This window comes from Lichenostomus cassidix, chromosome 3, assembly GCF_008360975.1.
Source record: "Lichenostomus cassidix isolate B80296 chromosome 3, HeHo_3.0, whole genome shotgun sequence".
Taxonomy (NCBI): Eukaryota; Metazoa; Chordata; class Aves; order Passeriformes; family Meliphagidae; genus Lichenostomus; species Lichenostomus cassidix.
In genome coordinates, this window is record NC_139483.1 from 14,213,285 (window position 1) to 14,357,463 (window position 144,179).

Here is a 144,179-nt window from a genome sequence, read left to right on the forward strand (position 1 = left end):
AATTGATGAAAGCAAAATGAAGTACAAAATGTCTCCATGAAGTAAAAATGTCCCCATTCGTCTAACTGATCAGGCTGGGAATGAAAATCCTTGAGAACAAACCTTTTACTAAACACACTGAAAATTTTTTAAAGATAAGTTGTAACTATAAGTGCATTATGAGAAAGCTGATTCCTACCCATTTTGCAGAAACAAATAAATAGGATAATAACCCAGCTGCAGAAATGCTGGCCAGAAGTGAAGTGCTAAAGCTTTGCAGTTACCTTTTCTGTTCACAGATAAGCAGGCATATTGTCATGGGGAGCATCACTGCAAAGTCTTCTAATGTTACATTTACAGTGTGCAGGCAGGTTTTCATCTCTTAGAGAGACCTGCTATCTTGCTGTTCAGTGTTTGGGTTATGCAAGGACTTTGTACCTTGGCAGGCTCAGAAGAAGTGGAGGCAATGTGAACAGCCTGGAAACTGGCTGTCTGCCTTGCTGCTTGTTAAAGGAATTCTGGTGTTAAGAGTTGTCACTTGGGAACCAGACAGAGATGTTGGGAAAGGACTCCTACATGAAGGAACTGCCTTACATGTTGGCTGTACATCCTCATTTTGGGATGGGATGTATGTGTGAATAAAGTGATTCAAATTTAGAATACCCTCAGACTTGTTCTATGCCCAAAGGATGGCATAAGCATCTGCTGGTGATGCACAAGACACCCAGATGTTAGAAGGAAAGTCAACAAAACTTCAATTTACTGTCATCTGCCCTTCTTTGTCGGAGAGACTTTTAAAGGGTAGAGCACAGGAAAAACCCTGCATGTGCTCAGTGCTTCCTCAGAGGAGGGTAATAAACCCTCTAGGCCTTGTTGAACCAAGTTAGTAAAGCATAAAATTATTTAGTAATCACCATTCTAGAGGTGCCAACCTTTGCTGAATGGTAACCAATGTTATTTCAAGACATTTCTAAATATTTATATCAACAAAGTCACGACTGCAATATCAGCTACTTGAGTGCCTCTCTCCTCAGTGGTACATGCAGCATTTCAGCTGGCACATTTGAGGAGCTGTGTTCAGTATCTTAGGTGAGGAAGCACTTAAAAGGCATTAACTAGTAAATTAACATGCCTGTTTTCAAATGGATGTGTGAGAGGAAGAAAAAGGCAAACTCTCGAGTTAGCACTTAAAAACATAAGTGAAATCATACAGAATTTTTTAAAGAAACTAACTTGGACAGCTGCTGCTGTGATTATCTTATGGGATTCATTAAAGCCCTGTTTGACATTCAAATAAGTTCTTGTTTCTGGCGGTAAGAAAGAAGGAGAGTATGTACTTTAAAGAAATTACAGGATTTAGAAGTGAAGATGAAAGATTCAGAACTACCTTGTAGTTACTTTCTGCTCCCTCTGCCCTCTTCTAAACTGGAAATATTATGACAAGAGGTACAGTGACCTCTGATGTACCACACAGGAAGAAATGAGAAAGTTAATAGCGGAAGCACCAAATTAGACACCTGAAAGAACAGGACTAAAAGATGAATAAGAATATTATATCACTTGTCAGCATGGCATTAGAGAGTCCAACTTCATCTTTTTTTTCAGGTTTCATTAAACTACTGGATATGGCTGTTTCTTTCCCAGACCTGTGCAGCCAATTGAAAAGGCTGGATACATTCACTCCAGTAGGATACATTCATTCCAGCAGTTACATGCCAACAACATGCAAGGCCTAAAGACTATTCCATGATGTTCCTATGGATTTGCACTGTACTTCTCTTCCCCATCCTAACTGGACAGAACTGCTCCATGTAGCTCATTCTGTGAGTGGGACTGAACCTCCTCAGGCTTATTCCTCTTGGATTCCATTTGTTCCTGAATATCTACCAGCCAAATACCAGAGCATTTCTTTCCTATGTGGTCTGTAGGAGGTAATGATTAAATACTATAATGATGAAGATACTCTAAAAATATACAAGATCTGAGTAGATTAGACTAAAATATACATGGACAAGGATATGTTGGGAGATGATCCTGTTAGTTGAAATTTTCACCTTAGCGTGGTGAGGATTGAGATTTTTTGCTTTCCTGGTGCATTTTAAATCTTGTGTTTTTCCCTAGGCAAAAAGATGTACTGAGAACAACATAAGTGGGTGAAAAATATAAGAACTGGCAGATTGAAGTGTCATGGATGATGTTCTGCTTTATATCAGCTTATTAGGTGAATATTGTATTTGATTTTGTGCCAGTTGTAAGCCTGGGAAAGATAGATTTTATAAATTAAAAAAAAAACCAGAAAAACCCCATCATATTGCAATATATCTTCACCTATTATATGCATGCAAACTCTTCTTAGAAATGGGTTCTCATATTCTGGGTGGCTTCTAAGAAGTTGATTTCTACCTTTAAAAGAAATTTTAGTTATATAGGTGTTTTGAAGTGATACACATTATGACTGAGATGTTCAGATATTGTAGTAACTGGACTGACTGGCTCAATACACAGCTATCAGAAACCAGTAGGATTTTCCTCTTTCTTTTCAATTCACACAGGTTTGCATTGCTTGGCATCTTGCTTTAAAATTTCGCTGAAAATAAAGCCCAGTCACAAACCACTCTTATCAGAGTGAATTCCAAATAGTTTGGAAGATGGATTTGTATCCAAGTACCTCCATTCCCACAAGCACTCCTTTCTAGAAATAAGAGACTGAGGTCTAAGTTAATTAAAAACATGAGACAAGATTCTAATTGGTCTGATTTTCTTTCAGAAGGCTTGATCTGCACTTCACAATTTCTGGCACATGCCCCTAAATAAGCAATATGTCACATCCCTGTTGCCATACTGCCTCTGTGGGACTGAATAAGCAAAGCCTTTCACTTACAAAGGGATGTTCAGCCTAGGCCACTGAATTCCAGTTCTACCTCTATGATCCCATTTGATTTACCAAAGGCTGCTCCCCTAGATATCTGCTCAATCTGTCTGAATTGACTCACTGGAAATATTCCTGGCATATGCTGTAGGAAAAAAATGAAAAGAAGAAGCAGAAGAGTGGAAGGAAAATAATGAGAGAAAATGCAAAATAACTGTTCTGTGTTAGTTAATCTCTCAGAGCTTTATTTCATCTTGCATTTTGTCACTGTATACCTCTCAAATTTTTAATTACTCCTTTTTTTCTGTTTTTGTTATTTTTACAGGGAATGTGCAGATTGAACTGGAGATTTTCTATTTTGGATGCCATTAAGTAAGCATTATCTGCTCATTCTGACAGCTGATCTCTGACAAGAAATCAGCTGTTATCATTCCTCTGTCTTTCTGCTGGGTTCAGATGGAAACATTTCACTAGAAATATTCTCACTGCAAATATAAGAATTTTTCTTTACACCTGACATTATCTTATGTATTCTCGCTCTCTGAAAAGAAAAGTCCCAGGGTTTTTTTTAACATCTTTCATACAGCCTACACTTCAATAAAGATGAAATGTTTACCTCTTCCACTTTTATGCCTGGAACACATCTATGCAACAGGAGAGTGCAGTTACAAAGGTGCTAGAGCAGGGATGTTAAATGTCCACAGACCTGTTATGTCATGAAGATTGATTTAGTTTGGTCAAGGCATCCGACACTTCCTTTCTCTGTGTGGATGTTCCTAAAAGAATGTCTTGAACTTTGGGAGCACCCTTATCTGCTATGTGATCTGAATTAATCATCTTCTATATCACAACCTCTTCTTGCCTTTCCACACTTTCTATTTCTTCTGCTGAAAGTTTCACAGGAAGAAAGCATCACGGTAAGCCTTGTTTCTTTCCTGCTACAAAACACCATAGCCGAAATCTTCAACTCGTTTTCTTTTAGATTCAAGAAACACATGGGCATCCATGTGTATTTATCCAAAGATAAAACCCCTTTCCCCATTAAGGCATATTTCTTAATCTTCTGCAATGACACAGGAAATTATACACTGCCCCTCACAGACTCTTGGCTTCTCTGCTTTCAGCTACAATTTGCAATTACAGGGGCTCCAGAGCAGCCACACTTCCATGCAGAGCCACCCTCCTCTCCATCTCTAGCCCTGTGCAACAAGCTCACCCCATCAGGTCCTCATTCACTGAAGGGTCACGTCCCTCCCAGGACACTTTGATACCTCAAGCTTCATCTTTGTCTGTCAGGGAAGACTTCAAAGAGCTGCTGGGGTCAGGGTTCAGGTCCTTCTCTGGAAAAACAAAAGAAGATTCTAACTGTAGCTTATGAGGAATGATGCAAAGCAACTGCTTGCATTTTGTCAAGGAGAATGAGCTAAGCCCAAGCTACCCAATAAACAAATCACTTAAAACAATTTGCAAGTCATATTGACTTCACATTCTTTCAGGAGGTATCCTGAAGGACTTTAGAGAGACTTTTACAGAGGAGTTGTACCTACCAGGAGACAAAGCTCTGACTAAAACACTAAAAGACTACCAATGAAATTTAAGCAGTTCCATACTGGAGGGAATTTTCTTCCTTTTCTTGAAATGCAGAAATGTCAAAGTTCTAAAGTGCAAGCAAAGACAAGAATAGTAGGATAGCCTAAATCACTCCTTCAGGAATTCCAGACACAATCTATCATGGAAGCAGGTACTAATACTAAACAGCAGAAAAGAAAAATGCTGCAGAAAAGGAAGGGAAATGCATAAAACTAAATGATGGCCATATACACTCGTCCATTGTTGAGTTATAATTTACACACAGTAATACCAGAAAGAATTATTAATCTATAACTAATCTCAAAAATGAGGAGAGCTGATCAAGTTCCCAGTTGACAACCAGATCACACAATTATCCCTTATGCCTGGATGAGATTGAGCAAAGGGAGTATAAAATATCCTGAAGGATGCCAAGATGTTTCAGAGGGTGTTTACCACTCAGAAAAATGGAAATCAGTATAAGAAAAAAAGTTGGTGATACAAGCTGGACCTGAGACAGCTGGGAAGAAAGGTTGGTATGGGTAAATGTCTCAAAAATCCTTTTGATGTCTTGTGCTTAGAAAAATAAGTAAAGACAACCTGAATTCCTTGGACAAAATCCCTTGCCTTAATGCCAATTTGCTTTAATGACAGAAAATCTTGTTTTGAAACTGATGAGGTTATACAGGGTAATGGCAGAAACTGGATCCCTGTCCAGGGAGATGCTTTCGGTTCTCCAGAGGATGACTGGTAATAACACAAAAGCAGTTCTTACTCTTTAAACTTCGACAGCAATAATGGAAAGCTGCTCCCCTTTCCACACTCTATTACACCTTGTTGTTTTTGCTATTAATAGTAACAATTGCTGTTGGTGCAGCAGCCTGGAGATGTTCATTGGGCTCAGCCCTGTGGTGCCGAGTGCTTCACACACACCTAATAAATGGAACGTGCAGCTTCCCCCTGCCCTGGAGCTCAACTCCAACAAGGCAAAGCAATGAAATGGTAGGAGGAGACCAGAGCATGGTGAGATAGGAAGGGAATCAGCCAAAGGTCACCTCTCAATGTCAGGAGGAAAAGCCAAGGCAGGCTGTGCTGGCTGCAGGCCTCTGGAGCCCCAGCTAATCTGTGCTGATTCCTTGGTGACACTTTCCCAGAGAGCTGACTCTGACCAGGCCAGCTCTTCCAAAACAGCACTTGCATAAATCCCCAAATTTCTTGCCCATTCCATGCATTTTGTGATGCAGATGTTTATTTGCCCCTAACAGGTAAAGGAGTTACCTAAACAACCTGATTGATTATTTTTTCACTCTGATACTTGGAAAACCATTACTGAGCAATCTGAGCCCATGGTGCAGCTAACCAGCACAGCTTTGCCTCTTTCTTTGATCCATGCATCCTCTGCTCTCTCCTGTTATTAGCTGATTATTGACACAGGCAAACAAGTGCTGGTCCCAGCTCCAGGGAGAGATACAAAAGCACATTTGATAAGAGGAGCTACAGCCTGAACATCAGCCTCTATCAGAAGGGAAGGGACAGCAAAGCACTTTCCAAGACTGATTAAAAGCTCTGCTCAGCTGCAGGAGGGTGGGAGATGGCAGCCAGGCTGACAGCTGGCACATCCTCACTGCAGAAGGATGGGGAGGTGGAAGTTTCGATCCAAGGCAGGAACACAAATCCTTCTTGATACTAAGAGTCATAAAATCTGTAACAGTGAATTAGGAGAGTACAAACAGATTTTGTGCTTTTTTTTAACCCCCTGAGAGAATTACAGCTATGTCTTGCCTATAAAATACACAGAAATAAACTTGAACACCCTGGAAAAGGTTAAAATAAATATATTTCAAGGAACTTAAGTGCTACAATATTGTTAATCCCCACCCCCTCAAAAAAAAAAACCCAAACCCCAGAAAATCATTAAATTTTAAGAGGAGTCAATTATATTTCTTTGGGGTTTTTTTTGGCATACTGCACTCACTTTTTCCAACTTCTCAACTGCAGATGCCAGAACTTACTTTTTTTTTTTTTTTCCTAGAAAGCAGTACTTGAACATTATTAAATTATAGTTGAAGTGGGAACCAACACAACGCTAAACAAGAACACCAACACAGACACAAATGCCAATGCTGGTGATGCAAAAAACCACTAAGCCATTTCATCTGACTAAACAGCGTAAGAAACAAAAGCCTTTAAATTGCTAACAAGTTAAATCACAAATCGTAGGGTTTGCTATTAAGTGTGATATACCACAAGAAACTTTAGCACAAACTCTTAGAGCTGGCATTAATTTGTGTTTGGCTTCCACTGCATAAAGCCCAAGTGCACCCCTGAGAGGGAAAATCCTTGTGCCTGTGGAAAATAACTGCGAACTTTGCCCTATGGCAAGTTTGTAAGAGGCTGACACAGGAAAAAAGAAGTGAGTGGAAAGGATCTGACTGGAAACACAATAGCAGACTTAAAAGGCTCTGATAAATGAAAAGTCATTCCGAGATTAGGGTCTCATTCAAAAAAATAACAAAGACATTTTCTGGTATGTGGCTGAAAATAGATTCCATATGAAAACGCTTAGTGGAGCTTATCAATACTTTTCATTCTCAGCAGTCTCTGAATAAATGCAGCATTTTAAAAAACTAAACCAGCATTTTTAAAACATTCTCAAACTTGGACACAGAAGCTACACGACTAATGGCTTCATTTTTCAAACTAATAATGCAGTTTTAAGGATTTTGATATTACAATTCCTTCACACTTTTTTTCCTTCCATCTGCCTGATCTTGTCCTCACTTCTGGTAAAAATACTACCAGCAAAAAAAAAGAAAACAACTTTCCTTGCCTGAAAACTGAACCGACTTAAGAGTCAGTTGGCTCAAATGTTCCAGAAGCTTTGTGGAAAATTCAGAGAAAGCACTGAGAAATTTATAATTTTCAGACCATCTCTAGCACCCAATGAATCTTTAAATCTCCATCAGCAGGGTGTATGTAAGACTATGAACTCTGTAAAGGACTGTTATGGACAGACTTTGTCTTCCTTTTCTATTAAAAAAAGAAACAAACAAACCAAACAAAAAACCAAAAAAACCCCAGCAAACCAAACGGATGGAATTTTAAAAAGACAAAGCAAATTAAAGTTTTCTCAGGTTGTCTGCAGCATGTAATGATACATTTAACAGTAAGAGCACAGCTGGGGGGGAGGGAGAAGCTATTGTTCTTCTGATACACTCGATCCCGAAGCCTTGCAGCGCAGAGTTAAAGCGCTGCAAGCACAGCCTCAGCGCTCCCACGTTTCTCACGGAGCACATGAAGCTGGGAGAAGAGCCGCTCAGCAATATCACCCAGGCGATCCCCGGCTGCGGGAACCTCAGCCAAGAAAGCAACAGCCAGACTCCCCAGAGCGCTGTCGCACTGAAAATCCCCTCCAGCCCAAGCGGGGCCAGCGGCGCTGCTGTCTAGCTCAGTGACTCCCATGCTTCCCTTCCAAAACAAACGCGGGCGAGCGGGCAAAGGAGCGAGCTGGCCAGCGCCACCTGGTGACCGGCGCGGGAAATGTTCCCGCGGAGCCAAGCGAGCGCCCAAAGCAACAGCTGAGCGACACGGAGTGATTGTTGTCACCTGCCGGCTCTTTCTCCTTGGACATGTCTCATGTTCGCAAAGTAGCGTTCTAAACCGAGAGGCAATTTGGTTTAAATCCTGGTAAAACGCATCCTCTCTGTTTTGAACCGGGCGGCAATTCAGTCAGAATTTGCTCTGCTATTAAACATGCGGTGGAGGAAGCTGGGAATCCAAACCACCAAAAACTCAACTCTGCAACCATGACTCAAGCGAATAATCATGAGACATCTGTGGGACTGCTTCCAGGAGTGGGAAAAGCAGCATATGTCTCCAAAAGTGCTTAGAGCAGTGCAATTCTGCCAATTTTATCGTGCATCTCCTATCTGCTGGTTGGAGCTGCAGCTTTAGGAGTCAAGTGCTTCCATGTGAATCTGAATTCTAACCTAAAAAGAAAAACAAATTTTTAACTCTGTCAGATAAAAAAGCTTGGGGAAGTGTGAGACATGTGAACCCCCAAAACTAGGTATCACCATGAGTAATAAAGCAATATATTTTAAAATTTTTGTGAATGCCACGGAGAGAGCGTGGGCATGGGTGCCTGGAGATGACAATACTGAGCAAACTCCGAAATTCGCTCTTGGATGCAGCAGCTCACAAAACCAGCCTTTCAGGAGAGACCACTGCCCCCAAACTCTGCAGGCTTGCACTTCACCTTCTGCCCTTGCTGAACAACCCTTTGCAAGAGGCTGGCAATCAGTTTTGAACCACTTAGGGGAGGAAGGTGGAGAAGAGGGGATACTGACAATTCCTATTTATTTTCACGTCAACTGTGGCAACTGTGGGTAATTACAGTTGTATTGCTTTACATAAATGGTAACTACAATTTATCTCCTTCACCAGAGAAATCACCTAAATGCAGATACAGCCACAAGATCACCATGTACTGTATTACTCCTCTTTGTACTTCTATTAAAAATATAAACTAACAAACAAATCTAACTTATGGCTTGTTTCTTCCTATTTCCACAATGATCCCAAGGATTCCTGCAAGAGTAGAATGAAGCAACTTGAAGTAGCAAATGTTTCCTCTTAATTGTCAGAAATCTGGCACCTTGTAGAGTTGTCTTACACCATAGGAAGCTTATTTTACTGTGTTTCTGTTGTGGTTTTCACCCTTATGTGAGGTTTTTTTCTTTGCTTGCTCTTCAGGCCAGTTTGTATCTTCCAGCACGGAGTGAGAGTAGCATCTCAACTGCATCTTCAAGCAAGACTTTTGCAAACTGACGCTTACAGTGGCTCAGCTTAAAGGTTTGTTCTTGTGGATAAGCAGGCAGGTCTCCTTCCTGGCTGCTTCTGAAAGCATCTCTTCATTGCACTTTCCATCTGCACTGGCTTTTGTTTACCACTAAGGTCAAGTCTGTGTGGTTTTCCCACTCTGCCTGTTGCATTAGTGGCACTCTGAAAGTGAGACTTTCACTGGATGGGAAATGTTTGGTGAATTTTTAAATACCATTATTGATTTCACATTAATTTTCTTTATGAACCAGGGAAAGCTCTTATGCGAGGGTATAACAGCCAAGAAATATTTGACAAGTTGTTTAAAATCTACTGCCTGGAAGAAGCCTGATAGATCAATTAATTTATTTTCCTGATTTTTCAGTACATTCTTTAAACATATTTCCACTGACTATTATTATCCCTCCTGAAGTATACAGCACAAAAGTGATCATATATTACCTGCAGAAGAGATGACTACCTCCTGGATCTCTGCCACATGCAATATGGATATTTTGCCCAAAGCTGGTTTTTTGCTTTCTTTCAACAAAACATGATTAGAACATAAAGATTTTGCCTCTGCACCAGTCCACACCAGTTCTGTGGCTTCTCTTTTAGGGCATCAAACTGGTAAAAAGGACAGATTCTTTTATATATGCAAACTGCTCTACATATTACATCAGTTTACTTCACATCCCACGAGTGCTCTTTTGGATACAGATTATTGACTGTTCTTTGGTGAATAACTTTTTAGTCATTCTTTGGCCTCAGAAAATTACCTTTGAATGTTTAATGCAAAAGTATTCATTATGAACAATTAATGTACTGAAAATGTCAGCACCTCCAGAAGGCATTATATAAAAGATGAGTAAATTTATGGTCATGCATCATTCAAACTTCCTGCACTTTTCATTCTTTTAAAATTTATGTCTTACATTGTAGTACAATACCTTGTAGGAATTTGAGGACCTGAATGGAATAATGTCAAAAATGTCTTTCTGTGTATTTTTGAAAAGGAAAGCAATCAATTAAGAGTTTTCTTTTCTCTACCGCTATTTTTAGGTATGATATGTCACAGCTTCATAGCAATTCCAAGTATTTATATTGGAAGATCTCTTCACAAGTTTTTTAGTCAGAAGCCAAAAAAATTGGTTCAGAGGAAACTTCAGTCTACATAAAGACATTCATAGAAAGTGCGGAAAGTCCTTTGTATCAGCTGGAGGGTGAAAGGACTTCTTGAACCCATTTATAGTGGCAGTTGTTAAACTTTATAATGTAGAACAATCTGAATTTAAACCTCTTAAACTTTTCCCTTTGCCATGTGGAAGGATCTCAGATTGTTTCACTTAATTTAGTAAGCTTTAAGCCTTGAAAATGATGCGTGTTTCACATCACTGTCCAAATGCTCTAAAAAGAATTTTAAAGACACTGCCAGCTAATTAACCAAATCCAGGAGCAGCAGATTCTAATCTAATTTCCAGTAACACTTGAAGTAACAGTCTCAGTCAGTGCAGCTGGTTTGCAGTGATGGACTTGACATGATTAGCTGCAGTCATGGGGAGCACATACCTCTCTCATCGAGTCACAGCACCACACCTAGGAGGAGGTGAGGAGTTCAATGGTTTGTTCCTCCTTGGCAAGAACAAAGGGCTCCCCCCAAAAACCAGAAGAACCTTCAGTTCTGAGCACTGCAACTATCAACTTCCTTCTTTTACACAGTCATTCTTCCAGGTCATGGTACAAGTGCCACCTTTGTACCTTTTTGATGGGAGAGGCACAAGAAGCCTTGTCTTCATGGAAGAAAGGTTTGTTGGTTGGGCTTTGATCATCTTTTAGCTGACAGAGGTAATTGCTAAGTTTAATACTGAGTACTTAAGTACATTGGCTTTTAGAAAAAAAGTCATCAGTTGCAGAAAGATTAGGAATAAACATAATGCCAGCTGACTCTCCCTCATAGAGTACAATAAGGGAAATATTGTTGGAATAGGGTCTGTATTTCAATTCAATTATATTTGGCAGCTCAATTAGAATTGCTCACTATGATATAGATATTTCCTCTTTCAGTGTGCTATAGTAATGGATATTCCCTTTTTATCTCAGCTATGAGTGATGAACAGGATGTTTCTAATTAAAACCAACGCCAAACATTCCATTCCCCAATCTTCACCTTTTTATGATCCTTCACAGACTACTCTTCCACACCTCCAAAAATTGACTCACAGATTGGACTGCTACCTTCTTTTTCCACACCTCACAGGCTGAGTACAGAAATATTGCATACAAATAGTCCATCAGAGTGTGGTGCAACAGAACCAGTGACCTGTCAAGATGCTCACGTAGGCTGTGGAAACTCCATGACTGTGATATCTGGACCTCCCCTTTCCACCCAAATGTGTTCAGAGCTATGCAAAATTGCAGCACTGAGCAGCCACAGCCCAGGATTACAAAAGCAACAATAAAGGCTGAACATTTATAAAATTCTAGATCAACAGCTTCTCTACTGATGTTGAGCATGCACTTGTAGTGACTGTCAGCAACCTGCTTCCATAAAACAGCATACAGACATCACTTCCCTTTATCCAATTCCTAATAAGAAAATTCTCTAAAATATTACATTAGTCTTGTTCTTATTCAAGTTTTCCTTCTCAGTGAACTGAGACTTGAAAATACATGACGATCTTGATTTCCCATTTTGCTCTTCTGATTTGCTGTGAAGAAAACCATAAAAACTAAAGCAATGAGAAGATTTAAGACTCAGGAACTCCGTGACTCAGTAAATCTGAGTTTGTAGTACTGGACAGAGCCAAGTGGAGGAAAAGCAGATTTTATGTAACATATTTAAATCAGTTATTCTGTAAGCTGTCCTTACAGTGAATATGCATTTCCATATACTATATAAATTTTGTCAAGGCCTAGATCACATTCATGCTCATCACCAAGAGTTGGTGGAGAGGATTTTACAGTGCCATTGATCTCATTTACACACACATTCTTCTGAATGGATGATTTCTCCTCCATCTCTGCTTATCAGCACAAAGTAAGATAATGATAAGAAGCTGAGATGTTAGGGCTTCACCACAGAAACAGGATCATTGGGGAGTCTAAAAGATCACAACCAAGCCTCTGATGGAATAAAGATGGGATAGGAAAACCTTCTAGATCTAGAATAACCTAGGATGACAGCCGAGCAGACTCAAAAGGAGATACCTGCAGCAGGCTACCCTTAAAATCTATTCTATTCTGCCAGTTATTCCTAGCAAAACCTTCTGTTGTTGATTAGCTAACCCTGCTGAGGTCTAGGAATGTGTGCATGGAAAATGGAGGACAAACAGAAGCAAAAATGTCCCCACCAAGTGGATAACTGGAAAAACCATGCAGCACTGGAGAAAGTCACCCGTAGGTATTGGCCTGTAAGACATTCCTTGCCAACTTATCTGTCACGTGCCCTCAGCAGCAGAAGTCCAAAGCTCCTTGAAGGCAACAACCAACATCACCACCACGTGGCAACAGAGAGAAATGAACTGCTTAAAGTCTCTACTCTCACCGTGCTCCCAAGTTGGTCATCTCTGAAGTACATGCTGGCACCTGCCTGGATGGACAGCTCAACCACAGAGCAGAACATAGGGCTACAGCAGCAGCCCAGACAGGTCCTACAGCAGCACAGCTGTGCCTGAGAGCATTCCAATAAAACATATCTAATTAGAAATGACTTTCACCCAAAGGCCCAGGGAAATACTAAAGGCATGCTTCCAGGTTCACAGTGAGCCGATCTGTGTGCAAGCTTCCTTCACCACAGAAGGGCCATCCTTTCCCACCACTTTTCCAAATACCATTGCACATTTCTAAAAAATAGCTGTGCCTTCAGCTGGATTAGTTTGCAGTCAGATTACCTCCTTGGCTGCTGCAGAAATGCTGGCTGACAGGGGACAGGGTAAGGGCAGCAAAAACGTGACCGTGAAGAGCAGGATTGCTTCTTAATGGCAATGGCAGCTTGGACCCTAACTGCAAAACACTCTGCAGGGCATTCAAAAACGCTTTCTGATGAAATGTCTCTTGGTCACCAGGATAGCAAGACCTTTCCCCCATCCTTATCAGATAGGGCACAACAAAGAGGTCCACCTGAGACTGCAAGATGGAGAAAAAGGACCTGAATTCCTCTCTTCCACCTGCTCAGCCTAGAGAAGGAGCAAACTGGCAAGACATATGCACATACTGTGCTACGACTTTTTTTCCTAGGTGAGCTCAATCTTTCTGTAGAGAACTCTTATGTAGAAAAAGATACAGCTTTGGAGCAGGACATTTAAAATGGCATTGGGCTACCAGTCAGCAAAGTGAAAATCTGTAATATCTTTTTCACCATGACGAACTTGTTCCCACCAGTTAGCAAAATCAGTTGTTGTTAGGGTTAAAACTGTCAGCACAAATAAAACCCACACCCACCTGCTCTCCAGATTTGAAGTGAAGGCAACTGTATTCATGACTGAAGATGAGACCACTTTAACCTTCCTGCCTCCAGGACTGAAAGAAGCATCACTCCTCACTGCTGACCAACCCCTCTCTGTATGAAGATACCAAATGCCTTTAAGCACCCCACCTTTGGATGCTCTACGATGCTGCTGTTTGACACACTGAAAATGAAAGACTGGGATTCCTCATGCTCATTTCAGATTTAGCTGCTCATAACAAAGATGAAGCAAAGTGTCCCTAACTGCTCCTGCCACTCTAAGCCTGTGATGGACAAGCTTCAGGGAACATAAGTACTTCATAAAGAGGTCAGAATCCCATAGAGATATTTCTAGGGAAGAACCAACCCCTAAACCAGCAAAAATTTTCATAAAGAAGCCATTATTTTCATTTGGTAGGTCTAAATCTGGAGCCAGGCCCTCACACAACTCTAGCCTTCTGGTATTAAGTGATTGATTTTTCCAGCTGGGACTATTGGATATACTTCTTGTAAACATTTCTCATTTGGGACACGACTCAAATTCATTCTGTTGAAAGATCTCTTCAGACTGCATCCTCTCCAAGGCAATATAAACAATAGCCACACCAGCTATACTTGGGGGACAGAAAATCCCAGCTCTAAAGACAGAACTCATCATATGGACACACTGCTGATGCAATGTGCAAAACCAAAGCAGACTCCAAGGAATAAAAATTGAGTGAAGCCCTTACTTTATCTCTGTCCATGCATGTTTGGAAAGGAACAGCAAGAAGCAAACCTTGAATGAATGAGAACCACCAAGTCAAAACAGTATTTCAGTATTATATTGTATCTAGGCAGATCATTCAAGAGACTCGTGCTATTTCACAGGTCACCCATAAAACTGCTGATTTGATAAACATTGTTGATTGTGAAACACTTATACCAAATATATTTTAATTAACAATGAAGCTTTGCACCGGCTCAGACTGAAATACCTAAATTCAGTACAATCCAGAGGAGCAAGCTTGGGGATTTCAGTGGAGAGCAGTGGGTACTATTCAGAAAAATGGGCTGAAAATACAGACTGAGATGGCTCCATACACCTTCTCCCTCCCCTGAACACACTCCCAAAAACTCCAGAAGGCAACTGATGTGTAGATATTTATCTGGCTATGAAATTTCTACCAAGAGAACTAATAATGCTTTAAAACTCAGACATGATCCCTTCAGGACATTTTCTGAGAAGTTTCTTTTATTAAAAAAATTAATGAGAACTGAAGTACCACTCATGCTTCCAGAGAGCTTTTGTTAGGGCAGAATTCAGAATTAACATGTTAGATAAACATGTTGCAACAGTCATGTGAGCTTATAGGAAACAACACACATTCCCCACCCTGAGGTCTTTATTTTTAGTGCAGAAAGCAGGTTGGTATAGCAACAGCAAACATCCCAGCCACAGACATTCACCCAGAAGGCAACCCAGGAAGGTCAACTAACATCAAGCTGGATTTCAGGAGACATGGATTCCAGGTAAAAGGAGGAGAAATTTAAGAGTCTTTTTCTGCAAGAGTGGAAAGATTCTAGCTGCATGACATGGGATGTAAAACACAATTAAGAGGCACTGAGGGTCAGAGATATTGCAACAAAATGACATTGAAATTTCTGAGCTGCAGAGCAAGCATGTTCAACCAGTTCTAGGTATCATTAGCTTTTTTTGAAAAGCTCACATCTTCCAATCTTAGGAGAAACAACCCTCTAAGTTCAAAGACCTACAAGTCAGAAATCCACACTGGGTCAGTCCTAAATCTTCAATGCAGTATTTTTAGTCCAGGGACATGTTAACAGTGTATGAGATGGCTAGAAATAATAGGCAAAAATTCTTATGCTTCTGAAAGCAGTAACATGACACTGTGGAGAAAACCTTAGGTAAGGACTCCTGTACCCTGGGTTCTGTTCATAGCCCTTTTGAAAGCCTGGAAATGCTCTTGGACAAGTCATTTCAGCCCTTTCTGCTTTGCTTTCATCCATACAGAGAGGGAGAGACATGTGGTTCCTTTGCAAAGCCACTTGAATCGATTAAAAAGCACAATAAAAAAAAAAAAGATTCCTTGTATTTCTTGTTCAAATCCATGAGCTGTAGCAAAAGGCTCTGTGGTGGGCTTTGTGTAATAAACCATAACTGTGCTCTCAAAATATTTCTTGTTCTCTCCCAAATATCAGGAAGCAAAAGCTAGGGAGAATACTGTACATTGCTACTTAATTAAAAGCCAGCAATACAGTGGGGTTTTTTTCAATTTTCAAAATTATTCAGGATCTGAATAATTTTTAAATAGTGCTTTAGGCCATGATATACTAGTCTGTCCTTACTTATGTTTTGTGAACCCCTTAAAAGTAATCCACAGATGACAGATTCATTGAAATCTGTTCCTGTAGACTTGTTTTGATCAACTGTTAAAGCAATACCCACATCCTCAGGGTAAGTATGGATCATGACAACTTAAATGTATCTGTCTGACATTCAAAGAATTTCCAACAGGCTCTGAAGCAAAAGCCTTTAATGTACATGTCTGCAAGCAACCTGAAAGGGAATAAAATAGTGGTGATTCCTGCAGATCACCCTGGCCTCAAACAGCCTTGCTGACTTCACAGTTTACACTGTCCCATACTCATTTCCCAATCCTGCTTATTCTGTGACCCCACCACCTCTAATCTCTCAGCAATACTCTGAGATTCTAGAAAAGAAACACTGCACTGGGCTCACTATCTTGATCTTCAAGTTGTTTTAACTGTCTTCACTTTAGAGCAAGTCAGCTGACTCAAAGTTGCTCTTCTCTCTCTGCACATCACCCTCACAAATAGGAATGCCCTTCATGACAGCATGCACTAGTTCTCTCAAGTGAAGCTGCCTCATCTTTAACTATTCTTTATTAACACATAATTAACAAGTTATGTTATCACTAAGCACTCTGTGGCATCTCTTCCTCCACGCAGGAAGGAAGGTGATCTCTTCAAAGCAGCAGGCAACTCTTCAAGAAGAAACAGAGAACCAGTTATCATTAACATTTAAATACACACACATTTGAAGTTCAGTGCAGCTTAGAAGATAGTCTGAATATGATGAGCTACCACTTGACAACTCTGTCCAAATTGCTTATGCTATAAATGCTCCAAGCAAGCTCTTCACCCAGGTCTTACACCTTTCTGTTCATAATGTGAGGCTGTTCAAGGGTCACCAAAAGGTGATTTGTGGCCAACATAACCAGCCCAGCAAGCATTTCTATTGTCGACAATTATGCAAAAAGATCACTGTACAGTTTAGTTCCACTTCCCATTCCCTCTCTTCCCAATTTAAATAAAGAAAAAGCTGTCTTGACAAAGGCAAAATTATCTTGCCAGTATAAATCACACCCACATTCAGGAATGGCTTATTAGCATATCATACAGAATGGCTTAAAGCACCTCCACAGTGGTCAATACAATGAAGCCCAAATTATTAATTTGGGCTTTCAGTGCCATTTCCATCATAGAATGGTGTTTTCCTTCTCTGAGGCTTTACAGCAGCAATGGAGGCATAGGATGGCTAAGTATAACATTTTAAAGACTGACAAACAAACCTGAAATTATGATCAAGTCCCAGTTAGGATACATTTAACTGCTATGAGAAGAGATTCAGAGTTTTAGTCAATGTTTTGATGAGTTTTCAGGCTTTCTACTGTCTGGCCTTCTAAAGCACAGGCAGACCAGACCACTACAACTATTTTACTCCATGCTTTGTAAGCATTGAATACTTACAGCTACTACTTTTTAGCACCAGTGATTTATTTAGTAACTTGATTAAGTCTGTCTTATCCAGCACATGGTTCCTCACTGTTTCAACTCAGAGCATTTATCACAAACTCCTGCATAACCTTCTATAGATTGCCCTCAATGCATTTTGGCTATCACTAAGACTCCATCTCAGACCTAAAGGAGCTAGCTCCAGAAAGCGTTTTTTAGGCCAAGAGACCATTCAGTTTCAAACTAGTTCCAGACCTTAAAAGGAAGTTTAGAGTCTCTTTCAATTAAATAACGTTTTATTCTAATATCATAACCTTTAGATTGTTGAAGGCTCTATGTGAAAATTAGCTTGTCATCCACCCTTGAACAGGCTTCCAAAAATTTAGACAGAGTGCTAAAAATCTGGATTATACCTATATTGAGCAATTTAAGGTAATCTTGTGACAGCAAGAGTTCATATGCTTGGTGAAGAGAGTACAACTAGAACAACTAAACAGAAACAGATTCAAACTATCAAAAGTTTAAAGACTACAAGTTTTTAAGGATGGGAAAAATCATTAATCCTTAAGCATGACAGTAAATTCAGCACAATAGTTGGGTAGGGTTATTCTTCCCATTCAAGGGTTAAAGCAGAGTTTCACAACTCAACTATCAAAAATAAAAGTACTTTTATGATATTTACATGTAATTACATAGCTCTACAGAATGTTCTGTACAGCAGCCTGGTAATTGTCATGACAGAAACTGGCCCCAAACGGACTGGTGTTTATATTCTTTTCCCCAATGAAATTCTTCTCACAGGAGCTTAACTTTTCTATTAGGGGAAGAAATAATAAAGTTGGCAAGAATTGCTTTCCTTAGACATGGAAATACATCCCCCACTGTTTCTCCAGTCACTCCTCAAGGCAACAAAATGTAAAGTCTCAAAAGTGCTCCTTAACAACTGAGACTTCTCATACGTTTATTTTCGGTCTAATATGAACTTAAGACAAAATGTCACTGTCATTTCCGTTAGAATCACAAATATAGATATTTTTAAAGCTTTCCTTTTGTAAAAGCGGCACTTCCTATAGCTACATTATACCTTCATTTGTCAGCTTTAAACAAGCTGCGACCTAATCTGTTTTTAATTACCATCATTTATTTACATTTTACACCAGATAACACTCCTGCTTTTCAGGCATAGACAAGGGCCCTGGTTCCAGAAGCTGCCACAGCTCGGTTTAAGCAGGACTACACACAAACCCACCTTCACAGCATTAGCAGCAGATTCCTGAGCAACCCTACAAAGAGCAGACCTCTTCTTTACTGCTTGTGTTGTGCCATCCATTTTATTAAGGGATTTCTGAAAAGGAAAAAGACCACAGCTAACTTCATTTACTCTTTCTCCCTGCTAAGGCCACCAGCTTGAGCATCAACACAACAAATAATAATAGAGCAGGAGAAGCGAAGTGCTAGCCCACGATAAAGAATATATCGTTGTAGTACCAAAAGGTAACACAAACACGAGTGTGCACACCGGCCAAGGAACATAGACAATTCCAGAGGGAAGAAGTGGTTAACAACCAGCGAGGAAACCGAAACGAGCCGGCACCGCAGCACGGCTAATCCCAGCCCAGGCAGGGTTACCAAGGCGCACGGCACCACAACAAGGCACCTTCGCCACACGCCCGCCCTCTCTCCCTCATCGCACACGGCCTCGGGGAGCCTGCCGGGCCCCTCCGTTCCCCCGCTGCTGCCGGCGGCTTCCGGGCTGCCCCAGGCCCGGCTCCCTCTCGGGCTCGGCTCCTCCCGGGCGCCGCCGCCACAGCCGGGCCCGAGCGCCGCCATTGCCGCCCCGCACGCGCGGCCCGGCCTTTTATAGCCGCCGCGCCGCCCCACCCCGCGCCGCGCCGCCCGCCCGGCCCTCCCCGAGCGGCGCACCGATAGTACGGCCGCGCGGATTGGCCGCGCCGTCGCAGGCCGTTTGTGTGGGGCGCGGCGATTGGCGGAGCGCGGCCGCCCAACGGCCGCCCGCTCGCGAGCGCGTCCCTGGCGGTGTCAATGGCTCCTCCTGCCACGGAGCAGCGACGGGCCTGAGCCGGGCAGGATCGCGGGATCGCCGGGGGCCGGGACGGGGGGCGCGCCGCCATCGTCCCCCACAGCAGCGCTGGGAGAGCCGGCGGCTCCTCTGCCTTCGAGCGAGCCGGCAGCGGCGGCGGGACCCGCGCCCGGAGATTTCCCCCCCGCCCTTCCCTGCTGCCCGCGCCTGCGAGGCGGCCGCCCCGGGGCTCCCTCCGAGCGCCCCCGTCCCCGCCGAGGCACCGGTTGCCGGAGGATTCCCCCCCTCCCCTCCCGCCGCCCACACGAGCCGGCAAATGAACTCGGTCCGAGCCGCCAACAGGAGACCCAGGCGAGTGTCCAGGCCGCGCCCGGTGCAGCAGCAGCAGCAGGAGAGGAACAACGCCGCCGCCGCCGCCGGGGATCGGGGTAAGCCGGGCTCGGGGCCCGCCCTGCGCGGGGACCGGCAGGAAAAGCCCAGGCTGCTTCACCCTTGGCTCCCGCTCAGGCCGCGCTTTGTTTGGCTCGGGCTCTGCCCCGGCTCGGGGGGAGGCGGGGGCTCGGCCCCTTCCCCGGCCGGGGAGGGGGGAGCCGATCGCCCGCGGCCCCTCGGGACGGGACACCCCCCCGAGCCCCCGCCCCGTCCCCGGGGACCGCGAGCGGGCGAGCCGCTCTCGCCCCCCGGGAGCACCGGTGCCTCCCCGCGGGGAGCGGCGGGCCGGGCCCGAGGGGTGCGGGGGGAGAGCGCCCGGGGGGCTGCGGGGCGGGGGAAGGCGGCGGTGCCGGGCGACTCGCGGCGGCACCTTCCCCGAAATGGTGTCCGGGGGCGGCGGCCCCGGCTCTGGCCGAGGCTCCGCGGGGCCGGGCCCGCCGCGCCGCGCCTGCTGCGCAGTTCGGGCGCCGGCTCCGGCGGCGGCGGGGGGGCCGCGGCCCATCGGCCATTGATCCCCCCCGGCCACACCGCCCCCGCGGCCCCGCAGCGGAGCGGGGGCTCGGGCCGCCGGCGCCTCAGCCCTGCCCGGCCGGGGCCTAGCGCGAAAATGTTGACAATTCGGAGCTAATGGGGGAAAGCACCATTGTGTGAGGGCATGAGGAAGCGGCGAGGTGGGATTCGCCCCTCCTGGAGCCCGGAGCGGGGTGCGGGGGGGCTCGGGGGTGGCGGCCCCTCGGCCCTGTCGCTGTCGCCCCAGCGGTGGCTCTGGGGGTGCCACTGTGCGTGTGCTCCCAGTGTGCAGGGCTGGTGGTGGCTGGGCTTTTTTTTTTTTTTTTTTGAAGGCGAGATGGGGGTGGGATTGGAGGAGACATTTTGCATGTCTTATCTGGTGGATTGGATTTTAATTTTTTATGCATTACCTGTCACAACTCCGGCGTGATAAAGGAGACTGATCCGTGGTGCGGTCTTAGGTGTACAAATGCCTTTTTAAAATTAAAAAAAAAAAAAAAGGCTTCATTGTCACCTGAATGTCTTTTGTTTGAATATCTAGGATATCGCATTGAGAACAAGGTATTTTAACTACGGAGATGCGTCGTGATAAATATTTTAGTGCAGTTTATGCAATCAAAACATTTTAAGTAAATGAAGTAAAGAAAATTTAATCTGAGGAAGTATTTTTAATTCTCCATTCCTCCCCCTCCCCTCCCTCCCCTTCCTTCCCCCGCCCCCCCTCGCACACATTGGTCAGAGCAAAGAATGTTACCCAGACCAGATTGCTGTGTATATAACCAGAGGATGTGATGTCTTATGCCCAATTATGGGTCTTGTGTAAACCTTCCAAAATCTTCAGTAATTATATAATTAAAATGACTTCTCTGGTATACTGACATTTAAAAGAAAAACAACAACACAGAAAAAAAAGCAAAACAACAGCACAAAAAAGAAGTTCTTCCTCTCAAAGGCATGCACTGAGGGTTTTCATCATCGGTGTGCCATATGCAGAATATAGATTTTTTTTTCAACCCCATGGTTTACTTTGCCTTTTAAACAGATAAAAATACAACTTCTAAAAGGCATCTAGAATGATGTGCTTATGGATTAAATGCAGTGATTATTCAGTTTTACATTTGACTGCTACTGTTCATATGTTACTAATTTGCTAAAGATACAGGCAAAAACTTTCTCTATTGAAATGGGAGGCTGCAGTGTATTCGTATTAGTCTGACATTTCTGGAGCTCTAGATTCACCTAATTTTATTTTTTTCTATATTCTGTGCTGTTGACTGCTCAGTGGTGATGAAATTATAACAAAACCAAGTTCTACAGTTTGTGGAAATTACCGTTCCATATGGATCACTGCTAGCTTTTTGCTTGTATTTTTGAAGGTCAGTTGGGCTAGGTCTCACATGCCCAAAAATGTATTAACAGCATAAAGGTTTTTTTGTCATTAGTGTTCTGTCTACATTTGGGGTGTCTCTAGTGCAGTTTCCATTCCTATCTCAGAACTTGCAAGGTCTGATCCACTGTATCTGGAAGGTAATTTCAGTTTTACCTGTGACTTTGATCGCTTTGTGCAGGGCTATTGCAGTAAAAGCTGATGAATAATGCTACTAAATTAAAAGCCAATATACTGGGGTTAGGCTATACAATGCAAATCAGTGTTGACTTTTTTCACCTTTATTCCCAAGCAATTTAGGTCATCCTAAAAAAGGCTGTACCAAAGAATCAGTATAAGTTATTAGGAAAGGGTTTCTATTGAACTCAGATGTAAATTTGTTTAAAAAAACTCTTACTGGATAGTGTGAGTCCAGCTGTGACTGAACAAAAATTGGTTTTAGTTATTGTTAATTTCTTTCCTCCTTTGTATTACAGCATTGTGCTTATAAGCACAGATATCATGGGAGAGAGTTGATAATACAGCTCACAGTTAATCTTTGGAACTTCTTGTTTCATATCATTAGATTGCTTAGTAAAACATGTACTGGGTCCTGAGCTTTATTTATTATTTAATGCTGTGTAAGTAAACAGTGTTTTACAACTGAGTAATAGCTGTTGCATGTTCACCACTGGGTAAAAATCAAGTTATGACACCTATCGTTAATAAACAGATCACTGGGAAAAAATGCTTTTGTAAAAATCCTGCCTCAAAGCTTCCTTGTAAGAATTTAAAAATCAAACTAATCTGTGTTTTATACTGAAGCGATTCTCATTTTATGTTTGTAGTAGGAACAATGCTAATGAATATATAACCATGCTGTCTATATTATACATTGATAAACAATACCTGTGTACCTGTGTTCTGATTAGTGGGGAATGGAGAGCATAAATGATTACAGATAAAAATGTTTTCTCCCCCAGACTCACTGTGTTGTACAGCCAAGATAAGATGTCATCAGGATATACTTCCCAAGATGTTTTGCCTTATGCTCTGCTGTTCACACCTCTCTCCATCTAAATTAGCCACTCTGATTACACTGTGCTACTTCTGTTTTACCTTCTCCCTCCTGATCTCTTCCCAGTCACCAGTGGGTTTGCCAGTGGTTTATTCAGTGGTTTTGCAATTCTGCATGAAGGATATAGAATAGATGTGTTCCTTTATTTTCTTTTGGACAAAGGTCTGCCCAAAAGGAAAACTGGGCTGGGTAATGTCTTTGCTTGAATATTCCCGTGTTTGCTTATAGTGCTGTTTTTTTCTTCCTCGCATGTATAGGTTTGGCTAGTTCTAGGAAGAAGACAAGGTTAGACACTTACTTTCAAAAACAAAAAAAATCTTGTCCAGAATGCCGCTGAAATTGTCAACCTCGGAACTATCATATGAATATTTTTTTTGTTTCTGTTTTTCTCAAAATTATAACTCCATTAGTGCATATGTGCCTCTGTAAAACCAGCACATCGCTGGCTATGGCACTAATGAGGTTCTGAGCTGCATGTCCAGAATGAAATGCTCTCAGTATCAGCTCCTGTGTGCTCTGAAGTACCCAGCGTGGAGCAGTGGCAGCTGCATCTGCCCCAGTGCTGGGCGCTGCTGCTCCGTAGTGGCAGTGGCCATGTGACAAGGCAGGGAGCTGGCTCCGGAGCTGCCTGCGCCAAACGGTAACTGCTTTTTTTTTTTTTCCCAGGTTGATTTTTGGCACGAGTGCTGCTACTAGGGAAGGGATAACGCTGAACGCCTGTGGGTGTGGTGGGACTGTGGCAGCTCCAATTTAGATTGGGTTAAGCTGGGTCAATACTTCAGGAGCTGAGGCAAATTTAATACATGCAGCCTGTAAACCTACCTTGCAAGTTTGCTTCCCCTCCTTGCCCCAATCTATTTTCCACTGAAAACAAGGTACATACACCCATAGAGCCTGTGTGTCACCCTGCAACTTCTGAGCTTGTTAGCTCATTTCAGCCAAAGTTGACAAAGGGGTGTGAAGTTAAGTTTTGTGGAAATTATTGGCTGGGCGAAGACAATGAGGGAAAGACATTTATAACTCACCCTCTCTACCTATGCCAAGAAGCAGCAACCAGCTGGCCTGTCAGCACACAAGGTAATTGAATTAGTCATTTGTCTGTATAGGGGACACGAGGGCTTGACGTACTGGGAGGAAGAGTAGGTTAGGCTGTGTGAAACACAAACGTGTAGAAACTAAGCTCAAATAGAGTCCTTGCTCACAATGTTTGAATTTTGTAATGTTGAGATAGATATCTCAAGAAAGGTAAGGAGTTTTTCTTTGGCTCTGTTTCAAGTGTATGTGTGTAAGCATGTGCGTGATTATATATGGTGCGGTTTTTTTTTTTTTTTTACTTAGTATATGCACCAGAAGGCTTATTTGGTGAATGCAGGGCAGTAACTGAATTAAATTACTCTGAATCAAGTGCACAGACTTGCATCGAAGTATTCTAAATGGGTTTCAGTTTTTGTAGGGTCATCCCTTAGGGCAAGAAGTCAAGTCGGGCATCAGTTGCTCCAGGTAGAAAGAAATCTAGTTAAGGCTTTTTTGTATTTCTAGAAGAGAGTCTTAGGCTGGGAAAAGATATATTTACATATGGAAATGTAATTCTTGTTTTTGCAATGAAAAGTTTTCACAGTCTACCTTACAGATAAAAGTTTAGTCTGTGAACTTGGTTCTTCAGGTACAACTTCTGTCTCCCAAAGCCTCATTCTGCATTATGAGGACAAAGGAATATCTGTGTATCTCTGTTGTCCTTCATGTAGGACAAATGCCTAAACCTATTCTAAAGCTTTCTTTTTCATTTGGAGAGATCAAAATCATGTGTATTTCTTCTTGGCATACACAATAGTGTTCATTGCCTGTAGTTTTGGTATATTTTAGTCATTCATAAGACTGTTAACATCAGTTATTGTTTATAGAAATACTAAATCTTTTTTACTTTCTGTGTTACAAAAACTTGAAGCCCAGTGGTTTAAGAGATAATGAAGTCTCCTCCATGAGTCTACTTTATGTCTTTGTGCTTCTGGGGAAGGTTATGCTCTGTGACCCCTTCTTGCTCTGGTGCTTCATGGGACAATCACAGTTACAGAGTAGACCAAAGCTGTCCAGTGTATTTCAGGCTTTTACTGCAGGTGTGCAGGTATGAAGCATCTCATTTGTTGAGCATAAGTAAACATTCTGTGCATTAGATAGAAGGCTTTAATGTATATGCTTAGAATTGGAGCACTAGGAATGCTCTGTCAGCCCAGCAGCTGCCTGGGAAGGTCAGGCTGGCAGCCTGCTTTCCATGGGCAGCTTCCCTTCCTCAGCAGCGTGGTGTGCCTGGCAAGTGCTGAATGTGCAGCGCTTGTGCAGAGCTGCTGCTGTGCCATGTGTTTGCTCGGCACACTGAGCTCACACACACAGGGGTGACATCCCAGGGGTGCCACTGCAGCCAGGGCAACTCCTATGGCCTCACTCTCCTCTGGGGCCATGGGTGATTGGAGGGAGGATGCACCACGTGCATTGTTAACATGCATCACCTGTGGCAACATTGAAATTTCCTCTCACAGGCTGTGCCTGTAAACTGTTGTCTGCTAGGAAGAGGAGGTAGTGTGCTTCTGTAAGATTTATAAATTGTATTGATTAGTAATTAAATATATTTAGTCTTACACATTATGACACATGCAATAGGAAAATTAAACCAACACTGTGCAACATATGGACAACAAAAGCTGAGGTGAACTGACTGAACCAACAGCCATTGAGAAAATGGAAGGTTTGTTCAGTTGACTTTGTCATTACCTAATCCTTTCATGTTTTCAGATTGATAAGTATTTCTTTTTGTTTCTTGCTTATGTGGTGTTTCTGCATTCAGCACTTGTATTGGAAGGGAAGCAAAAGTTGGTGTTTTTTGTTTATAGTACTAAGATGTAGTATCTGAATATAATCTAGAATTTGAGTCCTTCAGTTCTTGTGAAATGGGGGCCAAGGAGGGTGGAGCAAAAGAAAGCAAATTTAAACCTGATATGAACTTACCAAACATTAAAATTCTGCTTTTATAGTATATTACTATTAAATTTTTGTAGAAGAGTATGTTCTAGATCCAGGTTCCTGTATAAAGAAGATGCTCTAGAGGCCTCTTCTATTGTTCACATTGTACTTTCTGTTAGAAAGTGTGGCAAACTTTTCTTGAGGTGATTAAAATCTATGAATCTGGAATCTTTCTTAAAAGATAGCTTGAATAGTGGTTATTGTGGTTCCTCTCAGTAACAGTTTTCCTGATTATACTGCTGCCTGTTCTTAAAATTATTATTCATCTGTGGGTAGAAGCTGGGAGGACAGAGACAAGCAATGAACACTTAGAAAACATGGAGGTCTTTCAGTAGGCTTTTGGGGATTATTTTTTTTTGAGACTGAGATACTTCCTTTAGTTGCATTTTTACAAGAGAACTAAGTAATTTTAGAGCCTGTTTGTTAGAGAAAGGGCTGTCCTGTTATTTCTGCCTCTAACTCCATGCTCTTAGCCTTTGCCTTGCTTTGATACTCCCTGAACCATATCACCACGGAAACTAAGCCTCCAAAACAGCCTGAGTAGTTACCTGCTGGTTTAGCTGTTAGAGCCATCTAACTGCGGGGTTGGGTGAGTGTGTAAGACAATTGGTGATCAGTGGGACTGGCCCTTGCCCTCATAGGTCACCCTTAGATCAGCTTGGCTGTCATGTGGGACTGGAGCCTTCCCCAATGCCTGGAGCTGGTCCTGTGTATTTGAGAGGAGCTGCTGGGGCTCTGTGCTTTCCTCTGTGCTGTGGGACATACAATGAAACCTGCTGTTCGTTGTAACAGAAACCTGCAGTTTCCGTTCCGTTGCCAGGTTTGCCAGGTCCCTCTGATGTCTTATATGTGAGTTCAGGCATTGCTTTGTTCTGGGAGCTCAAACTGCTGCATAGTTGAGCTCTGCCTAGAAACCTTGTCTCTCAGGCACCCTGGTTTGTTTCTGTGGAGCAGCTGTACCTTCTTGATTCTATATAGGTTATTCCACAGAAGCCTATGGAGCTATCCTTCCCATACATACCAGATATCACTGGGATTCCAGTATCAAAATAATAGTAGTGTTTATCTTCTTGCGCAACCAGTTCCGTGTTCCAAAAAACTGATTCAGCTGTACCATGTGAGTGCCAATCTGGTGCTGGTAGAGAGTATAAAGCTTTTCCACTCTTCTTCTGTGCTTATTGACTGCATTGAGCTTGGTAGATTCACGCAGCATGGAGAAATGAGCACTCCTGGGAATGAGCTTGGGAAGCAAAAGCTTGGGTTTTGTCCTACTTTGAATTGCCATTACATGGCAACAAGGCCAAATCAACAACCGTACTTGGAGTTGCTATTCTTATTTTAAATAACCACTGTCCACACCAGCAGAAGAGCTGAATTTGCAGTCTCATGGTCATCATGCTGTGGGCATGCTTTTATACCAAAGGGCTGGTTAGCATGAATTGGTCATGCTACAGTAACTATTTCCTTTTGGTAATCCTGGTTTGTACTATTTGGAAACAGCCTGTTTACCTTAAGGGCTCTCCATTGTGAGTTCTCTTCTGCTGCTTGTTTTCAGCTTACACATCCAGAAGCAAAGGTTCTGGGGTTTAGTGTCTTGCTTTCTGAATAGGGGAGAGTTGTAGCTCTACAGCAGGTCTAAATTTCAAGCTGTCTTTGTATTTGGACAGGTTATTGTAGGATGACAGGTTACCATATGTCAGCTGATCTGTGGTATCTGATTCACAGTAATTGTTCATGTGTATGCTCTTAGCCTGTGGCAAATGGAAGGTAATTTGAGTTAGCTTGACCCTCTTTCATTATGCTCTTGCAAGGCACTCCCTCCTTCATGTGGATTGTTAGACCTGCTGGAGAGCCTTGGCTAAAACAGTAATGCAGTTTCAGTCTCTCAGCTGGTTTGGCTGTGTCTGTACAACAGTAGGATGAGAACCAATTGCCTGTATTGTTGCTGTTTTGAGACCATACCTTGCTGAAGAAATAAATCCTACAAAGATGCTGCCGTGAAAATCAGTCAGATGTTACAATTGCCAGGTGTGTTTTTCTTTAGCAGAACATACAAAGCTTAATTAGTGCGTTTTAAAACACCACAAACAAGTTGTATATTTCACAGTATCTTGGTATACTTCTTTCTTGTTTTTGAAGAAGTTTTACCCTGATTTCTTTCAGATGGTGCTTGGTAATTGAAATAATTCTAACACTGCAGTAGCAATTTTTGATGTTCTCACTAAAAGCCTACTGAAATCCTGGCTAACTGAAAGATTCCCATTTACCACAAATGGCACTTGAATTTGATCTGAAATGACATGAAAGGTAAAACAATTGATTTTCATTTAGTGTTTAGTTCTTACTTGAAATTTGATTTTGCAACAGAAAATCCAGTCCAGTCTGGTTCATCAATAATTGTTAAAAATCTAAAATACTACTTAAATGCTTATGGGAAAATATTTTTCAATAGTCTGATACAGCCACCCTTTTTAGCTGCCTTACTGAATTCTAAAGGGTCCTGAAGAGAAACTCAGAACTACCTCTTGAATCCATACAATTTCCTCTTCTTACACAGCTTAATCTCCTCATTTAATTACTGCACTGCTGATCTTATGTGTATATAAACTATCCTCCCCATTTTTTTGTTCTTATTTGGTCAATAAGTGTTTCTTCTAGGAAGCAATTGGGTAAAATTTACAGTTCCCAAGCCTCTTGTACTTGGAAAAATGAGAGGAAACATGTAAATTTTTCTTTAATTAGAATTCCAGACATAGGTCTTGGTGCAGACTTGCTGTAGTCCTCTGATTAATAAATAGTTGGAAAGTTTGTCAACATACCTTTAGACAAAAGTTTAGTTTGTCAACATACCTTTAGAAAGAACATTGTGCTGCAGGAGCATAGGAAAACCAGATATTTATTCTTTGTTTCTAAGAGCTGAGGACAAAATGGAATGCTTTTTTTTGGCTAAACAAGCCTATCCTGACAATTGGCAAAACAAGAAGCCAGAAAGGTGACCCAAATGCTATTGGGTCATCAATGTAAATTGTGTGTAGTGGCTGCTCAAATTAATGTTTACTATTTCCTTCAGTTGTTGCTGTCTTGAAGGAAGGACTACAGCTCTTAGATGGTTGTTCCATTAATCCTTGTTGAGATGTGATGCCTCACCTTTCTCTGAAGGTGGTAAGATCTATGACCATTTTTTTGGATGTTCATCCACAGTCTTTGAAGAGCAGTTATTCAAAATAAACCAGAGTTTACTCTGAAATTTCATTTCCTGTGTTTTGACTGCTTTGGGCTGCAGTTGCCCAAGCTGAGACCAATGGGTAGGGACAAGAGCTAGCTGAGCTCCATCTGTTAAAACCTTGGAAGACCAAAGGTCCAGGGCGATTGCAGTGTATCAAAATGCATAGTGGTTTTTCCATCACAGAAGAACCACTTTTCATGGAATCACAGACTGGTTTGGGCTGGAAGAGACCTTCAAAATCATCTAGTTTCTCTTGTATGGAGATCCATTTGGAGCTTCCTCTGGTTCCATTTTTAACTCTCTGCAAAGCTCTGTAATAATTGAGCCTCTAAGGTACATGCCTTGGATTGCTGTTGAGAGAACCTCCTTCAACACAAGAGTTGTTTGGCCAGCTAAGCATCAGTGGGAGGAGAGAGGATTAGTGCTTTGGGCTACTGTTGCTGTCTGGATGATTAGAAGAAGAATGGGTGTGATTGTGATAAAGGGTGATATCTGAGCAACTTCAAGTGGCCTTTGATAGATAACAAGTTTAGAACCTTTCATATCTTGCCAGATTTCTTCTCATTGATCAGCAGCTTGTGATCTGCTGATACACTCAGCAGTATCAATATGGATGCTTGTCGTTGTCAAATTTTACCTTAATTTGAAACGTTTAAGTAACTGAAAAAGGTATATCCCAGTAGGTTCAGTGGGTGTCTGTCTAATGAAGCTCTGTTCTGAAGATCAGGTCATAGTGCTTGTCAGTGTGATGTTGGATTTTCCATTTTGTCTAAATAATGTTTGAACATCTGAGCTTGTTGACTTTAAAAGTCTCAGCAGAAAATAATGTTTTTACTGACAGCTCCATCTCCTCTAAACCTGTTTTTTAAATGCCAGAAAAGGAGGTGGAATTATTCTGATTTTTTCAGTTACAGACAACCTAACTTTAATATGTAAGTTTAAAGGAAAATGTGTTGGTCATACCAATGTTGAAATCTGTAAATATGTAAAAATGTGGGGAAAAGTAAGAGAGGAACAGAAAATTCATTCTAAACAAATTTTTATTTGAAAATTTCAATTTTGATAACCATGTGCTGGTCCAGTTCAAGATCAGTTTTCATAATCACTTCATTAATTTTTCAGCCTATGTTTTTTCTGGATAACTTCTTTGAGAAACGGAAGATTTGAGCATTGTCTCTGCTGTGGGTTGCTCTTATGCTGATTAATGCAATGGAAGTTAAAAGTAGGTAGTGTGTGGAAAAAGCATGATTTTTAACTCCCCTCTTTCAAAAGCCTACCAAACAATACTTGGCATCTGTTGGTGCTCAAAGAGTGGATTCATTGCCATGTTCTTGGGTAAATCCCGGCAGACTGACTGCGTAATTTTTCACGTATTTCAGTTGATTCAATGACCAGTATCACAAAGAGTGCTATGAGCTGCTACTGTATTTTTTGTGTGTGTGCAAGATATAGAAATGTTGTACAATCATGTGGAATCAAGAACATTACCTGAATCTGTAGTGAGCTGGGCATAGTGATTTTTCAGACTAAATACACTTTAGTTGCCATCCCAGTGTTTCTTGCCTAGCAGCTGGGTTAGCCCTGAGCATTCCTCTGGGCTACTACTGTTAGCAAACAGATAGTCTGGTGAAGTGGTGCTGTGATGGCTGGAAAGGCAGAAATTTTTAACCGTTTACATCTCTTGCATGGTGGAATTAATTACCACTTCCATAATGAGCAAGTTTTAAATAGTAAAACAGACCATTTCTTTTTCTTTTTATGATGTTTTGGTACAGATGTAGTCACTAAAATTGTGTATAAATACGGAGTATTAAATATTTACTACGATTTATTTCTTGTTACATGTGTGTATGGGCCTGTTGGCAGAAAGATTATATTTTGCAGTAATATAAATGGTGGGTGTGCGTTATGGTGGCTGGGGAAACTGCTTGAGCCTGGTTAAGATTTCTGGGACATATTTTGTCTTTTCCCCAAATTCATTAGGCCTACAGAAATGGCCAAATACATTACAGAAAATGAATTCTAATTCGTCTAGCTTTTGAAATCAGTATATGGTTTGAGAAAGGGCAAAGTGGGATGGATGAGAAGAGTGGGATTTGAGAATGTGTTATCCTGCTTGTGTTGGGTTTTTTGCTCAGTTAAAAAAAAAAATCAACCTGCTCCTTTTTTATTAAAACAGGTAGCCAATACGTTTCCTCCCAAGGATTGCCTCTTCCTCTCCTCTGTCAGGTATTTTTCACCATATATATGGAGACAATTTTTAACTATCCCTTTCTGCAACCCTAGCTGGCAAAAATCTCCCCATCTGGATAAAATTTCTCTTAGAGCAAATCACTGCAGTAGACTTAATGACCTTAAGAGTTTAAATTAAATAAGAAATTTCTTTTTCTTTTAACAGTAGACTCGTATGTATGTGTGCATATTTAATTTTTAAAGTGAGAGGAACAATTCAGTGGTTCTTTGCTTCCTCTTTTAGTATTTCTAGTAACAGCACTGCAGTGGGTGGAGTAAGACTAATGAGCAGTTTCTAGTCCAGAAGGTTCCTGACTTACTGATCTTTTCACAGAAATCCTTACTCTTGTATATGCTAAGAGTTTACTTGGGAAAGAGCTGTTCAAGCATTCAGTGATGTAAAAAGAATACTAATCAGTGCACTCAACTTCAATCCTTCCCTTCTGCCTGAAGGTCTTGTGTTGGAGTTGCACTGAACATGGGGAAATACTTGTTTTTCCACCACTTCTTCCACCAACTTTAGTGATCGCCTGGAGTAATTTCAGATACTGGTAAACGATCCCCTTTGTTTTACTAATTTGGATATTTGTATTGCAGAACTCTTGTGTCTTGCAGGCCTTCAGTCATGTCTATAGCTGTCATCATTGCACACCTGGGATGTACTGATGTGCCATTGTTCTGACATCAGCAGTAGGAAATGAAAGCATGAAGAAATGGTGTAATTCGCCCAAAATCACCAGGGATGTCTGCAGGCACAGTTTCACTGATATTTTAAGCATTGTGGTTGCAAATGGCCACCATAAGGGATTTTCTCAGTGGTTTGCTTCTTCCTTCCTTTGTTTTAATGCCTCTGTACCTGTACAATCACTGGCTGTGGTGTGTAGGAGCTGGTGGAAAAGGGTGCACTCTCCTTTCTGTGGCAGTATTGTGCTCTTAAATTGGTTTATCTTTATCATGGAACCACATCTGTGGCAAAGCACAGAACTGAATGTGATGTCCTTGGGTTCCTGTGGTTGATAGTCTAGTTTGAGCTACACAGTGTCTCTTGGTACAATATATGTTTTCTTTCTGGACTTATGTTAGTGCTTAGCTTGTCCCAGGCTAAAACCTGGATGGGTGCACTGGGAGTTGTTGCTCTCAGTTGTTTGTCCTGTGCTCCCAGCTGATCTTTGTTCAAGACAATCACTGAGTGGCACAGAATATGGCTGTGGTGGTGCTTTAATCTTTCAGGGCAGCATATGAAGCTAAAGGGGAATTGCAGTTGGCTGGCTTAATTATGCTGGGCTGAAAACTGGAGCTGCTCTTGCATTGCCACATGAGCTGTACAGCCATCTGTCACTGGGGCAACAACTTCCATTCGAAGGGGCAGCTGGCAGGGTTAAGGCTTGCTTTGCCTGGCAGACTTTTTTTTATTTGCCACTGTGTGCCAATCAGAGCCCTTATATGTGGGTAAGGCAGAGAGTAAGAGTTGTTTTAGTTGTTTTCCCGATTAACTTAAAAAAATCCCAAGAGGAACAGTGGGCATTTCTGTGAGAATAAATTACATTCTTAAAACTTGCATTCCGTGCCCTTACACACTTTTTTTGTGCTTTTAAGATACAACATGGTGGCAGTTGTGAAGTCATAGGTGTGCCTGTGGATGCACTGAACCATACATATGGCACAGGAAAATTACACATTCTTACTAAAATGCAGTGTGTCGTCGTGAAAGCACAAATACCAAAGGAAGTGCATTGGGAGACAACCTACAGCTCACGTGGAAGATTCAAACAGTGAGATTTTGCGCTGGTTCTTTAGAAACTTTATCAAAGGCTCCTGAGTAGGGATGTGGGAACTCCTAATGGTGTTGTTCATATGCACACATTGCTGTGTACAGAAAGAGAAAAAAACATGGGTAACATTTTATCTGAGGAAGTCTGTATGAGTTAATAAAAAGTAATTGTTGGGAAAATAAGTAGTTGAAGAAAACACTGCAGTTGGCAGTCAAACAATATATGGCTTTTAATTTGAAATGCTTAGAATATTTTTATCAGAATTGGAAGTACTGCTCCCTCTTTTTGTTCGGTGGTTGGCTTTTTTGTTTTTTCAAGACTAGGCATGAGTTAATAGTTTAGTGGTTTTGGGACATCTCAGGGAGTCCAGCATTTAGATTGTCTTTTGCATAAGTCTGATTGCTGTGATTTGGCCATCCCATACAGCCAGCTGATGTGCTGAGGAAAGAGGGAAGGAAGCAACCTAGTATTCAATGGTAATCTGGACTGGTACAGATGATGTTCTGCTCTAGCTTGAACCAGCTACTGGCTGCCCTGAAAGGACCTTTATAAAGATGACACCTGGCATAGTTGTGCTCTGTCCACTTCTCTCCACTTCTCCATCCGTTAGACCAGTGACTGTTAAAGGGAATATGTGCAACATGCATTTATTGACTTTGCTCTGGTAAGAGACCTTAGTTTGAGCTCAGAATCTGTCACAGGGTTGATTGTGCCTTTCACAATCATACCTAGGAAAGTGGTAGGGCTTCCAAGCTGTTAAGGTTGGAGTCTTATGAACATGCAAAAGAACATATCTGAGACATCCCCTCATTGCTACATGTAGCTCAGAGAATAGGCTGGAACGAAAATTTTCTTAAAATTTGCCCTACTAAATTATGTTGTTTGCTAGGAAAAAGTAAATCTTTGGCAATTTTTTTTTTGTTGTAGATGTGATGGAAGCATTTCACTTTAATAATTGTTTCAGATTTTCAGGGAATTATGTTTAATTTTCTGTACTTTTCAAAGTTGATTTAAAAAATAAAGTTGTAATGACTTGGAATAAAATGTTACGACTGTCCAGAAAGGGCACCAACAAAGCATTGTACTCATTTGTACTGGCAAAATGAAGTTTTGCACTTAGAATATTACTTCCAGTGTAATTATTTCTGATAAAGAACTTGCTTGATGTTGTCTGTATTTTGAGATGTTCAAGTCCATGACTTAGTTGTTTTTTATGATCTTTACTCAGGCACCATGCTCCCCAGTAGATACACATCAGAGACAACTGTATGTTGGCAACTCCTGTGTGAGGCTGTTGCATTGCAGGGGGGACTCATGGTATTGGTATTTTTTTTTTAATGGTTTTTTACTTATGTTTTAACATATATGTGCCTTCAGTCTCCAGTGTAATTTGTGACTGAGTGGGGAAGAATGTGATGGTGGTACTTCATCCCTCCTTTTTATCTCAAGTCTCTTCTTTGTTGGGAAAGCAGAAATGTCCTGTGTTTACAGTGAGCAAGTAGTTTATAGGAAGGTTTGGCTTTATAAAAGATGAAAATTAACTTTAAACTGCTCTTTACTGAAGATGAGTGCAGCTCTGTATCTGTCCACTAAGGGCATCAAACCAGGTTTTTGGCACTTGTGCCATTGACAGTTTTATTGCTGTGTTTGTTCTAGAAGTTTTCACTTTGTAAGATTTTCTTCCCAGCGCTGGCCTAGTTGAAAGTTTTCAGGTCTTCAGCCACAATTGATTACTTTTCATTACGCGAAAACTTACCTCCATTTCCTAAAGAACACAAGATACCTTTATGAGGGTTTTCTTTTGTCTTAAAATACAAGTTCAAGTAGCCAGACTGGGTTTTGATTTTGAAATGCACATGACTTCTTTTATTTTGCTTCTTAAGTTTGAAGGCACTGGCTCTCAAGTGTGAAATGTTATTAACAAACTTTTCAAAATCTGTTATTTCATAGCTCTTCACTTTGTTCCCAGGAATGATGACATTTTCTGACTAATAGATGGCACCACGTATAGCATAAATAGTTCTAGCTGTTGGAATATAGAAGACTGCTGCAATGAAAGATGGTTTTAGTCTTTCACTTAACTGCTGCTCTTAAAGTCTTGTTAGGGTAATACTGGTTTTGTGTGCTTAATTATGTGTATTCAGCAGTTTACTGCCTGGCAATAAATCTAGTCTGAGCTCTAAACAGGACTTCTACTCTCTCCGTCTTGGCTGTTACAAATGTTTAATTTTTTTTCATTCTGATAACTGCATCTGACCAGTGCACTTGATCAGAAAGTACCTAGTATAGCTGTACATTGTACTTCTGCCAGGGCTCAATCTGGTCCTGCAGGATTTGCTTCTCTATATGTTTAATTAAAAGTAACAGGTGTATGTTGCTTGTAGGAGCCATCAGTCTCTTGCCTGTATGCAAAGCTTGGAGTTGCCTGTGGACTGTTCCTTCTAGAGAGTGCCTGTGCTTGTTTTGTGAGGAGTATGGATTGCCCATATGTCAATTAAGGTAAAAGCTCTTGGAAGCAGCAGTTGTTCCTACCAAAATACTGTTTTTTCAAAGATGTGAACAAAACCTCAGTTAGCAACTAAACCCCAGAAAGCAAACCCAAAACACCATATTTACAGCACCTGGGTGTAGGATGGATACTGGTACATATGGAGGAAAATGAGTAAAGGCTGCTGGAGGTGACTTCTTGATTAACTTCAGAATGGTGAGACATAATGCAATATTTTAAAGAATGATACATATACTATGTATTCTGCATAAAATAGTCATAAAATTATACGTGAACAAACTATTCCAATAAATATACTAGCATTTTTTGTAAAAGTTTATTTGTTCAACCTACAGAATATGAACAGTTTGTTTTTAAATTAACCATGGTTTGAGAATAAACATGTCAAGAATTCAATCTGACAGTTTCTTAGAATACATCTTAAGACAATTTTGTAGCTATGTTGAGCATGAATATAACAAAGATGACTAATACTCCGTGTGCTCAACCAAAGTACAGGGGAAACATGGCAAAGCTCAATGCACTTGTAAACTATCTTTGATACATATTAGAACATGGTGAATATCCCAGTTTTGCCTCTAGAAGAACTGTGAACAGAGATGTAAGAATGCTGTACTTGATGCAGTATAATTAACAGTTGACAAGTATTGTATATTTTAGTTCAGTGGGGGAAAACATCCATTTATTTAGTAGGCTGGATTTAACTGTGTTTGTGACCCGTGTGGCACACTTGAAGTTGAGTGCACAAAATGTATTTCATTTGCTAGAAATGTTTTGAATGCTTGTGATTTAAAAGCAGCTCATGAAGGATTCTTTTCTTTTGAGTCTTTAGTGATACTGAATCCTGAATCTGCTTGTGTCTGTGCTTGCTCTTCAAATCTGACAGACTAGATAAATGTAGTTGTGTAATGAGGAGCTTTTTGTGCTTCCAAATGGACAATGTCTTACACATTCTGCATGTGTAGAGTTTGAAACTTGCTGTGATTTGTTGTTCTGGGTTTGCATCTGTGGTTTCACTGTCCAATAGTAGGCACTGCTCTGCCGAGAAGGTGAGTGTGGAGTGACTGTGTGAAAGGTAGGATCATCAGTCTGCAGATGCTTTGCATGCAAGGTTTTCCTCTAAGAACACGTAGATACTTCAGAGAGGCTCCCTTCAAGGTAAAGATGCTAGACAGTCAATAAAAACCTCTTGTCTCTAGAAGTGATGGTTAGTACCAGATTGGTGCTGAATTGTTGGCATTGAGTTGTGTTCCCTGAAGCACTGCAGTTCTGCAGCATTAAATTATGCAGGAAATGTGAAAAGACAGGAGCAGATTGAAGTGGCTCTGAGTCTTCTTCGAAGTATTTAAGGTTAGTTCTTACTTTGTTTAGAATTACCTAGTATATGTATGCACACATGCATAGCTCTTCTATGTGACAGGAGTCTTGAACTTTTCCTCCACCAGAGACAGGACCTCCTGTAAGTCCTTTGAGAGTCTGAGATATGAATTAAAATGTATTTTTCTGGAAATATTTTTCTGTATGTGGCAAATGAGAGGTGTCTGTTAGGGGAGGTTAATCTCTATGGTGATGTCTCAGCTTTGTTTACTTGTTGATTTCTGGTTATAACTGGACATTCCAACTACCGTAAAATATTCCCAGAATATCACTGTAGATAATGCAGTGCATCCATCTGCTACTACTGTCTATTGTCTATCAAATAGAAGTAAAGATTCATTCCATCATAGTTAGTCACTGGCCTGTTTCTCATCTTGTGCAGTATCAGAAATGCACACAGCACTGCCATGAAATAATTCACTGACTGTTAAGTACTACACTTCAAAGATAGCAGCCTGATTTGATGTCAGGCTTCATAGGTTTTCAGCCATGGTTTGACTGATGCACCAAAATCTCTTTGTGTTCCTTACTTGTTAGTCATCAGTGGTGGCATATGCTCTGACATCTAAGGGAAAAAAATATTGTCAAGCAGCTCCTGTGCAGTTGACAGGGTTCCTCAAGGTGTATTTCTCTGTAGCTTGCCTTCTAGCTGTGCTGGCTGCAAGTTTTTGAGTTCACAGGGTTTGAATAATGTCGCTGTTGAGCAGCTAGCAGAGTAATGAAGGCACCAGTTCTCAGTGGCAAGAAGGAATGCCCTTTATTGTTTTGATTTCATTATATATATAGAGTTTTCAAAAGTCACCCAGATTGGTCAGTCAGAAACCTTCCCTTAGGCCTGATTGGCCAGGCCTGCACCGTCCAGATCTTGGGACACTGTTTTTAATAACATCCAAACTTTATCTTTATTTATAAAACACAGAAAGGATTCTCATGGGAAAAGCCTGTGCTAACCACAGAATAATCCCGGCCCTTAGCTGGGAGCATAGAAGCCATGGGCTGTGTGTTTTCTTCCCAAGTTTAACTGCTGCCCAAAGCCCTTTTGGGGGTGGTGTTTCAGATGCACGTGAGTGGTTGTATGGCAGTGAGATGGTTTTGGTAGCTTTGGGTTGGGGGAGAAGGTGGCCACTCTATGAAAATTTCAGTTGCATGGTAACAAGTGTGACTGTATAGTTGTCAAGTTCAGTGAAGAAAAATGTGGGATAAGTGCAGTTAATAAAATTAAGGACTCTTGGTACTGAATTGACCTCCTAAGTGTTAACACAAGGTAAAGCAATTTAGATCAAACATTGGAAACGATGGTTCACTACATCCTCCTTTATTTTCACCAGCAATTTGTAGTAGTATTTAAATTCAAATGAGTTCATAGAAAATACTTATTCTACCCTTGCTTTACAGTAGTGATGTCTGAAAGAAGCAGCAGGTGAAAGAATATAAGCAGCAATGTCTTTTAAATTCTCCCCGCCTACTTTTGAAAGATGTTAATTCTTTAACTCATGAATCGCGTGGAGTGTGCCAAGATGGCAGCAGCCAGTTCTGGTTTGGCTCCAGGAGCTTCAAGCAAGTTTTTGAGTGCAGAGTTCTTGAACAATGTGCCATCATCTCATCCCAGATTATCAGTTAGGAGAAGGAATGGCTGTAAGCAAACCAGCAGGGACAGAGATGTGAATGTTGTTCACGTAACGCCAAAACACTGCACAGTCAACACACCAGTCTAAGCCTGTGTGAAAACAAACTCGCTGTGCCTCTTTGTTGTCTTACTTTCTCCTTTTCTACTCTTGCTTGCAACTGTGTCCTTGAGCTCTCCAGGGTAAGTCTGGGTTTTTCCCCCATGCTGTCAGTGTTTGAAGTGACTGACTTGGCTGCGTCACCACGTGCTACTGCCCGTTAAAAACAGTGGAACAATTGAGTAGTTTACAGGTGTGTCAGATTGGTAAATTCAGAACAGGTGAAACTCTGACAGAATGACTTGATGAAGGAAACTGAAACTGAGGTGATGATTACAAAGACTGACAGAAAATAGAGCCTGGAAAATAAATTCAATTTGCTGATGTTATATAACCATCCTAGTGCAGCCTGTAGATTCATTAGTTTGAGAATATACTTTGTAAGGGAGAGTGATTGTGTGTGGCTTTGCTTTTAGCAAATTGACTGTAATTTAGAGTGAAGGTGTAGGAGGTAGAATATATTATTACTCTGACTTTCTAGCTGGTGCAATCTTGTCTAGCAGGTGAGTTTTTCAGTGTGTTCAGCCAGCATGTGTTCCAGCATACTTCAATTTACGGTTCCAAATGTCCTTGAAACCATGAATTGGCACAGTAGCACTTCTTGACTTTATTTTTTAATTTTATTTTCATAAATGCTGAGAACTTAATAATATGAAGAAAAAATGGTTTATCTCTTTCTGTACCAGGAGGATATTCACAGATTTGTGCAAAGGTGGTGTACAGTGATAGCATAAGTATTACTTCATTCCAGATGAAAGATATGGGGTGTGTGTGGGGGTAGATACTATTTTGAAGATCACCCTTAAGTAGGTGGTACTTGCATGTAATTCATCGTGGCACAAACAGAAATGACTGGAAGAGTGTGAAATGGGATAGGAAGAATGGGAAAGAAGTGAATCTTGGTTCAGTTACCTTGGAGTTCTTTCTGAGCTTTCTCAGCCATGGGAGAGCTCACCAGGCACAGCCCAAGGGTACCTGCCTGGCAGGACCATGGCCTCTGCTCAGGTCACTGTGCCTGGGAGAGCTTCACTTCTGAACACAGATGGTTACCCCTGCTCTGCCACCACCCTAGCAGTGCAGATTCTGAAATCTTAATTCTCTTAAAAAGTCTGATGGAAGTCTTGAAGTTTGTTTTCCCTTCTTTCTCAGCTCTAGCAGTAAGGGATAAATCTTCTCCTGTGGCTCTGTAATCAGTGCTTTTATTTCTGTTATAACCACGTTTGAGCAGTGTAAACAAGATCATGCAGCCAGGCAGCAGTTTGTTTACTTCTTTATGCTGGTCTTCCAAGTGAACATAAATACCTCATTACCTTTTGGTCTTTAATGTGGAAAGGTGAGGAGAGAAGCAGCTTGAGTCCTCCTGTTCAAAATTTCTGCAAATTGCCTTTGAGATTGACCTCTTTGGATTTTTTTTCTGTAGATATAATTAAAGAAACTGAAAAGGAAGTATGATTCTATCAGTTACTTACGAGCATGCAATTTTGTAAAAACGTTGCTGCTACTCTAAAACGGTTTTTTGTTACCAATACCTTATCAGTTGCTCTCCCTTACGAAGACTGTTTATTTAAAAACAAACAGATGAAGACTTGGAGATGTTCCACTTGCCTGGTCAAGTGTATAGAAGGGCCCTAGGATGTTTTACAGCCTAAGTCTTCGTCAAAATGCACAGTAGTGGTGTTTTTCTCCTCTAAAACCTCTGGACTAGAAAGATGATGAAATGAAACTGAGTCTGACAGTTGGGAAGGAATGATGCCATGTATATATCATAGAAATCTAAGAGAAGGAGGGAGTTTCTATAACTTTAACAGGTTATATATTAGTACTTCAGATCTTTAAATTGCTCTGCTGAGGATGCTTTGACTTAACCTAAAATAGTAATTCTTCACAGCAGATTTTTGCTGACAAAATATATTTTGATACAGATTATTTGACAATTTAACATAAAAATCCCAGTGTAGAAAATATCCACGTTACTGTAGCAGTGTATTTTTACACCTGTATGGTTGAAAATGTCTGTCTTCCTGTCCAATATCATGGTGTCTGGGATTTTTAGAGCTGTGGAGTACTCAGCAGAGTTAAAATGGACTGAGGTTTTTGAGATGCTCATGTACTGCAAACACAGGTTTTATAGCAAAGCAGTCGTGTTGGAGCTTCAGTGAAGGCCAGTGGTGAGGCCTTGTAATAGGAAATCTGTAGGGTAAATACTTCACATCTTGGTTTGTTGAGTAGGAGTGGGAGAGCTTTTACCTGCTGAGAATGCAAGAGTGAAACAGCAGTTGAATTGTTCTCTGGTGCCTTCTGCCTGTACTGTATCAGCAAAGCCATGGTCATCTTGGAAAGAGCTCACATAGTCTGGAGACTCCACAAACTCCAGGCAACCTGTGCTGGTGCTCAGTCCCCCTCACAGTAAAAAAATGTCTCCTTATGGAAATTCTTTTCTAATGTCCTTCTAGTGCTTAGATGTTTTCTCACCTTATTTGTGTACAGCTGTAAGCTCACTGAACTTCTGCAGTGCTTTGGGCCAAAGAAGTCTTTGGTTTTGGTTTAAATATTTGAGCAGTTGTCCTGCAGAAGAGATAATTATCTATAAGATTATTTGTCATACAGAACTTATCTGAAGGTTTGTTGGCCATCTGTCTTGTTTGTAATATGATGCTCCTTCTTAATGTTAATACTCTATTCCTGCAGCCTTTTAAGGATATAGTCAGATGGCCTAAAAACCACAATAAATTAGTACTATGAAATGGCAGCTCTCTTCAACCAAGGTGTTTTAACTGGCTTAGCTTGTTGATGCACTAAGTAAAATTAGTTTGGCTAAAGGAGAGGTGTTTATCACTGCTGGTGGATCAGTGTGCTCAGAGCTGTTTCAGGTTTGTACAGCTGTGACTCTTCTCTCACAATGTGTTTTTGTGTATATATTGAATTTGTCTCCAGAAGAGTGCCTTGACAGCAGTGCATATGCACAGAGCTACATTTCTATTTTGTACATAGTTAACTTTCTATCAACACTAAAAATTACTGAAAGGGACAGGATCAAACTGTACAGGCTTGTTGGGAATGTAAGGGTAGAGGGTGTAGACAGTGCAAGTCATGGGATGAAGGGGAGCCTCACCATGGGGCAGCTTTCTTGACATCTTTTTAATCAGTCTTTCAGGTTTTTTAAATCTTGCTTTGGAAAGAAAACCAGGACATGTAGGTAAAATAACCAGGAAAGGAGTTTACTCATTCCCCTTTTTTCTGCATGTGTTGTGTCCACTGACTCTCCAAAGTGTCCTGGTCTGTAAATACATTGTTTTGTGTAGATATCTGAGAGAAAATATTTGAGGCCAATGGATAACGATGGAACTGTGCAGACATGGAAGGAGAAAACTGACCATCTTGATGTGCACCTTCTAGATTATCATTGATTTGTTAGGCATAATGAGAAAAGAACACTTCTTCCTCTTAAACCCTCCTTAGGTTCTTGTGGCCTTTTAGCATTGGGTTTATTTTTTTGATGGCTGTTTCAGTCTGTCTTTTAATAGCTCACAACATAGGATTACTGTGTGCAGTGAAGGGCTTTGAGAGTCTGGATGGAAGGGGCTGTGTTATTGGACTCATCTTCAACCATACTGTTTCCCTATTATGCTTTTTGCTGCATATGTTCAAACAGCTTTTGCAATTAATGCACATGATTTAAAAATACTTTTTTTGAATAGAAATTTGCCATACTGAGGCATAACAAATTTGTACAAAGTGTGGTGGCTCAGACCTTCAGAATGGATACAGAGTAAATGGCAAGAACCCCTCTCTGTCTGGTCTTAAAATGAGGGAATGTCCAGAACTTGGGAAACTAAAAATGAGAGCAGGTGCATGAGGAGGAGGACCCATTTAAAAAATGAAAAGGTCAGGATTTTGCTGTAGGTATACAGAAATACTAGACATAAAAGGCAGTGGAGGAAGAAAAACAACTCTGTTGAAAACTTTCAATATTTCTGGACAATTCAGACAAAAATAAAAATTAGTGTTTTCTTTCTATTTTGTGACTTATGCTTGCTCTCACATAACCAAGCTTACTCTGCCTGCTTAAACTTTATAGGCTCTTGATTTTGCTAAGAATAAATTTGAAATGGAAACAATAAGCATCTACTTCATTTGGCAGGGAGGAATCTAAGGCCCTCTTTTTTTTGTTCTTTAAGATGGGCATTTCCATATTGTTTAGTGTGACAGAGCTTTAGCCAAGTTGGGACTATAAGAAAAACAGTTGAGAGATGCTGAGAAAAGAAGCTAGATTTATTTTTAAATGAAATTGTCAGTAGTTGAAAATAGTTCCTCAGATACAGGGCATCATCTACAGTATTAAACTGAGTGTTCACTGCAAAAAACGTCTCATTCTGGAAACTTTTAAAATTATGCAGCCATTACATTTAACTACAGAATTTATCAGGAAAAATGTATCTGCAATTAGTGTAATTAGTTACCAAAAGACATAATTAACAGCCAAACACACAGATTTTTGCTCTCCACCACCACCCACACACCTTGACAGTTGCGGTTGCTGGTGTTTTAGTCTCTGGTTTTATCAAAAGCAGAGTTCCTGCGTTAAAATCAGTTCTGTTGTGCATTAAAAACATGTTTCTGAAGTTTGAATGCACATGGATTTATGTACATATGTATATAACAGCTCCTCACCATGTGAAATGACAGTGTTAATAGAAAATACTAATGGAAATTTAATAGCTACTTAAAGAAAGCTTTTAGAAGTTCATTGATGCAGCATTTCATGCATGATACTGCCTTTAATGGCAAAAATACATCATCAGTCAGCATCTGACAGCCTGTTTTCCTTGCATTTGGAAACAGGAAAGTTAAAAAGAGCTGAGTTGTGGGGTGGTTGGTTATGCAGTGCTGTGGAATGGTCTGGGTAACTTAACACATACAGAATTCACACAGTGTTTAGGTCTAAAAAAAAAGAAGTGTGTATCTATAAAAACAAACTTGGTTTAAAAAAAAAGTTCTATTTAAAAGCAGAGGAAACAAAAACAAAGGTAAAAACTTGATTAGTAAATCAAAACCATGCTATTTGGTTTTCTAATAAAATCAGGATGTAATTTAATATTCCCCTCCCCCCCAGATATACAAGAGCATACTTCTGGATTGGGGTGCTTAGGAGATCCTTAGTCTACAGGCAAGGAAGAACAGAATGTCCTCCCTGTGCTGCAATTTCCTTGAACATATAATACCAACACCTTCTTTCCAGCCTTCCTCGTGTTTGTTTTGCAACATGTGTTGGCAGTGGAAAACAGATGATCCTGTTCTTCCAATTTGTATTTAAATAATGTATTAATATTGTTAAACTTGGTAGAAAAGCTATTTATTCTTTATCTCCCAGAGTAGATGGTTTGAAAAATGATAGTCATTCTCTGTGTAGGATTTACTTTCTCTTGAAGCAGCTGGGGTTTAGGTAGATCCTTAGTCCTACAGTATTTGGTGTTGTCAGCAGTTTTTTATTTTTACTGTAGCTCTTAACAAATCTAGTTTTGAATCAGATGTTGACTACTGCAGTGGTGTTTTATAGTTTGATGACAGATTTCTAACCCGTCTTAATAACATATATGCTGGCAAATAAATATGGCCCTCCTGCACCCCGATGATGCTTGGCATTTGCTGTGGCTCCACACATTGTTTTCTCAGTTATTTCCCTGAAGCTAAACAGAGCCGTGCCTTCCTGCTCTTGACAGGCACCTTGGAGTTGGTAATTTAAGGAACAGAATAATAGGAACAGTTGCTGAAAAGTTTCAAAGTAAGGATCAGATAAGTCTGACTCTGCATGCAAACCATGCTGCAGTTAGGCTTGGAAAATTCAGCCTGACTACAACATACCTTAGATACAATATATTTTTGACTAATTCAAGGATAAATGCTTTCTTTCTTTTTTTTATGTGTGCATGTTTCTGGCATAGTAACACACATATATATAATTTTCATTAAATAGCCTTGCTTAGAAGTTCAAAAATAACCATATAATATAATGGGGGGGTCTCTGGTGAAGAACGGAACAATAATTTGGGAGGAACTAATAATTAAAAATTAAATATGACTGGAGAGGAAAAAAGTTTTCCATATACTGTTGCTAGTTGAGTTCTTGTAGTGGTGTTTCATAGTTTCTTTGGGAGATGTGTGTTGGAGTTTCTTTGGGTTTTGTTTGGTTTTTTTTCATTGCAGCTGTAACATTTGAAGTTGTGTAGAATTGATCGTAGTACAGGGCAGGAGGAGAAAGCAGCATACTTAACATCATTGTAATAGTAAGGGGAAATAGTCAAAAAAGATAGAAGAATTAATATTTTTTTCCTTCTGCAGTTTGCACAGTTGTCTTTTTTCTAGAAACAAGCCCTTGAACGTCCAAACTTGTGAGGAGTATTAGCACAAAGTGTGTTTTCCTTCCAGCTATCTGTCCAAGTTACAAGGTCCTTTTTTTTTTCTCTGGACCATTTGTTGTTTTGCTGCTTCTTCATAGAGTAATGGTCAGCTTGGAAACTTTGCTTGGTACAGTAGGGAAGAATGACAGCCAAACCCAGTAAGCTATAAAGTACCATTAAGGTAGTTTTCTTCCTCTTGCATCTTTTTTGGAGGAAATAATACTGACTGTACCCCCTTTGAACCCAGCACACAAAGAGAACCGTCTGGCCTTTCATCTTGGTTGCCTCTTTTTTTCCTTAGCTTTTTTGCCACTGCAAGACAGTTCCATGACTGCCTTTCCTTGTCAGGATAGGCATTCCAGAAGCTCTTAATTCTGAAACACTAAACCAGGAATTTCCTAAGGTTGATCAGAACTGCTCTTTGACTTAATGAGGTTTCAGCTGGGCCAATGTATTGATAGATGTCAGTCATGTCTGATAGAGAGTCCACAGAAGGCAGATGGTTTTGCATGGCAAGTATCTCCAAATCTGCTACTACTCTTAGTAGCAGGAGATACTTATTTTTTTCTGCCTGTGTTACAACAGTATTCTGCAGATGTGGCTTATGACAGTGAAATCCGTGGGAGGCTTTCATTTCCTGAAAATTGGGTGAAATGATTGTGCCCTGAGATGCTGTTTTACAGGGGTTATGCTTGAATAGTTGCAATACTCTTAATTCATAATGAGACTTGTGGATTGCTGTATTACACTTAAATTGTCCTGCTCTTTCAAGGGGAGCCATGTTTCTCTTGGTTTCCCATGGATCACAGAAAATCTCTGCAAATGGATCAGTTATGGACTGTAGAAAATCTGAAGTGTAAATTGTGGGTGCGTTAAGTGAAATCTCTGCATTCTCATTGCATTTACTCATTCCTGTACTGTGGGTTTGCCCCAAATTTTTTCAAAGATATCAGAAACTCAACTAGAGAAAAAATTAATAGTGTCATGTTCCTTCTTCAGTTCCAGCAGTGCTAAAGGAGGTGAGGCTGAAAATAATTTCTGCCGGAAGTTAATACAAAGAGGAAATTACAAACTTTTAATTATTTTTATGGAGTTAATGGTATCAAGAATATCCTGACTTAGTCTAATTAAAGAAGGTAAGATTTTGCTTCATAGTTCAGCTACTCTCTGCTTATTAGAAATAATCTATCCTCACAAATAAATATATCTTTTATTTTACATATGCTAGTTAAAACATTTTTCCCTTGAGTTTTGGAGGCCGGTTTTCATTCTCTTAATGTCCAGTCGTTTGACTGACATAATTGTTCATGGAAGTGACTTCTCTGGGTTTATTAATACTTTTTTTTTTTGATGGTTCATTTTTTTGGTTTTCTGCCTGTTTTGGTGGGGGGTGTGTTTGCCTCTTTTTTCTTTTCAAGTTCCAGGGACTGGTTCCACAATTCCTCTGTGTTCTAGTGACTTCGGTGGTGCTATTGGACGATCTATAATTCCCTCCTGTCTGAGAGACTCCTTACTTCCTGGTAAAGTCAGATTTTGGAACTTCCTGTAGGCCCCAGGGGTGTGGTCACAGCATTGCATTCTCACCTCTTTCTTCAGGCACCTTGAAGTACTGCCTGAAGTTGAAAGAATGGGGATTGGTCAGAAACATCTTTCTGGTCAGGATAAAGTGGCTATATTTGAACCCATTGCAGTGTGTTTTTATTATTCTCACTGGCTGTGCTCTTCTAATGAGATAAAAGTTGCTGTATTTCAGCCAGACAGGGAAAATTACCTTTGAGACTGGTAATTTGACTGCCCTAACAAAGGAAGCGATATGGCCAGGTAGAAATTTTAATTGGGTCCTAGTTGGAATCTTCAGTAAGTAGTCAGAATAGCAAAAAAAAAAAAAAATCAGTTTGTAGTAATAGTCCATTTTATTTAGTGTCATTCAGAAATGTAACAATGAAAGGCTCTTAACACTGCATTTCTGAACCTTAAAATCTACTAGGTCAGCTTTTTCACTGTAGCATCAAGGAACCATGCAGCAAGGCCACAGATTTAAAAGTATTGCTTTCTTAATGAGGAATGCACCTAAAAAGGGTTCCTTGTCCCTTCTCAATGGAAGCTTGTGAGAGCAGAAGTCAAGCTGCCTGTTAAGCAGGGAGGGAAGTTCCCATAATAATTCCACAGCAGCCACCTGGAGAGTTGTTGATTACTTTGCTAAATGTTACAGCTATAATACAGCTATCTTCAGTTTGGGAAAACAGTGTAATTAAAAAAAAAAAAAACTAAAGAAAAAAATCTGTTTTCTAATTCTAGTTTATCAGTTCTACATGCTAGTGCTGATCATTAGAGCTGCTTGTTTTAAGTTAAAGATCTTTTCCTTCCCTTCCTAAAATGAGGTATTTAACAAATAGCTCAAGTATGCAGGTACTTGTACAATTATTCTGTGTGTCTAATAAAAATGTGCATGTTAATGATTTTTCTTAGAAATTCAGTCTTTAACCTGATGTTAAATGTCTCTTTTGGGGGCATGGTTGTGGAAAGAAACCAGAATTTTTCTTCAAATCCTAGTTATCTTTGCTCCTGGGTTCTGAAAAGGAAAATATTCTTCATAGTACCTGGAGGGTTTGTCAACTAGCATTCACACATGTTTTTTGTGCTAGGTGGTTTTGGACTCTGAGCTCCCCAGAGAATGAAGTGTAAAGATGTGAATAGTTGTTTGTGACTGATAATTTTTTAAGAAATATAGATGAGGACAAGTTTTGGGCTTGAAGCCAGTTTATCTTTCCCAGTTGTCTCCTTTTCTCTTAGACTGTTTTGTGCCAGCTCTAAGAACTGAAGTTTTTGCCTTGCTGTGTAAGCCATGTTGTCCTATGCAGCATTTTGGGGGTGCCAGCTGACCTAGCAGACCTTTGAGGAAATGTTTCCTCTCTGTCTGGTTTGACTGACCTGTGTGAAGATTGTTGTAGTGAGCTTCACAATGTGCTGAGCAGGAGAAAAGGTCTGATTCTTAGGATCTCATGGAAAATAACTTTTATGTAAGAATAACACTAAAAAATAATCTCAGCTTCAAGAAACTCTGTGTAGGTAGAAGTAGTTGCTTTTCTTCTTGTAGAAAATACTTTTAAATATGTTGTAAAATTGACATGAGCTACTGGATAAATACAGATAGAGTGTGAGCGTCTGATCTATTCTTATTCTTTTTAGGCCATCATGACTGCATGACCTATTTCCAGAGAGAGTAATAAGATGTCTTATTTGGGTATTGGTGTTTAAAAGCTTAATATGGAAATGCAGAAAAGGTGCTATTGGATTCTTGGGGTGGGCGGTGATGTGGTGTGTGTGTGTGTGTGTGTGTGTTTTAAATTTTGCTTTATAAAACACTGTGACTAAGCATAAAAGAAATAACTTTCATATGGGAAAATTTCAAGGTATTCCACATAATTTTTGTTTATCAGATAAACTGTTACAAGTTACAGTGTGCTTGCATATTGTTATATATCTTTGGTTTATTGTCAGTAAGAAATTGTATGTGTATTTAAAATATTCTAGTAGTCAGTAATGGTTATTGTGTCTGGTTGTTGCTTCCCAGAAGGCAGAATCTCTTTATTCCATATGGCATTCAGGAAGTCTGATCTTTCTGTAGGCTTTAAGAAAGCATACATTTTTAATGTTAGGTCTGTCCCCTTTCCAAACTCTGCTACTCTGAGTAGCAGTTCTGGCTTGGAATCTTTTTCTTGAAGGGTCTCTACCAGTTCCACACAGCTTTGTCTCCATCAGAGGTTAATCCTTTTTGACCAGTGCCATCAAAACCTTATAAAAATGGCAGCATTTAGATTTTATTGTACTGTGAGCTGAGCTGCTCTGGATAGTGCTTGAAAAATACTGCTGGATTTCTTTCCATAATATTTAAAATATATCACCATATTTATTAAAATCTTAGGTTAGCAGCAAATGAGTTTGCAGCTACTTCTTAATACATTTTTAACATTAAACATAAAATGCAGTAGTTACGTACATGCCTCATGTTTCTTACAGACATTTTTTTTTCCCCAAGTCCACTGTAGTGAAGTGGAACTTGACTGTAAAGGACCACCACAATGCTCCTGCCTTGAAGACATGTTGAATCTTAGCTCAGTGAACTTTGCATGTCATCTTTCTCAGTTTTGTAGGGGTTTTGTTTGCTTTGGGCAGGGTTTTCTTGGGTTGTACTTGCTTTTTTGGTTGTGGTGGTATTCCTAGCTAGTGTTTTTCTTTCTTTTCAGAGAGGTCCTCAGATAGCTCTTGAAACGGAGACCATTTTCTTTTAAGAGCAACCTTAAGCCATGCAGAATTTAAACTAACCCTTAAATTCTGCCTGGAATCAACGGGAAAGCCTCTACTGGTGTGAGAAACCTTTGCTCTGAGATGCAGAGTAAAATGTGGAATTTCTGTATTCAGCATCTTTCACGTTTTGGTACTGTATCTGCTTTCAAGTGTCAGCCACTTGTTAGGAATGTTTTCAAGGACGCAGGATGAGTGTCAGTCACACTACTGATATGTGCATTTATTTTACAGCTCACTCCCAGACTTGCTCCTGAAAGAAAAATGGTGGGTGGGTGTGTTCTGCTTGGTTTTTGGGCCGGCAGTTTGTTGCAGAGATGTTACTGTAAAGGCAAACACAGAACTGCCTTGTATTTCTGTTCTGTAATGAATTGGCATTCATTGTTAGGTCTGTCTAACAAGGGAGACGGATACCTTCCTCTCCCTTGAACTTGTGTCATCCTTTCTTCTCTGTTGCAATTTTGAGCTAATCCAGAAGTGGATCCAACCAAGTAGCTGGGGCTGTCATCTCACAGGCTGGAAGGATGCCTTATCTGTATTCTGCCAGATTTACGGCAAGATTTACTCTATCCAGAGCAAGTGAGCTATATCAGTTAACATTTTAGTTGCTTTACTCGTGTTTTCCTCTAGTTATGAAGATGGACAGTGTTGGGATTTTTTTGTTTTAATAGTTTATTATTTCATACTGAAGTTGTACTGGTTCTACTTAAAACACTCTGTAATGAACTCTTGTTACTATTAAAATTTGTTTGATAGGCAAGATGAATCATGGCTTCATTGAAGTAGGTTTAGTATGGATTAACTTTATTTTTCAGAGCTGCTCTTCTAAGATCTACTCCTAGTTTGATACAGATATTTCTGTCTTAAAACTGGTTGGTTATATTTCTCACCACTCTTTTCCCCCAGCCTGCAGGACCAATTTCAATATGGTGTTTGTTTTGTTCCTCCTGCCACATTTGGGGAAGGTACAGAAAACCAGCACAAAAATGTGATGTTGCAGTGTAAAAACTTACGTGATTAAAACCTAGATTAGTATATGAGTTGCCTCCCTTGGCAACTCCCTTGCCTCCCCTTTTTTCTTTTTTACTGATGAGTCTGTTGCAGGCATGTAAAGCTTTTCCCTTTTACATTTTTATTTTAAAGAATATATCAACCTTACAGTTGTCTATTATATTTATACTTCTGGAAATATTATCTGAACACATGTAAAAATGAAACCACACCCACAACATCTTTTCCAAAAGATGTGTACATTATAAATTTTCTCTAGAAGTGACCTCAGTGTGTATACTTTTTTTTTTATAAATAGCTCTTGACAATGCTTTGTCACTTCTCTGTAACCTAAAATGTTTTCATGAAATAAAAGAAGTCAATTGTGTAATTTTATTTTTTCTTTATTTTAATGTACACACTTCCACAGCATCTGTGGAAATACAAAGCAGTCTTGACAGCAGTTGCCAGAATGGCAGATTTATTTTCTTCTTCTTCTCTTCCTGGAAGTATTTGTCCTTATTGGTCTTTTGTGGGTCTTAAAGCTTATGGTGTTACAGTACGGGTTCATGAGTCATTTTGACCTATCAGATGAGATGATTCTTAATTGAAATTTAGGTTTTGACCTGTCAGTGTCACAAAGTTCAGTAAACATGATTCTATTTGAAATTATTTTATCTTACTATACAATATAAGTGGTGTAAAATATTCGGGTAAATATTTTTATTTGAGAGCAGACTCAGCTTAATTTAATCTCTTAAAAACTGCAAACATATTGACTTGGTTAAAACTGTGACAGCATCTGGCAGTCATTTCAGCAGGTGTTTGTATGATGATATTAATATTACACACACACTCATCCAAATTTGTTTATTGACTTTTATGCTTCTATCATCAACAAATATGATTATAATGCTTTTTATGTATGTTATTGCCTGATACTGTTACACTTTAAAATAAGGTTTTTCAAAATACTTTGGAGGCACTGAGCTTCTGTATTTTAAAGTAGGTATTTCTGCTGTAAAGCAGATGTATATTTAAGTGTTTTTTAGGGAAGGGTTTTCAAAATAGCGCTCTTGGAGTCTGTTTTAAGAGTTTTCTTGCCCAGGGAAGGGCAATGGGCAGTGTTGAGGAAGTATTACTTTGTGAGCAGCATCTCTCTGCAGGCTCCCAGTGTAGCTGTTTTAGTCTGTTCAGGGCTTATAGGGAGCATCTGGAAGGATTAAAACCAAGCACCAAGGTTACTGCTGTAAGAGATCACTCAAGACCTTCAGGTTTCCTGGTAGCGTTTCACTTGGCAGTAACTACACAGGCTGCATCTGGAAAAACAAGATCGCTTGTTGTTCCTGAAGTGTCAGAAATCTGTGCAGAAGCCCCTCAGAAATGTGGCAAAAACTGCTGGCAAGAGACATCATCCAACTCTCCTCGCCGTGGTTGTTCCTCCCTAGCCCCACAGCAGCTGTGTGTTGGCAGCAGGGCCACGCTGGAGGATCCTGGTTCCCGAGACACTGTACCCCCGAGCCCCTGAGCCTGTGCCAGGTGTGTGCCATGTGCAGTGCCCAGGGACTGCTGCTGCAGGCTGGCATTGCTCGCCAGTGCAGGGCACCTTGGCACACGTGTGCACTGGGCACCATCGGGGCAGTTCTTGCTTTCCCCTGCTACCCTTCCGTCATCTTCCTTGCTGTTCAGATAGAGAAAGGAAGATTTTAATTCTTCTGATACCTGCTGTGAATGTGTGCATATCCCTTCATGTCATCTGTGCTAGAAAAGTGATCTTGGAGTGGGACTCCTGCCATTTTCCTAAACGCACTGCAAGAAAATGAATGTATTTCTCTTCTGCTAAGCCAGTCCTTCAGCGTTTCAGCCAAACTGACCTTTACTTCAGTTTTACCCCACAGGCTTCTGCCTTCTCTTTCCAGCAGTAATACGTTTTGTCCTTTGTGGCCTCCATGGGTGTTCTTCTGAAGACCTGTTTGGGAATTATCCGTGCCCTTTTCATCGCCTACTGAGAGATGAAAATTCTCCACTTTGCTTTTTATTTTTTGTTTTTTTCTTTCTCTTGTCTTTGCTTATTATGCTTTTGCTTTGTTTCATGTGGTAATTTTGAACTGTTGTACTGACCATCCACAACAGGGGGAAAAACCCAGCTGCTCTGACAGTCATCTTGTGTCTTCAATGCAAAATAGGGGAGCAGTGGGGGCTTGAGACACCATGCTCAAAGTCCCCAGGTAGCTTCTGGGGGATATTAGCAACAGTAATCATAGTTACTGTATCAAATCTGAAATAGCAACAAGGACTGCAAAATAGATCCGTGCTGCAGTGTCTGAGTACATTTGGGTGTTTTGCTGTGGGGAGCCTTGGGGCTGATGGTGGAGCCTGAATTCTTCCTGGCAGGGCCTGCTTCACACCCACAGCTCCTTTTCTGCTCTGGTGTGCCAGGGAAGGCTGGGAGCTCTCCTGTAGCAGCTTCTGTCTTCTGCCTACTGATGCCTTGTTAAATTGATGGGGTGTTTTTGATCAGAGAAGCAAAGAAACAGGTAAAACCAAGTGACTGAATCATGAGTATGCAGTGAGTCTGCTCTGAGGTCACCGACTTCCCACAGGCAGTGATGCCCATGCTGGGACAGACACTCCTTCACAGGAAAATTCACTACAGTTCGTCTATCAGTGTCCTTTAGGCTTCTTGCATAATTCATAAATACTTACCCTTCCTAGGTAGTGAAGTGGTCAGATGCCTGTGAGGTGTGCCTGGTAAGCAGCAGGCAAGGGAGTGTGAGCCAGCTTCTAGCTGCAGTTTTAGAGGTGTCTCTTGTAAAAAGCTGTGCCTCTTGATAGGTTTCACAGTTCAATTCTGTCCTTGAAAACCTGTGCTGCTGCTGCAAAAGGGCTGGTGGTTCTTCCAGCTCCTTTGGTCTTATCCCTCTGTTTGTGGCTGTGCTGGGCTGGCTGAAGGCTGATCATGGAGGTACTTGTAGGTGACCTTTCAGGTGGATTAATGAGCTGATGAAGCTCTCCTCTGTTGCTGTGAGGTGCCTGTGTAGAGTTGTGCACATCACCAATGAACTTCATCTTTGCACCAGCTTGTGTCCTTTGTTCGGATGCTGTGGCAGTGTTGTGATCTCTAATATTACATGGCAAGGTTGCAATTTAAAAATATGTGCTAAGGAAGGCAAAAGACTGGGATGAGAAGAGAGCAGGAAGTCACTGCTGCTTGGTTTTTTTCTGGTCAAAATTTCATTGCTTAGCTGTCACTGATGTAGCAGCTCAAGCTGCATGGTATGTGTAATCCAAAGTAAGCACAATGTTTTGTAATTTATGGCAAAAAACCCAAAACCAGAAACCCCTAGGAAAATCATGAGATTAAGATTTTGAAATGTGAATGAGTCACTTCAGAATTGCGTTGCTGTGTGTTTTAAACAGACTACTGTAGTATTGGAAGAGTAGGGAAGTTTTATGGTAGGATGTTGGGTTCTTTGTTGTGGATTTTTTTTACATTAGTCTCTATAACCTAATATATTCAGGAAGACTACTGGCTCTATGGCATTGCTTTTATGGCTGTTATGTTCACATAACGCTTTCCCAATTTAAGAACAAAAAAGCAATTAAAATAAAAAGGAAATTCAAAATTCTTTTCTCACAGTTAAGCATCTGCAGAAAGTATACATTTTACTTAAGTGGAGTTGGCTTTATTTTCTAGATGCTTTTTGTTCTGGCCTTTTTAAAATTCTTGAAACTTTATAATGTAATGTTAGTTATAGGGCATGCAGCAATGAGTAATTATTTCTTGCTTGTTTCAAGTATGTTCCATAAATATATGAACAGGGAAAATTGAAACTAATGAATCAAAACCTTTAAAATTATGCTCATGACACTTTCTGCACTTCTTTTTTAAAGGGCAGGGAGAAAATATGCTCTTAGTTTTTCAAGTATAATTTAGGTGAAGAGAATGTATGTATTTAAAGCTACCTCCATTTTACAGAAGGTTTTGTGTGCTGGCCTGAGCTATTCCCAAAATCTTTGAGGAAAACTCTGCCTTGAGTTTTGTACTAAGTGTGATGTCTACTAAAGGATGTCTGGATAACATCTAGTTAATGATTGACACTTCAGTGTTCCTCATTCTGCTGATAGTGTTGGGTGAAAAATTTGAAGTAATGAGGTGATTGAATTAGCATAGTGAATTAAATGCTTGCAGAGAAACCAAAAGCCTAGGCTTTTGCTTGTTTGGTTTTTCTTAAGCAGCTTTTGGTGTAGCTGCTGTGTATGTACAGAGGAAGTACACATGAAGGAACTTAGATTCTCATGAATGTTTTTGTATGCTGTGTATATTCTGACTTTTTTTTTTAGTAGAAGTTCTCTGTTCCCTGGCACTTCCTCCCCACCCTTCTGACTATGTACTTACCTGAAAATTTCTTAGCATTTTCCTGGTATAAAGCAATACTACAATTTCAATTATCAAATTCCTTTTTGTTTGCAGATGATGATGTACCTGCAGATATGGTTGCAGAAGAATCTGGTCCTGGTGCACAAAATAGTCCATACCAACTTCGCAGAAAAACTCTTCTACCTAAAAGAACAGCTTGCCCTACAAAGAGCAGTATGGAGGTAGCTTCTTTGCTTTTAATTGTAAAAGAAATTTTACTGTTTCAAGAAAATATATATATATATATATATATAAATTATATATATATATAAATATATATATATAATTATATATATAAATATAGCATTTTTCTTAAGTTATCTAATGACTGAACTAATTCTTATTTATTTCATTACAGGGTGCCTCTACTTCAACTACTGAAAACTTCGGTCACCGAGCAAAACGTGCTAGAGTATCTGGGAAATCCCAGGATTTATCAGGTAATAACTTTCATACAAAAAGCAGGGTGAGGGAGAAGGAGTAGAGACATTTTAACTTGACACATTCTCCCCAATACATTGTCCCCAAACTATTTTTCCTGTGTGTTCTCTGTCTGAGAAACAGTAGTGGGGGGAAAAAAACAAACAGCAAAACTACAGGGCTGTTCTGAACTTCAAATTTGGTAGTATGATTTTAATCAGACTTTTTAGAATCTGATTCTTTGCTCTTTCTTCATGCATGAAGGCATGTTTTGGTTGTTTTGTATTCTCATAGTGGTGTGTAGTTATATCTAAGCTACTGTCAGGTGAAGTTATGCTGCAGTGGTGCCTTATTTACCTTTTCTCATTGATGGCATTGTTTATTGCATTGTTTAGGGGTAGTTTGGGTATGTCATTATAGCACTTTGTTGTGGGCAGAGACTTTGTGTTTGTAAATAACAATACACCTATACCTGCATACGTAGTGTATGTGTGTTTTTGCACACATCTACAGTACATTCATGTTGTGTATTAAACACACATCCAGTACATGTGTATATTAACTGTATTGTGTGTGTATTTTATTTGTGTGCACACACTTTGTAGATACATACAGGCACACACACCTTACTTGTTCTCTTTTCTGTGTAGTTTTTCAGTCTCTCTGCTTCTGTTCTTTTTTGTCTCCTGACACACTCTTTAGTTCCAGGAGATCTGCTGTCACTTTTGCCTGGAAAATCAACACCAACGCTTGCCAGCTCCCATCGATGTGGTTTCTGCTGCTTTTCTTGCTTTTAGTTTTTTTAGTCCATGTCTCCTTTAATATTGTGAATTAAAACTGAGCAGCTGGCATGAGGCTTTGGGTCTGTTTTCATTGCTTCTGTTGGGGTCTGCTCTTTCTGGCTTCTTACTTTCCCCATAACATAATTGAGATCCCTGTTTTTTTCCCTTTTGTTTTATTCTCCCCATCTTTGACTCTTAATTTCAGCAGCTGTTTAAGAACCATTTAACCTCAGGTTTATATTCTTGAAAAAGCCAGAACCAGTTGGACATCAGCCTGTGTCATTTTGCATTGATTCGTTTCGTGATTTGCTATCTGAAGCCTTGCGCAGTTGTCTTGTCACAGACTCTGTTTCTCTTGACAGTTCTTAGTTTTTGTTCCATGTCATTCACTTCTTTGCTGTGCTCTTCATTGTGCTTTTACTGTCCTTCTTGCTTTATTGAAAGTGTGTAACTTTACTGCATTCTGGGACACAGTTTACAACATGAATAGCACACTGATTTCCGGAGGAATTCTCTACACTTTCACTGTGCATTCCATTTGTTAGATTCTTGAGCTTATGTGGGGAGAAGTGTGGGGGTTGTGGAGGCTTCTCCAGCATGGAATTAACAGAGGAATTTTATACAGTGATTTTTACAATTGAACTCGTAAGATTGTGTTGAAACCAGTTGTAGTGTAAGAAGGGAGCGTCCTCCTCAAGCCATTATCTGTTAACCTCTTTCCCAGTTTGGATGATGGATATTTTTTATTTTCCCTGTTGAGTTTCTGAGAGATTCCTCTAAATTTGTACAAGTACTGCTTGTGGTGAGATCTATTTTAAGACGGAACCTCCTTCAGCTCATGTTTTCTGTTGGCATAGGTAATGATAGCTGTTGTAACTGAGTTGTAAGCATGAGGCTTTGTGGATTGTCATGAGTGGCAACTGTATGTGGTCACCTGGGATGTATAGCTGTGTATTTTAGAACTGTAGATGAAATGAAGGCACAGGACTAGAAATACAGGAAAATTCTTGGTGGAAAATTGTTCCTTGTTGTGTGGACTCCTGAGTTGAGGAAAATTCAGTGAAGTTGAAAGGACAAATGCCAGTCAACTAGAGTTTCCAACTGGAGTGGAGCCAGGAGGTGGGAAAATGTGTATTTTAATACAGATTTCAGAGTTAGTTCTGCTGGGAGTGTTGCTATTTTAAATTTCTCTTTTCACTGAACTATGGATTTGAAGTACCTACTGAAACTCAAGGTTACTGGATCACTCACTGCTTGTTCTGTACATTAGGAACATGCCTAATTCATAGTTTACAGAACTTACTGACTTTTTAAATTGATTTTTTTATTTTCCTATTGATTTTCTAAGATACTTTCCCAAGAACAATACATGCTATGTTTCTGACATATTTCTGTTTCCTACACAAGAAAAGATTTTTACTAAATATTTCCTTATGGAGTAAAAGCTATTTGTCTCCATCTTGTCCACTAAAATGGACAAAAAAGGCAACCATATAAGACATAATTTACAATTCTGGATTCTTGGGATGGCATTCTTGGTCTTTGTACAAAGAAGGGAATTCACTTTCAAGCAGCTTTCCCTGCTCTTTGTCTTGGTATTAGTTTGCTAGTCCCTATCAGCTAAATGATCAAAACTGAAACTGAATTAGCTTCACGCATATCCTGTGGAAACTGAATGACATAACTAGCTGTGTTTCTAACTTTCACTTGTGCAGTATATTAATGCTTACTAAATCATAAATAGTTCAACTGTCCACTTACGTTAGGGCAAAGATAAAGATTGGTGAGGACCTCTTGCACTTCATTTTTATTTTTATTCTTGTCTGGTTTTGACACTTATATTAAAAAAACCCAACCCGTTTTCCAAATGAGTATGAATTTTGTATTTTACCTTCACTTCATCAATAGGCATGAAACTGTCAGGAGTAGGAGCATGTAAATGCTTCTGATTTGGTGGCCAGACAAGCCTTTAAAACGGTTTTGGCTCATCTTTGTAAACTGAGAGGAAGAACACATTGATTGCATCCTTGCTTTGACACATTACTAAAAGATATCCAAGATGTGAAGTGTGGATTTGTAGAACGAAAGCATGTAGGTCTCTCTTGGATACAGAGAAAAGTCTTCACATTAAGAAGTGAAGTAGCTTTTTCAAATTATACTGGAGAATTTCACCTGATAATCACTGTATCAGTGATTTGAGTGGAGAAATCTTAAATCAACCCCTGCTTAATTGAGCAGAAGGGCAATTTAAATTAAATTGCTCAGTTCCACAGGATTTTGGATAAGGATGAGTGAGGATAGCAAACACCTGTAAAATCATCATCATCATTTTGAAAGTAGTGCCTAAGTTTCCAAGTAAATGCAACTTGAAAAATTGCAGGGGCAAGGGGGTTTATTGAGGCTTTTAATTTTTTTTTTTTTTTTTCAAGTGTCCTTGTCCTCTGCAGTAAAGAAAGACATCTGGATTTCAGTTTTCATTTTGAGGTAGAGCCTAGGGAGGAAAACAAGAGTATGAACTTTGGAGCAGTGGGAAGGCACTGCATTAGTAAGCTTCCTCCAATAATAAATTATTCAAGGTCCTAACATAGATAAAGGAAGAAAAAAATCTGCACATTGTTTATGGAAGTAACTGCTTAAATCGTATGCCTCAGGGGTTTGTGTGGTAAAAGGAGAAGACAGGTCATGGAAAACTTGAGAAGATTTACTGGTTTGCATATAACATTTCAGTGAGACGGTAGAAGACTACATCTAATTGGAAAACTACCAGAAAAAGATTAATTCAGAAGCAATGTCCTGTTATCCTGTGATGCATTTCAAGAGTACTTAGGACTATAGAATGAACTGCTCCTGCCTGTGTGACACAGGGAAGACCCTTTATATCTCCAGTGGAAAAGGACCTTTTAAAAAACCAGCATTGATAGTGCATGTAATATTTTTGGTGATGCCCAGCCATGTCCCCCTTATAGGCTGCTGTTATGCTCTTCAGACTTCAGGCTCCCCAAGTGTCAGTTGAGCAGAAGGCCTTTCCAGACTACTTGCATTTTATAAGTTTTACCAACTTACTGGCTTCAGCCTGGCTCATAAGGCTTTGCTTTGTTTTCTTGAATAAAAATAATTTTGTTATCTGCCATTAATAATGGTACCGCAGAAAAGAACTGTCTTGGTCAACTTCTGGGCATTCATTACTGTCTCTTTCCTTGTGTCCCATGCTAGCACTTCTGTAGCTTGCAATGACCTACAGCAAGGAGCTGATCATAAAAAAAGTTTGGAGGAGGATGAGATACTGTGGGAACAAATAGCTGTGGGCATGTGGATGATATCACCACTTTGGCACAGCATAGATTTTTGTTGGATTGAATGGCATGTACCTGTAGTTTATGGCTGTAAGCTGTGATGCTGCTGTGAGCAGCTGTCAACTGCATAAATGCCCCTCTGGTATCTGAAAGGAAATTGGTATTGGGGACATTCATACAATGGTGCAATGGAGAACATGTTCAGGGAAAGGTGCTGCACTCAGTGGTATTTCACAATTTCTACTGCCTGGTCTGATCAGATACGTAGGCATGACAACCTGGAAAAACATCTCTAATTACTTGTGTGATAGTGCACAGGTTCTGGTGATGTGGTGTGCAGACCCCACGTTAGTATCTTTGTAAAGCCTCAGGTCTAGTCCTTGCAGTTCCTCTTTTCCCTCTTACGGCTGGAAATAACAGATTCCTTTGTGCTGCCTTGCCCAGGGGAGTCCTGGGGCAGTTTGTTTGTTTTGTTTATATGTGAGATCTCACATGGATGCTATTCTTCAGAATCTTGTTCCCTCACATTTAATAGGTCATCTTTCTTAAGGTCACTTCTTGTAATAGCCAAAGTGACAATCCTTAGGCTCAGGTGTTCTATGAAAAACTAAATGCTGTGAGGGGCATTACATGGATGTAATTGTGCCATGAATTTAGCAGGCAGGAGTTTTGAATGCCCTGCATACAAATCCTCTAAACTTTGGAAGCTGTTCTGTGTGGATCATGGAAAGGATCCTAAAGGCATTAACCAAACAAGTGACCTTTGCAAGCAGAACTTGCCTGCTTTGAAGATTCCTGCCCCAGGAGGGTCTGGTGAGAACACAAACTGCAGGCAAGGCTTTCCCAAAGGAGCTGTTGTATGTGCAGTGTCCCTGTGCCCAAGAGCAGGGGTTTTAACAAAGTGCAGTCCTGTCTCCACACAAGAACTTGGGAATACCACTTTCTCCAGCCTTTGTGGAGAAATACATCTGGCAAGACTAGCCCTATTTTCTAGTTTAGATTTTTGATTTTTAAAGGGAAGAAAGTAAATGGGAGTAAGTGGAAGGAGGAGACTTTGGAATTATTGCTGTCTATTGGTTTCCTGCATCTCAGATGTCCCCTTTACCTGATGTGTTCATTGGGGGAGAAAAACAGTCTTGCTGTTAGTTTTTCCAGACAGCGACTATTTCTGATTAAATTCTTTTGTGTTTGAAATCATTTGCAGAGATTTTGGCTTTGGAACTGCATCATTACTATTATTGTATGGGTAATGTGGGTTAATTGAACCACAGTGAAGCTAATAGCAGAGAGAAGCCAGCATATCTGGAACATCCACAGTAGCCCGCTTGACATCTGCACTTGTTTGCAGAATGATTCCTCCAATAGAAAAGGTGAACTAAGAAGTTTGGAAAGAGGACTTGAAGTCTGTAACTTCTATTGGATTTTTTTGCCTTCGGGTTTAGAAAAAACATGGTTTAAGAAAGGCTGCCTTGAGATAATTGGCATTTTAAATGGGAATCTTTCAAGTGACAAGTTGGTAATCTTTTTCAGACAGAATTCAGCTCACTAAATATGTCAATAACCTTCTATTGATTACTGTTTAATAGCAGCACCTGCAGAACAATATCTTCAGGAGAAGTTGCCAGATGAAGTGGTTCTAAAGATCTTCTCCTACCTGCTGGAGCAGGATCTCTGTAGAGCAGCTTGTGTGTGTAAACGCTTCAGTGAGCTGGCTAATGATCCAATTTTGTGGTAAGTGAAAAGCTATTCCTCATTATCTTGAGAAATACTAGATGTGCTGCTCAAGATGCCAGTACAATAGAAAAACTGAAATGTTGGTTACAATTAGTTGAATTAAAACAAATTGTATTTTATTATGTCTGGTTTAGTTAAGCATTTTTAGTTACTTATGAATATCTGATTATATGTATTAAACAGCAAAACTTGATTCTCTAGTAGTGAAGATACTAGTTAAACAATGCTTGTTTAAAAAAAAAAATAAATTCCTTCAGTTGCCTTTACTTCTTCCCCCTCTAACGTTTTCTGGGCTACTATGGGGATTGTGTTACTTCACATAGAAGGAACAAAACATTTCTTCATGTTAGATGCAAGCTTTGTCTAGTGTTACTTAAATGGGCTTTTTTTGTTTGGTTTGAGGGCTTTTTTTGTTTTGTTTAATGGTTGGATACTTGGGCTGTTTTCCCCCCATATGAGTCTACACTTACTCCTGGGTTATTGAGAGTTTGAGTAAATGGGATCTAAATTTGTAATTTTTTATAAGGGAAAGAAACAACATATTTCTTAAGCTGCTTTGTTTTGAAAATAAAGATTAAGACTAAAAGAAAAATAATAAAATAACATCACAGAACTACCCCTTTTTTCTGTCCTAAAGACAGCTTTGGGGATGCCTTGTAAGATGACTTACAACTTCTGTGATTCAGTGGCATCTTCTAAGTCTGGGCTTAATATCAGCAGGCTCAGACACTGCAATTATTTGCATTCTGGCACTAATGAAAAGAATCCAACTGCTGTGTGCCATTTTCTTCTTTTTAAACCACTGTAATTTGTTCACTGATGAACTCTTTTTGGAATACAGTGCATCACTTGTTCTCAGTGAATGCATTTTTCAGTCCTTTTTTGGCAAGGTGAGGAAGAGGTGGTGGCACACTTGGTCTTAAATTTTGTTATACTTCTGCTACTAGCTTTTGTAAGTGTTAAAGCAATGCTGTAGTTAATACACCAACTCTGATTCACAAATACTGTAACTGCTTAAGTTTCTCCATGGAAATTGCATGTTGAGAACCTTTTCTCTTGGATTGTAAAACACATAAACATTTTTCTCCGAAAAACACAGAAGTCAGTACCACAAAAATATTTAAGTGGTAGGTACTAATCTTGGTCATACTCACTGTCACTGACTGGCAAATTCTGTTGGAAAAGAACCCAGGATTTAACTTTTGGTTTTATATTAAAATAGAGAGTAATCAGAAACACATTCATTTTCTCTTCTGCTTGACATGTCTACTCAGGAAAAGATTGTATATGGAAGTATTTGAGTACACTCGTCCAATGATGCATCCTGAACCTGGTAAATTTTATCAGATTAATCCAGAAGAATATGAACATCCAAATCCCTGGAAAGAAAGCTTCCAGCAGCTGGTAACAGTTTTATTCATTTATATTCAAATTTGTAGATATTTATAAAAGTAAAAACACCAACTTCTGAAATGTGGCTGACAATAGTAATTATCTTGGGTTTAGACTTTTAAGATTATTGTGATGTTATGCAGCAGGGGGAATTCAGAAGTTATTTCCTGTTTTGAGGCACACTTTAGGGAGACATCAAATGGTAAAGTGGACTCCTTGAGTATCCAGCTCTTCTGTGTTGGGTTTTGCATCACTGAAATTTTGTGTAAGGGATCCTCGCGGTCTGAGACTCACAACTTGAAAGATGTTGTTGTCATATCTTGCTAAACCAGTGTGTGTACTGGTTATCAGATTTGTGTGCATCTTCCTCTCTGGTGAACCAGACATATATTGATAATATCACTTGGGCTAAATAGTGATTTACAGCTGGCCTGACTGGAGGTAAATAAGTCTTCTTTAAGGAAAGTGATTTGCACCTCTAATCCAAAATGTCAAAGGTATTGAATGAATGGCCAGGCATGATATTAGGAAGAAATAAGTAAGAGAAATAAACATCAAGGTGAGTGTTTCACACAGTGCCATGTGTTGCTGGTTAATGAATTTCTGAAGTGCATTGAGGCCAAATGCTTGACTTGTCTTCTTTGTTTAGTATTCAACCACAAGTGAAGGTATGAGATTCCCTTTTCCTCACCAGATAAATGCAGTTTTTATGGCAAGCTAATAGAAAAATCAAGAGATGGAAGTAAGGGCAGCTCCTGTGGAGTGCTTCAGGTGTATGAAGCTTTTCAGTTAGTTTTGAGGCTTCTGGCTGTGTAAGTCCTTGGACTCTTGGCTTAGTTGATCAGCCCCTTAGGCTCAGACGTTTTTTGGTGTTGCCATTTCAAATTGTGCGCCTGAAGTGGAAGGTCAGTATGTGATCCTTATTTCCTGGGACAAACTGGTATCAGCAAATGGCTTGTTAACTGGGGAATTAGTAGATTTCCTGTCAGTGCATTCAGGCCCACCTGTCTGCAAGCTTATCACAAACTCTTTTCCTTGTTTCAGTACAAAGGAGCACATGTAAAGCCAGGTTTTGCTGAACACTTCTACAGTAATCCTGCAAGATACAAAGGAAGAGAAAATATGTTGGTATGTTTCTAAAGCAGTTCTTTAAAAATATTTATGTATCTATATAAATGGAAATGGACATTGCTCTTAATTTGTCCCTTTTCTTCTAGTATTATGATACCATTGAGGATGCTCTTGGTGGAGTTCAAGAAGCTCATTTTGATGGACTTATCTTTGTTCACTCTGGTATATATACTGATGAATGGATATATATAGAATCTCCAATCACCATGATTGGTGCAGGTATGTAAACTGGCAGCATCATTGTCTCAAACTTGTGTTAATTACCACCTTAATTACCATGATACTCTGGTGTGTTCAATACCCAGTATAAATGGCCATCTTTCTTCATCAGCCTAGCAAATAGGTGTTTTTTGTATAAGTGTCACTAACCCAAAAGTAGCTGATGTTTCAGACTGAAGTACTGTTGTCTGCTTGCTAGTTCTCAGAATGAGTTAATCTATCTTTTTATTTCATTAGGAGGGAAAAAATGGAATTTGTCAGAAAGCTTATTCAGTTATAGGACTGCAGTTGAAATTTTTACTTTCATATATATATATATATCTCTATATCTATCTATCTATATCTAAAGCCCATCTCCAGAGTAGAAACCAGCAGTGGGAACAAGCCCAAATTAGTATCTGTCCCATTTTCTTCAGCATCATAATTCCATCTTGAGGAAGGAAATGAGAGCATCCAGCAGAAAGATTCTGAGACTGGAGGTTCTTTCTCTGTTCCTCTGCCTACTGTTCCTCTGAAGGGGAACCTTTATGGAGAAGGAAATAAGACTCAGAGAATAGGAAAAGTTTAGAAAGTTAATATAATACACCAGGCTGCAAATCGTGGTACTTGTGGAGCTGTTTGGTTTTCGTGTCACTACTGGCAGCATGCTGATTCCCAGTAGCATGAGAACTGGTAGGAATTCAGGCTGTATTACTGTGTGATGGAGACTTTGGTTGAGGGGTCTCAGACCTCTTGCTCCTGTGGTGACCCAGAAGTGAACTGCCTGCTGTTTGTGTTTTCTGAGAAGCTATCTCTCCGGGTTCGTTGGGTTTACTGGGTTGTGGATTTTATTGAGGGTGGTGGGTTTGGGGTTTTTTGTTTGCTTTGGTGGGTGTGTTTTGTCTGCGTATTTCCTTTGTTGTGCAAAATCCTTTTTTTCGGGTATTTGTCTGTTCTCCATACCAACTGTTTTGTTCTTGAGTGAGGCTGTTCTGGCACTTCTTGCCGGGGTTTTGCAGCCTTGGCAGGGAGAATGGTTTTGAGCAATGTAGTCAGATTGTTCCAGTGTTACTCTCAAAACTTGTCCCCGCAGATCTGCAAGATGTGGCTGTGTTAGTATGTGAGTTTGTCAGTTTGTGACTACATTTCTGGAGCTAACATTCTGAACATGCCCACTTACAGTGCTTTGGTCTGTGTTGTGGAGAGCTTTTGGAGCACAAGCTGGATTCCTTTTGGATGAGACTAATTTAAGAGACACGTTCCTGGAATACTCTTACTGCCCTTCAGTAGCCAGTGTGTGTTCAGTCAGAGGGACCTGGCGAGGACTAGTCCAAAGTCAGTTTCTTGTCCCCTCCCTGTCCTGTAGTGTGTGTGGATGGTGCTGATCTTCATCACTGTTTCCCTCTGTGGTACCACTCCTGTGTTAGCCTGCAGTGCTTGCTAATGGAGATGTGGCCATGTAGACAAATAACCCCTGGTTTCTGTTGCAAAGAGAGGATGATGTGCAAATAGGCCAAGTCATATTCATGAAGTGTTTAAAATACAGAGAAACTGGAGCAGCACTGTCCTAAGATATAAATCTTTTCAATTGCTTCATGACGCTTGAAATGATATCTTTGATATCTGGGTAAACTTCTGCATGTTCTCTGTCTCCTTTTAAGTTTTGAAAAGCCATCTGCTTTCCCTTCCTCTGGAATTAACCTAAGTTATTCAGAAAAACAGTTATCTTAAGTACAGTCTTTTAAAAGCCAGGGATCTTCATTGTGTATTTTTGTAACAGAATAGCTGTCTTGGGGAACAAAACCTCCAAGAGGAATCCAGAAATGCTAGATGTATTTATATTTCAGTTTTTGGCACTGCTGACTTCACTTCCTCAGACTTTCTCCACCGAATGGTGAGTGACATTGTAGAGAGAGTCAATTTTCGTTTGACTGGAAAAGAAAACAAATTAAAGTGAACCGCTAAGCCTTGGAGAACTACCTCTTCTCTGTTCAGTCTGGCATGCTTTTCAGAATGGTAGGATTAAGGCAGCACCAAATCTCTCTGCATTTCTACTCAAATTTCTTTAATAGTTTCTTCTTCTGGCTTCTGAAGAAACACAACATTATTAGAAAGGCAGCTTAACATACCTTGAGCTTGCAAGGAGCTTCTGCTTTTTCACATAAGCAAAATGTGCTTGCAGAATAATGCCTGGTATTCTGAGTTTGTTGTTCTGTTTAATTTTGGGGTTATTTCATCTGTGTGGGGAGGAGTTGGTTCAGAAGGAAGGCTTTGGAAGTATTACTAGTACTGTGGTATATCTGAAGGAAAGAAAAGAAAGAAGCAAGAGTAGAGGTTCTGTAAGGAAATTGTTCCATCTGGTTCAGCAGATAGAAATACCTTTGAATTTCTTAAAAGAATTCTGTTTTCCAGGGTTGGAGAGGGTGGTGTGTTTGCTGCAGGAATGGGAGTCCTCAATGGAGTGCTCATCTCACCCAAGACACAAAATCTCCCAACTGGCTGAGTTTCAGCAGTTGTACAGATGTGTCCTGATCTGAGAATCTTCACTGAATGTGTATTTTCAGTGAAGATTTCATTTTTCCTCTTTATTTTCCACTTGACTTAAATAATATGCAAGTAAGGGAAAAGGGATTATCAAAAGATTCTTCAGTCAAGAAAAAAAGTTAGTAAAACCAAAAAGAATTGTTGTTGTAATTTTAAGGGTGGAAAAATCTAAAATGGCTAGAAAACTATCTTAACTGGATTTATTTTTTTTTTTACTGTAGAATGCGAGAGTACTTTCATATGTCTGAGCTCTTCTTCAAATATCCATTCTCCCTATCTTCATTGAAAGCTGTATTTTGAACTGGTTTAGACCTTTGTGGTTTAGATCTTGCAGACTGTAAGATCTGAAAGAATATTTGTTTTTTGCTTGGTACAATTGGACAGGGTCACAGTTCCTGCAGAATGTAGTGGGGGTTTTTTTGGGTTGGTTTTTTTTATTTTATTTGTCTTCTAATGCACTGGGAAGTGAAATAGTTTTATTCCTTTTGAGGAATTAAATAATTCTGAGGCAACATCCGGTTAATTTATATTTCTTTAGGCAGTCCCTTCCTGTAGGCTTTCCGTTACATTATTTCTAAACGATACATCCATGGTCCTTAAGCTGAGCATGAGTTCTTATCCTGGGGAACATGACTCCCTTAGGTTTCAGCAAATTGATTTCTTGGGAGCTGTGTTTTGCGTAAATACAAGATTAGTGGTCCTTTTCTTCCGTTTCCAATTCTTATACTGGTTTCTTTTTTCTAAATGGGTCTAAGCCAAAAGCTGAAATAGAGATATTTCTCCGAATGATGATTTTTGCCAAGATTCAGTAGAATGTTGCAGAGAATTTCGTTGGTGTGTTTAGAATGAAACTAATGTTTAAGGAAGTCTTCAGTATTTTCCTAGGGAGGTCTAAGTGCAGTGATCTCAATTACTGGCATGTTCCATGGTGGGCATTCTGGGACCTTCCCAACTCGGAAGTTAGTATTTGTGTAGGAACTCATGTGCTGAGAGGAAGGTGTTCGTAGAGAACATGATCCAAGTGCATTGCAAACAAGTCCACAAATCTGTTTAATAGTGTTTCAGAGCATCCCATGTGAAGTGCAATTTTTGTGAGCCACCCTGAGAGGGAACACAATTCTGATACTGATTTATGGTTCTCATATCCACCTAGGGGCTTCTGTTTATTTCCTGCGTTTGGTTCACCTACAGTACTGTGGTGCTGTTCCTTTTCACGTGCTGAAATATGCTAATTTGTTTATGCCAGTGCATTTGCACCGTGGGGAATATATAGGAATGTTACCAAACAACAGAAATATGTTTTGTATGGTGACACAACTCCTCATTAAAGCCTCTTTTAGTTGTTATTAGTGCTAAGTGAATAGTGGTGTAGAGGAAAGCCAGACTACCTTAAAATATTTGCAGCTCTGCAGTAATGAAAGCGGAGATTGGGCTTTTAGATAGTGAGAACAAGCTGGATAATAATGTAAATGTTGCTTCATTCTGACTGACATCTTTCTGCCAGAGTGATAAAGAACAGGACATACCACTTGTCTGTACTAATGTCAACACACAACAGAAAAGGATCTGCTTGTGAGGAATCCTGTGCGTAGGCTTTTCAATAAAATACAGAATTTAGGCCAAATGCCTGCTCGTGATTGTGTTGAGTAGGGAATGGTTTAAAATGCTGTCAGATAAGTTATCTGCTATAGTAGGTGAAACTTTCACCTTTATATTTGGTGTATTGAGGGAAGGCTGCTTCTGGCTTGCATGTTTAACGTGCAAGTTTGAATCAGACAAACGATCTTGCTTGTGAATGAGCGTCATTGAATTTATTCCAGTGGGTGGCTGTTGTTAACTCGTGCTCCCTCTGGTGGCTTGTGCCATCCCAACGTAAACATGGCTTGCCTTTGGATTAAGGGTAAAGAATCGAGCCGAGCCTCACTGGGAGCACAGGAAATCAAATGGCACATAATGGCATTTTGCAAATGAACCACTTTGCAACCTTTTTGTACATACTGCCAGTAGTCTAGTTCAATCTAATTTGGTAAGATTTTTTTTTCACCCTAAAGAATAATGAGGATATCAATTCAAAACTCTGAATCGTCCATTTGAGAAGTGTGGGGAGGTCACTTGTAGGTCACGGGCAGATTAGTAAATAGTGGTTCATGTCAGTGATGGAATGTATGTTTTTGGCGTTCAGAAAAGGGTTTAGAAAACTAAAAGAGATTGTACTTGGGACAGAGTTAAACTGCCTCTACCTTGCTATCCATGTTGAAGCTGTTAATTCAGTTCATTATACCTAGTAGTCAAAAACTAGCTCTGTACAAGAGAAGGTTTTTCTTGTTGTACTAGATATAATTAAATTGGTGCCAGATTGTCTTAGTTAAGGACTGGTTTCTTCATTGTCTTTGGAACTTCCTTTTTTAAGATTCATTTGACAGGAAGACTATTTCTGTGCCAACAATAGTGTTAATTTTCCTTTGTTGCTTTGGACAGAATTCCCTAAGTATTTAGAGGATTTTTTTCAGTGGAATAAGCTAAAACTTACTAATTGTTTTCTTTACAGCACCTGGAAAAGTAGCAGATAAAGTTATAATAGAAAACACTAGAGATTCCACCTTCGTTTTTATGGAGGGTTCTGAAGATGCCTATGTTGGATACATGACAATCAGGGTAAGAATCTCAATCTTAAGCAGATCTTCTAAAAATTTTACTTTAATGCCAGAGCAGTTAAATACAACATTTCTGTTTTCTTCCTTTTTCAGTTCAACCCTGATGACAAATCTGCTCAGCACCACAATGCACACCACTGCTTAGAGATTACCGTGAACTGCAGTCCAATTATAGATCACTGTATTATTCGAAGTACTTGTACAGGTTAGCAGGCTTTTTATTGTTTGAAGAAATGCAACAAATTGAGTATGATTACTATTGGCGTATTTTTATGTTTTGATGCAGGTGTTCAATTCACGTCTGCAAGCCTTAATTGCCTTGGAGCATCACTATTAGAGTGACTACTTTGTGTCCAAAACCTCTGTGATAATGTTTACTTGGTCTTCTGTTTGAATCTGTTTGGACTCTTTGGCCAGTTGGGTTGAAACTAAGAAGTGATAGTTAAATAAACATACCTGGCTTTGGTGTTCAGTTGTAGCTGGAAGGATGGGGAATTTGAAGGGGATGCACATGGGACTTGTTTATTAGGTTCATTATGATACTCAGTATTGGGATCGATGGCATTAAATAGTCACAAGATGTAACTGCTAAGCTCAGCTGACTTCGAAGTGGAATGATTTGATATGTTCAGAGGATGAGTAGTAGCTTTACAGGCAGAAATGTTGAAAGACTCATTTCACCATCAGAGACGATGAGGAATTTATACCACCTGATTTGGGAAAATTAGTTGTCTAAATTCAGGAAAGAATGGGTCAGAGTCTGGAAGTGAGGAGCTGCATGGCAGTTTAGTCACCAGCAGGAAGACATGGCAGTTTGCAATCACTAGACATGAGACATGGCAAGTTTGACATCTTTGAACACAGCCAGATGAAGTGGAGCTGGATTGTCAGAAAGAAGAGGTTCGGGAGAATTGAGATAGTGCATCTTTGTGTGGAAATGGCCATACCAACTTCCCATTGCCAAGGTCAGCTAGGGAGAGGGAATGGATCTGTGCAGCAGGTTGTGCATGGAGGTTGCTCAGCTCAACATAAAGGCAAGCAAAAAGAAGAGAGTTCTTCCAGCTAGATATAAAAACTACACTTTTCTGGTACTGCCTATGAAGAATACTGCAGGGAACCATGATGAGAATGGGGGAAGGATTCCTGGTCTGTGCCTTCTAGAGGAAGATGTGCTTTCTTGGAGGTTTTGGGCTATAAACCACTGTACTAGGTTGAGGCAGTTCTATGTTTTGCAGCTCTGTGCTTTGTATCACCATCTGTTTTATTGGAGACACATCAGCAAATACTTGGAAGTGCTAAAAATGACAAAAGAGGAGCAAAGGACAGCGAGCTGCTCCCAGTATCCCAGTTATCCCAGTGTTAATGCTAATGCTGGGAAACTGAAATATATGAAGAAAAGGTGTTCTGGAGCTTACTATATACCAATATTAGGGACCCTGACAACCAGTGAGAGGAACTAGATAAGACCACATTCAGCTTGATTATAAAAGTGGTTTGAAGAGCTGCATGACTTCATACTGAAACTTGGGCTTATAGATAAGCTATTAGATCCTGATATTTTTGTGAAAGTTGTTAATTAAAATTAATGTTTGATAATTTTTTCCTGACCACTTTCCACTTCTGAGAATTTCAAAGTTTTGCTCCCTCCAAGATCCTGGATTTCTGAATGCTTACTGTATTGAATTGTTGATTTCTCTTCTCCAAAGTTAAAGTTTCTGGTCAATTTTGGAGGCTGTGTGTAGGCTATACTGTCATCATTTATCGATTATTAAGTTTCATTGGCTTTTTAATCCTAGCAAGCCTTGCTGTAGCCTACTCAGGAAGTACTGAGTTTGTGTAAAGAGGGAGGAAGAATGGCAGTCTGCCTGAAAAGGCATTTACTGTTCCCAGATAATTGACATCTCTGAAGTATTGATCATAGGCATTCAAAACCTCTTTCCTAGCACATGCTTGATACCCTTTCTGTAGATCTCCTAATTGCATTAAAGCATATTTCTACGTTATGTCATATGTAAAGTTCTTAATGTATGTAATATGTAAAGGTGGGAGTTGTGTAAGTGCAAGTGGATTAAGCGAACATCTCCTGCTGCCAGTCCAAAGCATCTTTTGAAATATTTTCAAATAAAGTTTAAGTGGCAAGATCCCGAGTCTAGAGGTTCTGTTTGCATCCATTGTGGAAGAAATCTGTGTTAGTCCTCACCTTGATGAATAAAAGTAGTAGTGGAGTAGTAATGTTCCTTTTTTTTTTTTTTTTTTTTAATTTTAGTATTGCTGAAGTGTGTGCAATCATTATATTCTGATTAAACAAAGCTTAAACAAGTACTGCATGTGCTTTTTACTCCAAAAGGACCAATTTCACACAATCAATACTCAAGTCCAGTGAAGTGAGTCAGAGTAAAGATTGAGGTATGCTTTTAGAACATCACACTGGGTTCTGAAAATGCAAAGCTCCTCAGTCTCACAAAAAGAGGTAGAGAAAGGGGAGTGAAAGCAATTATGAAATACAAGAATGAAGAAGTTATTACCAGTTAATATAAATAGGAAATTAGGAATTGAAGGAAACTGGGGGGAGCCTCCCTCCAAAATAAAAGCACACCATCAAAATATTACTTTACTGCCACAGAGAACTTGATAAACAAGACAAGTTGCAACATCAGTGTAGAAGACACAGTGCTTGTGTCTTAATTTGGGGAACAAAGGGAGTTTTAGCAGTGATGCTGATCCATCATAGAATGGAAAAATTTGAATGGCAAAGTGTTGTGTAATTTTTGTTCCATATTTAATGAGAATAGGCAGGAATGATAAATGCCCTCATACCCTAGAGGGATAATGAAACATGTTCTACTCTTGACAGGAACTGTGGATGAGGTTAAACAGCTGTAAAAATAGACATTCTAAAATCTTTAAATTTAAAGATTTAAATCTTTAAAAAGAACTGGCCAAGAAATTATCTGGCTTCCTATTAGGGATCAATGGTAACTTGAAACCTCAATGACATGGTCTTTGTCCCTGGGGGAGGTGGCAGAGGAGGAGACTACACAGGATAGCACAGCAAGAGTACTGCCTATTGATCCTGGGTGGAATGGTGAGGTATAAATGCAGGAGTTTGGTCAATCAAGAGTTAAAATTTATAATTGAATCAAGTTAGTGTGTATTTACAGAAAGTTATAATGATTGCATTACACTGTTGGCATTTTTGATCACTTTCTTTGACCAAAAGAAGGCAGCAGTCTCTATAATCACACAGATTCTTGAAAAATGCTTGATTTCAACACATAGAGCCTTAAAATATTAGAGTTCTACAGAAGGGGCAGAGCATACACCAAATGGATGAAAAATAACTTTCAGGGTAACTCTAATGGCAAATTTGAATAACTGCTTATTTCAAAGATGACTGCTTGACTTGCAGAGAACGATTAAGACCCATATTGATTAGACTTTTAGACAATGAGGACTTTACCATAGAGTATTATAGATTTAATATGAATATAATATGACTACAGTCTAATAGATCACCAGGAGGATGGGTTGCTTTAACCTTCCTGGTAGGTGGACTGTCAAACACCACTCACATTAGTCTGACCAAGGGCAGAGTTACACACACAACTTGCTTTTGTTCCTATTTCTAAGTGATAAACCTTTCTCCTGGAAAGCTGGGGAAAGCTTAAAGAGTCACTGTGGACAAACTGCTAAATATGAGCCCTCATGTAGTCGAGTGGCCAAAAGAACTGATGTGATCCTTAGTTACACCTGTGGGAATACTGAGTAGAAGTAGAGAGACTGTGTTAATGCCTCTGCTTAGTCCTGCTTCAGAATAAAGTGCTCTTTTCTGGTGTCCATAGCAACATGTTGGAAAATTTAGAAGCTATTCAATGAAAAGTCATATAAGGTAAAGCAGAAAAATTCGCTTGTAGTGAAAAACAGTGACTGCAGTTTGTTACTTTATTAAGGAGAAGGCTGAAGGAGCAAATAGCTTGTGCTGAACATGTGTGTGCATTGGGTATGGCATACACTGATGTAAAGAGAACCAGTAGCTGGGTGCCAGAGCTGGAGGAATTCAGATGAACAATTAAAGTGTAAATTAAAAGGGCAATAGCCCTCTGGCCAGCTAACAAGCTTTATGCTGGTTTCTCAGTTGCTGGAAATCATAAAGTTGTCAAAATTAAATATGTTTCTAAAAGATACATGCTGAAGTTTATGCTACTAGAATTGAAATTGAACTTAATTCAGGGAATTAGTATAGCCTGTATTATTCATGAGGTCAGACAAGACAATCAAAATAATTTCTTTAGTAATTAAAAAAAAATAAGCTCTCTGTAAATGAGCCTGTGAATTATTTAAGTACAGTCTTTGTGGTACTTTGCTAGAAGGATATATGAAAACTTACTAGCAGAGCAGGTACTGGCTTGCTTATTTAGTGATGCTTAATTGTGGGGAATCTGTGTTACATAAGCCAGGTACCCTGAGAAGAGGCCTCATCTTTCAGAAATCACTGTTGATTTTAGTGGCTGTGGAATTTCATGTTGTCATACTTCATGGAATTCAGGGAATTGAGCTGATCTGCTGAAGTTCTGAGCAGTTTCTCTTTCCTGAGAAAGGTGTGTTTTCTGGGTTATGGTCTGGTAGCTTAAATCATTCAAGGAGCTTTGTAATTCAGCTGGGAAGAGACCTGTTGGTTTCTGATGTTTAGTTCTGTACTGAGATTGTGCATGTGTGTCCTGCTCAGCATTGGGTAGACAGTGTGTCTTTGTACGCTACAAAATTATTGTTTGGCCTCTTTGAAGTACTGAGTTGTGAAAGTTTAAAGGGAAGTAAAACAAGGAGTAATTAGCAGAGAATTTTGTTATATTTCTGTTGTCCTTTGTTGTGAACAGTCAGTATACAGTGGGCCTAACACAGGGAAATAAATGAGTGAGAACTTTCATAAGCATGAATTATTATATAAACCATTGTCCTGGCAGCTGTTTAACCTTGGCAGGGTGATTTTAAAGCAACTCCTACCGTGGTTTTTGCATCTGCAAAATAATGACGTTAGTGTTTTTCTGCCAGTGGCTTGCAATGCTTTGGCTCTGTGCACGCCAAATCTTTTTTAAATATCAGTTCACACTAACTTTTCTTGCGAAAGCACTGCCAGACTATTTATAAATACACTATGCTTTGAAGCTATGGTAACTGTACTGTTTTCTTCCAGTTGGCTCTGCAGTATGTGTTAGTGGCCAGGGAGCTTGTCCTACTATTAAACACTGTAACATCAGCGACTGTGAAAATGTTGGACTTTATATTACAGACCATGCACAGGTAATTTTCCATATTAATTTCTTTACATTGATAACATTGTTTACTGTTCTTGATTCCTGTCTTAACTTACATTTTTTATTTCCCAGGGAATATATGAGGACAATGAAATATCCAATAATGCGTTAGCAGGGATTTGGGTTAAAAACCATGGAAATCCCATTATCAGACGGAATCACATTCACCATGGACGTGACGTTGGCGTTTTCACTTTTGACCATGGCATGGTAACCTATATGTTTTCTTTTGAAGAAAGAAATACAGATGTTGTTTAACTGAAATCTTCAAATTTTGCCTGTCATTGAAGAAATGTTTTTAAAAAACATGCATTTACTCACAAACAGATACTTTAAAATATGCCTACTGTTGTTCTCTTGCCCTTAAGTGGGAGACTTCACTTTCAAGACAATTTTCGCTGAAAGAGGTTTAAGCAAGCTTTTTGCAATTGATTGGCACCCTGCTACATTGTATTATGTTGCAGTGACAAAATACCTCCTGAAATAGGATGTAAATGGTAGGCTTACATTTATGCTTCATTCTTTTCCCTTTGAAACAGAACAAAAAATAAGGTGCTGGATGATTTAGAAATGAAAAAACATGGTCTGTGGAGACTTAGCCTTATTTTAATGTTCAAACTCTGAAACAGAGTATGTCCACCTTCTCTGGGAGTAGGACTTTTGTAGCAGGGAATTAGTTGTGAAATTTTAACACAGAATTTCATATCGGAATTCAGGTCTTCTTTCATAAATACGTTTATTTGTGTGGGGTGAAGGTGATAAATTCCAAGTAAAGTAAAGTAGTGAGTAATGAGATTCAGAGCCCTTGAAATAAACAGAATAGATTTTTGTCACTGAAATAAAAGATGATTTGCTAATTTGTTTTAGGAAAATATTCTGCATGTCTTCCAAAGAGTGCCAAATCATTGTTTTTCCTGCTTGAATGACAAAGTCCTAATTCCCCACACCCAGCTGGCAAAACAAGCAGTTTTCTTTTAGTCACTCTTAAAATGGCAGATCTCTAAGGATACATTCCATAGGGTGTAAAAGCTCTTGACCCCCAGGTGTAAGAAATCAGGAAAGGAAGGCAAGAGGCCTGCTGGGTTGAGAGTAAAGGTCAAGAAGGAAATGCACAGGCAGTGGGAGCAGGGACAGGTGACCTGGGAAGAGGACAGAGATACTGTCCAGTTGTGTAGGGATGGATTAGGAAGGGCAGGGCAGGAATGGAGCTGAACATGGCAAGGCATGCAAGGAATAACAGGGAAAGCTTCTACAGGTGCATCTTTCAGAGAAGGAATGTCAGAAAAAGCAGCACCCCAACCCCCAGAAATGAGCCAACAAGAGATGAGGAGAAGGCTGAGGTACACAACTCTATTTTGCTCAGGCCAGCTCCCTTCCCAGGTAGTAGGAAGATGTAGAAGAAAGTGTCCCAGCCTGGGACTTGGGACACCAGAAATCTCAATATCAAGAAGACAATTGGTGTAGGGCTTGAAAGGGTTTTGCTTTATGTGTTCATATAGACAGAGTGTAGAGGCCTGGGCAGGAGATGGAATTTAGGACCTGGAAAGCTTTTAGCAGCTGTGTCTACCCTGGAATAGTCTGTGCCATGTGCATCCATTTCTCCTAAAAACCCTTCTCCTAGAAAAGGACAGTTTCTCCTAGGAAAGACCTTTCCTGAGGATGAGGCACCAATGAGAATTTGAGAGGGAAAAAACTTAACATAGCACAGGGAAACAGATGTATAACAAAATTTTTCTTGTTCAACTTTTCTTTGTTTAATTAAGGAAGCGAGTGGAGGGAGGGACATGGATGATTTATCTTCATAACTCCTAAAAGATGCATTCCAGCACTCAAGATGGAATGTTTCCACCTGAGTTTCCACCTGAGGAAACTGAAGATACCTAAGTCTATGGAACCTGACAAGGCCTGAGGGAGTTGGCTGATGCAGGTGCCAAGCCACTCTCCATGACATTTGAAAAGTCATGGCAGTCAGATGAAGTCCCTGGTGACTGGAAAAAGGGAAACATTGCACCCATTTTTAATAAAAGGCAGAAAGCAGGAGCCTGGCAGTTACCAACCTGTCAGCCTCCCCTCTGTGCCTGGGAAGATCTTGGAGCAGCTTCTCCTAGCAGCTGTGCTGAGGCTCATAGAGGACAGGGAGGTGACTGGGGACAGCCAGCACAGCTTCAGCAAGGACAAGTCCTGCCTGACCAACCCAGTGACCTTCTGGGATGGAGTGACTACATCAGTGGAGAAAGGAAGGGCTGTGGATGTCATTTATGTAGACTCATGTAATGCCCTGACACATTACCCTACATCATCCTTCTCACTAAATTGTAAAGATCTGGATATGATGGATAGACTGTTTGGTGGCTGAGGAATTGTTTGGATAGTTGCCTTCAGAAGGTGGATGCCAATAGCTCAATCAAGCTGTGTCCCTCAGTGGTCTGTACTGGGACCAGTACCATTCATCAGTGGTACAGACAGTGGGATCAAATGCACCCTCAGCAAGTTCTAACCCAGACCTGTTCAGGTTTTTGATGAGAGTTGGCAGACTGGAAATAGTATTAACAGGACAGAAACTAGTGGACAGAAACTAGTGAGGTCTTTATCCTTTTTGCCCAGGTTGCTGGGGAGGCAGGGATAAAGGATTGAGGCAGTGCTAGTTGTAGTTGTTGGATTTGTGGTTTTCTGGTTTTAGTGGAAGTCAAACATGTCACAGAGTGCTGCTGTTTTTGCTGCTGGCATAAAATCTTGCCAGAGGAAGGTGAAACATGGTAGGATTCTGCTGGTAGGTTCCTCTTCTCCACTCTCATAGTTACATCCTAAGGACTGTATTTGTTCTGTGTAGGGCAAGATGGCACCAGCTGAGAATGCCCTGCTGGCAGCCTTCTGATGGATCACTTTACATCATTTTCTGTTTTCTAGAGATGATGTTGTTTGGCTGGTTTACAAAGAGTGGTGGCAAATGTCTTTGGTTTATATTATCTCATTGTTTGGACTGCATTAAGCTGTATTAACATACTGTACAAGCACTTCTAATCTGCTTCAATGGGCACATATCCCTTCAAGTAGACATACATGCCTTCAAGATATCCATACATCCCTTCAAGCTCTTAAAACAGGCTTGGAAAGATGGAATAAAGTGATTTCAACTATAGAAAAACTGGTAAAGGAAAGTGCTTCAGTAACTCCTGCAGGGGAAGTATCTGTGTGTAGGCTTGAGAGTTAATTGGAAAGTCTGGGTAGGAGCTGCTTCGTGTTTAAATACTGAAGTATAAATATTAAATATATGAGTATTGAAATATTAAAAAAATTTAAAAGCCAGGCTGAATTCACTTGATTAATTTTAAATAAAAGTGTATTTGATCTGTTTTCTTACTGATGAAATGCCTGTTTCAGAGCTGTGATCAGTGTGGTATCACAAGCAAAATGGAATAGAAATAAATGTTTCTCTTTTGCTTAAGAGAAACAGTAGCACATTAAAGTGAATGTGTGAATAATATTTTTCTCAGCTGCAAATATTATTGAAATATTTCATAGTAATAAACTCCTTTGAAAGATTCAGTGCCCCCATGTCTCAAAGTCTGCTTCGGCAGCATCTTCTATTTTTGCATCATGTCTAGTGATCGAGTCAATGAAATGACATCATTGGCACTGTTTGCGTGCTTGTTAAGTGACAAAGTGACATGGTATCTTTCAGATACAAATCCTAAATACCTAAACAAATTAATGGATCTTTTATGCTTGTTTCTCTCACTTCTATTACTTTCTGTAATTTTTTTTTTATATTACTTGTGACCATGAAGTGGGATAAGTACATTCCAGTGCTGAATTCCTACCCTACACGTTCTTTTCCCGTGGGTTTCTGTGCTGGAGTGCTGTCTCCAAAAGGTTCGAGAGTGCTTTGTTTTTCAGTTTCATGTTCTCAGACTGTTCTTTGTGTTTTGATACTTGTAGAAACTTAACCTCTTCTAAACTGGCAATAGCCTGACGTTTGCCTTAGTGCTGTGACAAATGTTTAACAGGCTGGCATTAAAAATGCAGCGTGGCATTGGCAGCCCTGGGTGCCTCACCCTGACCTCTCAGGTGCCTGAGATGGGTTACCAGGCATCTGTCATAAATTGTATTTTGTAGTTGTATGCAAACAACAGAGAAATTTAATGTAAGAATAAGCATAATTTTACAGTTGAAAGCTGAGCTCTAGGCAAAACAGTTTTCATTTTCATTGCTCCCAAATGAGAAGCTTGGGGGGTTTCTTTCTGATGAAATAAAAGTGTAGCAGCATGTGTCTAAGTTGGGTGATCATGCCCAGTTTACAGCTCAGTCTTACAAATACTACAAATCAGATAATTTTAAAGAAATGTGTATATAAAGTCCAAAAATACCAAAAAATTAAGCATATGCCAGTTTCTACAGACTACATAAAAAATTCAATTTCCCTTTTGCTGTGCATAAAAATAAAGGGTTTGTTTTGCATCTTGGATGTGATTTTTGTTATGTTGCATTTGAATTTTCAGAAAATGCACCAGCTCTCAAATAGGGACCCTTCCAGGCTTTGGAAGGCAAACTTTTATAAATATAGGAGTTACTCTTTTTCTATCTTGGTCCCTTGTTGTCCTTTTCTTATTCTGTTTTTCTTTTGTTTCTACCTTATTGGGAATACGAGAGTCAGTAAATATTTAGGAAATGTTAAATCTTACACAGTTATATCTTTTTTTTTTAATACATGTGTTGTTCAAACAGTAACATGAAATGCCTCTGTGTTTCTGTAATGTTGTGGTCTTCAAAACAGAGAAAAAAAAAAGCCCTTTTAGAAATAAAGGCGGGGGGAGTACTCTGAGAAGAAAAGCAACCACAAAATCTCATCAGTTAAAGGTTTTAACCCTAATGCATTTCAGAGCAGTGTTTGTTAGACTAGACAACATGCAGAAAGAAGACAAAAAAAATCCAAGTTCAATAACTGAGTTAGTCTTGATGTAAAAAGTCTTCTGACTTTTTCCAGCTGCACAGGATCCCATCCTTGTGATCACATCTTGCTCTGTACAGTGTGTGCCAGGTGGGAACATCAGTATTGTCATTGCTGTGGTGTTTGTTTCTGATTCCTTTTCCTGCTCAGATGTTACCAGGCTGCAGCAGTGTTCTTGCCCACACATGCTGTCACTGTAGCTGTCATTTTGTGTCCACAGCTAATGCTTTGCCTGGGATTGTAAATAAATTTGAAGTACAGAGGTGCTTTTTAATATTTAGGGATTTCAAGCAGAAAGTTACTTGGTATTTTTATGTAAGATTGTAATACATTTTCCCCATATACCCCTATTCCTTCTTCCTTATTAATCATAGGGACCTCTTTTTCCTTAGCAATCCTGGCACTGTCTGGTGCTGTGTCCTCCAGGTTCTTCTGTTAGCTGTTGAATTATAACCAGAAACCCCCACAAAGCTCAAGTCAAATACCCAGCACACTTGAAAACCATTCTGAGAAGGAGGTGGAGGCAGTATAAGGCTTTCAGTCCCTCTGCAGAGGAGGGGTATTGATCTTCCTGACCTCAATAGCTGCCTGGCTCAGTCTCTCTGAAGGATCTGGGCTCGAGCTGCCCAACAGCTGGACAGAGCTGAAGGGCTGGGCAGCTTCAGTGTGCTGAGAGACAGAAGTGGTGAGAGGAGCAGCATTGTCTGATGGTGCCACTGGTTATAGCTGGAGCTGGCAGAAAGGTTTGGGTTAGCAGTGCTGATGGGCCCTGTGGGTAATAGATCATGGAACTCCATAGCTGGAAACACATTTTGCATGTTAAAAAAATACTTCCAGGAGGTGGAAGAGCAGTCATTTTGAAGGCTCCATTTTCTGCCTTCTGAAGAAATGGCACTTGTACTTTGCTGTAAAGTGATTTTATGGGAGTGTTAGGGTATAATGGACAGAGCACAGTTAATCTACAGCTACCTCTCCTGTTCCTCCCTGAATCTGCATATTATGTGGACACAGTGGGACACAAGCAGAAGTGAAGGAGCCTTCCCTTTCATTTCTGAGCAAGTCAAAAAGCTGCACAGTATATGGTGCTGTTCTCAAGAATTAAAAGTATTTGTACCCAAATTTCCATACTATTAAATACTGGTGCTTGCTGAAGCTTGTGGAGATCCTGCAGACCACATGAGAAAAGTTCTGTTTGTTTGCAGCTTCTGCCTGGCATCCAGAATGACTGTGATGAAGCACACCTGAAATACCCCTTTTCTTTCATCATGGTGCTGTAGTCAAAACATATTTGGCACTCAGAGGGAGAAAAATGTGTGAAGTTATTAAAAAGATGTCAGACAGTGTTTAGTAATACTTTAATTGCAATTGTGTATTCTGTTAAGAGAATCAAGCTTGCCTTTATACCAAATTGTCAATTTAGATAAGTTTCCCTGAGGGCTTCATTTTAAGTGAAAATGAGGAAAAAGAGTGATTCCTTCCAGGATAAGAAGTCAAAAGACTGCCTGTTGGCATGAAGACATATTTCTGAGGAGATCTTTAGATTCTGTCCTCTTTTAGTGTGTAGCTTCCTTGAGAATTTTGAAACCATCTTGACTCACTTAGGATTAGATTTCCTCAAAGTTCTTGAAAAAACCCATATTCTGAATATTTGCAGAAAGTAGGCATCTTCCATTTGACTTTTTTATTTGTTACCCAGAGGCGTCTGAGGAGCCAAGCTGTGCACAGGGGTACTTTCTTGGAGAATCTTTAATGCATGCAGTGCCTTTCTTGGCTGCAATCCTAAGAATAGGGAGAAGAGCATGCTGTCGTGATTTCCTCATTAAACTGGATGTATTTCTGCTTTTTGTAATCAAAATATGTTTGATAGAGTCCCTTAGCAATTCTCAACACAGTGAAACGGTGCTGACTACCTAGGCTGGCAGTATATTGAGTAGTTTCCATGTGATAGGTAATGGAAGCTCCAGGCCTGAGGCATTCCTGGCAGTAGATCATGTGAGCATGGAATCCAGTCACTCTGAGCAGTAGCAGGAATTGTGGGGTTTTTTGGTCTTTTTTTTTTTTAGTTCACAAGTATAACAAGTCTCATGATGAGCAGGTCTAAATTGCTAACTTAAGTGGTTACAGGAAAAATGGTGCCTATGGGGGTGACAAAGGTCAGTGACAGTTGTGCCCCTTTCAGATCAGATGTTTTACCTACATGCATGTTATCAGTTCATTAAACTGGAAATGCTTCACCTTATGAAGACTGATTCTGCTATGACTATAGCAGGAATCATACAGCTTGTTTATACTGTAGAGGGCTTTGCAGAGCACAGAGACACATCTAGGAGAAAACAAATTAAGACTGTTTCACTTTACCTTTCACCCATGTGTTCTTGGATATGAGAGACAGTGCAGCTGTGGTTGTTTGCTAGAGCAGAGTGCTGCTCTTAATGTCCTCTGCTCTGTTTTTCATCTTGCCCTCCACTGCTGCCTGCTGGAAATAGTCTGGGTTAAAGCTTTCAGGAGCTTGTATCTCAGCCATCCATGAATTACAGCACATCACTTGGTGATTGCCTGCCATCTCCAATAAGAGATGCTTCCTATCTTTCAGTTTAGTTTCTCTTCTTCTAGTTGGGCAAAATGGGCGTGAAATACCATTCAAGTTCACCTGAAGACTAGGTTGAATTTGAATATTAAAATGCTCTAGGACCATTCAGGAGAATGCTGTGAAAGAGCTGACACAGTTACTTGGCAAGGCCCTGGAATGAAATAGGATCAGAGAAATCATTGGGCAAGAAACAACTATTGTGCCAGATGAATTTTCAGATGGACCAGTTCGTGGTGCTGCTGCATGAATCCTGGTTGGCATGGAAGGAGTGTGCCTGGGGTGGCTTTGTGCAGTAGCCTTTTTTTTTTTGCTCCCCATAGCAATGTTGTTTATAATGCACTTGTTTAGTACAGTTCTGGTGTAGGCCTATTGCTACTGTTACAGCGTCTAAGTGGAAGTGTGCACCATTTTAAAAAAGGGAAAAAGGAAAAAATAATACCCTGTGGCTATGCAGACCGATCCAACCCTGGAAAAATTACTGAATTCCCACATTCATATTTATTTTGATCAGTAGTTTCAAAAAAATTTAGCTCACTTCTTCCTAAAGAAATCATATTTTTGCCAAATATATATAGTTCCTGGTCTGAAAAGAAGTAGGTAGGCTTTTCCATAGCACTGTCCTTTTTGTGTTGTGCCTTTGAAAGGAGTCTGATCCTTAGGAGCTGCTGAGGAAACCTGATACTGAGTCCTGTTCAATGTGCTATATCTAGAGTTGTCATATTTTCTTGGTATTCCATGAGTAGTCATAAATAGCAATGCAAACACAGTGTCTTTGAAAGAGTATTTTATTTTTGGAAAAATGAAATTATATAGTGTCAGTAGTTGTTTTAATTAGCTATATAAGTACTTACATGTTGTCAATTTTGGGACTGTTTCCTTTTAAATGAGGATTACATTTAAAGGGGAGGGAGAGGAAGGAATAACCTTCATTTTAAAAAAGGACTTTTAAAGGAAACTGTATGTTTTATGTCTTAAGGGTTATTTTGAAAGCTGCAACATCCACAGAAACAGGATAGCAGGCTTTGAAGTGAAAGCATATGCCAACCCAACAGTGGTGCGGTGTGAAATCCATCACGGCCAGACTGGAGGAATCTATGTGCATGAAAAAGGAAGAGGACAATTCATAGAGAACAAAATCTATGCAAACAATTTTGCAGGTGTTTGGATTACCTCAAACAGTGACCCGACAATAAGGTATTGTTTTCCTCATTGATAATTTGCTGCTTAGAAAAAGAGAATTGACGGGGATGGGAGAAGTGCACTTTAATTTAATTTAATTATGAGGAGCTGTAAATATTGCTGTATATGTAGAGATGAAATTTTTGTCTGCATTCAGTTGAACTGCATTTTTAATTTGTGTGTACATTTAGAAATAGGTCTTTCTCAAAGCAACAGAACATAGGTTCTTTATTTAAAATCTGAATGGTGTACATTCCTGGCCACTATGTACCTGACTAGTATTGTACAGTTTACTGGAATCACTTCATAATGGGGATTTTTTTGTTTCTTAGGGGCAATGCAATTTTTAATGGGAATCAAGGTGGTGTTTATATCTTTGGTGATGGAAGAGGCCTTATTGAAGGAAATGACATTTATGGTAAGCTGATTTGCTTGCTACATATTGATTTCTGAGAAAAATGAATGTGTAAGTTGTATTAAATAACACTTTCGTTGACAGGTAATGCATTAGCAGGAATACAGATTCGAACAAACAGCTGTCCCATTGTTCGACACAACAAGATTCACGATGGTCAACATGGAGGAATTTATGTAGTAAGTACAGCCTACAGACAGACACAAACTTGTGTTTTGTTTTGTTTTAGAAATGTTGGGGAAAAGTACCTTGTGTGAAATGTTTGTGCTTACAATGTGGGAGTTTCTTATGTTATAAACCAGGTTCATGGTAAGAGAATGAAGCTGGTGCTGCTATTTAAAAGATGAAGGCTTTTATGAATGCCACTAAATTATTCCTATTGCAGAGTAAAATATTTAAAATGGGATAGATTACAGAATTTCATCATTGCTTGGTTGAAAGCTTTTTGAAAAGGCTTAGTTTTCATAGTAGTATGTCATTTAAAAAAAAGTCCGTTCAGCTCTTTTGGAGTGTAATGTGTTTACTGCTAACCTCAGAGAAGATTTTTTTTTTACTGCCTTCAGGATGATAGAAATTGCAGTTGTTGTATTGAAAAAGTGGGGAATAAAGCACAATTCCCAGTGTGTGCAAGGGCTCTGCTAACTGAACTGAAAGAGCTGTCAGGTCCCCTTAAGCAGCACCAGATTTTGAGAAGTATGTATCTGTCTTGCTGCCAAGTTACCTAAGGTCCAGCTAATGCTGCAAGTGTGAAGCTTCATCTCTTCATTGAGTAAATCTAACCAGGACAGATTTTTCCCCTGACTGAGAAAAATGTTTGACCTCTGAGCCCAGACATGTGGTGGGGATAGTGACCTTGAGACATGCCAGCTTTTTGTCCCTCTGGGGGACAGGGCTGGGTGTAGGTTTAAGAGCCACGAGCCAGGGCTTTCATGTGAGCACACAGCTCTGGGGAGGCACCTCTTCTACCAACAGCCAGCAGATATTTACAAATACCACTGCAGAGCCTTGAAAAAGAATGATTTACATGCAGGCTGTTCTTTGTCTCATGGCAAACATTCAAAATCATGATGTGCTGTTATTAAAAAAAAAAAAAGTGAAAAAACTTACATGGAAAGGAATTACTTTGCTACAGTAAAGAAGCCACGGGTGGGAGGGATGGGTACAACAGGAAAAACAGTTGATTAGCAGATTTTCTTAACTCTTAAACCATCTTGTATTTAGCATGAAAAAGGACAAGGTGTGATTGAGGAAAACGAAGTTTACAGCAATACATTGGCTGGAGTCTGGGTGACAACAGGGAGCACTCCAGTCTTGAGGAGAAACAGAATACACAGTGGGAAGCAAGTGAGTTTTGTTCTGTGGTTACATGGGGGCCACAGAAAAGAAAGTCCTGTGGTTTTATGCCTCATTACTTTGGAACTAATATTATAATTCTTGATGTGTTAGGTTGGAGTTTATTTTTATGACAATGGACATGGCGTGTTAGAAGACAATGACATCTATAATCACATGTACTCAGGGGTTCAGATAAGGTAACATTTATTCTGATTCTATGCCAAAACAGACATAGCTTGTTATGTGCTCTATTGTGTCTTTTTAGCTGCTCTTGTCATTTTGTTTATAAAAATAACTTTTTTTGAAAGCCAATATGTCTGAATACCCTCTGCTTTAACCTACAAGAAAGTTACCACAAATATAGCCTGGGTATTGACTGGAATGTGTGGCCCTTGAAGTGTGTAAAGCTAAAATATGTTTGCATGTTTGGAAAGAACCATGTTTTACTCAGATTTTTAAGCTGTGAGATCCATGGGCACTTCTTCAGAGGTGTTTGAGATGTTTGGCCTTGGGATGTAGTAAACTGTTTTAAATGCCTTCTCTGCTTACATTTCACTCTAGAACTGGAAGCAACCCCAAAATTAGACGCAACAAGATCTGGGGTGGTCAGAATGGTGGTATTCTTGTCTATAATTCTGGTAGGTTTTTCACGTTTATCCAGAATTGTTTGTGTTCTGTGGTGTTACATTCTCTTCTCATGTATTCTACTTTCTGATTTTATTTTTTTTCCACCCTTCCTTCAATTTTAGGGCTTGGATTCATAGAAGACAATGAAATTTTTGATAATGCAATGGCTGGTGTATGGATTAAAACAGACAGTAATCCTACACTAAGAAGAAATAAAATCCATGATGGAAGAGATGGAGGCATCTGTATATTTAATGGGGGAAGAGGTAGTGTTTCCCTTACTGGTTTATACTGAATATTCTGGATAAGAGTTAAATTTCAGTTTCAGCAGTATTCTTTTTAAAGTGCTCTTTAGATACACAGCTCTTGTCTTCTGAAGTGATGAAATAGTTATAGCAAAGATACCCTGATGCTTTTTAGCCTTAATTACATTAGTTATACTGAAATCTGTGGGAGGCAGAGAGGTAATTAATCTCATCCAAGATAACTGCTAGATTGCTGCTTAGGACAGTCCTTTTATCCCATTTGCTTTTATAAGCTTTGACATTTGACTAAAACACAGTGTTGAATTCAAGTCATGTAGCCAAAATCATGCACCTGAGCAGTTCAGGTTCTGCCACTGTGTCCAAGATTCAGGGAGAAGGAAAAAAAAAAAAGACAGATCTTTAAGGAATCTTTTATATACTTGTAAATTTAGAAGTGGTCCCTGTCTGAAATCCCTTGACTGTTGTGTGTCCTGATACCAGCTTCTGATACTCTAGACACTCACTGCTTTAAGTGAGCTTTAATTTTAAGTTAGCATTTTAAAGTAATCCTGTCTTGCTAAAACAAAAAAATGCAAGTGCAGCTTGGCTTTGGCAGTCTGCTCATTTTAGAAGACAAGAACAGAGAGGTGTTAGAAAAATTAAAGAAGAATTTGGAAAGCCGAAAGACTTAGTTTTCTGCAGTGGTGCCTAAAGTCCCAAATTCCATGCTGTGTACTGAAAAAACACACTTCCAAAATTATACTCTGAGAATTACTTCAAACTTGTATCACTGATGTCAGTGCTATTGGTGCATATTCTCCAAATGAAAGGAGTTACTAGTGGGATTATGACACATAAGGTCTTCTGAAAATATTTCACAGAAAGGTTACAGGTCAGCAAATGCTTCCAAGCTCAAATGTCACATTTGTTGGTCTGTCATAGGTCTTCTGGAAGAGAATGATATCTTCAGGAATGCTCAAGCTGGTGTTCTTATCAGCACCAATAGCCACCCTGTGCTAAGGAAAAACCGAATATTCGATGGGTTTGCTGCAGGTTTGTGCTGTTTAAATCAAATTTGGAAGCTTGGAGTGAGCTCTTCACAAAGCTAGCTCTGAGTTTCTTTACCCCATGGTTTTTAGACATTTTAACAGAGACTGGGATATCCTTCAGTGTATTCCAAAAGTCATTTGAGATTTCAGAATTGTAGTTGGTATATTTACAGCAGTCTTGGAATTACAGCATGTTGGGAAATGACACATACTCTGTCTTCTCATTTTTTTGTGAAATACTGTCATTATTTTATTTTAGAAGCAATTGGTAAAGTTGTCTAGGACATACTCGTAGTTGATGTGCTGGATGCTGGTATGAATATCTTAAAACTTGGGAAGTGGGAGCAAGTATACATTTTAAAGAGATTTGAATTGCATCTCAAGTTCAACTTTCTCACTCCACAAAGTTGAAAAATTACAAAAATGAGCGTTTCTTGCTCCAAAAGAGATGAAGAATGTTTAACGGTGATTTTTTTGCAATTTTACTGTTTAATCATCGCAGTTTCATACGTCTTGCATTCCATTCCATTTCAACTAAAATTGCATTCTTGAGTTTTCTCCCATCTTTCTTTCAGAAGAAGCAAGTTTTCTGAGAAGAGCCTCTAAAGGTGTTGTTTCAGTGTGGTGGGGGGGAAGGATAGGTTGCTGTCAAGAGCAGTCCTGGACAAATGACTTGGAAGACACGGGTTACTGATAAAAGCTAAGAATTAAAGAAATGAATTTTAGGTGCCCATCATTTAAAAAAGATATTTTTAAAAGGGTAAGGTATGTGCACAAGAATTTTCAAATGTACATGAAGATGACAGCTTTAAGCACCCAAAAATCGTATCCCCTTTGAAAATAAACATGATCATATAACCATTTTATTATCAGATGAACTGGTAATGTGTTGTTCCTCCTAGAAACCATGCATGCCAGCTGTAGCTCTTTGAAAGGATTCAACAGCAGCACTTGAACCTCAGTTTTATAACAAATTACAGTGAAGTTTGTAGCTATGTCGTTTTCCTTTCTTCCCCTTGAGTTTATGATGGTTTTAAAAAAAACCAAAAGCCAACCAACCAAACTGTAGATTACAAGAGAGATACAAATACACAACCACCAGGGATTTAACTTTGCCACTTTCTTTTCTCTCCTTTGTACCCACTAAAGGTATTGAAATAACAAATCATGCGACTGCAACATTAGAAGGCAATCAGATTTTCAACAACCGCTTTGGAGGTTTATTTCTAGCGTCTGGTGTTAATGTCACAATGAAAGGTGAGCCCAAGTCCTCCTGCCTTGTGTTTGTTCACTGGTTTGGTGCTGGGTCTTGGGTTTATTGTACCCTTTGTGGCTCACACTGGTACCACCTTAGGCTGAGTTGTGACTAAGATTCAGCTGAAGGTAATGAGCCACATCAAACTGTGTAAAGATTTTTAGACAAACAGACACACTCAAAGGTAACTTAAGGTTTCTGCTGTCATATTAAAACTCTGTGATTAGCTCTTTTGTCTCAAAATGGCTTCTGAACTGGTTCCTGATCTTTGGCCCATCTCAGACTCCAATTCAGAGTTAGTACAATGGAAAGTCTTTTTCTCACATATCCAAAAACAACACAAAAACAAGTGTCCAGTAAAGACACATGCCTCACTTGGCTTTTAGGATCTAAAAGCATGAACATTCACAATCCAAAACACTTTTTTTTCAGAAAATGTGAACAGTTCACATACGTAAAATTCTCTTGTGTAGAGGGGAAGTGTGCATGAGATAAGATCCTCTTGGATGAGATGGGAATGATGGTTTGAATGTCAGACAGATCCAGGGGGTTATTTTAGAAGAAAAAGGTTTAGTTTGCAGCATTTTTACATACTTGGCTGTAGCTGCTAAGCCTTTTCCTGTGGATCCTTTACACCTTTTAAAACGCAAGCTCTGGCTCCGTGCTTCCCAGCTCCTGGGCTTCTGACAGTGTCAGTGCTGTGGTGCTGCTGGGAGTGGGGAAAAGTAGTTTGAGGTGCACTTTGGGACTAGACAGAGGATCCAGTAGCAGAGTAACAGAGGGGATTTTCAAATTCACTGCGCCTTGGACATATCTTTTAAGTACTGGACCTGGACAGACCTGATTTCCACTTCCATTGTGTTGGAAAGTACCTTATTGCTAAGCTTTCCTGGGGGAAGAGCCATCCTTTTTCTAAGGGATGTGTAAAAGTCCTTACAGTAAATGAGAGGCCTTCAAACATTGGGTTTCATACTCCTCAGCAGAAAACCTAAGCCTGCTAGGAAGGCTAGTGTGTCTCTGAGCATTTATTAACAGCCCAGTTCACAAAGAGCATTTAAATGGAGACTATGTGCAATAGTGTTTCTTGCTTCAGGAGTGCATGGCACTCTGGGCATGTGCCTTGTGAGCTGGCATTGAGGATTTTATGTGCCTGAAAGCCAGAGCTGGAATGCAGGTTATAGAACTAACTGCTCCTAATGGGCCCTTTGCTTCAATGCCTCAAGGAAAAAAAAAGTCATTGATCCTGATGTGCTTAGTTCTGGATTTTTTTTTCCCCCACAACAGATAACAAAATAATGAACAATCAAGATGCCATAGAGAAAGCTGTCAGTAGAGGCCAGTGTTTATACAAGATCTCAAGCTACACCAGCTACCCAATGCATGACTTCTACAGGTAACAGCTTCTTTCCCATCACCTACAGTAAGGCTTTCCAGTAAACATGTTTCCTCTTCCAACAAGGCCCCTAGAACAATTGCTGTGTGGCAGTGAACACACAAATGTGTGTTCTGCAACTGCTACAAAGGATTAAACAAGTTCCCATTGTCTGGAATTCACTGTGGGCTTGAGGAAAACAGATTGTTTCTGTGAACCTGAGCCAAGGGGTTGCACAGCCCAACTGCGTTGGCGACACAAGCAGCAAAAATTGTGCTGTGAAATCCAAGTTGATGTCAAATTCTCCCAACTTTAGTCCTGTGCACCCTCTGTCCTTTAGTGCTGTTCTGCCCTTCCACCCTCCTAGAGCACTTCCCTTGAGAGCAGGTCAGCTCTTGGTCCCTGCCTAACGTGGCTTTTCCTTCCAGATGTCACACCTGCAACACCACAGACCGTAACGCCATCTGTGTGAACTGCATCAAGAAGTGCCATCAAGGACATGACGTAGAATTCATTAGACATGATAGGTACGTTTCCAGGCAGGGGGTGGGGCTGCTCCAAGAGCAGGAGGGAATGAATGGCCACTAAGAGCTGTCTCTCTGTGTTGTAGGTTTTTCTGTGACTGTGGTGCTGGAACACTGTCCAATCCCTGTACGCTCGCCGGAGAGCCTACACATGATACAGATACACTATATGACTCTGCTCCACCTATAGAATCTAATACATTGCAGCACAACTGAATTCCTTTTCAGAAAGAAAGTCCTGCCATTCTAATATCATAACTATTAAAACTTTTTTTTTGGAGGAAGTTACACTTGCCCATTTCTGCAGAAAGAGACTGTATTAAAGCGGATGTGTGAGGTGTTGACACTATGGAGCTCAACCTACCAAAAAAGAAAGTGGCAATATGTTGACTCAGGATAACAGAACTGGGCGTTTTAGCATTACTGTGTAAACAAAGACTTTGAAGGGACAGAAGTGAAGAAAAATAAGCTGCAATTTTGTACAGATACCAACTTCTGAGAGCTGGTGTTTTTACAAGTAGCATTGAAACGCAGTCCAATTTGCAGTAGTACTATTCTGTAGACAAGCAGCATTCTTTGTTGCTGCCTTTATGGACATGGGTACCAATTGCTTTTGTAACATGGTAAAAATGTGAGCTAGCACTTCTGCATTTCTTTTGATTTTTTAACATTTATTCAGATTGAGAAATATGATTTTAATGCTTTAATCTCATGTAGTTTGTTTCTAATTTCAAGCAAAAAATCTTATTGTACTTGAATGTGTCCTGTTTTGTTAGCACACCTAGACTTGCTGTAACTGTACTCATGTCCCAGTATGTACGTTCTTTCTATGAAAGAGAAAACACTAATCTTAAATTATATCCAGCAATTTTTCTGGTGTCCTCTGAAGTTAGAATAATCTCCTCCCCTGCCCCAGCAATAGTCTGTACTCAAACCACCCTAACAAAAGAAAGAAAAGCGAGTGTTTTAATGAGACTTCCTAGACTATAATGCACTATAAAACAAAGTACCCATGTAACTAAGTTTTGTGAAAGAAATTTTACTATGTTTTAAAGTACACAGTAGAAAGTCTCCTCAAAACAGTCTTGTACTTTACTCTGTTCATAGTTTTTTTTGAACAGTCTGGACATTACTTACATAACCTGCTGGAAATCACAGCAATTTCCTGCTCTAATGAAGCTGAGACAAGTATATATACAGCCCTATACAGTTTCATAGCTTTTTTCCATTTATGTGTATTGGTGACAGTGGGTAATCAACAGCCTGAAAGTGTATGCATGTACCATAACATCTAGACTTAATATATTGTGGAGTACTCAATAACCATTATGTAGAGGGTAGGTATGAATTAAAGGGTTTAATTTCCTAGGAAAGACAATGGAAAAATGGTCATTTTTAAAAAATAAAGTTTATTAGATCATAATGTTGTCTTGAGAAACCTTCTTGAGAAACCCATGCGAGTCCCTAAAACCGGTCGATCATCGCCGTGAGTTTCCGAACCGCGTTTGCATCAGTGTTTGCTCCATCCAGCACCTGGCACAGGTACCTGAGGGAAATAACCACCTTGCTGAGCAGGGACACTGAGGGGCAGAGCTCAAGACTCCCATTCCTGCACAGCTTTAGGAGACATGGATGCTGGGTGTGGTGTAAAGGCTGCCAGCAGCCCCCCAGTACCTCTGTGTGCAAATTCAGACTGGCACAGTGACACGAGGCTTAAAATACTGCTCATCAGATCTGCCCTCCCACAGTACCTCCCTCCCTCCCTGTGAATATTTTAATGTTCACAAAAGTAGTTGCAAACTACCCCATTGCTGTGACTGAGCAAAAGCCACTGCCCAAATATTAAAATCTGCAACTTAGATACAGAAACCCAGGGCCTTACCTAAATATTCTCAGTGAAATGGTGGTTTTTTCAAACTCTTTGGCTTTTCTGTGCCCCTTCTGAATAACTTCCTCTGGAATATCTGCAAGTCTTGCTGCATTGAAGCCGTAGCTCTTTGGGCAGGCTCCTTCAATGAACTTGTACAGGAACGTAATTGTTTCCTGGCTGGGATCTTCACTCTCATTTTCAACCATGCATGCCTGGGAAGAGTAAGTCATAAGTCAGTGTTTGCAATCCTGACCTGCAGCCTAAGAAATGCATAGGACACAGTGTCCTTTTCTCAAAGCACCCATGCCTCGGGGCACAAGAGCACAGAAAAGCAGGAGAAACCCCACAAGGCAAAACACCATCCTCCTTACCATGTGCCCCAGGCGCACCGCCCCGCAGTGGGAATAGTCCTCCACCAGGGAGTGGTAGTGAGTGGAGAACAGCGTGCGGCAGCGGATCCTCTCGGCCAGCTCCTTCACCACGGCGCTCGCTATGGCTGTGCCGTCAAACGTGGCCGTGCCTCTGCCTGGGGACACAACGGGACAGCTTTGGCACACTCAGCAACACGGGTGCCACGGTATGTGCTGCTGGAGACACACACCCTAAAGACAAATGCAGCAATGCATTTGCAGTGCTTGTTTCTTCCCCTCCCTGCTGTGTGGAAGACAAACAAACAGCAGGGAGTGGTGAAAAACACCAGTGGTGAGAGCCATCACTGGGACCCTGTAACAATCACACTGCTCTGCACTGAAGGGCAACATGGTTCTGATCTCCTGAGGTTTGCTGCCAGTAATTATGCAAAGGAAAAGCAGGAAAGCACAGCTGGAAGGAAATAGGGTAATAATGACTGTGGGTGGGAGGTGGCAATGGCTTCCCAGGGCACCCAAGAAGTGCTCATGTTACAGAGGCTTAGACACTAACCAAACACCAGGACCGTTATGGTGAAACTGCCCCTGTGTGCTTGGTTGCCATTCAGACAGCCCAACAGCCTTGCAGCCAATCTTCATTCTCAGATTTGGTTTCCGTCTATTACAAAATAGTCTAATTACCCAGTTCATCCACGAGAACAAGGGAGTGCTCTGTTGCATGCTGGAGAATGCTGGAAGTCTCACTCAATTCAACAAAGAAGGTACTTTCACCTTTAAAGGAAATGACAAAAAAAAGCAAGCCATTAAGTAGTCAGAGAACCACAACTAAAACCTCACTTTTATCTGCACTACAATCTTGATTACGCTAAAGTGAAACTCAACAGCCAAGTGAAGAGGAACAAAAACATAACACTTCTTTTCCAGCACAAAAATGGCAGACTCCATTTGCCAGAAAAAACACATTTTGGTTCCTTAGAGTACAAGCATAGTCACAAGTACAATTAATTAACTTTTCAGGCCAACATACCTTTAATAGCACCAGTCAAACGTACCAGCTGGACAAAAAAAGGGCACAGAGGATACAAGATGGGGAGAATATTTGTCCCTTTTTTGCTCTAAATGCATGGGACAGGCCTAAGAGGTGTGTGGCTTTCCAGTGAAAAAGCAAGCAAAACATCTTCAAGACTGAGAGACTGGAATTACTGGTTTGGTGGTGATGTCATGAGGGAACTATTTGGATAATAAAGGCTTTATTTGTATGCACTCTCCTTAAACGAAGTACAACAAAAGCAATATTCTGCTGCTCAGGCTCAAGCATCTCATGGGAGCTTCAGCAACCCAGATAATACCAGGCCTGAAATTTACACCTGAAATTGGTTTTAGCAGATTACAAACAGAGGGATACAATTATTCACACATGATAAAGCCACACTTAAAAAGTCAGGATTTACTAGTTCTTTGTGGGGTTCATTACAAATGATCACAAGCAGCAGCAATTAATGCAATTTATTCCATTAAAGGCAAGCATTTATTTCCTGTATTCATGCTGCATGAGCACTGCTTTGTGCTAACCTAAGTTTTCCAGTATGAATAATTAAGCAGTGTCCACCAATCCTGATCTTCTGCATTTATTTAAAGAAATTTCCAAGATTTAATATGTTTTAAACAATATTTAAGAATAACCATTTATTCTCTTCAGAAAATAAAGCCCTAAAACTATACAGGCAATTTTAAAATGGTATTACTGAAAAAAATTAACTTCACAGAAGTCATGTTGACATACATTACACAGTGACTGCTGTGGAACAACTCTTCCTGTGCTTTCCTATCTACAGTGTGCAAACAAATGCATAAAGAATAGATTTCAAAGCTCATTCTGTGCAGTGTTCACCCTCACAATGTGACATGTTAAATCAAAAGTATAGTTCTCAGTTAACTGAAAAAAATTGAAAATGCTGCATTTTGCTAGACCATCTCTCTTGAAGGAAGGGCAGTTCTCATTTCTATCATAAGCATTTAAGTACTCTTCCACACTTGATTTCTTCTTGTAGTGAAATTGAACAAAATAGAAATGAGCTGGACAAAGAAAGCCTTAATAATCTTCTCTAGCTGCAAAGAAAAGCCTTGATTTGGAGAAGTGTAAATATTTTTTTTTAATTAAGAACTCAGAATGATTCGTTTCCAAATTCCTTCTGTGCAACAAGTTCAGTAGGCTTAACTCCTTTCATATTCACTGACCCACATTTTTCAGCAGAGAGATCACAGAAAATCTGTGCCCTCCTTAAATGAGCAGTGATACCACTCTTCTTACCACAACAATCATTTTATTTTTCTAGGCCAGTGGCACTTTGCCCACTGCCACTGGCAGACTTTCCCATTCCAGTTGTCATCCTCCATTTGTGCCTTCATCTCCATTAATGGAACAAAATACTCCAAGAACTGTCAACTACTGCTTCCAAGAAGGACACCTGCCTCTCTTCCTCATCTGAAGAAATCAGATTTCAAACCTAAGGCATTCTGATTGAAACAAGGGACTTCTAGTCCTTGCAAGAAAGTACAAAAACAACTCCTGTACAGCAGCTGCCCAAACAGCACTGTCCTATTTCAGAACACTTAGAAAAAGACATTCCCCAGACTTGCATCCAGCTTGGAGTTAGGCTTTTAATATTAAAATTCATTTGAAAGTGATCACGTGAGCCTGTCAAAAGTGACAAAGGCCATACACACAGAAGAAATAAACCCTACCTACAATCCTGTCTCCACTCTGAACAACAAGAGGAAAGAGTGCTCAGACACTCACCGGCCATGATCCTGTCGGAGGCGCCGAGCCGCGTGAACACTCGGTCGATGGGCGTGAGCCTGCAGGCTTCAGCAGGCACGTAGCACCCCAGCTGGGCCATGACCACCAGGAGACCAGCCTGCACAGCAAACAGGGACATCACAGTCACACTGCTGCTCGGGGCTTCAGTTCCTCACACACAACCAGGGCATGAAGCTGTGTTTGCCCTCAAACAAAGAATGGAGTACATGAAGCTTCCCGCTGCTTTAACAGCTCCAGGCTGCAGCAGCAGCATCTGAGGACTGGCAGGACTGAACTACCCTGAAAGCCTTCAAAACACAGATTATCGCAGCGAGCAGTGTTTATAGAGAAAACTCCCTGCTGCTCTCTAGTTTCATCTTGTTCAACCTGCAGAAGCATCTTTTGCCAGATGATGCTAAGTCCTAGGTAAGTTACTTGAAAAAGATGAAAGGTATTCTATAATTTTTTCCCAACCACCTCTCCTAGGAGAAATAAAACTTAGCTCTCGCTAAAGTAGAAAATTTATCTGAACATGGGTATTTTCTACCTGCCTGTGCAATTGCTGCACACCCTGAAGGCCACTTCTGGGACCTCCTGTGACACCCACAACAGTAATTCCCTTGTGCAAACCCCAGAGGTACCCCAGAACATGTGACAATCACCTGTCTCATGAGCGTAGATTTGCCACCCATATTCGGGCCAGTCACCAACACACAGGAGGCCTCACTGCTGCTGCCTTCATCCTTGCTGCCTATCACGATGTCGTTGGGAATAAAATCATCCCCAAAGAAAGTTTTTGTGATGCATGGATGGCGGGAATTTCTAAGTTCCAGGAAGGGAGGAGCATTATCCACAGGCAGCAGAATTTCAGGTCGGCACAGGGGTCCATCACCATCTTGACTATAGTGAGCAAGGGACATTAAGACATCTAGAAAATTAAAGAGAAATTCCAGTAAGTCACACTTTCAAACTTCTTCATACACTGGAATTTATTTAATCATGGAACAGCAAATTTGTAGACACAATTTCCTATTTCATTCCATTTTCCTCATAAAGGAAACACCCAAGAAGGACTCCAGAACAAGTATTAAGGTGGGAGTATTTACACTCTTTCCTCATTCCTTCCAGATTTCTACGGATGTCAGGTTAAAAACCCTCCCCTCTAGTTTTTTTGGTTTAAAAGCCTTTAAAATCCACATCACTTCACTAGAAAATTACATACATAAAATACTATTTTCTTGCATAGCTTTCTTCATTTAGAACAAGGAAATAGGAAATCCACTTCTGTGACAGTGAATTACTTTGTGAAGAATCATAATTCTGCTTGAAAGTTGCCTGAGGAAAACAGTGTAAATATTAAAAATCTGTTGGTCCAGCAGAAAACAGCAGCACAAGCCCCCTCAGTTAGCTGAGCCCCGAAGTTCTAGAATCTGATCACCCTCATAAAATGAGACTGTTCTATGATTTTAGTGGCTTTATGTACACATGTTACAGCTGAGCCTGGACATTCAATTCCTCTGCTGGGAATGAATTCAGCACTTGCCCTGGGCTGTGGTATAGCTGAAGTGACTGCTTCCCAGCTCTCCCAGCAAATCCATTCCCAGCCAACACTTCCTGCCTGCTTGTCCTCCCTTTTCTAGTCTAGTGGCATTCAGAGAGTGCTTTCATTTTTCCCTGGAACAAAGACATCCCAGAGTGTCTCAGCAGAAAATCCACAGGACAAAAGTATGCCAGTCCTAAGAAGGGAATACAGGAGACTGTTCTATTCCAGAAATTTAAGGAAGATTTGGGGAAGTCTTCCCAGTAGGCTACCTTCTTCAAGCCTTGACACTGAGCACTTTTTTTATTTTTAAAGGCTGCCCAGAAAGCAGCCTGCTTAGATGGAAAGGACCTTACCAGCAGGTTAGATTTTTATACCTCCATTTAAGAACACACTACTAATCCATACAAGACAAGCCTAGAAACAGTGAGGCCCACCAGGCTACACTGAACTGGGAGAAACACTCAGCTGCACACCTACAACCATACAACAGGAATGAAGAAGGAACTTGCAAACATCTAGCCCCAGCAACTGCCCTGCCATTTAGTGACAGGAAGGAAAGAGGGAATCACTGTTAATTATCAAAGCCATTACCACAATCAAAGAGTTTTCAAACTACAAGAGCTGGCAACAAGCTAATCCAGATCAGATTTCATCATCACAGGGGCAGTTTTACTGTGTGTCAGAATGAGGCAAAGCTCTTACCCAGCACAGCAATGCACTCCACAGCTGTCTGCCAGTCCTTGCTGTTCTTGTCGAAGTTGTAGAAGAGGCGCCTCATGCAGTCCTTGAGGGCAGCGTCGCGGCGCTCCTCGGCGTTCACCATGGCAGCCAGCATCTTCTCGATCTCCTTGGTCCAGTAGCGCTTGAATCCCTTCCTGCTCGACTTCAGCTCGTATTCCTCAGGCAGGTTACGAGATATGACACTTTCTGGGATTTCCATCTGGTACCGGTTCTTGCCCGTCCCCCAGTACTGCACGGATTTGGATCCAAGCAGCTTGCGTTGCTTATCCAGGTACTTCTGGAGATCTTCCCCAACGGCTTTGATATCCCGTAGTGCTTCATCATAATCGGGGTCAAAACCTGCCTTTGGGGTAATCACCCCTGTCTTCCGAGCCTGGTTGTGATCAAAGGCAGTGTCCCACCTGGTGAGCTCTGCACTCAGGTCTGGGAAGCGGCCGTCGGGATTTTTGGCTTTGCGGGTGACCAGCTGCTTCAGGACTTTGGATTTGAAGTCACTGGCAACCTCTTCCATGACATCAACAATTTCATTCATTACTTTAAATCCCTCCAGTGCAGACAGAAAGTCAGCGATTTTTTTTTTGCTGTATTTGAGCTCTTCATAGAAGATGGCCCTGCTGTCAGGGTGGTTCTGACTTTTAAGTGGTGACCCAATGCTGTGAATTTTGCTGAGCAGCCTTTCAAGGTCAGGCAGTTTCTTGAGGTGCTCACTGACTTCAGACATTTTATCTGGCACTGCCAGGAGGTCCTCAACAGCATCCAAACGATCATTGATAGATTTAGGATTACAAAGCGGAGCGCAGAGCCACTGTTTCAGGAGTCGCTTCCCAAATGGTGTACAACACGAGTCAATCCTTTCCAACAAAGTACCTTCCGTGGTTCCATTGGTTCCGTTCTGCAGGACTTCCAAGTTCATCAGGGTAACTCCATCCAGCACCATCCGCTGGCCAGTTCTGGCAAACAAACTGCCCGAACTCACGTTTTTTGCAGTAGCAATATCCACAGGGACATATTCCTCGAAGTTTGCCTGTGATAACAGCTCCTGATCAATCAGACATTTTTTGAGATAGAAGACACATCCCCCAAGAGCTGACAAGGCTAATTCACTGTTTTCACCAGGAGTTAATCCCAGCGAGTCACTCTCTGAAGTCAGAGATTTGATTACAGAGGGCAGAGAACATCCATTTTCAGCGTTCTGCTTCTCCTTGAAATACCCTTCCTCAAGAAGGACTTTTAGTGTTTTAGATGCATTCCAGAACTGTGAACCCGAGGTCAGCCCCTCTTGAATGCAAGAAACAAGCGAGCCCTTCAGTATCTTCTGCGTATCCACAGACAGGTTCCCCTTCTCAAACAGCACCTGTACAGGGGTGTAATGAGCTACCAAAGTCCTAAACCTGGAGCAGTGGCGGTCATCTGAGAACTGCCCTACGTGGAACTTCCCCACGGAGGTGTCGACAAAGCACACCCCATAGACACGAGTGCCAGCCGAGTCCTCCTTCTCCTTCACGCACAGCAGGAACTTGCTGTGGTTCTCAGAGGGGTCACAGTCCATGACGCTGTAGGTCTGGGTTCCCTTGGTGATGATCCTGCAGATCTCCCGGCGCACCACCTTGTCAAACCTGCTGGAGTGGCCCGTGGCCTTGCAGCGCGCTTCCATCATTTCGGGCGTTTCCGTCTGCTCCACGCGCGCCACCTTGTAGCCCTTCTGCACCAGCACGTCAGAGAACCGGCCAAACGCGGTTTCTGGAAATCCCGAGTGGGCCCAAGTGCCCTTCATAAAGATCAGGCCCAACTCATTCACACCAGTGACTGCATCCATGTGATACAGCTCATAGAACTTGCCAACCTTGTAGCAAATCACAGCGTCAAAGTTTTGGCTTTTAAGCTGCCACCACCGCCGCACGCCCGGCGTGCACTTGTTGAGATAATCCTCCGGCACATACAGAGTACAGGGATCATAATCAGGGTCACCCTGACGCCTCCTGTGCACATCCTTCCTCTTCCCTTCCTGCAGCCACTCAAGCTTCTCGTGTTCCCACACTGTGAACCCACCAGTGCCTCCACTGCCAGCATTTGCTTGAGATTCAAAACTTTCAGGTGCTGCAAATGATGTCAGCTTAGACTTGGCTTCTGAAGAGACTGTTGCTGTTGCCCTTTTGGGTGCTTCAGAAGATTCATTTCCCAAGCTACTCCTTTTAGCAGGCTTTTTCACTTCTCTTCTCTTTCGTTTAGAAGGGACTTTTACAGGGCTTTCTGCAACACTCTCTGTCTCTGTGTCAGAAGACTCATTTTCATCCTCCCCACTACTGGCTTCCTCACTGCTTGCTGCTTCTTTCCCATCAGGCTTGAACTCCACGTCGGAGCCTTCGTGATCACTGTCAGAATCCAACACTCTCCTTCTCTTGGCTTTTACAGCTCTTTCCCTGCTCATCACTCGCTTATTGTTTTTCACATCCTCCTCACTATTGCAGTCTTCACTGTTGCCTGATGCATTTTCACTCATCTCCTGGAAAAATAAATTGTTTTATCTGTAGATAATTCTGGCTACAAAGTCACTGCCACATAAAGAAGTGCAAAAATATGCAATAACACAGTAGCTATGATACTTCAAGCAAGAGACAGCAGAGCCAAAGCCAGTTCCATTCCCCTTAAAAGAATTCAGGTTTTTTCTAGATAACTAACTGCTACTGGCCAGTGGCATATTTACTCTTATTTGTGTTCTTTACAGTCACATTCAGTACCGTGCATATGTGATGCTGGTGAACAAAACATTTGAACTCCACAAAAAAGTATATGGCACATGTAGGAGAAAGAAAACTCCATTATTTGCCTTTTCAGCCTCGAACTTTAGTAACTCCAGTGCCAGCTCTGGAAAATCAGCAGTGGAGGGCCTGTAGTGAGTACAAAGTGCCACTGCATGTACATGTACACAATGCCTGGAGTGGCACCTGTCCCTCAGGGCACTGTCACACTGGAGACTGAGTAGATGAGGGGCTAAGAAAAACCACCACTCCACTGACAGTTTCTCCATACCATTCCCATCCAAAGAAATCTATTCCAAGGCATATGGTGCTACTGTAATAATATCTGAATCAATACAATATGAAAACTATACAATAAAATATCACTTTTTAGTTACTCCACCAACAGACAGGTGTTAACAGTGCAAGAACTGGTATTTGTGCTACTCCACAAAATGAGGGCAGGCTTCAAAAATTCAATTTATTGCCTTAGAGGAGTACTCAGAAAGCTAGAAATTTATACATTATGACACACTAAAACTTCAGATCAAACTTAGGGCAACTTGGACTATGAATAGCAGACAGAGAAGATAAAATGATGCACCAGAAAAAAGCATTTCTGAGTGAAAAAGTAGGTCACCAGGGAGTAATGAAGAGAGTCAGAGAATTTAAGTAGATTCTGAGGTCAGTCCTTACCATACAGAACACCAAAGAGACTTGTCTTTCCAACTAGAAAAGATGAGAGACCAGCATATGACCTGACAACACAGAAGCAGTACAAAAAAAGACATATGGATACATACGTGTGCATGATTAACGAGGAGATAAGCTGTGACTACTGTACCAGAGAATTGCAGGATATTCCATGCTTAGTTCCAAGTCACAGCTTCTAAGTTCTAGAAATATTTCTGAAAATGACAGCAATCAAGAAACATTTTACCTCCATTTCTTCCTCTTCCTCCTCTGTGTCTGAAGGTTCATTGCATACTGCCAGTTCAAGCCTCTTAGTTTTATCTTTGCTCATGGCATCGTCTGCCAGCACCATTGCTCTTTTAATTTCAGGCTTTGTGCTGTAAAACATACCTCCCTTCATCGTCTCCCCATCTGATGAACCTGCAGAAAACACAGATTTGTTAGGAACTGAAGCTAGTCTAGCATTTAGCCAGTGTGCATATCTCACTTTTAAATGTATTCAGACAACTAACATTCTGTGCTGCTACCAGTCATTCTCACCACATCTTAAATACAGCAACCCATCACTCATTCAGCCTGATAAACTAACTACCCCTTGGGAAACAATAAACATTCACAAATGAAATGCCTACCTAGTGCATGAACACTTGAAGAATTGCTTCTATTTCTGTAACTCATTCCCACCTGTGAGCACTCCTAAGCTGAGCTCTGAACACCCTCCCACTGACTGATTTAAGGCTTCATGCTGGCAGCACAGCAGACAGACCTGACTGAGACCACAGGGCTGCTTCAGCAATCACAGGTAAGTTCAACCACAGTTATCTTCACTTTCTAAGCAAAAGCCACCCTATAGCACAGACCTTAAAGCTCTGCTGGCCTCCAAACTGCAGCTGTAAGTGCAGCCAGGCACCCAGCCCCAGCACCAGCCCATTAGCCAGATTAGCTGATGGCCAATCACACTGGCCACTCACCCTGACACAGCAGGGCAGTGAACAAAGCCTGCTATTAATAACTGCTCCATTCCCTCATCCTCTTGCACAGCCCCTGAGCTCCAGCTTCTCCTGCCACCACCTGCACACAACACAAAACCAAAGCCAGACCAATTCCTAGAAAGGGTCCACAAAGACACTGAGATTCATCTTAATGCCACACTCAAGAAAATAATGCTACAAACATAAGAAATTTTATACTCAGCTTGGGGAAAGGAAAAGAGGAACACCAGAGTATGTGGTAGACAGGGAAGGGCAATTCCTGCTTCTGCTCAAACAAGTTTATCTGTCTGCACACGACAGAGGATCTGCTAGGACAGATCCTTTTCCACACTCTTGTGAATCCCATCATACACTGCTACTGACTGAATCTTCAGCTCTAAGCCAGTGGCAGATGAAAGGCAGCTGATTTTCAGGAGGCCAAACACACCAGAAACAACTCAAAAAAAACTCTTACTCACAACCACCACTGAGTTTGCAGTAGCAAAGTAGGCTGTTACAAGTAGCTGCTTCTAGAGCACAAAGGCAACACATTAACTATCCTGATTTCCCTTTCGGTTTTCTAAATGCAAGGAGATAATTTAAAATATTTTGCATTAATATTAAATGCAACTGAACAACGGCAGGAGGAAAATCTCATACACTGCACACTCAAGGGTGTGACACCTGCATAAATTCACTTAACCACCTGCTGTGTACCTCCACTTCTTCATGCCCACCTGTTACAGGCCCCATGCTGTCTGCATTTACTCAGGTACACATAGTAACACAACCCAAGAAACTTCTCTGTTTTCTTAGCCAAAGACTCTAATACTCTTTGTATACAAAGATGGGCTTTGTTTGAATTTTAAAGCAAGCCAGGCATTTTAAATATTTTACTCTGTTCTGCATTCAACACATTTCCTGTGTGTCTGTGCTTACACTTCTTATTTTTCGGCAGTTTTCTTTTGGTCAACAGATTAATTCCCCTTACCTGTATTTGCTTCTAAGTGCATCTGCAAGCTCTTAAAATACATTTGATTCTTTTCAAATACTTTCAGGAAAGACACATAAAAACCATGGACCAATTTATTTGCCATAAATTATGCTAACACATTATGGCAATAACATTACCATTTCAATTTAAAACTATGGCTGAAGTGCAGTACACTGAAGTATAAAGGAGACAAAAATGTGGCTACATGATCACATGAAATGGAACTTTGACTTGTAAAAAGGATGAAACTGTTTCAATCCAGTTGTTTCAGTGACAAGCAAATCCTACAGGGCATCAGAAATACTGTATTATACATGAAGTATTTGAATGACTAACCAGACAGTTTACAATCAATGGTTTAGTTTTCAGCAGCAGTAAAATTAGGGGGGAAAATTATGATTATTAACAAGGCGAGATTTATTATGCAAAATGTTAATTCTCAATTATATTTGATTTTCACTAGTTAGCCAAGTCATTTCTTCAATATGACAAACACCATCTCTGTTTTGTAACTACAAGCACTGCCCTCACCAACACTCAATTCTCAAGTTAAATATTTTATTTACAAAACTGCTGCATTGATTAAAAGAAACACCACAGCAGAATTAGTTTTATTTACCCAATATCCTGGGCCTAGCCTTTTAATTCTGGACAAGCTGCAGTTCCTAAATAGCTGCTTAAAACTGGCAGGATTTTGACTACTGACATTCCTAATATTTTAAGGATTTCAGGGCTAAAAGTTGAAATACTGGATTTATCTTTTACATACTTTTTATACTGATGGGAGAAATAAAGGAAAAATCTTTAAAACATAAGCAAGCTTTAAGTTTGCTTAATTAGTTGTTCTAATCTAATAGATAAAAGGGCTTAGTGTTTTATGTTTCAAGAACTGTAGAAACAGAAATGTACCTGTAACCCTCAAAAACTTGTCACTTAAGAAGCACAAAACATGCTCAGTTCTACTCTCGGGTTGTGCTGCTCTTTTTCTATGGAGAATAACACATCCTATATTCCAAGCCTGTATTTCCAAAACAAGTGGCATATTCCCATTTCAAAAGTTGTCTCTATCTCTTACCTTTATATGGCTTCAGGTATTTAATGCTGATCCAACCCCTCGTAGGGCTGTCGTCAAAGAACTGTACATGGACTCGAGTGGATTTTCCTTTTCCTCTGATTATTGTTCTTTCAGTTGGGTGGTTGTATATGAGACAAGGCCACCAGGGATAACCTTCCATCTTGGCCCACACCAAGTCCCCAGGAGAATATTCGCAGGAGACACTGCAGAGACAATAAATGTGGCATTTAAGGAACACAAACATTTAAAACAGCTCTCTTCAGAAACGTAACTGCACTCTGCTGCTGACAATTTTACCCTCTTATGATCTTGGAAGCTTCCCAGGTGGTGCAACCTGGATTACACAGTCCTGTACCACCCACAATACTTCTTCAACTTGGTTGATTTGCTCCTCCAAGTTCTATTAGATCCCCACAGAGCTTATCGTAGAATAGTTTAGGTTTGAAGGCATCCTAAGGATCATCTAGTCCCAACCCCCTGCATGGGCAGAGACACCTTCTGCTATCCCAGGTTGCTCAAAGCCCCATCCAGCCTGGCCTTGAACACTTCCAGGGATGGAGCATCCACAACTTCTCTGGGCAACCTGCTCCAGAGTCTCACTAAACCCACAGTGAAGAATTTCTTCCTAATATCTAACCTAAACCTACTCTTTCAGTTTGAAGCCATTTGCCCTTGGTCTGTCCCTACAAGCCCCTGTGAAAAGTCCCTCCCCAGGTTTCTTCCAGGCATCCACAGGTAGGAAGGTGCTCTAAGGTTTCCTTGGAGCCTTTTCTTCCCCAGCCTGAACAGCCCCAGCTCTCTCATACTTGTCTACACAGGAGAGATGCTCCAGCCCCTGAGCATCTTCATGGCCTCCTCTCAACTCACAGTCACAAAAGACTGGATGAGATCAGAAGGGGTCTCTGGAGGGCATATTGCCCAAATCCCCTCCTCAAGCTGGGCCACCTAGAGCCATGTGTAACCAGACTCTTCGTGCACTGAAGAGAGGGTGAGAGTAGCTGGGTTCAACCAGACCTTAACTAAAGGACTGCAGATTAGGTATTATGAATTATCACTGTATTTAACTCAGACAAGTTTTCTGTAGAGACTTTCTGTAGAGAATTATCAACTGGCACTTAAAGGAAGAGAACAAGATTTAAAAAAAACCACAAGCTACAAAAAATGAATACATAGAAAGCACTGTCAGCACTGCAAAGCACCTGATGAAGCTTTTATTGCTCTCTCCTCCTTCCCATAGATTTCACCCCAGCCACTGCCACACTCCCACAGATGATGGCTGGGATACTCTTACAGGCTGTGGCCCAACAACCACTCAGTTTGCTGGCATGTAGCACATTTGTCATCATGATGTGCAGCACAAGAGAGACGGGGAGATTCTGGAGCCGGTCCAGCAGAGGCAACAAAAATGCTTATGGCACTGCAGCATCTCTCTTAGGAGCAAGGGCTGAGTGAGCTGGGCCTCTTTGGCCACGAGAAGAGATGACTGAGAAAGGACTTCATCCATGTGTATAAATATCTAAATGGGGGTTACCAGAAAATGGAGCCAGGCTTTTCTTGATAGTACCAAGCATTAGCACAAGACGGAATGGGCAGAAACTGATGCACAGGAAGTTCCACCTGAACACGAGGAAGAACTTCTTTACTATGTGTGTGACTGCGCACTGGAACTGATTGTCCAGAGAGGTGGAGTCTCCCCCACTGGAGATATTCAAAACACAGGATTGTCTGCAAACAATCCTGTGCCATGTGCTCTGGGATAACCCTGCCTGGGCACGGAGGTTGGACCAGATGCTCCACCGTGCTCCCTTCCAGCCTGACCCACTCTGCCATTCCATCACCCAGCACGGAGAGCGAATTTAGCACACGAGTCAAACGCTATTTCCGAACAGCAAAACCCGCCGCACGCCCCGTCCCCGCAGGTGTCCCACCGTCCCGCCCGCCCAGGCCCGCCGCACGCACAAGGCCGCTGCAGGCCCGGCCGGGCACCGCATCCCGGGAACGGGGAAAGCGGGCCAGCCACGGGGAAAACCGGAGCAGCCACGGGGGGACAACGACACGGCCGCCCCGAAGGTCCCGCTCCGACCGCCGGCGGCCGCAGCCCCGTCCCGCCTGCCCTCTCCTCCCCGCCCTGCCCTCCCGCGGGCCGAGCTCCGCGGCCTCCCCCCGTCCCGCCGGTACCTGGGGGCCTTGGCGGCCGCGCCGCCCCCCGCGCCCTTCTCGCCCTTCTCGCCGTTCTCACCGCGCCGCGCCGCCGCTCGGCCCGCCCCGCCCGGCGGGCTGCCCGCGGCCTGCAGGCCATTCCCGTTCCGCTCCCCCGAGGAGCGGCGCCGGCGGGGCTCGGCCGGGGCGGGCGGCGGGGCGGCCTTGGAGAAGAAGCGGAGCAGGGTGCTCTGCCGAGACATGGCCGCGGCGGGAAGCGCGGGACCCTGCGCGCCAAAGCCGCCGAGCGCTCCGCCCCGGCCCGGCCCCCCTCGGCCCGGCGGGAAACGCTGAGGGGCGGAGTGCGCACAGCCCTGCCCGGCCGGGCTGTGCCCGGCGGGGTGGAAGGTGGGATATGTAAAAATGTCCCCAAAAACTATGTTCTTTGTGTACTTTCAAGCCTAGCCAAGAAGCGGTTTATTCTGGGAAACAGCAGTTAACAAGTAATCCCTGACTGATGCCCAGGTGTCGGAAAGACAAATTACTTGTTGGTGGAATTGCCTCGCTAAGGTTCAGGGCTCCAGGTGTGTCAGTGATCTCCGACCTCGGGGGAGGTTAACAGAGCTTGGGGAGAAGGATGTACCACTGATAGTGAACACAAAGAATGCAGAATTTATGGGCTGTAAGGACACTTGGCAGGACCCAAAGATAAGGAAGAGTCTAAAAAGATAACTCAGTAACTGTGCTGAATCAGCTCCAAATGGGTAAAAAGCAATTCTGGCAGGGGGAGATGGTGACCACCAGCTCATGGACCCAAGAAACCCACAGACCCAAAAGAAGAGAAACACTGAGAATGCAGACTAATTAGTATGAGAAGCAGCAGAATCATTAACCAATACAAGATAGAATACTTATTGATAGAGCACTAGGTACCTTGTAGCCAATAAACTTCAATCCCTTTGTTTACTAAAATGTATAAATATTGAAAAATTTCCATAATCATTGTGCTGGCACCGTGGATTTGCCACCCAGCACCCCTTTCTGTGCAGAACTGTAAATAAATCAAATACCTCGACTCTGTGTGTGGATTGGCCTCTCACATAGCAGGTTAAAGAATTTATTTTAGGACAACAGCTACAGCCCTCCAAACCCTACTCTCCTGCCTGCCGTGGGGCCACTGCACTTGTTCTGGGTAATGGTGTGATGGAATCAGCAGGGGCCTTCCCATAAAAACATCCTCAGGGAAGGAGAAGCTGCAGCACTGTGGTGCGAAGAGGAGAAGTTGGTACATGGCCAGAGGAGAAGCTTGGACAGCTGCTGGCTACACTTTTCAGCTGGTTTCACTGGCAGGTGCACAGCAGAGCTAAGAAGTGGCACCGAAAATAACAGAATCCCTTCCTCTGCTCTTCCTACATTTTGGGGTTTTTTTTCCCCATATTAATTGGCAAGGCTATGTCCTTTAAAAGCAATTTTCCGATGCATTATAACACATGGTGCACATGGTGTGATTGCTGGGGCTGTCCTGTGCAGGACCAGGAGCTGGACTTTGATGATCTGTGTGGGTGCCTTTCAGCTCAGAGTTTTCTATGGTTCTGTGACTCTGTAATACAATTCCGTTTCATGGTTCTTTGACTGGTGTGCCTAAGCTACAGAGCAAAAATAACAACGTATTTCTATCAGCATAAATCCAGAGAAAAATTATTTCCTGTCACCAGGTGCCCGTTAACACAGCTTTTTCTTTCTCTAACATTGCTGCTTAACATTTCAAGCCAAAGCCTCTCCTTCCCTTCTGCACAACGGCAGGAGGAAAAGCCACAGGTGTGCTCCACCGCCAGCAAAAATGCGGAGCTGCAAAGCAGGGCTTTAACCACAAGAGGTCATGCAAATCCAACGGATACCGACAGATTTTAAAAGAACGTTCCTTCTGAAAGAATTGTTTCGCTTTAGTATCAAAGCATAACTTCCATTTAACTTGTCATCTATTGCATTCAGAAACAGTGTGATGTGTCCTCTGTCACAAACGCCTCAAAATGAAGTACAAAAGCAATGGCATTTAATTTCCTGAGAAAAGCTCAGGGGATTCCATTGCCTGTGGCCTGTGAAATGCTCGGAGGTGTATCACACTGCAGGACAACCCCCTTGGCAGGTGTTGCTGTTCCTATCAAAAACACTCATTGGAACTGGTACCTGCACAAGTGTTTGAGTTGCTTATTTTTGTCATTTTTTTTCTGTAATTAGGCAACACTATTTCAATATGCAACTGCATGGAAAATTACACTGATCATCCATCTGGCAGGTAGAAGCAGGGGGATGAGCTGAGGCACGAAGGGGAAAAACTTGGGAGAATGCTGAAAGTAGGCCCAGTTTTAAAGATAAAGACTGTTTTGAGCAGGCTGCTGATAGATTCTCCCTGCAGGTGACTGTTGTCTGCTCATATGAAGAACAGAGAGGACAGGAAAACATAAAGGGTCATCTGAATTTGGTGGCCTCCTGAGCCAACATGGTATGAGTGGCACAGAAGTCATTTTATTGTTGAAGTCTGGTTTGGTAGCCCTGGGGTTTCTTCAGGCTGGGAGGAGCATGAGTCAGTCCTGGTGACTCTGCTAGAAAAGGGACATGTTACTGATTTGGCAACACCGTGGATGTCTCAGAGACTGTGGTCCTTAGAATTTACAGACCACATGGTCCAGAAGCCTGGGTGAGGGGTCTGGCAAGTTCTTAATTTGTCCCATTCTATGATACCAGTTCTCCAGGTGTGTGGTGTCCCTGTGGCTGTCTCTGGGCACACCTCCATTTATGGTGACAGCCACTTAAGTGCCACACTGGAAACGTACCTAAGTCTGTGATTTAGAAAGTCTGGATCCAATACCAGATGCCCTCCCCATGGTGGGGTTTTTCTGCACTTCGATACCCACAAAAATGTGGAAATTAAACTTTGCAATACTGGGTTATTGTATATCCCCTTTTCTCTGGGATCAGGCTGGGGGAAACATGGATTGCAACAGCATTTATTAGATAGCTTTTGTTATGCTGTTATTAATAATAAGGGACTCATTACACGCTACATTCATTTATTCCCTCATGCCACTCACAAACATCTGCACTGACGGATGGAGCAGGAGTTGGAGACCAACCCCAGCTGGTTATTTAAAAGCAGAGGTGTGGAATATGTCAGGGTGTTCAGGAAGTCCCTCCAGATCATTTGTGTTGTCATTTATATTGGGGAGTGTGTGTTTATTTTATGTATTCATATCCATAGACAGATAGATAGATAGATAGATAGATAGATAGATAGATAGATAGATGATGATAGATAGATAGATGATAGATAGATAGATAGATAGATAGATAGATAGATAGATAGATGATAGATAGATAGATGATAGATAATCTTGTAGTTTTGCATATAGCAGCCTTCGGGGATGTAGCCTGGGTTGTACAACACCCATGGCTGATGCCAGAGGATTTGGACAGATTTAGCAGAGTGTGCTCAGTTTATCATTTTTTGTGGATTCAGCAGGACTGTTAAGTCTCTGGAGCTTATCAGCTCTTGACAAACTCTCGGATGCTACTGCTTGGCACACACATCCCCTCCCTTCCAGCCTGCTTGTTCCTGGCAAAAATTTCTCCATCCACACACATGCCTTGTAGAGCCATCACACTAACTCCAGCTGAGTTTTTAGGTGCTTTTAGGACAGTCTTCATCTCCTTTCTAGTGAAATACATAATTCTGCTTGTTTTTCTACCAGTCTCAACAGGGTAGGTTATAGAATAATTAAAACATGAAAGTCTGAAGTTGTTTGATAGGAGGCTGTGAAAGGTGTTATTACTGAAAACTCTACAAACAACTCTGTCCTCCTCCCTTTTGTTAAATTTTCTATTTTGAAGAGAAAGCCGCTGGGAATTATTAAGTTGCTGTAGTGCAGACTTTACACCAAACTTATCTGAACACCAAAAAATGCTGTATTTATCATAATTCTTTTCCTCTCTCTCCCCCTGACAATGCATACGCAAATACTCCCACACAGCCCTCAACTGTGCTTTTTAGTTCCCTAAGTGGTTCTGAATGTCTTCCATTCTAGAAACACTGGAAATGGCAAGGATTTGTCTTTTTTCAAGAAAACACCCCAAAACTTTTGGAACTGAAGCAGCTTTGGCTATACCTAGCTTTTCTAGATTATACAGTGACCCTCTGATAACATAGGCTTTCATCCAGAGTTTAGAAGAATTCATTTCTATATTTTTAGTTGCAGACCCCCAGCTTCTGAATCAGAGAATGGCCTGGGTTGGAAGAGACCTTTGAAGATCATCTAGTTCCAACCCTCTGGCAGAGCAGGGTGCTGATAACCACAGCAGACCCAGATAAGGCAAGAGGGTGGATCAGATCCAGGGTCAATCCAGGAGGAAGGGCTGCAGGCAGGCAAAGCTGCAGCGAGCATCATTCAGGCAGGGGCTGGGTCCTCAAGGCAAAAAAATTATTGATATCAAACTTTTGAAAGCTCTTCAGACAAAATTTGCTAAAAGAGCTGTATATGTGATAGTTAATGTCAAGAGCAGTCTGGGAAATTTCACTTTGTTGAGTGTTTGGAGTACCAGCTATGTGTGCTACCCCTCTTTATGTGCCTGCTGAGCTGAGTGAAAAATTTGCCTTTCAGAGCTAACAGAAATCTCTTAAAGTGAGAGAAAACAACACAGGCCTAGCTCTTAGAGGTAGAATTTTCTCATTTTAAATAAAGCTGTCAAAATTTTATCATCCCAATATTCTGCAGTTGTCCCACTGTGATGAATGTAACCATTTTCACTTTTCTCCTTTGTTATAAATACATTTTCTCAAAAAATTTTCATATCTTTTATTTTCATTTTTGGCACAGCGCTAAGTTTACCACTTGTCAGCATCCAGCATACTTAAATCAGATTGACTGTTCTTGCAATAACTCATTGTCCTGTAATTGGGCTGAGAAACCACCTTTATTTTAGTAGCAGAAGACAATTAATTTCCTCTTTGCTTGCTTTTTTGCATGTCTGCAGACATGCAGATTCCTTGTACTACTTTTAGAAGACCTTGTACAGCAGTGAGAAATAAAGCAAGAACTGCATGTTTATTTAGGGTCCCTTTAATGTCAGTATATGACTAAAACCTTTTTACTGTTTTTCTTACATGACAAAGCAGCAAAAAGAAGAGATGGAACTGTAAGATTTCTGAATAAATGGCATTTTAGGATGCTTTGCTTATATTGTGCCTTCTTTTAGATACGTATCTGAAGTGAGATGATAGCTGCTGGAATAGCATGCAGCAGAGCTACCAGAAACTGGAGTTCAAAAATCAAGAAGAGTCTAAACATAACCTGTGAAATTAATTCACAAACAGCACTGTAGACATACTGCATCTCTGATTCGGATGTTTTTCATGTGGTATGGTATAGATCTGTGCATAATAATAGAATGTCCTGAAAAAAAAAAACCAGAAAGGAAGAAAAAAATAAGGCAGGAATCAAACTAAAAATGGGCCAGGGCTGAAGATGATCAAACTCTTCTCCATGATTCCATCCTGCTCCCACAGAACAGGAACATTCATCATCTGCTGATTTTGTTGGGTTCAAGATGCTCCTGCTATTTGAAAGTGTAGTAGCCACCCACAGTTATCCTGTTTCCTGCCTTCTGTTTTATTGTGCTTCTATTAATAGTATGAACACTTGTGGATTTTTCACTGATACTGTTTGATAATTTCAATTTGCAAAGAAAAAAATTACTTGCAAATCCAGAGAAAAAAACAACTGGAATCAAACACTCTGACCTGTATAGCACATGGCATTGAATTTCCCTGAGCCAATTGCTGTTTAAATTAGATAATCTCTTATGGAAAAAAAGAACTTTGATTTAAAGGTTTGCAAAGACAGATCATGACAATGGTCTGTTAATTAAGTACCATGAGACATTTGCAGCTGTCAGGGAAGGGAACATCCATTTGACCTGGATGGATAGGGTTAAGCAAGTTGCAAGCTTTTTCCCAGCACTGAATTAAATCAGTGTTGCAAAAAGAGATTATTTGTATTTTGCATTACTGATGTCCTCTTACTTCAGATTTGTCACCTCTCAGCACTGGTGATGGGTGAGAGGGACAACTGGGAAGCAGCCTGGGAATGAAGAACAAGTAGAGTCCCATTCAATGTTTCAGTTCTGCATTCCTGCCAGATACTTCTCAAAAAACCAAAGGAAGATTGGTTCCTACTAATTAAAACATAGCAGAAAAAAAGAAGGGGCTTCTTTATTTCCTTTTTAAATCTATAACTTTGTTCCTTATGCGGAGCTGATCTATTGCCAAGTGACTTTGGCACTAAATCTGGGTGATATCTTCCAAAAGTTGTTTCTCTGATGTGGGTGCAGGCTGGGACAAGGGTGAGGTGACATGGGGAGAGGTGGCCTGTTCTGCTATCACACGATGCTCTGAGTTTCACACTGGAGGAGTGTTGTGCCCAGTGAGCCCTGTCTGCACTGGATCCATCCTCTGGCTCAGACCTCAGCTGATATCTGATTTCCCTAGCAGAAGAGAGAGTTTAACTACTCAGCCTTTGCTGAATGAGTATGCTTTGAGAGGGAAATTGTAACCAGTCCTCCTACTGGAAAGTAATAGCTCATTAGAACTACTACCCTGAGCTCTTTTCTGCAGACTTCTTTATGCAGATGCTCTAGGAGGTCTCTTTCCTGAAGTTTCTGTTTTGTTAGCAGCTTTGTATTTATGTAAATTTATTTTTAAGTGTGCATACACTGAGTTTGTGACAGTCGAGAATTTTCTGATTGAAGTGAGTATGGAAATGAATTTTCCCCACAATGGCCAGGATAGTGCTTGTAAAGCAACACCAAGGGCAGAAGGGCAGAGGGAATCACAACATGATTTCAAATGCTTAATAAGAGTTTGTTTCCATTAAATTCACTGCCTTGTGCTTGTAGGTGCACCAGGGAGCTGGTTCAATACGCATTTCTCTAACCCAGCAGTTCATACTGTAAGATGCCTCAGTTTTAGGATGTTGCTATTTTAATGCAGCTTGGTTTTCACTGTCACATTATCTTTCAGCAGATGGGCTTGGGAGCCACATAACATGAATCTTCCAGGGAGACAGGGCTGGAGATCTCTGAGGTGGCACTTAATGAGCTCTCCTTGAAAAAAGTCGTGCTTGGCCCAAGGTAGAGCAGGGATCCCTCACTGGTGTGTGTGGTAGAATACAAACCAGGGGAAACGTGGAGGCTGAGAATTCTCCATGGAATTACCAGGGCTTTCATCCTGCTCATCCCTGTGATGGTAAATCTGTTCTCCTTCCTTTATATGGCAGTGCTCTGTGTGTCACCTCGCTTGCTCCTCTCCAGACCATTTTTGCCACCCCTCATGAGCTCAGGACCCTCTCTGTGCTTATCTCCTTTTTTTTGCTGCGTGCACCATGTTTCTCTTCACATGCTGGAGACACAAGGTTTCCCATTATTTTATTTTTCCTGTAACTCTTCCTTTTCTCTGCAGGCTTCTCCAGTCCTTGCCAAGAGCTTCATTTGGTGCTGTTTTCCTTTTCTTTCTTGTTGAGAAGGAAGCCCTGCAAAGTGCAAATATTATATTCTCCACCAAGCTGCGGTTCACAGACATAGGGACAATGTTATGCTGTGAGGTGTTGATCTGTAGGTGGTTATCAGTCTGTCCTCATTCCCCTTCTACTTTTCACTAAGTTCTGACCACCATAACTGAATAGAAACAGCAGCAAACCCTGCAGACAAATACCACCACATTAGAATATGAAGTGCAGTTCATCATTTTTTAATTCTGCATTAATGTTTGGAAAAAGGTTGTCAAAGCATCAAATGATACAACTGGTACTGGTCTTCTAGTGGGACCCTAATAATTATTATTGAAAACAGTTGCTGGCATAATTGTTTTGGTACCCAGTAAGTTATATTATAACCTGCAATCGGTTTCATAATCGCCTATTGTAGCTGTAAAAAGAAAATAAAAATACATGAGGTGTACCTGGATGGAGGCAGTTTCATGATATGGCAATTAAGCAGGCTGGGGAACCAGTGAGGCAGGGAGTGACAGGGGGACAATTTGCCTACAGTACAGAATTATTAGATCTCTTTGTGCAGCTGGCATCCACACCTTGGAGAGGCAGGGAATTTAAAACTGAATTCATTTTAGGTAAGGACAAACTAGAGACAGTGCCAAATACACTAATCCTTTCCTTAGGTCAGCTATAAAAATTATTTTCTTTCTCAAGAAAGTTTCTATTTTAATTAAAAAACCCTTAAGATGGATTGATATTTAAAATAAGCTACTATATAAACTTGTTCTTCTCCACCCCTTCCTTTAACTGCCTGCTAAAGCCAGCAGTCCAGTCATCATCCGGTGACAATTGTATTCCCACGGAACTCTGCAGTCCTGCTCTGACACTTGCAGCCCTGGTGGTCTGCACTGAGCAAAAACCTTATTTGAAATTTCATTTTTAGGATCACTGCCTTATTTTCTTTTCTGTTTTCCTGTGGAGAATTTGGAAGAGACACATGTAAAGCTTTTTGCCAGGACAGAGGAGGCAGCCTGCTCTGTGAAGTTTTGGGAAGGATGGGCAGCCAGTCCTCTCATGCTCACCTTGAGGCTGACATTCAGGCAGCCCCTGGGTGTGATCTGCACCCCATGCAGGCTGCCCTCCCCTCAAATACTGGATGATCCTGCTGGTCCTCCTCCTTATCCAAGGAAGAGTCCCCAGAGTTCCTATAGGCTGCCTGATCTTCAGAAGTTAAAGCATGTAGTTGTGACATTCATTCATGCATAATTTAAGGCATAATCTCTATCATGAAATTTGACTTTTCCGCAGGGTTACCAGGAAACAAGGCCTCATTTTTACACACTTCCTTTCCATTACTGGGTTGTTTTGTTTTTTTAGTTTCACATGTAATGGTCTTCTGTTTGACACATTTTCTTTTCTTCCTAGTTTCAGGAAGGCAACTTCAGCCGGAAGACTCCCACGTCACTGCTTGACTTGTCTGTTACCATGTGTCTTGAACATCCTGTGTTCATAGTAATAATACAGTGCAGGTTTTGTATTAATAGAAGTACACCTAAATAATTTTCACTTGTCTCGGAGCATCTGCTATCTCCTCCTACATTCTTCCTTAAATCTTAACACAGGGTCTCTTAGAGAAAATCCTGCTTCATAGTTAAACGAGCTCATTGAATTGGTACTTTTTAATGAATATATTTTCACATGGGGTTTTTTTTCTGCAAATGGAAAATACATTTCATTAGTTTGAAGCATTTTGTGTTGGAAAAAATGACTAAATAGATTCAGTAAAATCTTTCAATTTTCTGGGTAAAGTTTTTATTCACTGTTTTTTTTCTCTGCCCCCAGGTGGTGTCTTGCTTACCTCTCAGCCAATTACAGCTGGGCAGCACTTGCAACGGAGATTCATAATTTTAGAAAAAACTCTTTGGTAACAGATGGCCCCACATTTTTTTTTGTAAGGACTGCTGAAGTCCTTTAGTATCTATTTTAAGTAAAATCTGTGAACTGACAGCAGACTTATGCTGTATTGCCAACTGTGGGCATTAAAAAGTAACAAGATTTTAAAATATAATGAACTTTTCAATTTGCCTGGTGATTTTTCAGTCCAAGGCTCCAAGTGGTCTAATTTTCAAATATTTCCCTGGAAGAATGAAAGCTAAGAACCTGTCTTCCTTCCAAATAAATTTTCCTGTAATCTTGGGGGTTTTAAAGTCAGGGTTTCACAGAAGGTGTTGTGTGTTGTGAATTTCATAGAAAAACAGGCCTGAGACTTGCAACTGTGCAGCTGGCAGTGCACAACAGGACAGTCCTGCACCCTCCTGGAGCACATCTACTGTGTGTGCCCATGGATGTGGGTTAGTGGATGTGCACACAGACACCTGGTGTTACATTCAGAAAGTTCTCTTTCCCAAGAAGGGATCACCTTTCCAGGAGTGGAGAAAGGGGAGTCTGTTTTCATTAACTCTCCACTGAGCTGTGGAAAGTACCTGTGGGCAGGGAGAGCTTAAGGGGGCAGCTGTACATCTTTTAATGGACCTGCCTGGAGTGTTTGGAAGGGCAGAACAGCTTGATGCTCACAGTCATCTGCCAGCTGGATGGTTGTTACCTTCTGCACCTGCTTCAGATGGAGGTGATCACATGGAAACTCCACTGCCAGGTATTTCTGCCCCAAAGTCAGGTGTGAGCTCAAATCACAGATGTTCACTGACAGTGCCAAGAGCACAGGAGCAGCACTTAACTGTGTTAATCTGCTGCAGGGAGACCAAGGAGTGACCTCCTGCACAAACCCAGGTGCCTGCAAAGCAGAGGTAAATTTGCATCTTGATTTCAAGCAGGTCTGGTTAAAATAAGTGCCAGCTGCCATTTTCCACATCAGTTCTAAATGCAGCCCCCAGTCCTCAGTCTCTTGCTTCCACCTGACTGACTGAGAGCAGCCCAGCTTTGTGTAGGACAGGGATGTGACATCAGGTCCCACTGATGTCACACTACACTGAGATGGGGCACATGTAGAAGCACAGATCTGCCTCAGCATCCTTCCTCTCATGATTGTGTGGGTGGCAGAATGTGGTTAAATGCTTCATTTTCATGGCTTTGGTATACTGTAATAACTGCAGGATCAAGATCCTGAACTGGAAGCCCAGTTTCTTTATGGGGTGCCAGTGCATTTTTCTCCACTTTAAGGAGTTTGTGGCAATGGTCAATGTTATTGTCAGAAAAAAACAACACCTCCTGTCCAAGCATTTTGCCTTATAAAGAAGTCATGAGACACGGCAATCAAAAAGGGGAAATAAACCCAAAACACTAAGTGGAGGGGGAAAAAAACCCAACACACAAAAGGTGATAAAAAGAATCAGGGCACAGGAGAGAAAAAGAAAATTACTGAAAAAGGAGAAGAGTAATGAACGGAAGCAGGAAGGAAAGAAATCTTAAAAGACGATTGTGGAGGAATACCCCATCTCCTTGCCTTAAAAGGAGCCACAATGCTCTAGCTGCACCTGAATCTCTTTTAAGTGAAGTGTCTTTGTCTTCCTGCCAGTCCTACTGCCTGAAATGAGGTATGTCTTTGTGACTTACTCCAGAGAATCTTAAAGCTATTTCTAAGTGAGCCAAATTTATTGGTGTAGTCTTTGGTCGGTTTGTTTTTATTTCAAAGGACAGCTTCTGTTCTCTCATGGCCACAGCAGGAACTCTGACAGCAACACCATCCAGGATACTGCAGTAGAGGGAGCCACACCATCACCATCCCCAACTCATAATGTAAGTACAGTGTCTTTCCATAATATTTTTTCTTTCCTTTTCTTTTTTTTTTTTTGTTTTGGTTTGGTTTTGGTGTCCAAGAGCTGGATTTCTGAAGACATTTAAGAATCAAAAAAAAAGAAAAAGTAAAATATAATTTTACACAATTTATAAATTGTACTTTCTTATACCCCTACATAACCCATGGAGGCTACTGGTTAGCCTGATTGCTCAATAATTCCCCTCTTCAGAACTTTTGTTTTTAAAAAAAAAGAACTCAAACCAAACCAGTAATATTGCATATTTTGCAAATTTTGGGGCCATTTGTAAAATTGAACAAAGCTTTAATACAAACTCACCTTTTTTAAGAAAATTCCAAGTTTACATAGTACTGTAAAGAAGTTTGCAGAAGGGCATCTTGTAGTATTTTCAAATCCTGCCCATAAGTACAGTCAGTAGTAGGTTCTTCTAAATGTTTTTCATTTTTGCCATGCTGAAATTGTTTTTTTTTACCCTGCTTGCACATTTTGACAGCCTTAACTTTGTGTTCCCACTTGCCCTAGTCTCACTGTTCTTGGTGAAAGATAGGCCAGTTAATAGTACTGTTCAATATATCTCCAGATTTCTGTGGGATAAACAAGAGCTCTCCTACCAACACTAAAGATATTTTTAAATGCACTTTTATTAAGTAAAAGTCAGATGATTGTTCATTTTGAATTGTAATGCGAGGTAACAGGAAAAAAATGAAGCTAAGAGAAATTTTGCCTGACTGATAAATTATATTCCCTGGGTTTGCTAAGTAGCACATTAATGATGCATATGCATTATTAAGTTCTGGAGAGTACATCACTGGCATGTGAATTTCCCTTAGCATATGGTTAGATCACTAAGTACCTGCATTTGTCTTCTGAAAGAGTGATTCATACATAGTTGAGCGTGATTTCATACCACACTTACACCCTGTGCAAATCCCTCTTTCTGACTGACTTTTTGATTTGAGTATCAATGTAACTCTTGTAACTTGGATTCCTAAGATGTTACAAGTAAAAATTGTCAGAAGTTAGATGAAATATGAGGCATATTCAGAGCTAACATTCCAGGGCTTTTCAGATTTAAGGACAGGAAAAAAGGCATAAAACAACTCTGCTTTTAAGAGGATTGACATGTACAAATGAGTTACTGCAAACCCATAGAATGATAGAGTGCTTTGGGTTAGAAGGACCTTAAAGATCACCCAGTTCCAATTCCCCTGCCATGGGCAGGGACACCTTCCACCAGGTTGCTGAGAGCTCCATCCTGGCTTTGAACACTTCCAGGAATGGAGCATCCACAGATTTTTTGGGCAACCTGTGCCAGTGCCTCACCACCTTCACAGGAGAGAATTTCTCCTAATCTTTGATATAAACCTACTCTCTTTCATTTTGAAGACATTTCCCTTGTCCTGTCACTACCTGCCCTTGTGAAAAGTCCCTCTCCAGCTTTCTTGCAGCCCCTTTTAGATACTGGAAGATGCCCTAAGGTCTCCCCAGAGCTTCTCTTCTCCAGGCTGAATAGCCCCAGCTCTCAGTCTGTCTCCACAGGAGAGAGGCTTCAGCCCTCTGAGCATCAAATCCCCTGCTTCGCTCCATTTTGTAGTATGGAAATGACATGAGCAATATGTCAGTGAGTGTGTGAGAGGAGCAGCTTGGAGCAGCTCTGACTACACAGTTTGGAGAGGAAGAAGTGTGAATTCCTTTCAAGCTATACCTCTTTGTGCATGAATTCCAACATTGTACTTTGATATTCAGTCAGAATACATGATACTGTAGTAGACAGAATGGCAAATGGGCTTGGTTCTCATGTGGTAACCCCATGTGTTGATGACTTACAAGGACAAGGAGGATTTTGTGAATTACAGGAAAGTTTGTTAGGAGACATGATATGCTCGGATTTTCAAGAAGCCTTTGACAAGTCTCATGAAAAGCTACTAAAGAAATTAGGGTTCCATGGGATTGAAGGAGAGGTGCTTTTATGGTTTGAAGTCTGATTATGACATAAGAAGCAAAAGGAAAGGCAAAACTGTCACTTTTCAGGGTGAAAGGCAAACAGTAGTGTCTCTTAGGAGCTGGATGTGAGGCAGGCTTTATTCAACATCATCATCCTTAGCCTGGAGAGGCTGGTGGACAGGAAAATCCCCAAGTTTATGGAGATTGGCAGTCAAACAAAGCACTGATGATGAAGGTCAGAAACGTGGCAGATATGCTTCAGTGCAGGTAAAAAATATATTTAGTATATCTAAGTCACTCTCATGCAAAATTGAGCTCCAAACAGGCAGTTAGAGACCTCAGGAAAGTGCTCCTGCAGCCACCACTAGCAGGTCACTGAAATCCTTGGTTCAGAGCACAGAAGCAGCTGGAAAAACAACAAAACACCATCAGAAAGGGTCCTGGAAGCAGAACAGATGGCACCTTGGTGCCTTCACAAAGGAGCACGGCAAACCCACAGCTTGTGCTGGCAGATCTGTTCCCAGCACCTCAACGTGGGCAGAGAGACACTGGACACAGCAATGACATTTTCAAAGGATGGAGCCACTGCCTTGCATGGAAAGACCAAAAGGACTGGGGCTGTTTGCTGTGGAGAGGAGAAGGAGGAGTGGGATGTAGCTAAGGTTTACAAAGTCACTCTAAGCTGGATGGGGAGCTGTGGTTCACCAAGTCGTGCAATGTGGGGGCTGAGGGACACTAATTGAAACTAACAGGAGATGGGTTTAAAAGAGGTGAAAGATGCACTGAACTCGAAAGTAAAACTTCTAGCTTGAGGTAAGAACAGTTTAATAGTTGAAAACAAAGCAAAATATAATAAAAATAGTAAATAATGGTTTTTAAAAGGGAAGAAAAAAGAAACAAAGAAGTGATGCACAACACAATTGCTCACCACCCACTGTCTGATGCCAGATCCCATTCCTGAACTCAGATCATTACCTCTTCTGGGTACTCCCCCTAGTTTATACACTGGGCATGATGTTCCATGGTGTGGAATATCCCTTTGGCCAGTCCAGGTCAGCTGTCCCAGCTGTGATCCTGCACAGTTTTTTTCTTTTCCATACTTCTTTCCTGGCAGAGCATGACAAAAAAAGTCCTTGACTTAGGATAAACATGACTTAGCAAAAACCAAAACATCAGTGCATTATCAAAATTATTGTCCTTCTGAATCCAAAACACAGCCCTGTACCAGTCACTGAGAAGAAATTAACTCTGTCCTAGCTGAAGCCAGGACAACCCCCAATCCAACAGCTGTGAATACAGAGGGAATTGGTGCAGAAAGTACCCAGGCTCAGGGACTCTCCTCTCAGGGACTCTCCTATTGCCACTGCTGGAAACACAGCAATGGATGTTCTTCCATCCTTGTATGCCACATTTTCAGTAAAGTCTGGGCTGGTCAAGCCCTACAGTACTAAAAGTGGCTTAGCAGAACTGTCACCCCAGTGCACAGTGCCCTCACTACCAGACTAAGGGGTGGGGACAACAGTAGTTGCTTATCTTCACAGGTTCCCTGGGCACAGTTTCTTGAGTTTTCTCATATTACCTTTATTTTATAGAGGTGAGAACACGCTTTTTACTTGTGTGTGAAAGTCATGAAATGACAGTGAGTAGTCACTTCTCAGAAGACTCTTCTCAGAGACAGTGACAGCCCCTTCTGTGGAGCTTTTTAAAATACAGAATAAACTGTGAATTAGCAAAGACACACTCCTGTCTGAGTCACCAGCCCAGTCCAAATGACATCCCAAAGCTGTGCTGTGCTGGAAAGGCTCGTAACTGTGGAACCCAATTTGAAAAGTACTGATTCTTAATAAATAGGAAGGAGTAACTCCAGCAGAAAGGAACTGGGCTGGCACAAGACTCCTTCTCTCTTGGTGTAAAAGCCTCCCACAATGTCAAATGCTTTGACAGCCTATGGGATGCCAATACTGCCTGTAGGAGATAAAAGCAAGTTTGCATTGAGAGTACAATAATATGGAAGACTAAGCTACAGTCTTTATGTAAGATATTCAAAACTAATCCACAAGCCTGTAGAAAAGGACAAAAACCTCTAGGGTTTATGATGAGAAATATGTATTAAAGGCTTAGGGATCTAATGTGCCTCGCTTTTCCCCCATAAAGATTTGTAGTGAGATTTCTGGAACATTAAGTCAGATGCTGCTGCCAAATCTGCAGCCACAGGGGGCTCTCAAGTCATGAAAAAGAGCTCTTTATTCCCTTAACTTATTTGGATTTATAGGATTACTGTGCTGAGGACTAGCTCGATGCTATGCACCCTCCCACATTTCAACTGGCTGTGGAGAGAGCATGAAGCAGTTGTTTTTCCCACTTAAACAGGTATCTCTGAGAACATCACAACTGGAAGACTTTGTGCTCAAGTGCTCTCAGTGTCTCACCACAGCACCTCCATTCACACTCCTCTGTGCAGGGTGAAATGAGGGATTTCAAGGTTTATTGACAAAACTGTGAGATCCACACTCAGGCAGAAAAAAGACAGGATTGCTTTGCAAAATTGCACTGCATCTTAGAGTGGAAATATTGATCTGGCAAAAGGAGTAAGGTGTTTCTTATGGCTTTAAAAGTCAAATAAAACCTCTCTAATCCTGAGCTGCACATGAAGACTCACTAGCAACCTGTGAGCACAGATCACTGCCAAAGACTCCTCTGGCAGTCTGGAACCTTTTGGACCCCTGGAACAGGTCCTTGGTTATAAACAAACCACTACAACTTGTCATCTCTTCATCTTCCATGTGGCCTCAAATCTTGTACTGCCATAGATCTCTCCTCTGTGGTGACCAGTGACAGGGAATGGCACAAAGCTGTGTCAGGGGAGGTTTAGGTTGGATATCAGGAAAATGTTTTTCACCCAGAGGGTGGTTGGGCACTGGAACAGGCTCCCCAGGGCAGAGGTCACAGCACCAAGCCTGACAGAGTTCAGGAGCTATTTGGACAAAGCAGTGCAAGGCCACGAGTTGGACTCAACAATCCTGATGGTTCCCTTCCAACTCAGCATATTCTGTGATTCTGTGCTTCTGTGATCTTTGTTGCTACACTGATACACACTACAGATGGTTTATACATCTGAGCCAGATTCTGTCTCATTTCAATTTTTTGTTCTCTTAACTTTTTCTCCTTCATTTCCTATTCCTCCAAACTGATGCCCTTTCACTCCCATTCTGTTTGCAGCTTTTATGAGTCACATTCTGCTCTTTGTACAGTAGTAAAAATCTCGTGGTTTTGGATTAACACCAATGTAGCTGGTCAGAAGTGCTGAGCTGGGTTATCAGGGTTACTACCTGATCCTTGGGTGGATGCTCCTGCCCCTGCAGCAGTGCTGCCTTTGGAGCTGCTGGCAGGTTACACATTCAGTGACTCCCTGAAGTCAGAGAACACAACTCAAATCTGCCTGTTCAGTGACGCCTGCAGATCTTGGAGCAGCAGTAACACTGAGGAGGAGGTGGTGAACAGAGTTCCAGCAGTAACCTCTTACCGAACTGAAGTCACTGCAGCAAATGTGGCTGTAGCCTACGCTGCTGTTTCCATTCTTTCTGCTTCTATTGTTTGTCAATTTATTTCCCTTATTACTTAAAAAAAATAAAATCTGAACATCTCTTTATTTCAGGTTCCTTTCCTCAGAAATGTAGCCAGATAAATGGGGCTACTGAGAGAGAAGGAAAGAGAAGTAGAGATGCATTCATATATAGTTACATTTCTGTTTGTATTCCAGATGCTTTACTATAACTCCTTCCTTCAGTTCTATTTTCTTTTAACTCCCTGTTAAGGTTTTCCTTATTCTGCAAGCCAACAGTATACCAAAGGTTATGTTTAGTTCACCATAAGATAGAGACCTCAGTCAGTTAAATGTCATGGTTTCTTCTAGTAAATCAGAAATAAGCATATTTTCAGTCCTTTGAGAATATACTGTCAGGTCACAAATATTCAAACCAAATACTGTTAGCTGATTAGCAGCTGAGCAACAACAACAGCTTTGCCCAAGGAGGGAAAAAAACACCCCACTTAAAAACCCACTTTAAAGCCTTTATTAATTACAAAAATACTTAAACAGATTTAAGAGATGAAAATAGTAACAAGTACCGAAAGACCAGATGATGCTTTCGGTTATATCACATAATTGAGTTTTAAAAATGGAGATGAGCCAATTCTATAAAGTAAGAGTAGAGCAGGCTGATAACGTTATGGCTCAAACGGAAGAATGGCTTTCATTAATTCTATTTTTCTGCAGTGTCCTGGCTTTTTTCTGCTGTTAGCCTTAAGTGCATAATTGTTCAACGTGGCTTCCTGACAGATTCAGCTTTCCCTTATCCCCATGTGTACTTCCAGGGCTCTTTAAACAGAAAAAGAATAGTTTACCAAGCTATGCAACATTCATGAACTTTCAACATTACTTTTCATTACACCCCTTTATTAAATGACATTCCCAATACATGGTGGCTGGAATAAAGTAATTCAGAGCCCGTAAGTGTTGCCATAACTCTCAACTCAGCAGCTTTCTGCCATGGTCCTACTTAACCAGTACAAGTAGCAGTGGAAAATAAAAGCTCTTCTTTTTTTGTAAGAGAGGAAAGAAGAGCAGCAGGGTAACCTGTAATGCCTATGTTAATTTGCAGGGCACAGTGATTTAGTGAGTAAGCAGGGCTTGCCACAATTATCTGTTCCTACCTTTCACTGCTCTTTGCAGGGATGGTTGTTGCTAGCTTTGCTGGGACCATGGATTCAGGACAAAATGTGAAATGAAGTTGCATACAGGAATTTGCACTCCTTAGAGCACTTTTCAGGCCCTCAAACATATCACATTGCATCAGTCTCTTTAGAGCTCTTGTTTCAAGCCCTCAGGCAAATGACATTGCATCAATCTCACATTTGAAAGCTTAAAGCTTTCTGTAAGGGCAAGAAACTTGCCATTTCTTTTTCATGAAAATGCAGAATCTGATGTAATCATATGGCACTGTGAGCTGGAGCCCAAAATAACTGCATTATACTGCCTTGACCATAAAATTACTGAAGGATTTACAGTATTCCCTAAAAGTTCCTACAGAGGAACAGCTCTACTAGCACAAGAGCTAACAGGACTGTAAGTCACTTAAACAGTGCAGGGACTGCAAAAAACTGGGTAATGTTTCCTATGTGCATCCCACTGTGTCAGCTCAGATGCTCCTCAAGTGTTTCAAGGAACACCATGCTGGCAGCCATGGGATGATCCCATCTGCACAAGGGACATTTCTTAGGGAACCTGGAATGCCACAGGTCCTTCATGCTCTGTGACAACATTGAGACTAAAAGAAGAGCCATGTCATTCTAGAGAGCCCAGGTCTTTTTTTGGAATATACCTATGGAAACTTGGAATGTCTGGATGGTATTCTGGGCACACCCACCAGTGTGGAGAGTTCAAGCTGTCTGGCATGTTCAGTGAAGCAAGAGATAAAAGGCTTCCAGGAACACAATATTCACTCTCCTTTGTGTGATGCTGACAAACGCAGTCCCCCATCAAGGGAGCACCCAGCAAAGTGTGGTTTTTAATTGTTTTTAACTGGAAAGATTCTCTAGTTCTTTCAGATTCAAACCTGCTCTTAATGAGTGCTGACAGCTTGACTTCGCCAAAACTGATGCTCAGGTTCTTAAACCATTATCTTTCTTTTACTTTGCATTGCACAGAATAATTTCAGTTTAGTTATTTCTGGGATGTGGGTTAAAGAATTTGTAAGGGGTAATGTGTCAAACACAAGGTAGATTCTTCATCACCTAAAAAAAGAAATATAAATTTTATGGGTGGGTAAAGTAATTTGATTTAATATTTTACCAAACAGGTCTAATTCTCATAATACTTTATTTCTATAGAATAAGCTCTGAAATAATAATTTTCATCTATAGTAAATACCTGATACTTTTTTCTATTTTATTATTTGCTAAGAAGGAATTACTTGTTAGGTCTTCTGACTTTTTAGTACATAATATGCTTCAAACGATGCTTTCTCTAAGGGTGCTGAGCTACTTTTGCTAAAATAATTTAGAGACAGAGCTGGTAACCAATCTATGTGTCAGACAAAGCAAATAAATGTAGTTTAAAAATGAAAATTACTCACACAATGAGTCCAGTCATGTTTTTTGGGGGGTTGCATTTTATACTCACAGGAAATTTTTGAAGCAAGTATTTTTAGTTTTCAGGTAGCTTCCACTGGACAGAGAGAATCCCTTGCTCTTTGGATTTGCTAGGCCTGGCTTGTGTTCCCTGAAGAGAATTTTAATCAATAACAACACAATAAAGCAGAATTTGCTGGTTAGATACAATGAGAGGTATCATTGGAATAAACATAACACACCAAAAAAAAATGAGCACCAGCAAATAGCGAATTTGAAAATGCTTAGAGTTGTTAACATGAATTTCTAGATCAAGAGAAAATGATTGCATGCATCTGATACCTCTTAGTCCTTAATTGCATTCAATTAAATCAGTTGTTCAGGAGCTTGCTATACCTTCTCAGATTCTCAGACAGCTGCTGCATAAATTCTGACAGGTCTGAGTTCATAAGTAATTTATTAGGGTTAGTCTCACACTTGTCAAAAGCTTCAAAACTTATAAAAATATTCTGGTAAATAATTTCTAGCAGTGGGAAACTTTTCTCTCTCTGACATCTGTGTGATGGTCATGAATATCTGCTGTAATTTTGTGACTATTGGTGCTCCATTTGCTTGTCTTGCCCAGCTGGGTCTTTTTTCAGGCTGTAAGTAGGCTGAGATTGAGGAGCAAAAAGCTTTCCAAAGGCACTGGGAAGAAACCCCCATTTTCTGGAATAGCAAGGTCTATGTTATGAAAACTGAGCAGGGAGCTGAAACCATGAGTCTTCTCCCTCAGCCTTTGTTTATAACATTTCCAGTGTTAGAGCTGCAACTTCCGCGAGCAGAGCAGGAGAAAATCGATTTTGAAATACAGTATGAGATGGTGCAAAGCCCTTTGGACACAGCACATAAAATAAATGGATTTTATTCTTTCAGGAGACAGCAAAACCACTTAGATCTGCAAATCCTGCACGTTCACCCAGCTTTCTGCTCTTGGGATGGTGGATACCCATGTTGTGCCCTAGGGTGGACATGGGACATGGCTGGACAAAGATCTCTGCATCTCTTTGGGATTTGACAGTTACAGATTGTTCATTTGTTACCATTCTTCCTAACAGTTCTTGTCTTTCTGCAATAAATTTGTGATTTTCAGGGAAATCTAGTTTAACTTTACCTAAAGAATTTCTTTCCCCATAAACTGTCACAGAGTTAAGCTATAATTTTCCCTGCTGATTTTCAATGTTCTTGTATTTTTCACTCTGATTATTTCAGGTTTTTTCATCATCAGTTGTTATAAAGCACCAGCAGTAGTACTGTTAGTCTAAGAGAAGCACGAAGGGTGATGAGAAAAAACAGGTTTTATCAGATAGACATGGAAAAACAGGTCATCTTTCAGCCAATTAAAAACTGGCCAAATGTTTTAATGAGATAATACTTTAGAACTCCTTTGAGAATATAGAATGACTTCAAGCAAGTTGTGGTTTTGGTCACTCATGAATTTGAACAGCATAAAAAGGCTTTGAGCCATCTTACCGTAACCCTTGTCAGCCTAAAGGCTCATTTTCCACTGCAAGATGATAACTATTTTTCTCCTCTATGTTCACTCACACTATTATCTGGTATCTTTTCACTGTGATTCTTACCTCTTTGCTAGATTCTGTCCCTCCTATAAACTAAAAATTATCTCAGTCCCTATATATGATTTGCCTTTGCTTCTTAACCCACTAAAAGTATATTTAATGTCTGCAATAAATAATTTTTCGTACAACATATTATTTTAGCTTTACATTTTCAAAATTGTGTTCATAAATGTGCTTGTTTAGCTGCTTTGTTTCTCCTGCCTTTGCTCTTTCCTCAGCTCTGGGGTCAGTGAGTGCTTCCTCAGAATGCCTTGACCTCTCTGCCTACACGTAATGGACAACAGCAATTCAGCAGCTCCAAACCTTTACATTTAGAGACCATGAACACTCAGGGATGCAGAATGGCTTTCAGCAAGAGAAATACCATTAGAAACTGAAGATTTTTGTCTACAAAAGATGCAACACAAATTTAAATGTCTCACGCACTCTTGTATCTGTTGTGCTTCAGTCCCGACCTTACAGACTGAAGTTTGCAGCTAATGGACCTCATGATAGCTTTTGATTTTCCCAGGGTGTCTGGAGGTGGATATCTCATACCCTATGCCAGGAAACATCATTCTCTCAGCCTTTACAAGGCCTAATGGCTCACAGATACCTGACTTCCATCTGCAGGAATACAATCTTTCAAACTGCTGCCTTTCTTGTCCTTTCAGATTCTTACCCCGATTGGTTGAATGTCTGTCCAATTAATCCCCAAAACACAGAGGATGAAAAATGATTATTTTTGCTTCTACTTCTTTTGCAGAATCAGGTCCATTTGTCTTATGCTTGCAAGTTCTGGACAGTTTAATGAAGTGTTGACATGTACTAATGACAGGCAGGGAACTGCAGCAGTTCTGTTTGCAGGGTTACTGTCTCCTCATTTCAGATTGGGAACATCAGCATCCTGTAGCTAGGATGCTACTGCAGGACATTTTGAAGTTGACTCTTCAAAGTTTTTGAGCACTGAGAAAAATGGAATTAATATGCTGGAGTGATTTTACAAAATTTTTAGTATATGTGAAGTTGACAACCCATGATGAAAAGCAGCAATGAGTGTATGGGGCAGTGGGTGTCTGCAGGACCTTACAAAAGAGATAAAAAAACATCATTTGAGGTCCTGAGCTTTTCTCAGTCTCATTCCAGTGTTCCAGAGAGTTTGCTGAGTTTTTATGTTTGTGGTAATACAATGGCTACAATGCAAACATTTTATAAGATATGAGGCATACTTATAAAAATAAATAGCTGAGTGGGCTAAATTGTGCTGCTTCTCCAGATGCCATGCACCAATCCCAACGTTGTATAAACTTCTTGACATATAAAGGTACAGATTGGTTTTGGATCAATGCCAGAAAATCTAGACTTTGATCAGACATAATTTACCAAAAATTGATCAAATAGAAAAACTTGTTTATCAGATGAAATTTAATGTAAGAATTTCACTTTGCTACAGTTTGGTCCTAAATTGTGTTGAAGTGAAACATCACCTCCCAGGAATTATTTGGATAGCAGGTAACATGGGTTTATATTGTGAAGCAGAAATATTTCCTTAAGCAGAATTTTCACTGGGATGGAGAGCCTTATCTTCCCCAAACCTGTACAGGAGCTCTGCCCCCATGGAAGCATCCAGCATGGAAAAATCTGACAAGAAGGTGTGATGATTTATTAAACATCGATGTAAGGCACCCTGCTCTGTCTCACAGACTTTCTCCATTTACCCCTGGATGGTATTCCCTTGAAGTAAATGTCAAAAGGAGGTCAAGTGCTCTACCACACTGTGTGGGTGGCACACATTAGGCAGTAAGAGGCAGCATACAAAGACTTGGAGCAGCAGAAGATGCTCACTTTTCCTCTTCTAGGAGACAATATCACTCCTGACAAAAATCACCTCCCCCTCATCTCTTCCTCCGCATCTGCTCTCCTACCCTTCTCTTCCTTTCTAGCTTTCCTATTGACAGTGATTTTTTTTAACTTTCCTTATAAAACCCGAAGACTGACCTGCTTCAGTGCCTCCACAACGACACTGAAGGCTATGATGACAAAATTACACCTTTTAGGAAGTTTGGAGAAATAACTTTGACAGTTAAAATGCAATTGCAGCTTATTACTTAATTGTCTGGTACCTTCCCATGCTCCTTGACCAGGACATAGCTGACAGGTGAGACACAGTAGAGCCATAAAATTGTGTAGATTGTAAAAGAACTATGAGATCTTTGAGTCCAGCTTTAACTGAGCAGTGCCAATCCCATCACTAAACTGTGTCCTAAGTGTCACATCGACTTCTTTTAACATTTCCAGGGATGGTGACTCAACCACTTCCCTGCATAGCCTGTTCCAATTTTTTACACCCCTTTTGGTAAATAAATCTGTCCCAATAGCCAATCTAAACTTTCCCTAGCACAACTTGAGGCTGTTTCCTCTTGTCCTGTGACTTGCTATTTGAATGAAGAGATTAACACCCACCTGGCTACAACCTCCTTTCAGGGAGGTGTACAGAGTGACAAGGTCACCCCTGAGCCTCCTTTTCTCCAGGCTATACACCCCCACCTCCCTCAGCTTCTCATCAGATTTGTGCTCCAGACCCTTTCCCAGCTCTTTTGCCCTTCTCTGGAGTCTCTCCAGCCCCTCAGTGTCTTTCTTGTAGTGAGAGGCCCAGAACTGGACACAGGATTTGAGATGTGGCCTCACTGATCCAGATTTACTGCTTGGTCCCACTGAGGATGATGTCAGGAATGCCAGCTGTGGGGGCTCCAGCTGTTTTAAGGGTACATGGCCAAAGAGTGCTGAGTGAAGCAGGTTTTTGCCTCACTTCTCTCCTGCCAGCTGCCAAGTGTATTTTCAGCAATGTGTTTCCCTGAGCCTGCCAGCTTCATTCTCACTGAGATCCTAATAAGTGCTGGCTATTGCTCTGGGGCTGTGGCTTATGCTTTCAGGCTGGTTCTGCTTGTCTGCTGGAGCCTGACTACAGGGAAATGCATCCTGCTGCCGAAATGGCAGGTTGACAGTTTTCCAAGCACTTCTTGAACCTCATCCAGACAGAGCTCACCAGTGGGACAGCTAGCACTGCTCCTGCCAGCGAGGAGAATCCATGTTTCTTGCACCCTGGGCCAGATTGCCTCCTGGGCATTCATCTCCTGTGCAGTGAAGTCCTACTGCTTTCTCCAGGGCAGAGCAAGATATGCACCCTGTGCCCCTCTAAGTTAGGTAGTCTACTAGTAACCATTGTAGACAGCTCAGGCAAACTTTATTTTAGTTAGGCCCTCTGGAAGTCATGGGATAAGAAAATGTCAGAGGAAAGAAAGGGTTTTGCTAGGCTTTCAGTGCAATAATGCTGCTGTAGCAAAGGTGACCTGAAGAAATACCACTGAATCCTCTCTAATAACCTGTGATCTTTACATCTGTGGCTTGTGTTTTCCTTGTCAAAATTCCCATAGCTTTAGTGCTACAACACTAGCTCCTGGACTGTGTACAGATATGTGTTAACTACATTTTCTCTAACATCCATCACACACTGCTGCCAGCTCTGTTGTTTTTGCCTGCAGTACAGATGTTCCCTGAGAGCTTATCAGGAAAGTACTTACTGCTTTTTCACTGCTCTCTGCTTGCTTGTACCAACCCCCTCCTGTATTACCTTCTTCCTTTAGTTTGTTATCCTTTAGTTGTGCTGGGAAGACTGTTTGGACAATCTGCAAGATTTGGATTTGCTTCTGGTCCATACGGCCAGAGCAGGTGGAGGCTGAAAATGTCCTCAGATAATTCTTCTTTTCTCTATGCCCAAAGCTTTTGTGGAGTTCGCTTCCTTCCCCAGCTCTCACTCAGACTGCTGTAATCTCACCTGCTTCACAGTCTGTTGTCACATATGGAGGAGCAGGCAAACCAAAAGGAATCAGCAGAGCTCCAGAAAACCTCAGGTGGCAAATGTGGAAGTCCAAGTCGCCTAAATGGTTAAGCAAAATAGGTCATGGAATCATGGAATCGTAGAACAACTCAAGCTGGAAGGGACCCACAAAGATCATCAAATCAATCTCCTGAAAAGAGGAGGGGAAAGAGGATAAATTAACAGTTTGGCATCTACAACAGATTTCCATATGTAAAAATCAGAGTCCAGACTCACATCCATGAGCAGGCTGCTGAGTGACAGGGTGTATTTTCAGCAACTAATAACAAAAGCACAGACAACTGAGTTACTTAAGAAGAGTTTCTGGAGTCATGTCAAATGACTCCATGTCAAATGAAAAGTGAGTTGTTATCATTCTGAAAGGTCTCTTGGCTGCCAGCAGTGCTTATTTCAGCTGGCAGTAATAGCAGTTTTGTAAACGTAACTTAATTCTATTCAAACACTTGGATGCAGGGCCAGGTCACAAGGAATGCTGAAAATTTTCTGTTCCTGACAGTCAGTAGAATTAAGAGGCATTTATCTCCTTCCAAAAATTGGACCTTGAACTCTCCCTTTTGAACATGCAAATTTGCTCCCATTTTGCTTTTCATGGTAAGGACAGGTCATCTGGTCTGTAACTCCACTGGTTTGAAGAGTGCCATCAAAAAAGCAGTATAATTTACCAATAATAAGACCTAAAAGGTCTGTTATAATGAGGTTAATCCTGGAAGCAGCCTACTCTGATGGAAGCATGCTACACTCTTCTCCTGTAGCACTTTGGAGAGCAAAAATAATAGTCTGAGTGCACAGTGCATGATGAGCAATGGCTTTGACTCCAGAAACTCAGAGTGTGGGGCTTTTTTGTTGCAGCTCTCAGGTGTAGGATGCCCTGGCTCGTGCTTTCTGTGTTAGGAATGGATGAAAAGAGTTGTTTTCTCTTGTAGCAGCAGTGACAAATACATCTCTTCACCAACGTTTTCTCTTGGACAGAAAATTTCAGTGTGAGCAAGAGGGGTGTTCCTGCAGTACCCACTCTTCTCATTGCTTGTAGGAGCCAGAACTGCTCTGTGTACCTTAACCTCTATTTTTCATCCCCCTGCTTTTGCAGTGAGCTAATCCCCACTCCAGGAAGACGTTTCATATGCTTTAGTTATCTCTTGAGCAAAAGTTCTGCCCTAACATCCTAGAGGCATCATGTTTCCAATCGTTTATGCTTGCATTAAAAAATTGCTACTTGCCTGAGCAGCACTGATTCTAGCAGTTCCTGTCTTGGAAGTTTTGGAATCTGGGTATTCTTCCAAATAGATAATTTAAATTTACGTTCCTGCAATTCATGTCTTTGTCTTAAAACGAGATATGTGAGATACTATTGATAATACCTTTTAGCCACAATTCAGAGTTTGGTGGTTACTCCCCAGCACAGATGTCTGTTCCCTGAAAAAACAGATAAAATGATAGTGAGGATGTAGAGGAGTAAGAGAAAAAAACAAAGATCCAGGGTGAAGGAGCTGGCTTTTTTTTCTACTTAGCTTGTTGTAGGATTGCTCCAAACAAAAATTCTTCCATGGTATAGTTTTGTCTACACATTACCTAGGGACTTCTCAGAGAAAGAGTGATCTTTGACAGCACCCTGAGATACTGGTGAGCTGGGAAGGAGACAGCTGGGAGAATGAACTATTTATTCCTGCCTCTGAAGAAGTTCCTTCTTTTTCACTTTGACTGGGGATCTCCTAAATTCATTTGGGCCAAGTTGAGAATTAGGTATGTCCCTTAATGGAAAATGTCACTGACATATGGAACAAGGAGTCCTGAAGAATGCATGCGATATTTCAATAATTTTTGGTTTGGTTTCTGTATTTGTTTGCTTGGCTGCATTCCTCAGTAAATGGGAGAGAGCTACATCAAACCTGTTAGGAGTAGCTCTTGTAACTGTATTTTTCCTTCCTGCAGAATTTGCATCATTCTCTCATGCAGCTGAAAGGTGGAGACACACAAGAAAAGCAACCAGGACAAGTTCAAACAAATTATTTTCATCCAGTGCACACATTGTAGTGACTGTGTTTTCAATACACCAAAGAAGCTGGAAGTTCAATTTTATGGACAAAATCAAATGGGTGTATGTAGTCCCAGGTCTCACCAGGGGCAGTAACAGAAAGAGAGTCCTTTGTTTATTTTTTTAGGTTTGCTTATGAGTTTGGCATTTTCTGAATTTCTGAGAACAGTTTTGTGATGCAGGTTCACAAAATCTGTTTTGTGACAGAATTTCTGTGTGATGTGGTAAAAAAGACAGACTGTGTCACACTTAAAAGGAAAGATTACTGATCCCCCCTACAGGTGTTGCCTAGACTGTTCATTTCTGGGTTGCTTAGGTGTTACTTAGAGGTGGTTTCTACTATACACAAAGCATCATGACTTCACTGAGATTAGCATGCACTCAGAACGAGATGCTTTTCAAGTTTTGCTGAGAGATAGAGAACACAACAGTTTTAGCAGAACTACGTTTACCACACCAACAGATATTCAGCTAAACAAAACCAATACTGGAAAGACTTCACTGATTTCTCTGAATTGTCTGTATTAGTGAATTGGCATAGAATTTCTAAGCACTTTTACTTGTTTTGATATCTTATCTTAGTTATAACTTTCACCATTTAAAAAGCAAAGTCAATTCATTAGCCATCAAAAACAAAGCAAGAAGCAAGCCTGTGCTGTGGCAAACTACGAATACTGAGATGTTCCTTCCCATAGAGTATTTAAAGACAAAGGAGGTAGATGAAACAAGAAAATAGAAGAAACAAATGGCATAAAAACAATCTATCTGTTCAAGCTGTTTGTTCCAATTCAATGCCTGTTGATAAGGTATCCTATAAACATCAACATCCTGTGTGATGGAAACTAGATTTTATGGGGGTTTTTGTTTTGTTTTTTTATTCTTCCTTGGTTTGTGGGCATGGGTGGGGACAGAGACATTTCAAACAGCAAAATCCTGCCTGAGGAGTAAGGCAAGATCAGAGTTCAATGCACTGATTTCAGTGCAGTTCCTTGGTAAGTATCCTTGTTACCACAGCCACCTTCTCTCCCAAACTCAATCCCTCTGTGTCCCTCCCCACTCCCAGATCCTGATTTTACCCAGTGCTCAGTCTGATGTCATTATTTTTTTCATACTCAATGTTTAATTTTCAGATTTGACCAGAACAAATTTTTCTTTCTTGGACCTAAACGTAAAATAAAATAGCAAAACGGATTTACAGTTCTGAAGTCCCCACCTTCCTAAAAGCCCCTTCTGTAGAGATGCATCCTGTCAGTGGTATGGAATATCAGGTGTCTAAGGCTGCCAAGAAATTTTGGAAAATAACCCACAAGGGCATGCTGAAGAAACTGGCAGAAAGAACTGAAGAACTGGCACTAAGAAACATCCTCCAGAAAGATTGAATTCCTGATTATTTAATGTGTCCTGCTTGATCTTTCAAGTTCCAATGCTGTGCTATTGGATTTCATCTTAAACACTTAGGCAAATATTCAGTTACAGTTTATTCATTCCAAAAAGCCTGTCATAAAGAGTTCCTTCCAAAGCGTAGGGAAGATGATAACAAAGTCCCTTTGTAGCAATTAATATTGCAGACAAGAGCTGGCAACTGAACTTTGCTCTTTTCTGTGATGACACAAATTTGGTGTCAGTTTGCCTTGATCAATTACTCAAGATGTAAGGTAGTACAAGTGAAAGCAGGACCTAATGTTTTAAATATTAGTATTACACATAATGAAGCATTCTTGTAAAAAGTAAAGATTTCATGATGGGATTATTCGAAGTGAAAAGTCAGAATCAGACTTTTAAGCTCTGGAGTTGGCATGTGCATGTCCTGCAGTGAGGGAATAAAGTCACCTTGCTCTTACCTACTGCTTTAAATAAAAGATCAGAAAACCTAACTCCTTTCTTAAAAATGCTAAGCTACAAGAGTTCTGCTCTCCTGATCAGTATGTTCACTTAACATGCAGTGAGCTAGACTTGAAAGGTCACAAGGGAGCACTGAATCATAATCTATTGGAAAGAATTAACAGAGAAGGGGGGGAAAAGTCAAGTCTATTTTTAGCTTTGAAATTTATGGTCATGATAGCATCTGGCCAAATGAAAGTGATCTGATCAAAAAGCTGAAAGGCAAAGATATCTATCCTTCATGCATCTTTTAAATGCACTGCAAGCCAAGATGTTGGAACCATAGGGAAGAAGTTAATCTTACCTTCAAGTGAAAGATTTACTAAAGCCCGTGGCAAAGAATTTAAATGTTAACAGATCAATTTCTCTTGCAGAAATACAATTCTACCGATTCTTTCACATTTGTTATTAATCTAAAGGCAAGACTCCACAGAACAGGCAATTCATCTCTGTATAATAAGACCACATGAAATTGGGCAGGAATTAAGAGCTTCTCTATCACCCCAGAGTTGTAGGGTTAGGCTGCATTAAGTAGCTAATGGTAGTCAAATCACTGAGACTCTCCAATCCCACATCTCCAATCCCCCAATCTTACCTGTAGGGAAGAAACTGCTTAAGCACTTAAAAAAAAAAAAAAAGTTATGCTGGTGTATAAGGCTGTATATGAGGATGCATTTTTAAGGAAATGTTAATTCAAAGGAGGCTTGAAGAAAGGAAGAACTATATCAATATATATCAGTTTGATAGATTTTAAAATAAGTGGCATAAACCAAATTTATTTCCTAGGACAGTTCTGCCTCCTGCACTTTTTCTCCCTCCCTTGGTTAGACAGTTCATTATTTTAGTAGAAGCTGATTTTCCCAGGGAGCCATGGCCACAAAAGTATGTTGCCTTCCAGAAAGTTGGAAGACTAGGTCTTGAATGCAAATGCTGATCTCAACCCTACTCCAAGAGAATTTCTGAGGCTTTTGGATGGTGCTGTCTTGGAGACCAGCTTTTTGTGCAATAAGTGCTGCACTGTCAACTAGATGCAGCTTTTTCAAAGCCTTGCAAAAGATTTTTTTTTCCTTCAGGTACAGGCTGTGAACCCCAGATTTGCTCATAAAAACAGATTTTGAAATAAAATCTCCCATGAAAACATCTTGTTTCCCTAGCAGATGGCTCCATGATGTCCTGTATCATGGAAATGCCACAACCCAGCAGCAGCAGCAGCATAGAAGGGTCACCTTCCATGTATGCTACATTTTTGCCATTCCATATGTCCTCATGCATCTTTCCAGACTGGATTTTGCTGCATTCTTCATGGAAGCAGAGGAAGAAAGGCTTTAATGGACATGGTAAGAAATAGGATCTGTTGGTCAGCAAAATTAAATTTGCAGTGTTGGCGATCATCAAGATGCAGGAGAACAAGACCCTTGCCTGTCCATTTTGGACCAAAATTTCACAGAATTTCTTTTTGTTTCTTCTGATATCCTTGCTATAACACCATGTTTAGTCTTCTCCATGATGAGCAGTCCAGCAATCCCAGGCACTGATGATACTGTTTTGTTGATGTCATATCCATTGATCTTATGTCTGGCTTGTCCATTAGATTTCCCATGTATTGGAAGAATTTTTGCTGGTTAGATCACCAGCAAACCAAGTCCTGGTGGACAAGTTTCCCATATCTGCATTTCTTCTCATTATATACCACGCATAAATCATTTGTTTATCTGACAGACACTTCCATTTGCATAGTTTTTGGACATAATTCTCACACATAAGTGCAGTGTGGGGAGAGCAGGCACAAATGTTGCCTCTGCTGCACCCTTGTGCTCATTACATTTTGCACTTAAATTTCTGCATGGTCCTCAATGCACAAAGGTAGAAATAATTTCTGAATGCTCTGTTAAAGGAAGTTGCAGGCAGGTTAACCAAAAAAAATTGCTGGAAGACTCACCATTCTGCATGGGCATCAAGAAGATAAAAGGGTTTCTAGAGAATCTGAAGGCTGTGGATTTAACAGTGCAGAAAAAACAGGAGCAGCCCACACCCAAAATAACAAAAGTTGTCTTCCCCTTGCAGTGCAATGGGTCAGCAATAAAGCAAGCTAAGCCATGTGGTGGTAACAGAGTTTGTAAAAGCCTCCTTAAAAGATAAAATTTTTAAGGGAAATATCTCATCTTAGTGAACCCTTTAACTTAGCTTCTTTACAAATATCCTCCCCCTGTACTGATGCAACTGAAAATTATTTTTACAGTTAGACAGCTTAAAAGTACCAACTCTACAACTGCTTTTAGGAGCAAGAGAGATGCCACTATGTTTTGAACACTGATTTAATGCTGGGAATCTGAGTGCTAGTATTTCTAGTGCTAGAATTCTAGTGCTAGGTAGAAGCCATCAAATCCTCTAAAAATTGAAACCTTGCCCTGGTAGTCATCCTTTCTACTCTACTCACCATCTGTTGAAATGTAGTGAGTTCAGGGCTGCTGCCACCACTTCAGAGTTACACTCTGTGTGCAGAGCTGAGTTTCCCTTTCCATACACGAGACCCCTGCAATGGTGTTAAAGCTTTACTAACCCCACAAGTTTAAGCCATTTCAGCTGATGACTCCCAGATTGCCTTTTTTCTTTATTGCAAATCCGTGATAGTTTTTCCACCAACTGTTTGCAATGCCTTTCAGAGAAAACCTCAGCAAAGTGCCACACCAGTGCTCCGTCCTTCCCTGTAACTTTCACTTGAGGTGGGAGAAGCTGCTGCCCGAGTCACATCCCTCTCCAAGCTTTCTATGCACACACTTCTGTCCCCCATCTGCCTCTATGCCACACTGGCTTGATTTCCACTATCCTCCTGTTGTATACTACATTTCTGCCATTCCATATGTCCTCATGCATCTCTCCAGACTGGATTTTGCCGTCTCCTTCTCTTTTTCTCTCTTTTTTTTTTTTTTTTTTTTTTACTTCTTGGCTCCTTGCAGCTCCAAGGCCATCCCCTTCACTCAGCACCCCCCTGATGCCTGTTTTTTCCCACACACTCGTGTCCTCTGTCATTCAAGTCGAGAGTCCAATACCTTATTATTACTGCTAATTATAGTGTGTGGGGGTGTCTTGTTCTCCCCCATAAACTTCCACATCCTTAGGTAAATCTTACATGTAAATGTTACCTGTTGGATTGTTTTGTGTATTGTTATAACTCTTACCTACTTTATATTTCAAAATATGTAAGGATTTACCCTGACAAACTAGCTCAAGGTAGAGCAAGATCTTGCACACATTCTTCAGACCTTGTTTTTGAGCTACAGCAGAACTGGCCATGAGCCTTGTTGTGGGGCTGAACTTTGAGACTTTGCTTTCAAACAAGATCCCTCTCCCAGAAGAATTTTGATTGTTTATGTTCCAGGCTTTTGTTTCTACTACTCTGCAAAGTCTAGTGCTAAGTCTCCGCAGGAAGTGTGAAGATACACCACCTCCAGAAGCATGTAGTACCAAATGTGTGTTCTTTAAACACATCAACAAGATCAGGAAACAGCTGCAGGGACAGGATCCCAGCACACAGCCAGGCTAAATGAACAGCCACTCTCCTGATATAAGTTCTTCATTAGCTGACGAAGCCAACTTAAGCCTACTGTATCCAGTTTTAACTGCAGATTACACATGAGAAGTCTAATTCAGGCAAGCTATAAATTACACTACATGCTCATTCTTTGTCATGATCTCCAATCTGTTCCTCCAGTGAAATCTTGGAAATATTTCTTTCAGTACTATATTAAGCCAAGAAGATGGTATGGATTTTTGTACAATGTGTAATGATCCATTTTACAGGCTTGTGAATCTATATAAATGCTGTATTAGCACCCTGCAAGGTCCATCTTCTAAAAGGACATTTTCCATAGCATCTGGGGTTCCAGAAGAAAACAATGTGTCTGCTTAGGCCACATACAGTTCTTTGGAACAATAGGATTTCCTACCCCAATGCCATCTTTGACATTTTCCTGAGGCTTTAAGATTAAATATAGCCAGCCTTGCTATGAACTTGTCTCAGTCTCAGCTTTTCCAAATTTAAATGTTCCAGAAAGTTAGCTTCAAGATGTAGTAAACCTGTTCAGTGGCACCCACAGGGTCAACTGGATTTTCCAATATGTATTAAAGTTAGGAAAAGCCTATTAAACTCTCTTATCTTGCTAAGATCAAACTCAACTTTAGGTGCATTCTCCCCTAAAATATGCACTACAAGTCTGACCTTCTCATTCTCCTTAGCCAGTTCTAGTATATGCACAGAAGGACATGAACTTGCTGAGAGCAAAGAGCAGAGAGGGTTATTTGGGCAGAGCTGTGGTAAAAATTGATCTTACTCCGTTCTCCAGAGGCTTTTACCCAGCAAGAATCCTAAGGATCTCCTCTAGCAGCTTGTTTTGTACTCACCCACAAACCCATGGTCTGCATCTTCCTCCCTGCCAGTTTACACCTGAGTGAAATTCCTCCCCAACTGCAAGGGCAAGTAACAATCTGAATTCCTACTGAAAAAGCACCTCTCTGAAGCAATTAGCAGAGCTGCTGGACTCTGGCCAGCTATTTCTGGTCATTCCCTTCCCTGTAGCCAAGGCACTGAGAGGTCTGTGTGGGAACTCTTTCACAGCTGTTTCAGCACCAGGTTTGTACAACCCCTCATAAATCAGAGCTAAGGTTTGAAATCTGAGTGTCCCCAAAGTGATATTTCTTATGCCTGAAAAAAAAATGCACATGAAGAAGGAGAGGATACATGGCAGTTGACAGTAACAAGGGACAAGAGAGTTTATTCCTAGTCCATGCCAAAAGACAGTTGCAGATATATTTGTTTTGCTCTGGAAGAGACTGTGTTTATTAAACAAAAAATAACTCTTCTAATAGATCAAGAAGTTATCACATACAACTTTCTTTTTTAATATAGATCTTGCACTTGTAAATACCTTGCAAAATAACTCTCTAACCATTGCTATTCCAGACAAGTTCTGGCCAAGATTTTACATTTATATTTTACACATGTGCTGGTGTTTTCTCACTCAGGCAAATAAAAAGTGAAGTCCAAACACTCCCTGAAAATTACAGTATTCAGAGAAAGGTTCAATTGGACTTTTCAATCTTTTTATATAGAAACAAAAAAAACCCTAAAAAAAAATTAAATTACCCATGCTGTTCCAAGTCCTTTGATACTCAAGTCCATCTCTGTTCCCCCAAAAAGGAGTTGCCTTTCCAGGGCCAGGCTAGCAAGCATACAGAAATTCTATCCTTCAGAAAACTCATTTTAAAAAGTAGTGTTTGAAGGGAGAGGATGCTAAGATTTGCCTTGAATTTTTGAGCATCAGGGGGCAGATGACTGCAAAGCTTATTGCTGGTTTCAACAGCCTTTAAGAGATCCACAGTCTTCCAAGTTGTGAATAACTATGATTTTTAAATCAGTAATTGATAGTGTCTCTCTCTCCCTCAAGTGTTCACAAGATGCTGAAGCCTTGGCAGCAATGCAGATTGGAATGTTAACAGCTTCCCAGGATAGGCTGCACTCATTTTTTAGGCATTTTAGTGCGGGTCAGGATAATTTAACTTTAGAAAAAAGCTCATGATCACTTTTAAAGAGCTTGTTGTCAGGAAATGTCAGAAAGCTATGAACATCTTCATGAATGTAACAGAGATGTTTCAAATCACTTTATGAACTGTATATAAACTTTAAAAAGACTGCTAAGGAAATAGTGGGTTAGAAAATGGTGGTGATATGACTAACTTCTCCTATTTTGTGTTCCCACCAATCCTCAAAGAACTAAAAATATTTCTTTTAAAATTACCCTTCTGAAAGAAGTTTTGCAGCATATCCAATTTCTTTACAAGTTTACCATCCAAATTAGACCTTTAAAATTCTGGTCTTGGAAGCAGAACAAAAATGATAAACACAGCACTTTCCCCAAAATTTGTTCTGATTACACACTATACATTTATATTTATGTTTTGGTGACTTGGTACTCATTTTTCCTCAGCAAATCCTGGCATGGGGTTACACCAGATTGCATCTGGAAACCTGATTTGTCATTCAAGGATGGCATGGATCTTGATTCTGGGCAGCTGGGTTTGTTTCTTTCCCTGCAATTTGCTTAGGCTAAAGAAGGTGTGGACAGGTTCCTTCTGTGTATTCATGCTGCTGTTCTTAAGTTTTTCAAGGTAATGTCTTCATGGCCTTTCCTTCAGCGTGTGATTTTGACTCTAGGTATCATATTTTCATATTAAAGTTACTGTCTGCATTTATCATATTAAATCCTGCAGTAAAACACAGTTTTTCCTCATGCTGCTTGAAGAAATCTCTCTTTCTCCCTCAGTGTTTCTGGCCATGAGAGACAAAGATTATCTGTTTTTTGCAAGCAGCCTTTCAACCCCCTGGTTCTTTCACTGCTAAAAAACCTCGAACTGACTCTTCACTAAGGAAAGAAGTTAAACGTTTACTCTATTTATATGAGTGATTTGCATCACTGAAATTAGGCACATGCTGGCATATCTTCTAGAGTGCAGTTACCCACTGGTACAAAGCATGTTTATAAAACCAATTTGGGTCAGCAGTTTTGCATCTTGTGTGGTTATTGCAGCAAAGGCAAAGCAGGACTCTTCTGAGTTTGAACAACAGTGTTTAAGCCTGCCACACCAGAAAGGGTAATAGGAAATCTAGCTCAGTGGGCTAGAATTGGAAATAAATTAAGGGGGTTGGGAAATTATAATTTACACAGCATGACTAGGTTTCAGTCAAGGCAAGACATATTATTTACTTTTCTCCAACACAAGTTGTCTTTACAGTTTGACCAAATTACTTTTATTTTCTTGCCTTATTGATATGTCCTTTCCTTCTGTTACTTTGAAGCCAGTGTTGGCAAGGGCAAGAAACAAACTTGCCAAAGGAGCTGCCAAAATAACACTACCCAAAGTGAAGTATGTACCTTTTTCCTGGGTCTGGATTCAATTCAGTCTGATGGAATGAATCCCAGTATTCAAACAGCTTGTTGTGAAGGTCATCCCATATTGCAACGTTTAATTAAGAGCATATATATATATATATATACACACACACATATATACATATATATATATATGCATGTCTGTATACACAGATAGATCAATACATATATATGTAATATTATCCATCAGAGGATGTGAGACAGCAACTGGAACAAATGCTTAGTAGGAGTGAATAAATCAACTTGTAAAAAAATGAGAAAATCTCTTCATTCTTGATTACTTGAAGTTTCAGTGGAGTCTAGAATTGGATCATTATCAAGGATTGGGGCAAGGAGCATCGCTGAGAGAGACTACAAGGAATTAATTGCAAGCAAGAATGTTCTGATGCAAAACTGACTGCAAATACAAAGTCATTAATTTTTAAATATAAGAAAAAGCATGACAGGATATTAAGTCTCTCAGCACAGCAGAACCCAAAGGATTTTTGTTTAAATTCCAACAGCAAATGTTTGCAGAGAAAAAATTGTTATAGTGCTTCGCTGAACAGTTTGTATTTCATGAATTCCACTCTGAAAATGGTGTGTGAAGGGTACAGAATAAACCAGAGACAAGAATTTCAGTTCAGGAAATGTAATTTGAAAAAGGAGAGTGAAAATTTCTATGTGTATGCTACAGATATGTGCATGTATTTGTGAAAACACACTTACTAATGATAAGCTGTAAATTAATTATAAGTTACTCCAAATAATTCATAATCCATGATTCATATTTTGGACAAGCCTCAGTGGAGGTTACATCCAAGAGGGCAGGGGAATGAAGTGATCTGTAGGCAGTTTTCCATTTGTGGTTGTGGCTGTGCCCTTCTCCTCTGTCTTCCTCAGGACATGCTGAGCTCTCCAGGGGACATCACCACTGCTCCGAAAGCACCAACCACTGCCAGCTCTTGGCCCTTTCCTGCAGGGCCATGAGGACACTGAAGTAGCTGTGCAGCAGCTTTGCAAGGGGTCTGTGTGAGAGGATCCAGGTGAGATTGCATGGATTTGCCATCCTCAGCTCCTTCCCCAGCACTGTGGTTGAAATTTTCTGCTAAAAGCATCCTAAATTACAGATTAGCTGATGTAACTCCCAAAAAGTGCTGCCCTGGGTTATCAATATTCTATTAAAAGCTTTTAATATCCATAATTGAAGTAATTTTGATTGCACAGTGGCATTATTTAATGCTTTCACCAATAACCTGCATGATAGGAAAAGCATTAGTTGATTGAGTTTACAGGAGGGAAGGTGGGAGGAACTGCAACTGAGTAAAAACAGAACTTAAAAGGATCTTGTCAGAACTATGAGCAGAAGATAACAAGATGTAATAAGAATGAAAGTATTCAAATATCTTTTAATTTTGCATTCTAGTTACTTAATATTGTAATCCCACTTACAGCAGTTTACAAGAGTAAGGATATTTAATAGATATTTTAATAAATTGCAGCAAATCACTACATACTATAAAACAATAAAGCAGGCAACTTCTAATTGTGATTTATAGTCATCTGTGATACCCTGTAGAGTACTTAAAATGCCATAGACTGATAATGCCCATAAATAAAAGGCCCATACCATCTACTAACATCTATTAAGTTGTCATTCTCAATGTTTGGGGAATTCTTTATGAAGAAAGATAGAGCAAAAGCAAAAAAAATATATATATATCTCATGAACAATTCAAATTCTAATTAGCAAAACTTACCCTCAGAGACCCTTGTGGAGAGATATGCAGGAGCCAATTCCTCCACACCAATGCATTGGCTTTATCAGCTTTCCAAAAGGTTTCTCAGGAAGTTTGCACAGTAGCATTCCTGCCTTCCCTGTGTGTAGCAGGGGAGCACAGATTCCTGGGGTCAGAGCTGTTGCACCTGATCAAAAGTGCTCAGGAAAAGAACTCAAATAAAAGGATGTGTCAGCTGGGAAAATGACCACAACACAGAACATGTGGCCCAGGAGCTATGAGTGATCTGATCCCTCTAATTGAGACATCTGAGAGGCTGGGCAAGCCTTAATTGCAAATAGAGCCATTTGAATTGTAGAGCTAGCTGCTGGCAAACAAAACATGAGGTAATACTGAATTATTTATCCAGAGAAAAGAAGACTCTTTGGGAGCTGTTGTGTCTTTTCAAGAATCATGAAGGCTCCTCAGTGGAGGGAGATACACAACTTCATACAAATAGGACACTTTTCTTCATTATGCTGCACTGAGCACGTCTACCTGTCCTGAATAAAATTAAGCAAATATTTCTGACTTACAAAAAAAAAAAAAAATTAAGCAGTAAAATTGCCTTCATAATAAGTGGCACTTAAATAAGAAGCAATTTTGAAAAACAGGCATTAAAATTATGTAAGACAACTGCTCTAAAAACTATCATTTTCCAAAACAAAGCTTGTTTTGTTTGATGGTGTTTTAGCAATTTATTATAAAGACAGAACAGAGGCTGAATTAACGTTGTGTCCCCTTGCAGTGAGAAGTGCTAGTCTGAATAATGTACTCCAGGGGGATTCTCCTTACCATTTATATGAGTATGGGAAAAATGAGAATATACTAATTATCACTGGGGTTTTTTTTTTCCAAGCAAAGATCTCTCACAGAGAAACGCTCAGCACTGATTTAATATTTTCCTGCTGC

The 144,179-nt window shown here is 40.7% G+C and overlaps 3 protein-coding genes and 1 long non-coding RNA gene across 14 annotated transcripts; 2 read left to right on the plus strand and 2 right to left on the minus strand.

Annotated features, from left to right (window-relative positions):
* Positions 1-1,335: 1,335 nt before the first annotated feature.
* LOC146439113 (uncharacterized) lies at positions 1,336-19,302 on the minus strand. 9 transcript variants are annotated; one of them, XR_014850677.1, is made up of 4 exons: positions 19,099-19,302; positions 18,691-18,786; positions 13,679-13,796; positions 1,336-4,188 (listed from the first exon to the last, which is right to left on the minus strand). XR_014850677.1 is itself a non-coding variant. In XM_085054595.1 (3 exons), exons 1-3 carry the CDS (start codon positions 19,269-19,271, stop codon positions 16,673-16,675), a joined length of 315 nt encoding a protein of 104 aa, XP_084910721.1. In that variant the 5' UTR covers positions 19,272-19,302; the 3' UTR covers positions 16,560-16,672. The 9 variants fall into 9 exon arrangements, 2 of the variants coding, with proteins under 2 accessions (XP_084910721.1, XP_084910722.1); XR_014850675.1 differs by having other exon boundaries at positions 19,071-19,302; XR_014850673.1 differs by having other exon boundaries at positions 18,961-19,302.
* Positions 19,303-19,459: 157 nt separating this feature from the next.
* Positions 19,460-91,258, plus strand: FBXO11 (F-box protein 11). Of its 3 annotated transcripts, none has more exons than XM_085054600.1 (23): positions 19,460-19,910; positions 54,891-55,018; positions 55,195-55,276; positions 60,918-61,062; positions 62,340-62,469; positions 63,502-63,585; positions 63,675-63,807; positions 68,879-68,985; positions 69,078-69,189; positions 74,176-74,282; positions 74,369-74,506; positions 82,811-83,028; positions 83,346-83,431; positions 83,513-83,607; positions 84,650-84,772; positions 84,875-84,960; positions 85,325-85,401; positions 85,513-85,656; positions 86,578-86,688; positions 87,834-87,941; positions 89,224-89,332; positions 89,740-89,838; positions 89,922-91,258. In XM_085054600.1, the coding sequence occupies exons 1-23, from the start codon at positions 19,799-19,801 to the stop codon at positions 90,049-90,051; spliced, it is 2,664 nt and encodes an 887-aa protein (XP_084910726.1). In that variant the 5' UTR covers positions 19,460-19,798; the 3' UTR covers positions 90,052-91,258. The 3 variants fall into 3 exon arrangements, with proteins under 3 accessions (XP_084910726.1, XP_084910727.1, XP_084910724.1); XM_085054601.1 differs by lacking the exon at positions 19,460-19,910 and adding an exon at positions 25,426-25,608; XM_085054598.1 differs by lacking the exon at positions 19,460-19,910 and having other exon boundaries at positions 60,921-61,062.
* On the plus strand, positions 42,274-47,401 carry LOC146439115 (uncharacterized). The gene is made up of 2 exons (XR_014850680.1): positions 42,274-46,679; positions 46,741-47,401. It is a non-coding gene; the product is annotated as an uncharacterized LOC146439115 (long non-coding RNA).
* Positions 91,225-106,139, minus strand: MSH6 (mutS homolog 6). Its single transcript, XM_085054597.1, has 10 exons — positions 105,807-106,139; positions 103,629-103,831; positions 100,836-101,008; positions 97,119-99,660; positions 95,536-95,801; positions 94,874-94,991; positions 92,755-92,844; positions 92,077-92,231; positions 91,718-91,917; positions 91,225-91,381 (listed from the first exon to the last, which is right to left on the minus strand). The coding sequence occupies exons 1-10, from the start codon at positions 106,028-106,030 to the stop codon at positions 91,300-91,302; spliced, it is 4,053 nt and encodes a 1,350-aa protein (XP_084910723.1). The 5' UTR covers positions 106,031-106,139; the 3' UTR covers positions 91,225-91,299.
* Between the last annotated feature and the right edge of the window lie 38,040 nt (positions 106,140-144,179).

Excerpts from the sequence above, each read along its gene's own strand:
- LOC146439113 (XM_085054595.1), bottom strand. The coding sequence starts at position 19,271 with ATGGCGGCGCTCGGGCCCGGCTGTGGCGGCGGCGCCCGGGAGGAGCCG. Across the intron at positions 18,787-19,070 it reads TTGTGGTGCCGTGCGCCTTG|AAATCCCTTAATAAAATGGA; the intron begins GTAACCCTGCCT and ends TTTCCTTTTCAG.
- FBXO11 (XM_085054600.1), top strand. The coding sequence starts at position 19,799 with ATGAACTCGGTCCGAGCCGCCAACAGGAGACCCAGGCGAGTGTCCAGG. Across the intron at positions 63,586-63,674 it reads AAGGAAGAGAAAATATGTTG|TATTATGATACCATTGAGGA; the intron begins GTATGTTTCTAA and ends CTTTTCTTCTAG. Across the intron at positions 68,986-69,077 it reads TTGGATACATGACAATCAGG|TTCAACCCTGATGACAAATC; the intron begins GTAAGAATCTCA and ends TTCCTTTTTCAG.
- MSH6 (XM_085054597.1), bottom strand. The coding sequence starts at position 106,030 with ATGTCTCGGCAGAGCACCCTGCTCCGCTTCTTCTCCAAGGCCGCCCCG. Across the intron at positions 94,992-95,535 it reads AATCTACGCTCATGAGACAG|GCTGGTCTCCTGGTGGTCAT; the intron begins GTGATTGTCACA and ends TTTGCTGTGCAG. Across the intron at positions 91,918-92,076 it reads CGGTGCGCCTGGGGCACATG|GCATGCATGGTTGAAAATGA; the intron begins GTAAGGAGGATG and ends TACTCTTCCCAG.